Genomic DNA, 125,072 nt, shown 5'->3' with positions numbered 1-125,072 from the left:
TTTGTAGGTGACCAAATACTTATTTTCCACCATAATTTGCAAATAAATTCATTAAAAATCCTACAATGTGATTTTCTGGATTTTTTTTTCTCAATTTGTCTGTCATAGTTGATGTGTACCTATGAAGAAAATTACAGGCCTCTCTCATCTTTTTAAGTGGGAGAACTTGCACAATTGGTGGCTGACTAAATACTTTTTTTCCCCACTGTATCCTGTCATTTTATCGATGTGATCTAAATACACTTATAAAGTCACAAATATAGGCTATATTCTATAGGCTATATTCTATTTGAAAATGTTCTTAGTTAGATAAGGTAAAAATTATATTTTAGCCTGCATTTATAATTTTTCTTTAAAGACATATATTGTGACTATATCTGTCAAAAAAAAATTGTACTTCACAGGCTACTGTGGAATTGTATTCGTCATAATGACATTAATTTTTTTCAGTAGACTGCCAGCGTGAGTAATGGAACCTCTGCTGTTTCTGGCTTTCATTTCTCATCTGGAACTTGGGTTTCTTGGAAACAGAAGTAAATATAATTAAGAAACATAATTAAGAATCATCATGAACACAGTCTGAATGGTTCTACAGGCATTACAGCTGTAGAACTCTGAAACGATTCTGGAATACTGGAGCTAAGGTGGCTGACAGTTTTGCCACCGATTGGATGCTGCAAAACATCGGCCACAAGCTTGACCCAAGACAGCTTGGATGCAAAAAGGGCAGGTTGACGACAGATGTCTTCGTCAGCCTCCTAGACATGATGTAAAATCCACTGATGCAAGTAAGACCATTATATATGCATTATAATAACAGCAGATTTTGCTAAAGCCTTCAACAAAGTTGACCTTACAGTGGTAACAAAGGGCCTGATTCAGCTAGGAGTCAGAGAGTCCCTTATCCCCTGGGTCTGTAGCTTCATCTCCAAATGGAAGCAGAGGGCGATTTCCTATGGCACCCTTTCAACGAGGCAACATCTGACCTGTGGAGTGACTTAAGGTACACTTATTGGTCCCCTTATCTTCCTGGCCCTCATCGACAGCGCACTTCAGAAGTTTGATCACAGGTGGAAAGACATTGATGACATGAACATTGCAGAGTGCATTAGGGTGGGGCAGCTCTCCAGCCTTCAACACGGTCTAGAAAAGATGTGCTCCTAGCTGGATGAGCATTCCATGCATCTCAACCCAAACAATTGCATAGTCCTGCATGTTTGCTTTACAAACAACCCACCCCCTTTGGAACCCCTGTACCTAAATGGACACACTCTGCAAACAACATCTAATATTAAACTGCTGGGATCCCGGATGACCTGACGTGGACCAGCAGGTGGAAAAGGGTATCCAGAAACTCTTTGTGGTTCTCTGTGGCTCAGTTGGTAGAACATGCCCATGGCATTCCATTCCCAAATGGATTCCATTCCCAAACCTGGCCTCATCACCATCTACACAAGCAACTTTGGGCCTGCACTAGAATACAGCTTCCCCGAATGACACTATCCCACCTCAACCGTGACTGGACAATTGGAGTAAATACAGAAGTGAGCATGCTGGAATATCCTTGGACCATGATACAGCAGCTACACATCAGCACACTCAAACCTCAACCTCTGCCCACTGATTGAGAGAAGAACCAAACACTCTGCCTCCAGTTTGCCCATCATCTCCTCCAGTCTGACAACAGGAACTTCCTACCACCACCCATCATCACAACCTCTGGAAGAAAAACACACCACTCACAAGAACTCAGACCTGTCAGAGCAAGAACTGAACAAGCTCAAAGATCATCCATCCCCTACAACTCATAACAACATCCACAACAATAGTTCCTTAAATGTATGTTGAATGTATGTTCGTTTTGAATTATTCTTTTATTTTATCATGCAATTCAGAGTTCAATTGTATTCTGCCATGTGAATTATGTAAATTAATTTGAACTGGGGCTGGGCGTTATACCGTATTTTACGATATACCGGTATTGATGCACAGACCGGTTTGGGTTTTTACTTTACTTTCTATAACAGTATTTGAAGGTTTGGTTGGTTAAATGTGATACACCGTGTGTAACGTCAATTTTTATAGTTTACTTAACTACTTGAGTCATCTCTCTCTGCTCTCTCTCTCTCTCCCCGTGCCGCTTTCCACACATACCTAGCCCCGCCCCCTGTCACTCAAAGACCGCATTTGTTGTTCCTCTACCACGAGAAAGTTGCGTTCAGTCTCTGCATGGTCAATGCATCACATGAAAGTGACAACGATGCTGTTTTCACTTTGCTTCTTAATATAAATCCAGTAGAATTCTATAATTACACTATTCGTTTGTGTTTCTTACTTCTGCAAACTGCTAGTTTGTATTTTCTTAGTAAGTTGGGCGTAAGTCTTGTTAGCCGCTAATGCTAATCGCTAGCCACCAAATAAATGTAGTCAGAGCAAACGTAATTACCTATAAAGCCTGATAATACCAGTGATGGTGTAGACCAACATCTGCATGTTTTTTGTGCAACAGTATCTTCTAAATCAAAGAGGAATAGGCGAAGCAAGAATATGTTAGCTACATTAAGTAGATGAGAGAAAACATTTAAATGTAGCCAAAAGCAAGAATATGTTAGCTACATAAAATAGCTAAGAGAAATCGTTCAATGTAGCCAAATATCATAGGGTCCCCTAGGAAACACTTGTCAACACTTTGGTTCCTATCCTGTCACAATAACCCCTCCCTGGCATCTTCATTTGTTATATCAAACACTGTATTCAAAGTGCCCACTATTATATTATAACTATAGCAGTTCACCCAAGTATTTTGCTCTTAACTCACAAGTCAAATTGCAATTGCAACATTTGGTTAAAAATAAGGCCTAGATTGTTTGCCCATGTCGTGCAGCCCTACGTGGCAGTGTGAAAATGATCTCATATGAGTGCAGGAAATGCAGAAATTGATGAAAATGCTGGGAAAAAATTTTGGTTGAAGTTTCATTGAACAGTATAAAACAATCAGAATAGAGAAAGACCCATTGAAATCACTTAGAATGTATGTGTTGCCACACTAGGATCACGCACTACTCAAAGCACATTTTCAACTTGTATTATTTAAAAACATAAAATACCATCAAATACCGTCATACCGTGTAGCTCAGTTGGTAGAGCATGGCGCTTGCAACGCCAGGGTTGTGGGTTTGATTCCCACAGGGGGCCAGTATGAAAAATTTACACAGATGGTTCAAAAGATCCAAGAACAGGACATACTGGGTCAGCATTTGTAGTGCAGGAATGTGGGGTGGCAGTCAGGAAACGTATGACAGATCTTCTGGCTGTATATACGGCTGAGCTGATGGCCATACTGTTGGCCTTGCAGTGGGAGGAGGAAGTCAAACAAGACCGAGTAGTTATTTGCTCTGATTCATGTGCAGTGTTAATGAGTCTCCAGTCCTTTAGCTCACGTAGCAGACAAGACCTGCTTTATGAGGTGCTACAAACCCATGGCAGGATTAAACAGATGGGTATTCAGATAAGATTAACTTGGGTCCCAGCCCGTGTGGGGGTGGAGGGGAATGAGGCAGTTGATGAACAGGCTAAACAAGCACTTAGTAGTGGGGATGTTGAAGTTTCAATGAGGCAGAGGCAAAAAGACTGATATATACAGTGATGGTGCAGAGATGGCAGGAGCAGTGGAATAGAGATAAGGGAAGGCATTTATTTCAAGTACAGAGGAAAGTCGGGGAGGGGAGGACGGCAGGAAGGGACAGAAGAGAGGAGGCTATTTTTTACCAGATTAAGGGTGGGACACAGCCAGTTGAATAAGACCTTAAATGTGATAGGAAAGCATCCAACAGGAAAGTGTGATTATTGACAGGAAACAGAGACCGTGGAGCATGTATTGCTACAGTGTGGGCAGTATCAGAGGGAAAGAGAGAGGATGAGATCTAGTATGAGGGAGAAGGGGATACAGGAAATTAGTTTAAAGAGTATATTGAGTAGAACGTCATTAGATATAGTCTCAGATATATATATATTTTTTAAGAGCAACGGGGCTGGCAGGTAGGATTTAGTTTCTCCCTGTCTCAGGCCCACACTCCAGTACAGTAGGTGGCGGTAATGCACCATAATGTTGGATGCCAACCGCTGATAAACCCCACTGAAGAAGAAGAAGAAGTACTGTCCCTGGAACCACGTTATACCTCTTTCCTGACGCCAATGCATGAAAGAGGCTTTGCGCTCTGTCAGTTGTACCCGTAAAATTGCAAAGGTGGATTACAATTAATTCCCAAGTGATCAGACACACCACAGAACGATTTTCCTGGACATAGGTGAGTCCCTTGTAATGATTAGTTGGAGCTGTGTTCGATTTAATTTACATTTGCTGGCATGTCTGGGCCTAGTTTTGGCTAGGCATGTCTGGGCCTAGTAGTAGTGCGTCAGCAGCACACTAGCTAGCGGGTCGTCGTTTTTGACTTGAAAAGGAAGCGTTCACTGTTTAATTGATCTTGTTCGCTATGTATACCCTTTACCAATTCACAGTGCGAGAAATATGTGAAGCAAATGGTTAGTTTACTTGCTAACTAGTTTGTGAATTAACTAATCGGCAACCTTACCCCGCCAATAATGGATGGTCGTTCCCAGAGCCATATATTTATAGCCAGCTACATTTACGTCATTTAGCAGACGCTCTTATCCAGAGCGACTTACATTATTATTTTTTTCATACCCAGTGTGGGAATCGAACCCACAACCCTGGCGTTGCAAACGCCATGCTCTATCAACTGAGCTACATCCCTGCCGGCCATTCCCTCCCCTACCCTGGACGACGCTGGGCCAATTGCGCGCCGCCCCATGGGTCTCCCGGTCACGGCCGGCTACGACAGAGCCTGAATTCTTACACCAGATAATGTGATTTAACCAATGATTTTTGGTATCCATTACTGGGAGTTACAGGTTTGCCGATACAAAACTTCGCCAGAGATTTGTTCAATTAACCTGGTATTTCTCTACTATCTTAATTCTCGATTCGCCCAAAGATTTTTCTAAAATGTCCAGTTGCAGATGGTGCGTTTGAATTTATAAAATGCTCCGTTAATAAAATAAATTAATGCTCCATGAAGTAATCCAACAATGTGTAAAGCGCCATATTGTCTATTTCAAATCTTCTCCAAAGATTGTCTATTATTGACAAGATAGTCAAGTGACCGCACTAACAATGGAAATGCATATCCTCAAAGATGGAAGGCATACGGGAGGAGGAGAGTTCAGGTGGGACCATTCTAGCCAATGAGAAGGCAGATACGTGTGTGTTCAAGGCCATCTCCATTTAAAAGTATTGAATTTTCTTCATTGGCTGATTTGAGCCCCTCATAGGAATCCCCAACCAGTTGACTACTTTAAAATGGCGGAAGCCCGCAATTGAAGTGTCCATTCTAAAACGGGTTATATCCATGATGAGTCCTTGATCACGTTGAGGGAGGAGGTCAGAGACCTGGCCGTGTGGTGCCAGGATAACAACCTCTCCCACAACGTGATCAAGACAAAGGAGATGATTGTAGACTACAGGAAAAAGAGGACCGCGCATGCCCCCATTCTCATCGATGGAGGTGTAGTGGAGCAGGTTGAGAGCTTCAAGTTCCTTGGTGTCCACAGCACCAACAAACTATCATGGTCCAAACACACAAAGACAGTCGTGAAGAGGGCACAACAAAGCCTATTCCCCCTCAGGAGACTGAAAAGATTTGGCATGGGTCCTCAGATCCTCAAAGTTATACAGCTGCACCATCGAGAGCATCCTGACTGGTTGCATCACTGCCTGGTATGGCAACTGCTCGGCCTCCGACCGCAAGGCACTACAGAGGGTAGTGCGTACGGCCCAGTACATCACTGGTGCCAAGCTTCCTGCCATCCAGGACCTCTATACTAGGCGGTGTCACAGGAAGGCCCTAAAAATGGTCAAAGAATCCAGCCACCGTAGTCATAGACTGTTCTCTCTGCTACCGCACGGCAAGCGATACCGGAGCACCAAGTCTAGGTCCAAAAGGCTTCTTAACAGTTTTTACCCCTAAGCCATACCACTGCTGAACAGCTAATCAAATGGCTACCTGGACTATTTGCATTGTTTCCCCCCCACTCCCTCTTTTACGCTGCTGCTGCTACTCTCTGTTTATCTATGCATAGTCACTTTAACTCTACCTACATGTACATATGACCTCAATTACCTTGACTAACCTGTGCCCCCGCACATTGACTCTGTATACCCGTACCCCCTGTATATAGCCTCGCTGCTGTTATTTTACTGCTGCTCTTTCATTATTTATTTTATTTTTTAGTTATCTATTTTTTACTTTAACACTTATTTTTTTAAACTGCATTGTTGGTTAAGGGCTTGTAAGTAAGCATTTCACTGTAAGGTCTACACCTGTTGTGTTCAGCGTATGTGACAAATATAATTTCATTTGATGTGTCCTCTGTCTCTGTTAGTGTTGTCACGATACCAGATTTTTGACTTCGATACCAGGTTTAGTATCATGATACTCGATACCAAAACAATACTTGATGAAAAGAGAAAAAAAAACTGTTGGGAGGTTCTCATCTGCACTGTTCAACCAATCCAGTAAATGTGGAGGAGGTGTTAATATGGAGTGTCGCCTTGTTAACGTACAAAAGCAGAAGTCGCATCACAGGCTCTCGTTCCATTTCCCCTGAAAACCGGAACATCTGGTTGTTGGGGACTCGTTAGAGGCTAGCTCCCCATTTAACATTACATGGGGAATATTAAACAATTACTATAAAACTGAATGTATAGACTGAGCATTATGATGCATTTACATGACACTACAACATTCTGAAGGAGCGATGTAACCTCATTACATTACATGGGGAATATTTAAACAATGCTATATAACTATGTTTAGAATTATATTCTAAAAGTTGGCCTACCTCTAAATATATGGCTCTGTTCTTGCGCTATCATATGCTTTTCTGCTTACCGGTAGCTAACGTTAGTGTTAGCATGCTAGCTTGTCAGCCATTATACAACGTTTGTCATATAGCTAGCTAGCCGCTCTGACCACAATAAGATTGGTATCAGCTATTTTGCCAGGGAGGATATGCTGTCTTTTTGGTTATACGACTTGTACATCAATAAAACATCGCTTGCGAGCTAGCTTACGTTAACTAGCTGTTGTTTTTCACTGGGCAAGTGTTAGCTAAACTGCTAGCTAACTAGCTATTAGTCTTGTGCCATAAAATACTGACTTTAACATCTACTGGCCAGCAATCTAGCTTGCTAGCTGCATCATTTCAATAATGATGTGGGGTATTTCCACATATTTTTCTGGTTCAACTGGTACGTGTATTTAGCTTCTAGCTAGCTAAGCTTGCTATGTACTTTAGACAAACAACACTTTCCATCAATGTTGAGTTAGCTAATAGTATTGCATGCAGTAGACTGTCATTTAGATGTACATGCGAAAAGAGTAGTCTTTCCAGTTGCATGTTGGCCTACATCTGACACATGGAATTTGTACAGATAAATACAGTATGTGGTCAGGGAAGTGGATTGTAGAATAGTAAAAAATATATATACAGCTGTGGAAAAAATTAAGAGACCACTGCAAATTGTTCTTAAATCAGCATCTCTACATGTATGACAGCCATTCCATTCCAGTTTCTGATGAATTCTTACACAGGCACACCTCATTCTACTGAATGAGGTACTGATTAGGTGATCACCTGAACCAAATCCTATTCAACGAGGAAAAGTATAAAAACCAGTGCTGTGGTCATCACTATCCTCTTGCAATAGGACCAGTTTGATGGCATAAACAGTGCTAAAGGTACCTCAAAAGTAATATTAATCCAAAAATAACTATTGACCATGCCAAAAGAGTTGAAAAGGAAAGTTTTGAGTGAGGAAAATAAGGGTTCAATTCTGGCTTTACTGGCAGAGGGATACAGTGAGCGTCAGGTTGCTTCCATCCTTAAAATGTCAAAGACTGCGGTTCATAAGAACAAGGTCAAGCAGCAGACATTGGGACAACAAAGCTACAGACCGGCAGAGGACGAAAACGACTCTCTACTGACCGGGATGACCGCCAACTCATTCGAATGTCACTCAACAACCGTAGGATGACATCAAGTGACCTACAAAAAGAATGGCAAACGGCAGCTGGGGTGAAGTGCACGGCGAGGACGGTTCGAAACAGGCTCCTAGGGGCATGGCTGAAGTTGTGCAAAGCTAGAAAAAAGCCCTTCATCAATGAGAAGCAAAGAAGAGCCAGGCTGAGGTTTGCAAAAGACCATAAGGATTGGACCGTAGAGAACTGGAGTAAATTAATCTGCTCTGATGAGTCCAATTTTCAGCTTTGCCCAACACCTGTTCGTCTAATGGTTAGACGGAGACCTGGAGAGGCCTACAAGCCACAGTGTCTCGCACCCACTGTGAAATTTGGTGGAGGAACGGTGATGATCTGGGGGTGCTTCAGCAAGGCTGGAATCGGGCTGATTTGTCTTTGTGAAGGACGCATGAATCAAGCCACGTACAAGGTTGTCCTGGAAGAAAACTTGCTTCCTTTTGCTCTGACATTGTTCCCCATTTCCGAGGATTGGTTTTTCCAGCAGGACAATGCACCATGCCACACAGCCAGGTCAATCAAGGTGTGGATGGAGGACCACCAGATCAAGACCCTGTCATGGCCAGCCCAATCTCCAGACCTGAAACCCATTGAAAACTTCTGGAATGTGATCAAGAGGAAGATGGATGGTCACAAGCCATCAAACAAAGCCGAGCTGCTTGAATTTTTGCGCCAGGAGTGGCATGAAGTCACCAAACATCAATGTGAAAGACTGGTGGAGAGCATGCCAAGACGCATGAAAGCTGTGATTGAAAATCAGGGTTATTCCACCAAATATTGATTTCTTAACTCTTCCTAAGTTAAAACATTAGTATTGTGTTGTTTAAAAATGAACATTAACTTATTTTCATTGCATTATTCGAGGTCTGACAACACTGCATATTTTTTATTTTGACCAGTTGTCATTTTCTGCAAATAAATGCTCTAAATGACTTTTTTATTTGGAATTTGGGAGAAATGTTGTCAGTAGTTTATAGAATAAAAGAAAAATGTTAATTTTACCCAAATAAATATATATATATATATATATATATATATATATATATATATATATATATATATATATATATATATATATATATATATATATAGTAAAACCAGAGAAACTGATAATTTTGCAGTGGTTTTCCAGAGCTGTATATATGTATGTAATTTCATGTTGCTCCTTCGCACCAGATGTTTGCGCCTCATTAAAAGATATCATGATTCCACAGTTTGACGGCGGCCTTCAGCAATGTCACGTTTCTTTGCCACCGGGTCCGACAGCGAGTCGGAGGAGTCCTCGTCAGCTGACGAGATCACCCCTAAAGCACCCGGAACTACTTTCACCAAACAGTCAGTACTACTTTCTCTCGCCGTAACCTCAGTCACACTAACTTTTGTTTCTGCAGCTCTCTCACTTTTCCACATTTGGTCCTTGTAGGTCATTGCTACTTAGTGACGATGAGGAGGACACCAAGAGAGTGGTGCGCAGTGCCAAGGACAAGAGGTAGGTCATTTACTCTACTCCATGATCCAAAGAACCATCTCCTTAGCCTTGTCCCTGATCTGGTTGGGCTGTATAGCCAACTCCTATGGTAGTTGTCATGCCGTTTGGCTAACAACGATCATAGGAGTTGGCAATACAGCAAAGGCATAACTGATCTGGGACCAGGCTACCACCCATAGGAGTTGGCTGCACAGCGTAAACATATCTGGGACCAGACTAACATCCCCCGACTGTCTGAGGCAGTCCAGTATGTGTTGTTAGTATGCCTTCCCTGGACTATGCCATCTAACCCATTCTTATGTCCCAGGTTTGAGGAGCTGACTAACCTGATCAAGACGATCCGCAACGCAATGAAGATCCGAGACATGTCCAAGTGTCTGGAGGACTTTGAGCAGCTCTGTCGAGCGTTCCTCAAAAGCAAGACTATAGTGGACAAGGAAGGGGTGCCCCCCTTCTACATCCGTCTTCTGGCCGACCTGGAAGACTATTTGAATCAGGTAAACCTTCACAGTTCACACTGTTTCTGCATGTGAAACTGCTCGACTGTCAGCCCTGTGACATCTTGGGACTATAAGGTTCTATCTGTGCAATGCATAGTTCTGAGATGTTGAGCATCAGTTTTCACATCCCAGATCTCAGAGTTGTTTTGTAGTGGATTTTTCTTTCATAACCCATTAAGGGTCTCGCCTTAAAGGTACATAGGGCTGTGGCGGTCACGAAATTTCGTCAGCCGGTGATTGTCAAGCAAATAACTGTCAGTCTCACGGTAATTGATGTTAATTAACATGAACACATTTAGCATCTCCTGGCTTCCACACACAGCCTACAAGCCACTGATGCAGACCTTTGGAACATCTACATTTATAAAAGTATAATAAATCCATGTAACATAGCTTACACCATTTATTTAATTTAGACAGGTCTAAAAAAGCATGTAGTCTATTTCAGAAGAACAGAATAGCCTACTCTGTCCTTATGTTAGGTCCTGATCTGGCTATGCTAAATGTGATTTATGAAGACGCACTCCTACCTCTATCCTAAACACGATGATGTTTAATGTTTCCCTACAGCTTTGGGAGGACAAAGAAGGCAAGAAGAAGATGAACAAGAACAACGCCAAAGCCCTCAGCACCCTGCGGCAGAAGATCCGCAAGTACAACCGGGATTACGAGACAGAAATCACCAGCTATAAGGAGGTGAGGCTTTTCACTATGACAACAAAGGATGGTAGATTCTTAGGAATCTCTTTTCAAAAACGGTGCAAATAACACTTACCAATAAGGAACGCACATATGAAACTACATTTGAAGAATCCACATATTCATTATGGCAAAAGAAATTGAACATTCAGTGCCTTCAGAAAGTATTCACACACCTTGATTTCTTCCATATCTTGTGTTACAGCCTGAATAAAAAATTGATTGCGTATGAAAATGTATGCACTCACTAACTGTAAGTCGCTCTGGATAAGAGCGTCTGCTAAATGACTCAAATGTAAATTTAAGTTACGATTTTTTTTGTTACTGGCCTACACACAATACCCCATAATAATAAAGTGGAATTATGTTTTTCGAAAATGTTTCAAATGAATGAAAAGCTGAAATGTCTTGAGTCTAAGTATTCAACCCATTTTGTTATGGCAAGCCTACATAAGTTCCGTAGTAATAATGTGCTTAACAAGTCACAGAGTAAGTTTGCATGGACTCACGGTGTGCAATAATAGTGTTTAACATGGTTTTTTGAATGACTACCTCAGCCCTGTACCCCACACATACAATTATCTGTAAGGTCCCTCAGTCGAGCAGTGAATTTCAAACACTGATTCAACCACAAATACCAGGGAGGTTTTCCAATGCCTTGCGAAGAAGGGCACCTATTGGTAGATGGGTAAAAAGAAGCAGACATTGAATATCCCTTTGAGCATGGTGAAGTTATTAATTACACTTTGGATGGTGTATCAATACACCCAGTCACTACAAAGATACAGGCGTCCATCCTAACTCAGTTGCCAGAGAGGAAGGAAACCGCTCAGGGATTTCACAATGAGGCCAATGGTGATTTTAGTATAATGGCTGTGATAGGAGAGTACTGAGGATGGATCAACAACATTGTAGTTTTACTACACAAGACTAACCTAATGCACAGAGTGAAAAGAAGGAAGGCTGTACAGAATAAAAAATATTCCAAAACAGGAAACAAGGCACTAAAGCAATACTGGAAAAAAAGGCAAAGCAAGTAACTTTTTGTCCTGTTGTGTTTGGGGCAAATCCAATACAACACATTACTGTGTACCACTCTCCATATTTTCAAGCATAGTGGTGACTGCATCATGTTATGGGTATGCTTGTAATCGTTAAGGACTGTGGAGTTTCAGGATACAAAATAAATAAACGGAATGGAGCTAAGCACAGGCAAAATCTGGTTGTCTGCTTTCCAGATGAATTGACCTTTCAGCAGGACAATAACCTAAAATACAAGGCCAAATCTACGCTGGAGTTGCTTACCAAAAAGACGGTGAATGTTCCTGAGTGGCCGAGTTAGATTTTCAAGCAGATTTAAGTAAAAACTATGGCAAGACCTGAAAATGGTTGTCTAGTAATCATCAACAACCAATTTGACAGAGCTTGAAGAATTCTGAAAAAAATAATTGGCAAATGATGCACAATCCAGGTGTGGAAAGCTCTTAGAGACTTACCCAGAAAGACTCATAGCTGTGATCGCTGCCAAAGGTGATTCTAACATCTATTGACTCAAGGGGTTGAATACTTATCTGATCAAGATGTTTTTTTCTCCTCCTTTTTGTAATTGTTAGAATTTTTCTTTGTAGGTTGTTGTGCAAAAAATGACAATGAAGTCCATTTTAGGCCCTCTTTGTAACAACAAAATGGGGAAATATTCAAGGGGAGTGAACACTTTCTGAAGGCACTATTCCAAAGCCCAAATCACACAGGGAGAGTTTTAGAGTTTTTTTAGCGTGCTTATGCTGGAAATCGAATGCATGGGAGCGAATGAGAGAACAGATGTGCCGGGAGCGTCAACGGTGTCACAAGCATATAGTGCGTCAAGCTAGGAAGCAAGTCTATTGTTCTCGTGTCTACGCGGAGCAATGCGGGTCAAATTTGATTATAAATAGTCCGAAAATAATGTGCAATGTTTCCTCTGAAATTGTACAGTTGTGGTAAAAAGTTTTGAGAATGACACAAGTATTGGTCTTCACAAAGTTCGCCGCTTCAGTGTTATGAGATTTTTGTCAGATGTTACTATGGTATACTGAAGTATAATTACAAGCATTCCATAAGTGTCAAAGGCTTTTATTGACAATTACATTAAGTTTATGCAAAGAGTCTTTTTCAAGACCTCTGCAATCCGCCCCGGCATGCTGTCAATTAACTTCTGGGCCACATCCTGACTGATGGCAGCCCATTCTTGCATAATCAATGCTTGGAGTTTGTCAGAATTTTAGGGTTTTTGTTTGTCCACCTGCCTCTTGAGGATCTACCACAAGTTCTCAATGGGATTAAGGTCTGGGGAGTTTCCTGGCCATGGACCCAAAATGTCGATGTTTTGTTCCCCGAACCACTTAGTTATCACTTTTGCCTTATGGCAAGGTGCTCCATCATGCTGGAAAAGGCATTGGTTGTCACCAAACTGTTCTTGGATGGTTGGGAGAAGTTGCTCTCGGAGGATGTGTTGGTACCATTCTTTATTCATGGCTGTGTTCTTGGGCAAAATTGTGAGTGAGCCCACTCCCTTAGTTAAGAAGCAACCCCACACATGAATGGTCTCAGGATGCTTTACTGTTGGCATGACACAGGACTGATGGTAGCGCTCACCTTGTCTTCTCTGGTCAAGGTGTTGTCCGGATGCCCCAAACAATCAGAAAGGGGATTCATCAGAGAAAATGACTTTACCCCAGTCCAATCCCTGTACCTTTTGCAGAATATCAGTCTGTCCCTGATGTTTTTCCTGGAGAGAAGTGGCTTCTTTGCTGCCCTTCTTGACACCAGGCCATCCTCCAAAAGTATTCGCCTCACTGTGCGTGCAGATGCACTCACAGCTGCCTGCTGCCATTCCTGAGCAAGCTCTGCACTGGTGGTGCCCCGATCCCGCAGCTGAATCAACTTTAGGAGACGGTCCTGGCGCTTGCTGGACTTTCTTGGGCGCCCTGATGCCTTCTTCACAACAATTGAACCTCTCTCCTTGAAGTTCTTGATGATCCGATAAATGGTTGATTTAGGTGCAATCTTACTAGCAGCAATATCCTTGCCTGTGAAGCCCTTTTTATGTAAAGCAATGATGACCTTACGTGTTTCCTTGCAGGTAACCATGGTTAACAGAGGAAGAACAATGATTTCAAGCACCACCCTCCTTTTAAAGCTTCCAGTCTGTTATTCTAACTCAATCAGCATGACCGAGTGATCTCCAGCCTTGTCCTCGTCAACACTCACCTGTGTTAAGGAGAGAATCACTGACATGATGTCAGCTGGTCCTTTTGTGGCAGGGCTGAAATGCAGTGGAAATGTTTTTTGGGGATAAAGTTCATTTTCATGGCAAAGAGGGACTTTGCAATTCATCTGATCACTCTTCATGACATTCTGGAGTATATGCAAATTGCCATTATCAAAACTGAGGCAGCAGACTTTGTGAAAATTAGTATTTGTGTCATTCTCAAAACTTTTGACCACGACTGTAGTCCACCGCACACCCAAAACCGATAAGTGAAGGTGCTGGAGGCAAAACTAAAAAAACAGGAAAAACTTAGGGTGTCGATTTACTGAGTGACATGCTAATCAATTCAAATTCCGAGTGGAATCTTACTCTGTGGCTATGGAAGCTAGTGGAAACCGAGAGGGAGCGAGCCTGCGACAGTGTATTAGATGGGAAAATCTCTAATCAAAGTAAATGTTCTATCACATTAGCAATATTTATTTTTGGGAAGCCGAATTGATTCTGCGTTCGGGCATATCAAGTTTTAAATGTGAAAACTGTTTATAAGATGCATGTGTACTTTCAGATTTTCCGAACTCTTTCCCTTGTTTTAATCAGTTGCGTTGCTGGCGCTTTGAAGTCCAGAATGCAGGGGGATGGTTCTAGATGGTGATTGACTGAGAGATCAGCCAAATTTAAACCGCCGGCCGTTTTCGCTGATCCTGCCATTAACTTATGCGGAGTCGCCAGAAAACACTAACATCTGTTTTTTTGGGATACAGCATTTTCAACCTAACTTCCATTTCCACTGAAAGACTGAAGTGGGAACTCCGCTCAGGTGTCTTTCTACGCCTGCTATGTTAGGTTATCTGCCATAGACTCCCATAGTTCCATTCTGAGGCGCTGTGAAACCAGACTGTTCGACAGAGACAGAAGGTGGATGAGATTAATCTCCACCTGACTGACCGAAAGCTCCGGTACTATTAAAATACATTTAGTATCTGACTGGAAGTGTGCAGAGTTTTTCCAGTTTTACCTCTGGAATTGTGAAATGTATAGTTGGTGTCTATTTAATGTTACATTTAACTGCAAGCCAACATTTTGTATAGGCTTGTGCTTATGAAAAACGGCATGACTGCAACGACATTCTAGTACATTTATAAACTGGATTGTGTTTCAGAATTATATCAGGTTGTCAATGTAATTTCTTGACAGTATCATCGTTGTTGCTTACAACCGAATTGATTTGATACAGTTCAAACAAAGTGCATGGTTAGTGGTTCAAATGAATCAAGTGTGGTTGTGGTTTAGAGATTGAGTGGATCGTTTGTAGAAAGGGAATTCGAAGAATTGCTATGATCGTCCATACTTTGCTAGGTAAAGTTGTATGGTTAAAAACAAATATGTTGGGCTGTAGGCTATGGTTTATCTGACAAATAGGCTACTTATTTGAAATCAATGCAGTAGCCTACCTGTGATTTCGATCATGGGCATATAGCCTAGAATACGACTGGTAAACTTGTATGAGGTTGCTCCGATTTTCAAGAGAATATAGCTGTTTTTATAATGGCTTTTCATGACAATTATGCTGGCATACACTACGCAGTCTGTGAATTAACTCTTGCACACATAAATTCACTCCGATGTCCCCCTTGTGATTTCGACTTAATAATGAACCTTTCCCAAGACACTCCGAGCCAGGGTGAGATGCTTGGTTCCTACTAATGGCGATCTTATGTTTCTCTCTCTCATTCAGAACCCAATGGCGTCAGCGGATGAGGAGGAGGAGAAGGATGAGGTTGAATCAGGTGAGTTTCTTACCACACCTTTTCATTACACCTCGAGCTATGCCTACAGTAAATGCCAGTAATGGAAGACTCAAGTCTGCTTTTGTCATTTGGGTGCTAGCCCATAGTAAAGTAAGTAGCCTTGTCCAAGCCAGAACCGACCATAGGGCAGGAGACTACCTCCTGTTTTGGTATAATGAGACAGCTTGATGTACTAGTACACCCCCTGGATGCTAATCTATTGCAGGGCTTCTGTTCCGCTGGCGGCTAGGCGAACTGAACGAGTGTGCTCACATACTCCCTTAAAATACATTCTTCTCTTGAGAAATGAGAAAAAAGTGGCCATAGTACTGTTTGCCCATTTAGAGAAGCTGTAGCCAGTATACATTTCCTCGAAATAGTCAGAATTAATTTAAGATAACTCAAGAAATCTGTCATTTAATTTTGAAGTTTTTGCAGAGGAGATATTAGTCGCGCAATTTTACATCTAAGATGTTTGTTGCAGTATTTGTCAATACATTTTTTTACATTAAAACGAGGCGTGTCTCGTTGAACGACAAGACTTTACTAAAGAACCCCTACTGTTGACCAATCACCAACGAAGGGGTGTAGACTTCGGCTTGCCAAAACGAACAACAATGTCACAAAATGTTGTCATAATATATTCACGACTGCTTCCGAACTGTTTCGGCTGGGAAGCATGCGGACACCTTTACCCCCAATCAGCTCCTTAATGCTGAATGCCAAGCAGAGAGGCATTGGGCCCATTTTTAGAGTGGTATGATTTGACTGGGGATCAAATCCCCAACTTTACAGTCACAGGGCGCCATTGATACATTAATTCTATGGACTAGCCACTGTTTTAACTGCTGTTTTCTTTCTAATCACCTTGGTGTCTGTAGGGTCGTCGTCAGATAGTGACGAAGAGCCGGGAGCTGCCAAGAGCTTCCTGAAGAAGAAACCAGCTGCCGAGGCGGCAGCACCACCGCCGGACGCCAGCAAGTTCCTGAAGACAGCAGTGGTAAGATAGAGGATGCCCTCAGTGGCTCTATTGCAGTGCGCAGTTATTGGCAAGCACAATCGCTTGAAAATTAAGTAAGCCAGAAATGTGACATTTCTCTGTTTTGGCTGAGGGGGCTGCCTAATCAGAAAGCACTATCATTCTCCCTACCAAGCCAGTCAATCTTTGTTATTGTCCACCATCACTTTAATCTAACGTGTGTGTGTGTGTGTGTAATGACTGTGTACATTGTCGTCTTCAACAGGACAAGGAGGCTTCCAGCAGCAGTGATGAGGATGACGAAGACTGGGACTCGGACACTGCGGAAAGCGGCAGCGGTAGTGAAGATGAAGAGGGCAAGAATGCCTCAATGGCCCAAATCTTCCTCAAGAAGTCAGTCCCTTTCCCTGTCCTTTTTACAACATCATCCTTTTTACCTCACACGTTAGGACAGAATGATTGTGGATTGAGTCTATCACTGCCTGTGTAGCCGAACATTGCTCTACTTCTAAACATCCTGCCTCTTACTTTAATTCAGGAGCTCTCACTCTGTATGTAAAACTATACTCTAGAGCAGGGGTCGGCAACAGATGCCCTGCGGGCCAAATTCAGGCCCATGATTTCATTTGGCCCCTCAGTTTTCTTAGTTAAGAAAAAAAAAATTGGTTCTGGCCCCCCGACCTTCTGTTCCGGGAAGAAATCAGCCGACAACAGAATCTAGTTGCCTACCCCTGCTCTAGAGACGCTTGTCTCTGACCTCAGATCAGTTTTAGACACTGTCTGAAAGTATTTACAACATCCCATTCTGTCTCGCCAGGCCCGGTAGCGAGGCCGAGCGACACACCAGCGAGAAGAAAAAGGAGGATAGGAAGAAGAGACACAAGCGGAAGGAGCGCCTGGAGGAAGAGGCAGAGGAAGAGGCCCAAGAGGAGGGTGAAGGCGAATGGGAGAAGGTGAAGGGAGGAGTGCCCCTCGTTAAGGTGGGTAATCAAGTCATGGCATGACAATACAAAGAGTATCCTCACTACACTTATCTATATATATGGTTCATGTTCATTAGGCACCAAATGTAAGAAAACTGATTGAAACGTGGAGGGACCACTTGGACTTTACCAACAAGAAACGCTAATTTTAGTTTTCCATTGCAAAACGTTTTAAAGCATTTTCTGTTGCGTGTCCAAATGAACACGACCCAATGGTCCTATAGACTTGGGCCCGGAGTCATAACGCGTCTGAGTAAAAGTGCTGCTATTCTAGGATCAGTTCTGCCTTTTCAATTGTAATGAATAGACGGGGGACCTGATCCTAGATTAGCACACCAACTCTGAGACGCTTTGTTAATACAGACCCAAACCTGCCAGAGGATGTGTTTGGTGTGCTAATTGCTTCTCCCGACAGGAGAAGCTTCAGATGTTTGCCAAGGGAACAGAGATCAACACAACAGTTGTGGTAAAGAAACTCAATGAGATTCTGCAGGCCCGTGGAAAGAAGGGAACAGACAGGTACAACTCATTTGACCACATTTACATAAATGCTCTGTTCCCCCCCAAAAAATGGGGTTTCTTTTGCGACCAGACAAAAACTCCATTGAGTAAAAGCCCTAGCCGATATGACACCAACGCCTGAAAAGACCCAAAACTAACCTAACACTGTCCCTACACCCCTTGTTCTCTCTACCTTCTGCTCTGTTCAGAGCTGCCCAGATCGAGCTTCTCCACGCTCTGGCCAACATCTCCAACGAGAACAACCTGGGTGAGGGCATCCTGGTCAAGATCAAGTTCAACATCATCGCCTCCCTGTACGACTACAACCCCAACCTGGCTGCCTTCATGAAGGTCAGACTCACTGCTGTTAAATGATCATTTGTTAAATGCTTAATTGTTAATTTACTAATTGCCAAATGCTAAAACCTTCCTGCCTCCTCCATGGATGTGTGGCTATGCTAACCGGATAGAAAGACTTTCCGTCGTTGTCTGAAAGGGTTGAGCCTGAGCGACCTTAATTCCGCCAACTCTATGAAATGGAGAAAATCTGCAATCCTACAATAATGGCGATTCCATCCCTTTTAATAATACCCCAATAGTAGTTCAAGTTGTACTTTGTCCATTTTTTAAAATGTCTTCTCAGAATCACGTTTATTCACCAAGTACATTTACAAGTAATTTGTCCTGGCGTAATGGTGCTGACAACCATAAACTCCCGTGTCCAGCCCAGATTCTCCTGTATCCGTCCCTGAGCGTGGCCCCAATTCCCACTAATATTCTCCACATCCCCTTTACATGTTCCGCACCACCCCTCTCCCAGGCTGACATGTGGAAGACCTGTCTGGACTGCATTGACGAGCTGCTGGACATCCTCTTTAACAACAACAACATATTTATCGGCGAGAACATCGCCGAGGACAGTGAGAACCTGGCCATCGCCGACTCTCAGGTAATTCTCTCACAGAAAACTCTTAAAGTGAATGTTTGGTTGATTGAATTTCTTACAGTGAATTATTGATTGGTTGGTTGAGTTTATTTGAACTACTCCAAACAAGAAGTTCCCTCACAGGAAAATAAAGCTCTAATATAATTTTAAAATGAATAAATACGTATACAATCAAGAACAAGCATTATGTACGTTAGAAAAACCTATCAAATATAACAATCTTTTACTTATTTCCATATTGGTCCTTTTGGCAAGAATAGGCAGGCTTGGCAAGAATGACAATACACTTCATGTGATAGGTTACAGTTTACAGTAGAAGTAGATTGTCCAGCTAAAGTCAGTTTCTCCATCTTCCTCAGCCATTCAGGGTGCGCGGCTGCATTCTGACCTTGGTGGAGAGGATGGACGAGGAATTCACCAAGATCATGCAGAACACTGACCCCCACTCTCAAGGTGAGGCCCTCCCATAGTGCATGTGCCATTTTGGATCCACATCCCCATTTTCACATTATAGAGGTCACTTGTGCGTTTGCCAAGGACAAAACTAAATTGATACTCATTCACTATAGACACGTATGAAGTAAAATGATTGATAGAGTAGACAGCAATAGAATTCCTATGAAAACCTGTACCATGTACCCTTCACACATTGGGATCACTTTTTCAGCTATGAAAACCCATACCCATAATTAGTGTGTTTCCTTACCACTGCGTTTTGATCTGATCTCTCTTTCACACTCACTTTCAATCTTACACGATCCTATTCAATCACTCACTCTCCATATCTCCCCCAGAGTACGTGGACAACCTGAAGGACGAGGGGCGTGTGTGCGGCATCATCGACCGCCTACTGGGCTACCTGGAGACCAAGGGCAGCACAGAGGAGGTGTGCCGCGTCTACCTACGCCGCATCATGCACACCTACTACAAGTTTGACTACAAGGCTCACCGACGCGCCCTGGGCCTCCAGGGAGAGACCAAGGTAAGAAAACTGACAGAGACCCCAACATAGACATAGAATGACTTCCTTGTTATGGGTACACTAAATATGGCAGCCGGTCCACACGTAGAACTTGAATGGGAATGTCTGTTTTGGTAATTCTATTTCAATGGACCCCAAGGCTGCATCTCAATTGTCGAAAATGACTTCCTCGTCTCCTCTTTCTCGTATGAAATTGCAGGATAGGAGAGGTGTAAGCAATATGGCGGATACTCACTAGGAATTTGTGTAGAACTTATCAGACTATTGAGGGCCCCCTAAATAGTCAATTGAATGCTTTTCCCGACTATGAATACTTTCCCAAGTGTTAATTGGATACAAAATAATTATTATCCATGAGCTAATGTCATAACCCAACCTTGTACTCAGCTCACATTGAGTTCCTCTCCACCTTTGTCTCTCTACCTCCTTCCTAGTCTGAGCAGGACGCGGAGGAGAGCGAGGGCGAGGACAGTGCTTTCATCATGGACCGCCTGTGCAAGTTCATCTACGCCAAGGACCGCACGGACCGCATCCGCACGTGCGCCATCCTGTGCCACATTTACCACCACGCGCTGCACTCGCGTTGGTACCAAGCCCGTGACCTGATGCTCATGAGCCACCTGCAGGATAATATTCAGCACGCCGACCCACCTGTACAGGTATGAACACGTGAGTGTAGGGGCACACACACACACACACACACACAACACAGGGCAGCAGCCAAGATGTTCATACAAGCCTGCTGGGCAACATCTGCAGTGGTGTAAAATACTCAGGTAAAAATACTTGAAAGTACTACTTCAGTAGGTTTTTTGGGGGGTATCTGTACTTTACTTTACAATTTTATAATTTTGCCAACTTTAATTTTTACTTCACTACATTCCTAAAGAAAATGTGGTACTTTTTACTCTATATGTTTTCACTGACACCCAAAGTACTCATTACATTTTTTACCTTCAGGCGTTTGGAAATTGCTCCCAAGGATAAACCAGACTTGTGGAGGTCTACAATTTTTTTCTGAGGTCTTGGCTGATTTCTTTTGATTTTCCCATGATGTCAAGCAAAGAGGCACTGAGTTTGAAGTTAGGCCTTGAAATACATCCACAGGTACACCTCCAATTGACTCAAATGATGTCAATTAGCGTATCAGAAGCTTCTAAAGCCATGACATCATTTTCTGGAATTTTCCAAGCTTTTTAAAGGCACAGTCAACTTGGTGTATGTAAACTTCTGACCCACTGGAATTGTGATACAGTGAATTATAAGTGAAATAATCTGACTGTGAACAATTGTTGGAAAAATTACTTGTCATGCACAAAGTAGATGTCCTAACCGACTTGCCAAAACTATAGTTTGTTAACAAGAAATTTGTGGAGTGGTTGAAAAAGGAGTTTTAATGACTCCAACCTAAGTGTATGTAAACTTCCGACTTCAAATGTGTGAAGTGTGTGTGTATGTGTAGATATATATATATATATATCCCCACTTCTAAAACTAAAGTTGCGCCCCTGCTAATATCACATAGGCTTTACTTTATTCGGGGCTTATTCACCATCTAAGAAGGTGGAAACTCAACTTACTAAATATAATAAGCTGCTAGTTAGATGAATTACAACTAACAATACATTTAATATCCTAATAACTTTGCCACATACTACCCAATGATATCTATATAGGCCTATGCAATGGCCAATAAGCGCTTTGCTCGCGCCGAATCTCAAAGTTAATTTGTTGTAAAAGCGTTGCTAAAACACTCAATATTTAGAGTTGAGAAAATAAACAAATGCATGTAATACCTACATAAAGCTGAGACTCTCCTCAACTGTCTCAACAGTAGTTGCTTTCAAACCCGTTTTTTTCCGCGATTTGCATTTTGAAATGTTGCGCAATCAGAACACATTTTCTCTTTCTGTCTACTCAGTGCCCAGGGGGGAGGGAGTGAGTCGCTCCCGCCAGCGAAACGGGCACAGGAGCAGGGCAGACACTTTAATTGCAGGGATCAGGATAAGCCTGCTTGACCAAATCAAGCTTTTAACCACCCCAAAAACAGAAAGCTTTGAGTAAAGTGATCAACTAGAATTTGCAGCTCGCACCGATGTGACCAAGAAAACATTGAACTTGCACAACCACGTCAAACAGACTCAAAATCCGACTAAATTATTGCACTCCGAAGCCCTACGCTAAAAAAATTGTGCGTGTGTACACCTACACAGACTGATAGAACTGTGTGTGTGTGACCATGTCTTCCCCCCCTCCAGATCCTGTACAACAGGACCATGGTGCAGCTGGGGATCTGTGCCTTCCGCCAGGGCATGATCAAGGATGCCCACAATGCCCTGCTGGACATCCAGTCGAGTGGCCGCGCCAAGGAGCTGCTGGGCCAGGGCCTGCTCATGAGGAACATGCAGGAGAGGAATGCAGAACAGGAGAAGATCGAGAAGAGGCGACAGGTAAGCTACGGCTTGGCTAAGCTAAACTCAGCGGTAGAAACCACTGGTAGGCTACAGCTAGGCTAGGCTAAACCCAGCAGAAAAGACCACAGATAAGCTAAGGCTGGGATAGGTTGAAGCCAGCAGAACAGTAGTGGATCGAATACACTACAGGTAGGGTTTGGCTAGGCTAGGCTAGGCTAAACCCAGCCGAGCAGGAAACGATTGAAAAGAGACGACTGGTAGACCAATCTCGGCTACACAGGTAGGCTAAACATGTGGGCTAGGCAAAACCTGACCACGTCGGGGTCACAGACCTCTTCTGCGTAGCTTCCGAGCTGTAAAGCCTTTGTCTGGAAAGATGAAATACAGATTTTCACGTTATTAGGCCTAAAGATCTTTTTATTAATAATGATAATATAATATGCCATTTAGCAGCTGCTTTTATCCAAAGCGACTTACAGTCATGTGTGCATACATTTTTCCGTATGGGTGGTCCCGGGGATCGAACCCACTACCCTGGCGTTACAAGCGCCGTGCTCTACCAATTGAGCTACCGAGGACCAGAGTCTGTTATACTAGTCTGTTTTGACTATTGTACAGTTTTACACTGATACACTACACTGACTGGGTTTGGTTTACGACGTGACATTGTTGTCCATCTTGTTCCAGGTGCCCTTCCACATGCACATCAACCTGGAGCTGCTGGAGTGCGTGTACCTGGTGTCTGCCATGCTGCTGGAGATCCCCTACATGGCGGCCCACGAGTTTGACGCCCGCCGCAGGATGATCAGCAAGCAGTTTCACCACCAGCTGAGGGTGGGCGAGAGACAGCCCCTTCTTGGTACGTGCAGTAGACAGTGGTGACAAGGCAGGGTTGTGTTCATTAGGCACCAAATGGAAGAAAACATACTGAAATGGAGAGGGACTGTTCTGGAACTGTCCAAAAAGAAACTCTCATTTCGGTTTTAGAAAATTGCTTGCCCTAATGAACACTAGTTTAGGACCAAAAGGTGGGTGGGCACAAGTAACTCATACCTAGAAAAGAGACTGACAGACAGGACTTAAGTAAGACATAGGGGTGAAAACTCGTTTTTATTCTGATTGGCCTTCAAAATATCCAGTAATCCTGAGATGTCAACACACAATGTACATTTAGGGATGTTGCGGTGACCGTAATACCGCCACACCGGCAGTCATGACCGCAGTCAAATTTCACATGACCGTTGAGTCACGGTAATCTCCTCTTATGCACTTGACATGCGTTGGCAGTACTCAACTCGCTAACGACCATCAGGTCCTAATGGCCTGGTACTCAGGGCTCTATTGTCCCTCTAACCATCAGGTCCTAATGGCCTGGTACTCAGGGCTCTATTGTCCCTCTAACCACTGTGACATCAATGCAAATGCAATCGAAAATCTCATCAAACACTTTAAAACTGTATCTTGCTTTTAAAACGTGGTCCTCTGTAGCTCAGCTGGTAGAGCATGGCGCTTGTAACGCTAAGGTAGTGGGTTCGATCCCCGGGACCACCCATACACAAAAAACTAATAATGTATGCACGCATGACTGTAAGTCGCTTTGGATAAAAGCGTCTGCTAAATGGCACATTATTTTAAAACTCACCGTTAGGCTACATTTTTGGACCTCGCTGTGATGGTCATACTGCAAACACTGTAATCTGGTAGGCCTATAGTGCACTTGATTTGCTCTCCGGGTCCGCCGGTAAGGCAGAGTTTGTACCTTCAGACGCATGAAATGGTTCAAAATCAGAACACTTTGCCTACCTGGCGCACAGGGCAGTTGAATCTGGTGCACCTACCGCGCGATCGACCGGTTGGTGACCACTAGTTGGTACATTGATTGTGCAGGGCGGCTTACAGAGGTGTCTTACAATTATAGTGTATTTGATTTCGACTAGCCTAGTAATGGGGCTTTTTTTTTTGTGTATATATAATTTAATAGGCTGGCTCACCACCGTGCGTTTCCATCTCCTCCTCTCTCTCCTTCATTCCTTTCTTGTGTGTGCAGAGATGGGGGCTGTCAACAGTTTTATCAAATATGTTTTGTTGTGAAACGTTCCCAAACAGATTTCACTTGGTTTACCAAATTAAGCACTGGGTAGCTGCAGGAACATGATTGGAGAGCCCATGGCCTAGAGAGTTTGGGCAGAATATCACCTGTCGTGCAGCGAGTGGCTGCATGCTCCTCAAACAGGGTTGATGCGTGAAGTGAAATAAGTGTTCTTATAAGCCCAGATATTTCTAAATACAATCCCGTGTGAAAGTATAATTTTTTATTTTATTTTTTAATGATTGCCACTAAAAAGAGGAGGATCCCACCTGCTACTAGGCTATATTTATTTCTCAGTTGCTCTACTATAAAATCGGAGTTACTCCGGCTTAAAATGAACTGCGGGAAAGCGGCCTCCATTCGCTATTCGAGTGCATACGGATGACATGTATTTTTTCCCCTGCCCATTTGATAATGGGCTATTCCAACTCAAATACATTTGACATATTAGTAAAGACAAGATTTCATTGAGAATAGTCTTAATGGGTGAAAATATGATCACTTGATGAGAGAACACCGTGTGCAGCCTGAGGCAAGGAACAGAGCACAATCTTTTTTTGCAGCTTTTTAAAATAGTCAATAGCCTATAGTCTCATCATGCAGCCCATATGTTTTGATTTCTAAGACATTCTAAGGTTTGCATAATTCACAACTAAATTTGCCAAATAACTCAATCTAGCGTATAGGACCTGTTTCAAATGATCACTTTTACGCTCAACATGAGCACTTCATATGCACACTCGCTCCGGAATGGGAAAAGGGTATGTTGTATTTTATACTGCTAAGTTCAGTTATATTCTTACTATAAAAGCATGTAGAATAAAATAATGGCACTGGACTTATAAGCATATCTTGTTTGCTAAATAAACTAGCCTACAGCCTATGGCATGGCACATAGCCAGATAACATACAGTAAGCAGACTCCTGTTCGGTTCTTCTGAAATACATTTTCTTCATATCATAATGTTTATTTAGACCTGCCTAAAATAAATAATGGATGTATTGTTATGGTGTACAGTAGCAGTCAAAAGTTTGGACACACCTACTCATTCAAGGGTTTTTCTTAATTTTTACTATTTTTTTTACATTGTAGAATAATAGTGAAGACATAAACTATGAAATAATACATATGGAATCATGTAGTGACCAAAAAAGTGTTAAACAAATCAAAATATTCTTCAAATAGCCACCCTTTGCCTTGATGACATCTTTGCACACTCTTGGCATTCTCTCAACCAGCTAATGAGGTAGTCACCTGGAATGCATTTCAATTAACAGGTGTGCCATCTTAAAAGTTAATTTGTGGAATTTATTTCCTCTTAATGCGTTTGAGCCAATCAGTTGTGTTGTGACAAGGTAGGGGGGCTATACAGAAGATGGTAAAATACCAATTCCATATTATGGCAAGAACAGCTCAAATAAGCAAATAAAATTGTACAAATAAAGTAAAACCCTTGAATGAGACGCACATCAGCAGCTTGTATGTGTAATATTGTGAAAGTTATGATGATGCCCTCTTAGTGTAAGAGCTGTTTGAAAAGGCCGCCAGAAATTTCAGTCTGTTTTGGTGGGATGGAGTTTTGGCCTGCCTGTTGACATCCCCAGGCAGAAAGAGTTCTAAACCTCTCTGCCAATAACGACTCGTTTTCAGTTTTCCCCTCCCTACTCAGACCACTCCCAGACAATCCTAGCAAAATTCTTGATTGAGAAATTGCTCTTTTCTAAGAAGCTATTTAAAAAGTATATTTTTGACCATTTTAATAGAAAAGGGTGCTTAATGGTTACTCAGAAATGATTGGATATTGAGATAAAAATTGCTGCATTTGACCTTTTTTTGTACAGCTAATACAGACAAGTACCAATACAGACACTACAATGGACATACAAACACTAAACAAATCCATCCCTCTTCGTGCCCCCTCCAGGTCCCCCAGAGAGCATGCGCGAGCACGTGGTGGCGGCCAGCAAGTCCATGAAGATGGGCGACTGGCGCACCTGCCACTCATTCATCATCAACGAGAAGATGAACAGCAAGGTGTGGGATCTGTTCCCTGAGACACAGTGTGTACGAGAGATGCTCGTCAGGTGAGTTTCGAGAATTGACGATAAATAAGGTCTGCATCAACCCCCTCTTGTGCAACTGTCCCTAGTTTTATCAGTAGTCGTATTTCAGTAGGCAGTATCAACCAATCGCAGCCTGGAATGGTTAAATAAAATGAATTCAATCAAGATTGTCAAATGAAAATAAAACTACCTTTTTAGTAGCTTTCTTTTGAAAAATTAAGTTTCACACTCTATTACTCACAGTAATTGGTTATTTCATGACTGAACTAACGTTTCGGCATCACAGTGCCTCCTTCAGAGGTAGCGTTCCTGTAACGTTTCCTGATTGTTTGTGGTTGCAGGAAGATCCAGGAGGAGTCTCTGAGGACGTACCTGTTCACCTACAGCAGCGTTTATGACTCCATCAGGTAATAACTTTTACAACTATTAGAGGTGGTTTCTCAGTTACAGAATACGCCTAGTCTTGGACTAAAAAGCACATTCAGTGGATATTCTTAACTGCTGTATTCTGGTCCCCATGCTAGTTTGTTGCAAGTCAGATTTTTAAACATGTCTTTTTGGAACTCCACTGCGAAATACTTCACTAGTTTCCATCTAGACCAGGGTTGGGCGACATTACGAAAGCATTGTCTATCAACGATGATTGACAGCAATCGTCAATGGTGACGACATTGTGATATGACAACGATGTTTTAGCCCAGTGGTATTCAAAGTCGGGGTCGCGAACCCAGGGAATTGCAGAAATTAAGATGACATATTATTGTATGGGATAATATACAAACGTTTTTGAGAAGGGTAACAAAAATACAATTTGAGTAAATGTATTCATTGGACTCTTCATTTTGATAAGAGATTAACATTTAATGAATTGAAGGATATTTGTTGTTGTGAAAATGAAAAATCTAAACTATTAAAGGTTGCGTCATTAGATTTGGGGTTCGGTCCCCAGAAATTCTGGCGAATAAATTGGGTCCCTGCTGAAAAAGGTTAAATACCACTGGTTTAGCCGATTTGAACTTGACTGGCGCAGAGCAGTAAAAAACGGAATGCAGGCCAAAAGGAGCATGACTTTCTCCCGATCAAACAAATGTAACTGAGTTCCATCTGTTATTTGAATAACCTAAAAACTTAAGGTAACCAGAGCGCTAATAATGAGAGAGAACAAACAATATCAATAGACTATAGAAAAAATGGAATTACAAGTTTAATCAAGTTAAAGCTTTTTAAGAAATAAATGATTTATGCTGCTGGGAAAATCCCTCCATGCAAGGTTGAAAACCAAATGGCCAATAGCCTATCCTCTTACTAGGCCTATCATAAAAGGTTTAAGACAACTTTATGAACAGTAGCTTATTTCCCAAATATTCTAGCCTACACAGGTGTTGTGGCTTTCAAAAAGAACAAGAATGAAAGTCTATATCCTAGGCATAGGCTATTCTCAATCACCGCTTTATGGGAGAGAGAACAACAGGGTCGATTAGCATTGTATATCACAATGTTTTATGGGTACATAATCACAATAGGACAAAGGTTTACATCACCCTCTAACAAACCCAAGCAAGACTACTTTGCTGTCAAACTAATGTGAGAAGACTGGGTTTCTGAGGCTACCATTTGGTTATACAGCACAAAATGATCTGGGACCAGCCTACATCTACTGTGCCTCATCATATAATTGGCTTGCCTGGTTAAAGAATGGAAAAATAACATGAATACATTTCTCCTTCCCCTCTCTTTGACTCAGTATGGAGACGCTGAATGAAATGTTTGAGCTGGAGCTGCCCACGGTGCACAGCATCATCAGCAAGATGATCATCAATGAGGAGCTCATGGTAACACTCACGGCATCAATGATCTCACAGGGATGTGTGGTGTCATGTGTAGACCACCACAGACCCATTTGACTTAATTAAGCTAGATATGATTGTATGAATACAGTGGGGAAAAAAAGTATTTAGTCAGCCACCAATTGTGCAAGTTCTCCCACTTAAAAAGATGAGAGAGGCCTGTAATTTTCATCATAGGTACATGTCAACTATGACAGACAAAATGAGGAAAAAAAATCCAGAAAATCACATTGTAGGATTTTTAATGAATTTATTGGCATATGATGGTGGAAAATAAGTATTTGGTCAATAACAAAAGTTTCTCAATACTTTGTTATATACCCTTTGTTGGCAATGACACAGGTCAAACGTTTTCTGTAAGTCTTCACAAGGTTTTCACACACTGTTGCTGGTATTTTGGCCCATTCCTCCATGCAGATCTCCTCTAGAGCAGTGATGTTTTGGGGCTGTCGCTGGGCAACACAGACTTTCAACTCCCTCCAAAGATTTTCTATGGGGTTGAGATCTGGAGACTGGCTAGGCCACTCCAGGACCTTGAAATGCTTCTTACGAAGCCACTCCTTCGTTGCCCGGGCGGTGTGTTTGGGATCATTGTCATGCTGAAAGACCCAGCCACGTTTCATCTTCAATGCCCTTGCTGATGGAAGGAGGGTTTCACTCAAAATCTCACGATACATGGCCCCATTTATTCTTTCCTTTACACGGATCAGTCGTCCTGGTCCCTTTGCAGAAAAACAGCCCCAAAGCATGATGTTTCCAACCCCATGCTTCACAGTAGGTATGGTGTTCTTTGGATGCAACTCAGCATTCTTTGTCCTCCAAACATGACGAGTTGAGTTTTTACGAAAAAGTTATATTTTGGTTTCATCTGACCATATGACATTCTCCCAATCCTCTTCTGGATCATCCAAATGCACTTCAGACGGGCCTGGACATGTACTGGCTTAAGCAGGGGGACACGTCTCGCACTGCAGGATTTGAGTCCCTGGCGGCGTAGTGTGTTACTGATGGTTGGCTTTGTTACTTTGGTCCCAGCTCTCTGCAGGTCATTATAATAATAATAATATGCCATTTAGCAGACGCTTTTATCCAAAGCGACTTACAGTCATGCGTGCATACATTTTTTTTGTGTATGGGTGGTCCCGGGGATCGAACCCACTACCTTGGCGTTACAAGCGCCGTGCTCTACCAGCTGAGCTACAGAGGACCACGTCATTCACTAGGTCCCCCCGTGTGGTTCTGGGATTTTTGCTCACCGTTCTTGTGATCATTTTGACCCCACGGGGTGAGATCTTGCGTGGAGCCCCAGATCGAGGGAGATTATCAGTGGTCTTGTATGTCTTCCATTTCCTAATAATTGCTCCCACAGTTGATTTCTTCAAACCAAGCTGCTTACCTATTGCAGATTCAGTCTTCCCAGCCTGGTGCAGGTCTACAATTTTGTTTTTGGTGTCCTTTGACAGCTCTTTGGTCTTGGCCATTGTGAAGTTTGGAGTGTGACTGTTTGAGGTTGTGGACAGGTGTCTTTTATACTGATAACAAGTTCAAACAGGTGCCATTAATACAGGTAACGAGTGGAGGACAGAGGAGCCTCTGAAAGAAGAAGTTACAGGTCTGTGAGAGCCAGAAATCTTGCTTGTTTGTAGGTGACCAAATACTTATTTTCCACCATAATTTGCAAATAAATTCATTAAAAATCCTACAATGGGATTTTCTGGATTTTTTTCCTCAATTTGTCTGTCATAGTTGACGTGTACCTATGATGATAATTACAGGCCTCTCTCATCTTTTTAAGTGGGAGAACTTGCACAATTGGTGGCTGACTAAATACTTTTTTTCCCCACTGTATGAAGGTGTAATATGTTAATGTCTGTGTTTGTCTGAATGGCTTTCTCCTGTGCGTATCTCTGTCTGTCCATGTGTCATCTGTGTCTCCCCTCCCCCAGGCATCTCTGGACCAGCCCACCCAGACTGTGGTGATGCACCGCACAGAGCCCACCTCCCTGCAGAACATGGCCCTGCAGCTGGCCGAGAAGCTGGGCGGCCTGGTGGAGAACAACGAGCGTATCTTTGACCTCAAGCAGGGCGTCTACGGCGGCTACTTCAACAGAGGTTAGTGGGGAAGCCCCATAGAATACATGCAAACCTGCCAACCTGCACGCATTTTGTGTATCATGCACACAATTTGAGGTCAAAGTACGCTGGTACGAAAAACGACCCAGAAATATGCCAAAATAGGCTAGTTATCACGTTGTTTTTGACTCAAATGTTTGAAGTTGGAGCCAATCAGAGGACTTGGGCATGGTGAAAAAATCTCTAGCTCTCCAACCCGCCCCCGTAGTCATAGTAGTTTCCTCTCTCAAGCTGGATGGCAGCACCCCACTTTGTCTGATACCACTGATGTGTGAGGAAAAAGGGTAGGGAAAATGGAGAACGAACTGTTTGCCAAATACATGTTCCAAAATTGTATGCGTTAGTCAAGCACATATCCACTATTATTTCGTATTTGACTCCTTAGCTAAGGCGTCATTATGACAAAGGTAGATAGCTACAGCGTTTAGTCAACTAAGCCAGAACACGTTCTTGCCCACACATTCTTTGATCTCCGCAACGGTAATGGGCGCGAGCACATTGACTAGCAAGGAAACGTGCAGTGTTGCGATTAGTTCAGTGTGCGTCGCTGCACGGATGGAAACAGACATGGCAGACAGGGCTGTTCCGCAAAGGTACGTTAGGCCTAATAATCTTTAGTCTGTTAATTCATCAGTTTTGATCTGTCCTCTTGATATAGCTGTATGTCAACAGTAGGCTGCTAATAATGGGATAATAGCCTAGTCAGTTCACCAATAACAACAAGGCATGTTGAATGAATGGTAGCCTAGTAGTCAGATCTAACTTGATGGATTAGGTCAGGGATAGAGATCTGAAACAAGCTCAGATAGGTCTAGTTCAGTTCTTTCATATTCCAAATAGCCTACAGTAAACTAGACTACTACATTGCATCCAGTAATTGAATTTTTCAGAATTTTCTTCCCAAACAAAATTAAGAAGCCCGTTTACATTTTCATTAGACTATCCACATAAAGACAAATATTTTTAATAAGAATAATCATTACCCCTAAATTGTACCTAAAATAATTGAGACCAGCTCAATTTAATTGAGGATCAAGCACAAGACTTCTGTGTTGGCTACATTTTTAAATATAATTTAAGACTGTTTCAGGAAATGGCAGTTACAGGTTAAAAAAAAAAAAAAAAAAGCTAAATGCTCAGTCTTCGGACCTCCCTCCTACCCAAGCATAGGCCTACATCAGCACAACCTTGTCAGAAAATCCTAGGGAGAGACTTGATTTGTACATTTAAATGTATTTCTAGTTGGCTACTGAAGAGCAGCCAATTACCAAGTACATTTACATTTACATTTTAGTCATTTAGCAGACGCTCTTATCCAGAGCGACTTACAGGAGCAATTAGGGTTAAGTGCCTTGCTCAAGGGCACATCGACAGATTTTTCACCTAGTCGACTCGGGGATTAGAACCAGCGACCTTTCGGTTACTGGCAATACGCTCTTAGGCAATACGCTCTTAACCACTAAGCTAAGTACCCATACGTCTATAGACTACCATTCCTACTAAGGCAGTCTTCTGCCAACATCATTATTAGGCTAAAAAAGGTGCATTTGCCTATGATTTAAGCAGTGTGGGGTGTCGCATGCGCGCCATTGTGGTGTCCGGAGCCAGGGGTGCCGCTGCGCGGAAGTGGTACTCATAAATATTATTCTAGGTTGGCAGCTCTGCATGTGCATAGCCTTTGGTCTAGTGTATTCGGTCTTCTCCAAGGTCCGGAGGGCCACACTTAAATGTTTTTGTAATTCCCCGCTGTCAGAAATTTGCTAAAAATAGTCCCATATCCATCGCTTTTGGAATTTAATGCTCCCTGACTGTCTAGCATTCGTTTTAGAAGACTATTAGCAAGCTATAAAATATATTTAGGTTTAACACTTTTTTGTTTACTACATGATTCCATGTGTTATTTCATAGTTTTGATGTCTTCACTATTATTCTACAATTTAAAAATTTAAGAAAAACCCTTGAATGAGTAGGTGTGTACAAACTTTTGACTGGTAGTTTATATCTGTTTACGAAGCATGAGACGGTCCCGTGTCCACCTTTTCATACGGTCTACCCTTCACGTATCTCACCCTCTACTTCTTAATATGTGCAAATAAAACATAAAATTACTCAACACTACAGAGACATAGAGGAGAGGCTGTTTATCGTTAGCCATGTAGGAGTCAATTTAAACCAAAATGAAGTGAGTACGCGTCAGGGATGGCAGGTAGCTTAGTGGGTAAGAGCGTTGTGCCAGTAACCGAAAGGTCGCTGGTTCTAATCCCCGAGCCGACTAGGTGAAATATCTGTCTGTGCCCTTGAGCAAGGCACCTAATTGCTCCTGTAAGTCGCTCTGGATAAGAGCGTCTGCTAAATGACTTAAATGTAAATGTAAAATGTTATCACCCACCATTACTAGAGACACGGTTTAGTTCACCCAGGATCTTAATCAGATCAGTCTTTTATCAAATCAGTCATACAGAGTAGTCCCATCTATCGCACTATCAAATTAACTGAAATGTGCTTAAAATGTGGCAGCTTTCGGGGTAGACTGAAATGCCTTACTCATTTACATTTATGTCATTTAGCAGACGCTCTTATCCAGAGTGACTTAGAAATTGGTGCATTCACCTCATAGCCAGTGGGATAACCACTTTACAATGTTTTTATTTTTTATGTACTCCTACATAGTCCAACAAGAGCACAAATACTAGCATACTGATTATATATCAGTATTTTGTTGAAATATGCCCCGCTACATGAGATGATGAAAGTTGCCACAAATACCACTTACTGAATCCTCTTGGTGCTTAGGGACATGACACATAGGCACCACATACAACAAGTAACACTGACTGTAAGTGATTTGTTGGGTCCTGTGTGCGTGTGTCTATTACAGATCAGAAAGGAGGCTACCAGCAGAAGCAGGGTGGTTACAACAGAGGTAAGTGCCAATCTTGTACAAACAGGGCATCTGCCGTTGACCCTTAGAGTGTGTTTCCATACCACTGACCACAATATTATCCTTAGCCAACCTGGACGTTTCTTACAGTAGATGCATCGCAGGAAGTCGCTGTCCTGTATTTTGTGAATGTTTTAAATGACCCCCCCACCATGTATTGAAATTTAATTATGATGCATGATTCATTGAATATGTTAAGATGTTTGAGTGTATTGCCTATTTCACAGTACTGGGTCGGGCCAAGGTGTATTGCGATGGCCTGGTTACACATCCACTATAAATGCTGGAACTGTGCCGGAGAGAGGACAATGTGAAAATAAAATATTAAGCTAGCACAGTACGATACTGGCTGGCACGATAGTATGAAAAAGACATGTGTCCGCCTGTAGGCAATCAACATGTATTGTGTGAAAAAGAAAATGTATATACAGTGTATTCGGAAAGTATTCAGACCCCTTCCCTTTTTCCAAATTTTGTTACGTTACAGCCTTATTCTAAAATTGATTAATTAAATTTTTTCCTCATCAATCTACACACAATACCCCATAATGACAAGGCGAAAAACAGGTTTTTAGAAATGTTTGCAAATGTATTAAGAATAAAAAACATACCTTATTTACATAAGTATTCCTACCCTTTGCTATGAGACTCGAAATTGAGCTCAGGTGCATCCTGTTTCCATTGATCATCCTTGAGATGTTTCTACAACTTGATTGCAGTCCACCTGTGGTAAATTCAATTGATTGGACATGATTTGGAAAGGCACACACCTGTCTATATAAGTGCCGACAGTTGATAGTGCATGTCAGAGCAAAAACCAAGCCATGAGGTCGAAGGAATTGTCCGTAGAGCTCCGAGACAGGATTGTGTCAAGGCACAGATCTGGGGAAGGGTACCAAAAAAATTCTGCAGCATTGAAGGTCCCCCAGAATGCAGAGGCCTCCATTTTTAAATGAAATAAGTTTGGAACCACCAAGACTCTTCCTAGAGCTGGCCACCCGGCCAAACTGAGCAATCGGGGGTGAAGGGCATTGGTCAGGGAGCTGACCAAGAACCTGATGGTCACTCTGACAGAGCTCTAGAGTTCCTCTGTGGAGATTGGAGAACCTTCCAGAAGGACAAGCATCTCTGCAGCACTCCACCAATCGGGCCTTTTATGGTAGAGTGGCCAGACGGAAGCCACTCCTCAGGAAAATACACATGTCAGCCCGCTTGGAGTTTGCCAAAAGGCACCTAAAGGACTCTGACCATGAGAAACAAGATTCTCTGGTCTGATGAAACCAAGATTGAACTCATTGGCCTGAATGCCAAGCATCACGTCTGGAGGAAAACTGGCACCATCCCTACGGTGAAGCATGGTGGTGGCAGCATCATGCTGTGGGATGTTTTTTAGCGGCAGGGACTGGGAGACTAGTCCGGATCGAGGGAAAGATCTTTGAGATCCTTCATGAAAACCTGCTCCAGAGCGATCAGGGCCTCAGACTGGGGTGAAGGTTCACCTTCCAACAGGACAACGACCCTAAGCACACAGCCAAGACAACGCAGGACAAGTTTCTGAATGTCCTTGAGTGGCCCAGCCAGAGCCCAGACTTGAACCCAATCGAACATCTCAGGAGAGACCTGAAAATAGCTGTGCAGCAACGCTCCCCCAGCCAACCAGCTTGAGAGGATCTGCAGAGAAGAATGGGAGAAACTCCCCAAATACAGGTGTGCCAAGCTTGTAGCTTCATACCCAAGAAGACTCAAGGCTGTAATCGCTGACAAAGGTGCTTCAACAAAGTACTGAGTAAATGGTCTGAAATACTTATGTAAATGTGATATTTCCATTTATTTATTTTAGATTGGCAAAAATGTCTAAACCAGTTTTTGCTGTGTCATTATGGGGTATTGTGTGTAGATAACAAAAAGAAGAGAAATAATTTTAATCATTTTTAGAATAAGGCTGTAACCTTACAAAATGTGGGAAACATTCAAGAGGTCTGAATACTTTCCGAAAGCACTGTATATTTGAGTTTGTGATTTTCTTTTTTGTTATCCTTGTGTTTGTGTGTGTGCGCCAACGCTCATTGCATGCCACAGCTGTGTGTTTCTAAACTGTTTTCACTGTACGGTTTCAGACCAGAGAGGCAGTTACCAACAGAAGCAAGGCGGTTACAACCGAGGTGTTTGAAATAACTGATTGAAATGCATGATTGTCTGAATATTATGAGAGTGACTGTGTATGTCTTATTTCAGTGTGTATGTGATAGTGAGAGACATAGTATACGTATGTAGTAAAAAATGCTGTTTTTTGTTATCCCCTTTGTGTGTGTGTGTGTGTGTGTGTGTGTGTGTGTACGCTCACACACGACGTTTCACAGCTGTGTCTAAACTGTTTTCACTGTACGGTTTCAGACCAGAGAGGCAGCTACCAACCGAAGCAAGGCGGTTACAACAGAGGTGCTTATGAACCATTTTATTCCTCCTTTATTTTCTAATGGAAGTGTTTATTTTGAAAAAAATATCAATTCTGATATTTTTTAAATCACTATTCGTGAGCTGCAGTCCCCTCTGTCTATGAATGATAAGACATCAGGATTTGACACCTACCGAGTTGCGGCAACAACTCTTTTTAACGTCTTCATTTTAAAGAGTGTAATAATTCCATGTAATGTATTCTATCACTAATAATATGCATTGGTTGTGTTTAGGCAGTTCTTCAGAAACATTGCAATACCATAAATTAGAATTTCTAAGAACACAATGTATTCATGAGTGTACTGTACATACTGTGTAATTGTTTTTCATGTTTGGTACATTTTAATCTATGGCTTGCTCAAAATTGATTGGTTGCTAAAACTATGAAACCAAAAGAACATATAATTGAACCAAGTAACGGCTTCTTGCTATGATGAGATGATTATATATATTTTTTACCTAAACCCGCATGCAAGATGCAAGCTCAAGTGATGAAAACAGCTAAACGACTAGCTTGATAAAGTGTGAATATGCGCATGTATAGACATTATAAAGGAAAATAACTGTAGTTATAAAAGTGCACAAGTAAATAAAAGTCATTTGTAAATTATATTGGACACGTTAGTTGTGGCCTCGCACATGCTTACCTTTTTTATGGTTTGTTTCAGACGGAGGTGGTTACCAACAGAGGGGTGGTTACAACCGAGGTGCTTATGAACCATTTTTATACCACCTTTATTTTCTTATGAATATCTGAATTGTTCTGCTGTTTCTTCTAAAATCGACCGTCCGTGAGCTGCACACCCCTTTTTCTCCCATTCCGCTATGCCGAGCCTTGGGCACTATTATCAGTAGTCTAGAACAATGGGATTTGACGCCTATAGTATTTGAATAATAGTAAATAATAATTCTACATTTTTTAAGTGTACAAATTCCGTGTTATATTATATATAATATATATATATATATATATATATATATATATATATATATATATATATATATATATATATATATATATATATATATATATATATATAAAACATAACTAACCACTGCATAAGCACCAATGCAAACAAACCAAAAAGTAAATTATATTGGACACGTTAGTTGTGGCCTCGCACATGCTTACCTTTTTTATGGTTGGTTTCAGATGGAGGCAGTTACCAACAGAGGGGTGGTTACAACCGAGGTGCGTATGAATTTATGCCACCTTTATCCTATAGATGTCTGAATTTTACTTAAATTTTTTCTTAAAGCCACGGTCTGTGACCTGCAGTACCCCCCCATCCTCCCTCCATGCCTGAGCCTTTTGGCCACTCTTAAAACATCCCACCCCACATTTCATTTTCTCTTCACATTCTCTCTTGCAGTCTTTCACTTCCATTCTTCGCACAACTTGTTAGTATTAGCCCACACGTATTGTGATAGATATGGCTTGTCAGCTCATTTTGTCTGGACATTTTAGTGTCACTGTTCTGTTCACATTTTCCTAATTTAATCTCTGAATCGTTATTTTCTTTCTCTCTCCATCTCTTGTCCTCTCCACAGATGGAAACAGAGGTGGCGGTGGTGGCTATCAGGGCCAGAACAGGGGGGGCTACCAGGGAGGCGGGGGCTACCAGGGAGGCGGGGGCTACCAGGGAGGCGGGGGCTACCAGGGAGGCGGGGGTTACCAGGGAGGCGGGGGCTACCAGGGAGGCTACAGGGGGGGCTACAAGGGGGGCTACCAGAACCAGGACAGGAGAGACTACTGAGCCAGAGGAGGAGCCAGAGGAACCTGGTGTAACAGAGCCAGCCAATCTTCATTCCAAAACAACAACATTTTGGGTTACATCACTTGACATTGCACCTACTACACTATTCTCTCTTTGTACAACATTAATCAGCCCTATAGCATGCTTGAAAACTGTCAGCTTCCCTATCTATGAAAAGTTTGTAGTGTAATATCAGTATTGCCTACACTTTTTGTCGAGCGTGAATGGGTTTTTGGGCTAATTGTGTATTCACAAGATAAATGCATTTGCAGTGTGACAGATTTTCTTTTGGCAGGGTCAGACGTGTCAAGTGAAGTTTTCAGTTGTAACCTGCGAAATAAATATTATTGAATGAATACATGCTTTGCCTGATTCTTTATGACCATTGTAACATCAAAAACATTGTCTAATAATGATGACTACAGCATCTAGTATATACACAAATTGTCAGTGATTGCTGCTTGAACAACTGCTTTAATCTTTTCTGCACACATTAATTTCCCTATTCTATTTGTCTGCTCAGTTGGTTTTCAACATGTTAACACATTTTCTGAAGTTTGGCTTGTATAATTTTTTATATTTTTTTTATCCTCTGAATAACATATGCAATGACTAGACAAGGCAAGGTTTGCCCCAACGTCCTCTGCCACAGAACAGAACGTTCTACCTCTGGAACTCGAGGGCATGCTGAGGGTGGGTTACTTCCGCATTTGTGACAACACTTCCTCTATTTATTAACCTCTAAAAGTCTAATGCCTTGATCACACTGATGGCGTCATTGCGCAAAATGGTACGCAACATCATCTGGAAATGTGCGCAACAAATGTTCAACATTCACCTTCTGCTACCATTTCTGTCAAGCCGTCTATGCATACAGTTTGATGCATACGTTCGATAAATCCAATGTATGCACCACACAGAACGCACTGCAACTGCCTCTGCAATGCTGCAAGGCAAATCCAATGTTCAATTGGAAATGAATGTATTTCTGGTGTACCAAAACGCAATGATGCTGTCGGTGTGATTGAGGCGTAAGCCTTTGGTGGTGTGGGCGTTCTACTAAGCTAACATATTGAATAGTTTTAAGATGGTCATACCATGGATAATTTAGCTATTTGATTTGGAATTTTAGGACCCATGTGTGTGTATGTGTGTGTGTGTGTATATACAGTGGGGAAAAAAGTATTTAGTCAGCCACCAATTGTGCAAGTTCTCCCACTTAAAAAGATGAGAGAGGCCTGTACATTTCATCATAGGTACACGTCAACTATGACAGACAAATTGAGAAAAAATAATCCAGAAAGTCACATTGTAGGATTTTTTATGAATTTATTTGCAAATTATGGTGGAAAATAAGTATTTGGTCACCTACAAACAAGCAAGATTTCTGGCTCTCACAGACCTGTAACTTCTTCTTTAAGAGGCTCCTCTGTCCTCCACTCGTTACCTGTATTAATGGCACCTGTTTGAACTTGTAATCAGTATAAAAGACACCTGTCCACAACCTCAAACAGTCACACTCCAAATCCACTATGGCCAAGACCAAAGAGCTGTCAAAGGACACCAGAAACAAAATTGTAGACCTGCACCAGGCTGGGAAGACTGAATCTGCAATAGGTAAGCAGCTTGGTTTGAAGAAATCAACTGTGGGAGAAATTATTAGGAAATGGAAGACATACAAGACCACTGATAATCTCCCTCGATCTGGGGCTCCACGCAAGATCTCACCCCGTGGGGTCAAAATGATCACAAGAACGGTGAGCAAAATCCCAGAACCACACGGGGGGACCTAGTGAATGACCTGCAGAGAGCTGGGACCAAAGTAACAAAGCCTACCATCAGTAACACACTACGCCGCCAGGGACTCAAATCCTGCAGTGCCAGACGTGTCCCCCTGCTTAAGCCAGTACATGTCCAGGCCCGTCTGAAGTTTGCTAGAGTGCATTTGGATGATCCAGAAGAGGATTGGGAGAATGTCATATGGTCAGATGAAACCAAAATAGAACTTTTTGGTAAAAACTCAACTCGTCGTGTTTGGAGGACAAAGAATGCTGAGTTGCATCCAAAGAACACCATACCTACTGTGAAGCATGGGGGTGGAAACATCATGCTTTGGGGCTGTTTTTCTGCAAAGGGACCAGGACGACTGATCCGTGTAAAGGAAAGAATAAATGGGGCCATGTATCGTGAGATTTTGAGTGAAAACCTCCTTCCATCAGCAAGGGCATTGAAGATGAAACGTGGCTGGGTCTTTCAGCATGACAATGATCCCAAACACACCGCCCAGGCAACGAAGGAGTGGCTTCGTAAGAAGCATTTCAAGGTCCTGGAGTGGCCTAGCCAGTCTCCAGATCTCAACCCCATAGAAAATCTTTGGAGGGAGTTGAAAGTCCGTGTTGCCCAGCGACAGCCCCAAAACATCACTGCTCTAGAGGAGATCTGCATGGAGGAATGGGCCAAAATTCCAGCAACAGTGTGTGAAAACCTTGTGAAGACTTACAGAAAACGTTTGACCTGTGTCATTGCCAACAAAGGGTATATAACAAAGTATTGAGAAACTTTTGTTATTGACCAAATACTTATTTTCCACCATCATTTGCAAATAAATTAATTAAAAATCCTACAATGTGATTTTCTGGAAAAAGAATTCTAATTTTGTCTGTCATAGTTGACGTATACCTATGATGAAAATTACAGGCCTCTCTCATCTTTTTAAGTGGGAGAACTTGCACAATTGGTGGCTGACTAAATACTTTTTTCCCCCACTGTGTATATATATATATATATATATATATATATATATATATACTGCTCAAAAAAATAAAGGGAACACTTAAACAACACAATGTAACTCCAAGTCAATCACACTTCTGTGAAATCAAACTGTCCACTTAGGAAGCAACACTGATTGACAATAAATGTCACATGCTGTTGTGCAAATAGAATAGACAACAGGTGGAAATTATAGGCATTTAGCAAGACACCCCCAATAAAGGAGTGGTTCTGCAGGTGGTGACCACAGATCACTTCTGTTCCTATGCTTCCTGGCTGATGTTTTGGTCACTTTTGAATGCTGGCGGTGCTTTCACTCTAGTGGTAGCATGAGACGGATTCTACAACCCACACAAGTGGCTCAGGTAGTGCAGCTCATCCAGGATGGCACATCAATGCGAGCTGTGGCAAGAAGGTTTGCTGTGTCTGTCAGCGTAGTGTCCAGAGCATGGAGGCGCTACCAGGAGAAAGGCCAGTACATCAGGAGACGTAGAAGAGGCCGTAGGAGGGCAACAACCCAGCAGCAGGACTGCTACCTCCGCCTTTGTGCAAGGAGGAGCAGGAGGAGCACTGCCAGAGCCCTGCAAAATGACCTCCAGCAGGCCACAAATGTGCAAGTGTCTGCTCAAACGGTCAGAAACAGACTCCATGAGGGTGGTATGAGGGCCCAACGTCCACAGGTGGGGGTTGTGCTTACAGCCCAACACTGTGCAGGACGTTTGGCATTTGCCAGAGAACACCAAGATTGGCAAATTCGCCACTGGCGCCCTATGCTCTTCACAGATGAAAGCAGGTTCACACTGAGCACGTGACAGACGTGACAGAGTCTTGAGACGCCGTGGAGAACGTTCTGCTGCCTGCAACATCCTCCAGCATGACCGGTTTGGCGGTGGGTCAGTCATGGTGTGGGGTGGCATTTCTTTGGGGGGCCGCACAGCCCTCCATGTGCTCGCCAGAGGTAGCCTGACTGCCATTAGGTACCGAGATGAGATCCTCAGACCCCTTGTGAGACCATATGCTGGTGCGGTTGGCCCTGTGTTCCTCTTAATGCAAGACAATGCTAGACCTCATGTGGCTGGAGTGTGTCAGCAGTTCCTGCAAGAGGAAGGCATTGATGCTATGGACCGCCCATTCCCCAGACCTGAATCCAATTGAGCACATCTGGGACATCATGTCTCGCTCCATCCACCAACGCCACGTTGCACCACAGACTGTCCAGGAGTTGGCGGGTGCTTTAGTCCAGGTCTGGGAGGAGATCCCTCAGGAGACCATCCGCCACCTCATCAGGAGCATGCCCAGGCGTTGTAGGGAGGTCATACAGGCACGTGGAGGCCACACACACTACTGAGCCTCATTTTGACTTGTTTTAAGGACATTACATCAAAGTTGGATCAGCCTGTAGTGTGGTTTTCCACTTTAATTTTGAGTGTGACTCCAAATACAGACCTCCATGGGTTGATAAATTTGATTTCCATTGATCATTTTTGTGTGATTTTGTTGTCAGCACATTCAACTATGTAAAGAAAAAAGTATTTAATAAGATTATTTCATTCATTCAGATCTAGGATGTGTTATTTTAGTGTTCAGTTAATTTTTTTGAGCAGTGTATATAAATACAGTGGGGAAAAAAAGTATTTAGTCAGCCACCAATTGTGAAAGTTCTCCCACTTAAAAAGATGAGAGAGGCCTGTAATTTTCATCATAGGTACACGTCAACTATGACAGACAAAATGAGAAAAAAAAATCCGGAAAATCACATTGTAGGATTTTTAATGAATTTATTTGCAAATGATGGTGGAAAATAAGTATTTGGTCAATAACAAAAGTTTCTTAATACTTTGTTATATACCCTTTGTTGGCAATGACACAGGTCAAACGTTTTCTGTAAGTCTTCACAAGGTTTTCACACACTGTTGCTGGTATTTTGGCCCATTCCTCCATGCAGATCTCCTCTAGAGCAGTGATGTTTTGGGGCTATCGCTGGGCAACATGGACTTTCAACTCCCTCCAAAGATTTTCTATGGGGTTGAGATCTGGAGACTGGCTAGGCCACTCCAGGACCTTGAAATGCTTCTTACGAAGCCATTCCTTCGTTGCCCGGGGGGTGTGTTTGGGATCATTGTCATGCTGATAGGTCCCAGCCACGTTTCATCTTCAATCCCCTTGCTGATGGAAGGAGGTTTTCACTCAAAATCTCACGATACATGGCCCCATTCATTCTTTCCTTTACACGGATCAGTCGTCCTGGTCCCTTTGCAGAAAAACAGCCCCAAAGCATGATGTTTCCACCCACATGCTTCACAGTAGGTATGGTGTTCTTTGGATGCAACTCAGCATTCTTTGTCCTCCAAACACGACGAGTTGAGTTTTTACCAAAAAGTTATATTTTGGTTTCATCTGACCATATGGCATTCTCCCAATCCTCTTCTGGATCATCCAAATGCACTCTAGCAAACTTCAGACGGGCCTGGACATGTACTGGCTTAAGCAGGGGGACACGTCTGGCACTGCAGGATTTGAGTCCCTGGCGGCGTAGTGTGTTACTGATGGTAGGCTTTGTTACTTTGGTCCCAGCTCTCTGCAGGTCATTCACTAGGTCCCCCCGTGTGGTTCTGGGATTTTTGCTCACCGTTCTTGTGATCATTTTGACCCCACGGGGTGAGATCTTGCGTGGAGCCCCAGATCGAGGGAGATTATCAGTGGTCTTGTATGTCTTCCATTTCCTAATAATTGCTCCCACAGTTGATTTCTTCAAACCAAGCTGCTTACCTATTGCAGATTCAGTCTTCCCAGCCTGGTGCAGGTCTACAATTTTGTTTCTGGTGTCCTTTGACAGCTCTTTGGTCTTGGCCATAGTGGATTTGGAGTGTGACTGTTTGAGGTTGTGGACAGGTGTCTTTTATACTGATAACAAGTTCAAACAGGTGCCATTAATACAGGTAACGAGTGGAGGACAGAGGAGCCTCTTAAAGAAGAAGTTACAGGTCTGTGAGAGCCAGAAATCTTGCTTGTTTGTAGGTGACCAAATACTTATTTTCCACCATAATTTGCAAATAAATTCATTAAAAATCCTACAATGGGATTTTCTGGAAAAAATATTCTCAATTTGTCTGTCACAGTTGACGTGTACCTATGATGAAAATTACAGGCCTCTCTCATCTTTTTAAGTGGGAGAACTTGCACAATTGGTGGCTGACTAAATACTTTTTTTCCCCACTGTATATACATATATATATATATATATATATATATACATACATACAGTTGAAGTCGGAAGTTTACATACACCTTAGCCAAATACATTTAAACTTTTTTTTACAATTCCTGACATTTAATCCTAGTAATAATTATCTGTCTTAGGTCAGTTAGGATCACCATTTTATTTTAAGAATGTGAAATGTCAGAATAATAGTAGAGAGTATTTGGTAGCATTGCCTTTAAATTGTTTAACTTGGGTCAAATATTTCGGGTAGCCACAAGCTCCCCACAATAAGTTGGGTGAATTTTGGCCCATTCCTCCTGACAGAGCTGGTGTAACTGAGTCAGGTTTGTAGGCCTCCTTGCTCGCACACGCTTTTTCAGTTCTGCCCACACATTTTCTATAGGATTGAGGTCAGGGCTTTGTGATGGCCACTCCAATACCTTGACTTTGTTGTCCTTAAGTCATTTTGCCACAACTTTGGAAGTATGCTTGGGGTCATTGTCCATTTGGAAGACCCATTTGTGGCCAAGCTTTAACTTCTTGACTGATGTCTTGAGATGTTGCTTCAATATATCCACATAATTTTCCTTCCTCATGATACACAATCTATTTTGTGAAGTGCACCAGTCCCTCCTGCAGCAAAGCACCCCCATAGCATGATGCTGCCACCCCCGTGCTTCACGGTTGGGATGGTGTTCTTCGGCTTGCAAGCTTTCCCCTTTTTCCTCCAAACATAACGATGGTCATTATTTGGTTTACTTATATTATATTGTTATATTTTTGTTATAGTTGTTAAATACGCCTGTACGTAATGATGTATACCTAACTGCACAAATGGTTTGTGATCAGACTGAAAATCTGACTGATTTCTGTTCATCCAGGTCAGCGATTGTCAGTGATGCCTGGGATGCGTTCAATGATAGAACGGTGTGCAACATTGAGTTCAAACGGAAACAGTACTGTACTGACCGACCAGTTGAAAAAATTGATTATGGTGGCCCAGAGGGTGATTCCAGTATGATGTGCTGCACGAGTTTTGCGATTTCAAATGGTCACACCTATATTGATCAGGCCCCACACCCACCAAATGGGAGCAAGGGTGAAAGTAAGCCCACTATGCCGGACCGGTTGAACATGAGCCTATCATAATAATGAAAACAAAGATGCCAAGAAAACAGTATGCTATTACACTATTATTACCACATGTCACCCGCTTGCAAAATTTGCGAATGGACTTGAAAACTTGTGGAATAAGCTCCAAGCTGAAAATGCGGTGTGGTTTGACCATAAGTGACATTTTCCGATGAGTGACCGACACGTGCCGACAGTGGACGCATCAAGTCAGGTTACAAGTGTAGGCCTAATGAATGACAATCATTACACTTTTGGTGTTTTGTTACTGATGTCTCTTTCTATTCCTAAAATGGTGGGTGCACAATATGGATGCAGGAATTATTTTAGAGTGGACGAATGTGCGCAGGTAGCCAAGCTTACAGGAGCCTTTTGAAGTGATTGTTTGTCAATCAGATGAAAACATCATGAGTGGTTATGTTAATGCCAGTCCATTTTAAAAGTGAAACAACACATTTTTACTATTAGGCCCAGATATCCTATTCAATTAATAGAGTTTCTACATATAATTCTATGTTTAGGCCCCCCCAAAAAATTGGTGCATGCGCAAAATAAAACAATTCTGTACCGGGAAATGAAATCTACTTTCACCGCTGAACAGGAGCAAACATACCTCAAAGGCTGTTGAAGAACGGTGCGCACCGTTATGGGGAAACATGTCGTTCAGTACAAACCGTCACGGAAAGTAGCAAACGTTGAGGCGAACTGAATGCACCACTGTTCAAGGCAGTTTGGAGTTAATATTTTCCTCTGGGCCAGTTAGCTTGGTCTACTTTGGGGCAAAGTCTTTTACCTCCAACTCCTCTAAACTACTATCTCTGTTTAACACCTGTCACTTTCTCTCTGACATTTCTGGGTCATTCTAACATCTGTGGTTTTCCCAGCATCCTCTATGATCTATTGGTCGAGTCAAGTTCCTTCCCGACTACATTAACTGTAGTCGGGCATCAAATTGCTATGTCATATGAAGTGGTAGCTGATATGTTAAACACCTACCCAAGCATTGTGAGATCTGGCAGGCATCTGCAATGTAGACAGACAGGAACGCCACCTTTACTTTATTTTGGGTGGTTGCCATTCTCTTGGTCTGGGAAAAGGGGGGAACAGAGGAGAAGTTGGGGTTTGGCAAAAGGTTGAAAAGGGGGAGGAGTTGGGGTCTGGGAAAAGGAAGAGTTGAGGTTCAGGAAAAATTTGAAATAGTTGGCCCAAAATGCACAGAGAGGAGAAAATACCTGGCTTATACACCAATAAAATCTTGCCACAAATGGTCTATGATTTCACTGATTTATGAAGAAAAACAATTAAGTTCATCCAGGTCAATTATTTTTATATTGGTTGTTGTTGAGTCAATTATACCATGTCAATTTTTATGTAGTATTTCAAGCAATTCATAGACATGCAGTTGAAGTCGGAAGTTTACATACACCTTAGCCAAATACATTTAAACTCAGTTTTCCACAATTCCTGACATTTAATCCTAGTAAAAATTCCCTGTTTTAGGTCAGTTAGGATCACCACTTTATTTTAAGAATGTGAAATGTCAGAATAATAGTAGAGAGAATGATTTATTTCAGCTTTTATTTCTTTCATCACGTTCCCAGTGGGTCAGAAGTTTACATAGACTCAATTAGTATTTGGTAGCATTGCCTTTAAATTGTTTAACTTGGGTCAAATGTTTCGGGTAGCCTTCCACAAGGTTCCCACAATAAGTTGGGTGAATTTTGGCCCATTCCTCCTGACAGAGCTGGTGTAACTGAGTCAGGTTTGTAGGCCTCCTTGCTCGTACATGCTTTTTCAATTCTGCCCACAAATCTTCTATAGGTTTGAGGTCAGGGCTTTGTGATGGCCACTCCAATACCTTGACTTTGTTGTCCTTAAGCCATTTTGCCACAACTTTGGAAGTATACTTGGGGTCATTGTCCTTTTGGAAGACCCATTTGCGACCAAGCTTTAACTTCCTGACTGATGTCTTGAGATGTTGCTTCAATATATCCACATAATTTTCCTTCCTCATGATGCCATCTATTTTGTGAAGTGCACAAGTCACTCCTGCAGCAAAGCACCCCCACAGCATGATGCTGCCACCCCTGTGCTTCGCGGTTGGGATGGTGTTCTTCGGCTTGCAAGCCTTCCCTTTTTTCCACCAAACATAACGATGGTCAATATGACCAAACAGTTCTATTTTTGTTTCATCAGACCAGAGGACATTTCTCCAAAAAGTACGATCTTTGTCCCCATGTGCAGTTGCAAACCATAGTCTGGCTTTTTTATGGCGGTTTTGGAGCAGTGGCTTCTTCCTTGCTGAGCGGCCTTTCAGGTTATGTCGATATAAGACTCGTTTTACTGTGGATATAGATACTTTTGTACCTGTTTCCTCCAGCATCTTCACAAAGTCCTTTGCTGTTGTTCTGGGATTGATTTGCACTTTTCACACCAAAGTACGTTCATCTCTAGGAGACAGAACGTGACTCCTTCGCGTATGACGGTTGCGTGGTCCCATGGTGTTTATACTTGGGTACTATTGTTTGTACAGATGAACGTGGTACCTTCAGGCGTTTGGAAATTGCTCCCAAGGATGAACCAGACTTGTAGAGGTCCAAAACAAAATGTCTGAGGTCTTGGCTGATTTCTTTTGATTTTCCCATGATGTCAAGCAAAGAGGCACTGAGTTTGAAGGTAGGCCTTGAAATACATCCACAGGTACACCTCCAATTGACTCAAATGATGTCAATTAGCCTTTCAGAAGCTTCTAAAGCCATGACATCATTTTGTGGAATTTTCCAAGCTGTTTAAAGGCACAGTCAACTTAGTGTATGTAAACTTCTGACCCACTGGAATTGTGATACAGTGAATTATAAGTGAAATAATCTGTCTGTAAACAATTGTTGGAAAAATGACTTGTGTCATGCACAAAGTAGATGTCCTAACCAACTTGCCAAAACTATAGTTTGTTAACAAGAAATTTGTGGAGTGGTTGAAAAAACGAGTTTTAATGACTCCAACCTAAGTGTATGTAAACCTCCGACTTCAACTGTAGCTATGGATGCAAGGACTGACCATCCACGGGATCAAAATTACAGTTTTAACCATGTTAAGAGTTTTTATTTTATTTTTACAATTACATTATTTACGAACAAAAAAATGTATGTAGTAATCGCAGATTGCCTCTAAGCTACATTTCTGGTTAATAACTGGAGTAACAATGCACTTTGCGAAAAGCATTTATCTTTGTAGAAAACCAGTTAGTAGAAAAAAATGTGGGTTGATTTTGGAAGTCAATTTCATTGGGGTTACTCATCAGCAGAGAGACTAGTGCAGTTTTGTTTTAATGAATTAAAAGCTCTGTGAAATGTTTCACCTGTCTGTCTGAGATGGAACTACTACTACCATTGATTTGTAAGGTTTTGCCAATTACATTTTGGATCAAACGTGAGCTTGAGACTACTATTGCCATTGATTTGTAAGAGCTTGACAATTACATTTTGGATCCAACGTGGACTTGACACCAATTATTTCTGCTCTCCGAGGTGAACCTGATGTTTACTCAAGTTAGTCACTCAAGTTAGCCACTCATTAACTATCTAGTTACCCAATAAATGGTACAACACATCTGTGTCCACCCCCATATAACCTCCCTCTAGATGAAATTTCTCAATGGACTGGTGGCAGACTGTGTACTCTGGTAAGGTTTCCTTTGCTTTTTCTGCTTGGTCTTTATTAGTGATGGGCACCTATAACAAAAATCTATATATCGATTTGCATTTCATGGTATATGGACACATTCACATAATATCAAATGTCCCTTCTTTACATCAACTGTGGCAGTGCAACTAAGAAAATTCGTGCATTTTGTTTGAATACTACTGTTATACAAAACATGCATTTTTCTACTGAGTATCTGGGCAATATGACATGCCTAAAAGATTAAATGTTTTAATCTGTCCCATATACCATTACAATTAACCCTGCAATTGGGGTTAATTGTAACATCAGGAGTTTTTCGGATTAAGACAGAATTGTAAAAATTCCACATTTAGCACAGGTCTCTAAACTATATTAATAGTTAGCAGGCACATGTAAGTTGTCTTTGTGAAATGTAGAACTCTCTACATCAAACAGTGTAAGAATAAATAAAATTTTAATAAACAACTCCAAAATGCGTTACAACTGTCCCCGGTCTTCCCTACAGAAACAGTGCAGGAATGTAGGTTACACTGTTAACAATTACACCAACAGTTTCTCCTTCATCTGGAGTGGACATGGTGTCATGTGGGTTATGTCCACAAAGACAAAACAGTCTTCTTGCAGCTCAATACTCACAACAAAGTACAATATATGGACATCAGGTTTTATCTTAGCTAGACATTGCACTTGAACATCAGGCGAGCAATCTTACTGCTCTGAATCAGCAAAATAATGCAACAAAAAACACAAATGTGTCATACATTGAGTAATAGTTCTTAGTAAATCAGCATCACTTAAATAGAGTTAATGGGAATTTACAGTGGAGGGCTGGAGGGGAGGACGGTATAAGGAGGGAGAGAATGGAGGCACACAGCGTAGAGGAAAGTGGGGTAAGTTGAGCCAAAGGGTTAGTTGAGCTACCCCTTGTTTCTAGGAAACCATACACAAAATTAATAATGTGACCAAATATTTAGGAAGAGGTAATCATTTCATGGAGTCTGTGAAGGAAGAAATCACATGGAAAAAGTGGTAAGCAAGCTAGGCCCAAAAAACTTTAATTTATTGTGTTACAGGTTTCATGATGCTTGTATCTAAACCAAAGTAGATCGTTTTAAGATTGTTTTATACATCAGTTGGGGTCTCTATAAGCTACAATATGACACCCTAAACCAGGGGGGTCAAACTCATTCCATGGAGGGCCTAGTGTCTGAGGGGAGTTCCAACCAGGTGAGGGGTGTTCCTTACTGACCAGTGACCTTAATTCATCAATCAAGTACAAGGGAGGAGCAAAAACCACCAGACACTCCGTGGAATGAGTTTGACACGTGTGCCCTAAACCTAGCATGAAAGTGCATCTTTGTAGCTATGTGGGATAACATTGTGAAAATATTTGCTTTGGGGTATGTTTGCTTTGATTACATTGTGTCAGTTTTATGCATAATATACAGAGTATTTTTGCAATGTGTCGTGCATATGAATTCAAGACTGCATTTTTATTGTTACAGAGCAGACATCATCATGCCCCGTGTACACAAACATAAAACAAGCAGGGGTCTAGCCCCCCTTGAGGTTCTTGACAGAGCAGCCAAGGAAGTGAGAGAAGGGAAGAAGTCCATTTGAACAGCAGCAAGGGATGAAAAAATTGACTGAATTACACTGAAGAGGTACATTGACAAAAAATAAAAAGAACATGTACCTGTGTGAAAGAGAGGCTATGATAGAATAGCAGAGGCATACAAGGTCTTATCTGATGACATGGAGTCTGAGCTTGCTAAATATATCACGAATGGTCACTGAATGGTTTGATGAGCATGAAAACGATGTAAACCATATGTCATGGCCATCTCAGTCTCCAGATCTCAACCCAATTGAACAATTATGGGAGATTCTGGAGCGGCGCCTGAGACAGCATTTTCCACCACCATCAACAAAACACCAAATTATGGAATTTATCTTGGAAGAATGGTGCTGCATCCCTCCAATAGAGTTCCAGACACTTGTAGAATCTATGCCAAGGCGCATTGAAGCTGTTGTCACGTTCGTTGAGTACAGGATTGGACCAAGGTGCAGCGTGGAATGCATACATGTTTATTCACTAAGTAAACGCACCGTAACGTGACTCTCACAATGGCTACACACAAACAAGAGTCAAGATCCCACAACATAGGTAAGCAAAATGGCTACCTAAGTATGATTCCCAATCAGAGACAACGATCGACAGCTGCCTCTGATTGGGAAGCACACCCGGCCAACATAGAAATATATAATCTAGATCTACACATAGATACCTAGATATTCACATAATAACCTCTAGCATTCACACCCTGACCAACCTAACTAAAGAATAACAGCTGTTCTGGTGGCTCGTGGTGGTCCAAAGCCCTAGTAAGACACTTTATGTTGGTGTTTCCATTATTTTGGCAGTTACCTGTATATCTGAATGTAGGCATACATTTAAGATATACAATAAACTTAAAGAAGTGTATACTGGCTACGGTGTCTCAAAATGGAAAAACAGTACTATTGCCGCTTTTTTCTAGTTTCTCAAGCAAAGGTCTTTTAAGGGAGTATGAGAGCACACTGGCTAGGCACCAGCCGAACTGAAGCATGCTGACGCCTTAACCCTAACCCTTTTCCTCACCTTAACCTCATTCTCCTAACCTGCCACGTTAAGTCACCTAACCTGCCATGTTAATTATCGTAACCTGCTATGTAAACAAACCATGTGTGGCGACATATATTTTCAGTATCACCAGACTGGACTTCATTTACGCTTTTTACATAAAACCATTTGTTATGCCTTGCTCATATCGATATCAAACATTATCGATATTGGTGCCCACCACTAGTCTTTATCAGAGCAATTGATATTTGTGGCTTAGTTTACTCGCATTTGGAAAATTACCAGCTAACTTAACAGGCATGGATTTGTAATAATTTATAATTGTCAAAGTTTTAATTTAAGTGGAAAGTAAATTTCATGCATGCATGGAGGGACACTTTATCGGCCTCTATTGGATTAAAATGGTGAATTGCTGTACTGTATTGATGGTCAATGTTTACTTGTACTGTATTTCTCTTTGTATGTGTTTCCATGTTCTCTACCCCTCATCCCTCTCTTTCAGCAGGTTCTCAGCTGAGTGTATCATCACTTGTTTTTGTCTGTGTGGCCCTGTCAGACTGCTGAGCAAGAGTCCACACAACTACGCAAGCAAGGAAAGCAAACACACCAAAGACACACACACACGCACACATATTAACAGGCATATTGTTCACATACACACACACTCCTACACAGACGTCGGGTCAATTCAGACGCCCTCCATCAGCGATGATGACGTCTCCACTGCTTCGCCCGTCATTGCATCACTTCCTATCGCTGAGGCTGCTGGGTACTGTGACCCCAAGGACGCTGGCGGCAGAACGGTTGGACGCCCTCCCAGTGGCATTGACCTTTGAGGACCCCAGCGCCTTCAGAGTAAAGAGCTTTGGGGAGCTGCTCCGAGCATTAGGGGTGTTCCGACTCTGCTCTGTCCCAGTGCTGGTCAACAACTGTGGGAAGGTGAGAAACTGGGAGGGAGGGATAGGAGGAGAAGGGAAGAGATATACAGTACATGAGCAGCATGAACCAGAGAAGGGATGAGAGAGAGAGGAATTGAGGGGAATGAGTGAGTGGTGAAGTGAGTGAGTGAATGAGTGAGTGTCACTACTTTGGACATTGGCTCACAGGGCTGTCACTACTTTTGACACCGGCCCATAGGGCTCTGGTCAAAAGTTGTGCATTATGTAGGGAATAGGGTGCCATGTGGGACTCAATCAGTAAGTGAGTGAGTGCAGACAGGCAAATGCCTACACTGTTGCACTCGATGTGTCTGACAATGTATAAAGGTCAAGTATGTTTGTCCGTCTCGGTTTCCACTCTTTCTCTGCCTCTCATACTCCTTATGCGTATTTATCTCCCCCTCTCTTTACCTCTAGCCCAAATCAGCTCTTTATTTGTATCTGACTCACTCACCCGCTCTCCCCTTTCCTATAGTTTTGACTCACTCATCCTCCCCTTTCTTTCTTTCTTTCTTTCTTTCTTTCTTTCTTTCTTTCTTTCTTTCTTTCTTTCTTTCTTTCTTTCTTTCTTTCTTTCTTTCTTTCTTTCTTTCTTTCTTTCTTTCTTTCTTTCTTTCTTTCTTTCTCTCTCTCTCTCTCTCTCTCTCTCTCTCTCTCTCTCTCTCTCTCTCTCTCTCTCTCTCTCTCTCTCTTCCTCCCACTCTCAGCTCATGTCTGTAGCGCGGACTCTGCTCGGGAAAAGGGGGTTTGCCCTGTTCCTGCGGCCGTCTGTGTATGCTCAGTTTGTGGCCGGGGAGAGCGAGGGCGAGATCACCCATTCCATGGAGAAGATGAGCTCCCTTGGACTCCGCCCCATGCTGGCTGTGCCCATTGAAGAGGACCTGGGAGAGAGCACTGGGTTAGACAACATCTTTCTATGTTAAACCCCTTTCCACACTAGCTTGCTGAACTGTACTGCGCTGCTGGGCTTGGATAGTTTAACTATGGTGGATATGTAACCAGGCTTGGTTCAGTTTGGCTCAGTAGTGTGAAAAGGGTATTACGCTGGCAATGCTCGGCTACCATACTCAATGCAATTACATGGGTTTCATGCAGCACTGTACATAAATTGATGATAAAGATCCAACTTTTGTCAATGTTTGTTTTCGTTCAGAAATATTGAAGGGCCTCCCGAGTGGCGCAGCTGTCTAAGGCACTGCATCGCAGTGCTTGAGGCGTCACTACAGACCCGGGTTCGATCCCGGGCTGTGTCACAGCCGGCCGCGACCGGGAGAACCATGAGGCGGTGCACAATTGGCCCAGCATCATCCGGGTTAGGGGAGGGTTTGGCTGGCTGGGATGTCCTTGTCAAATCGCGCTCTAGCGATTTGTGGCGACTCCTTGTGGCGGGCCGGGCACTTGCACGCTGACATGGTCACCAGTTGTATGGCGTTTCCTCTGACACATTGGTGCGGCTGGCTTCCGGGTTAAGCGAGCAGTGTGTCAAGAAGCAGTGCAGCTTGGCAGGGTTGTGTTTCAGAGGACGCATGGCTCTCGACCTTCGCCTCTCCCGAGTCCATATGGGAGTTGCAGCGATGGGACAAGACTGTAACTACCAATTGGATATCATGAATTTTTTTTTTTTAACAAAAATGTATATTGAATAACTTTCATTCTGAACGCATGTGGTCAAATATCAATTGTCAACAGGGAGCGACGGTACGACGACAACCTGGCGTCCATGTTGGAATGTGTCAGCATGTCCCATAGAAATGCCTGGAGCAAAGATCCAATGATGCAGCTGAAGATCACTGCCTTGCTCAGTCCAGAGCTGTGTGTAAGTGTATGACTTACTTGACTAAAACCCTTTTACTCTGCGAGGAGCATAGTTCATGCTTTTTAGTTTTTTTGGAATATACCCCAACCCTGCTGTCCTGTCCTTATGAAATATATTATATAAGCAATAAACACTACATTCCTGTGTAGCCTGAGTGCCGGTCTGTTTGTGCTATCATGCCAACTTCTTGTCACTCATTGTCATGCCGAACAATGTTTGCCTTGACAAGGACCACAATTGAGTTGGTAAGAGCACAAACAGGTCTGGGACCAGTCTAGCTCTTGTGTATAACTAGCACTCTATTATTTATTAACAATATCTTACAATAAAGGGCCGGTTATGTGGACACTAATCTAGGATCAGGTCCTCCCTGTCCATAATAATATAATTCAATATGATCTAAGAGGCAAAACTGATCCTGAATCAGCAATCCGACTCTGAGGCACTTGATAAATGCTGGCCCAGATCTCTGTTGACACATTTCCCTTTGTACTTAGGTGAAGCTAACCACCGTGCTCTCAGAACAACAGTATGATCTAGACCTCCTAGTCAGAGCCATGGACGGAGAGGTGGGTGAGCCATTTTGTGAGATGTTCAGATGCCTCTCTATTTATAAGTCTAGAGTGATGACTGATCCACTGTCTGGTCCCATCTCTCACAGCCAATCAGCTTCCCCGGTTTACAGGAGAGCGAGAACACACATTTCCTGTGCGGCCTTCAGAGGCTCAACAAAGTGGGAGAGGTATGGAGAGAAAAAAATCTGTATTTTCATAAATTCTGAAATATTGGCACCTGTTATTTGCTTATGCAAATATAGTAGCCTACACTGGTATTGTCCTATGATTATCACATATGTTTATTTATACTTTTATACTTTCTTACTTCAATGCCCCATGTGTCCTGTAATACATATTGTTTTCCACATGCAATGATATTCCTGTCATGAAGTTAGATGTAAAAGAGTCGGTAAAACGTTACCTTAAATAGCCCTTCTACCTACAGGTAACTGCCAAAATAATGGAAACACTTGAGTAGATGAGGAATACAAAGTATATTGAAAGCAGGTGCTTCCCCCATCCACAGGGCACCAGAGGTCACTGAATGGTTTGATGAGCATGAAAATGATGTAAACCATATGCCTTGGCCATCTCAGTTATCAGATCTCAACCCAATTGAACACTTATTCTGAAGCGAAGCTTGATACAGCGTTTTCCACCACCATCAACAAAACACCAAATGATAGAATTTCTCATGGAAGTATGGTGTCGCATCCCTCCAATAGAGTTCCAGGGACTTGTAGAATCTATGACAGGGTGCATTGAAGCTGTTCTGGCTCGTGGTGGCCCAACACCCTATTAAGACACTTTATGTTAGTGTTTCCTTTATTTTGGCAGTTACCTGTATGTGACTACTCATTAATAGCTGTAGTTACAACGTTATAGTCACATGTACTAACATACTAACTGCTTTGTAATTACATGGTCATAGCCTACAGCAGGGCTCTCCAACCCTGTTCCTGGAGAGCTACTGTCCTGTAGGTTTTCGCTCCAACCCTAATCTAGCGCACCTGATTCTAATAATTAGCTGGTTGATAAACTGAATCAGGTTAGTTACAACTTGGGTTGGATTGAAAACCTACAGGACGGTACCTCTCCAGGAACAGGGTTAGAAAGCCCTGGCCTACACATTATAGACATAAGAATCACTATAGGTAAAGTGTTACCAAAGAGCCATTACTGCATGTGTTTCATTCTCAGGCCAGTGCCAACAAAGTGCGAGTTCTGGTTGACGCAGAGTACACATACATGAACCCCGCCCTCTCGCTCGTCACCATGGCCATGATGAAGAAGTTCAACCAAGATGGCGTCTGGATCTGGAACACCTACCAGTGTTACCTTAAGGTAGATCAGTGAGTCTAGTTTTCAGCTCCTTTTTGATTCATGTTCTTCCCTCTCTCGCTGTCTCTCTGTCTCTCTGTCTGTTTCTCTCTCTATCTCTCTCTCTCTCTTTCTCTCTCTCGCTCTCTCTCTCTCTCTCTATCTCTCTCTCTCTCTCTCTCTCTCTCTCGCTCTCCCTCCCACTCTATTTGTTTCTCCACAATGAATGGTTGTGTAAACATTTGTGTGCAGACAAACTCATCAGAAATATCTATTCATTGTCTCAACCGTTGTCAAATGTGTTGTACATCAGTTGTAGAACTTACAGTGCATTCGTAAAGTATTCAGACCCCTTCCCTTTTTCCACATTTTGTTACATTACAGCGTTATTCTAAAATGGATTAAATAAGATTTGAATCTACGCACAATACCCCATAATGACAAAGTGAACAGTTTTTTAGGAAAAAAAAACTAAACGGATACCTTATTTACATAAGTGTTCAGACCCTTTGCTATGAGACTCAAAATTGAGCTCAGCTGCATCCTGTTTCCATTGATCATCCTTGAAATGTTTCTACAACTTAATTGGAGTCCACCTGTGGTAATTTCAATTGATTGGACGTGATTTGGAAAGGCACAAACCTGTCTATGTAAGGTCCCACAGTTGACAGTGCATGTCAGAACAAAAACCAAGCGATGAGGTTGAAGGAATTGTCCGTAGAGCTCCGAGACAGGATTGTGTCACGGCACCGGTCTGGGGAAGGGTACCAATGTATTTCTGCAGCATTGAAGGTCCCCAAGAACACAGTGGCCTCCATCATTCTTAAATGGAAGAAGTTTGGAACCACCAAGACTCTTCCTAGTGCTGGACGCCCGGCCAAACTGAGCAATCGGGGGATAAAGCCCTTGGTCAGGGAGGTGACCAAGGACCGGATGGTCACTCTGACAGAGCTCCAGAGTTCCTCTTTGGAGATTGGAGAACCTTCCAGAAGGACAACCATCTCTGCAGCACTCCAGCAATCAGGCCTTTATGGTAGAGTGGCCAGACAGAAGCCACTCCTCAGTAAAAGGCACATGACAGCCCGCTCGGAGTTTGCCAAAAGGCACCTAAAGGACTCTCAGACCATGAGAAACAAGATTCTCTGGTCTGATGAAACCAAGATTGAACGCTTTGGCCTGAATGCCAAGCGCCACGTCTGGAGGAAATCAGGCACCACTCATCACCTGGCCAATACCATCCCTACGGTGAAGCATGGTGGTGGCAGCATCATGCTGTGGGGATCTTTTCTGTGAAAGGGACTGGGAGACGAGTCAGGATCGAGGGAAAGATGAACGGAGCAAAGTACAGCGAGATCCTTGATGAAAACCTACTCCAGAGTGCTCAGGAGCTCAGACTGGGGTGAAGGTTCACCTTCCAACAGGACAGCAACCCTAAGCACACAGCTATGACAATGCAGGAGTGGCTTGGGGACAAATCTCTGAATGTCCTTGAGTGGCCCAGCCAGAGAGACCTGAAAATAGCTGTGCAGTGACGCTCCCCATCCAACCTGACAGAGCTTGAGAGGATCTGCAGAGAAGAAATTGAGAAACTCCCCAAAAACAGGTGTGCCAAGTTTGTAGTGTCATACCCAAGAAGACTTGAGGCTGTAATCGCTGCCAAAGGTGCTTCAACAAAGTACTGAGTAAAGGGTCTGAATACATATCCAAATGTGATATTTCAGGGTTGAAAAATAATAATAATCTTGGGCCTCCCGAGTGGCGCAGTGGTCTAAGGCAGTGCTAGCTGTGCCACTAGAGATCCTAGTTCGAGTCCAGGCTCTCTCGCTGCCGGCCGCGTCCAGGAGACCCATGGGGTGGCGCACAATTGGCCCAGCGCCGTCCAGGGTAGGGTTTGGCCGGCAGGGATGTTCTTGTCCCATGGCGCACTAGCGACTCCTGTGGCAGGCCGGGCGCAGTGCACGCTGACTCAGTCGCCAGCTGTACGGTGTTTCCTCCGGCACATTGGTGCGGCTGGCTTCCGGGCACTCGGTTGGGTTTGGTTGGGTTTAGGAGGACGCACGACTCTCGACCTTCGCCTCTCCCGTGTCCGTATGGGAGTTGCAGCGATGGGACAAGACTGTAACTACCAATTGGATGCAAAAAATTCAACAACACAAAAATATTATAATAATAATCTTAAAACCTGTTTTGCTTTGTCATTATGGGGTATTGTGTGTAGATCAATCTTAGAATAAGGCTGTAACGTAACAAAATGTGGAAAGAGTCAAGGGGTCTGAATACTTTCTAAATGCTCTGTATATGTACAGGGCCTTGTTTTCTGGTGACTCCCATGTGTTAAATGTAGTAAAATGTCAGTGTGCTTGTGTGGTAATACAATACCTGCTAATTTGTCCTCTAACCCCCCCACACACACACACACACACACTCTCTCTCTCTCTCTCTCTCTCTCTCTCTCTTTCTCTCTCTCTCTTCTCTCTCTCTCTCTCTCTCTCTCTCTCTCTCTCTCTCTCTCTCTCTCTCTCTCTCTCTCTCTCTCTCTCTCTCTCTCTCTCTCTCTCTCTCTCTCTCTCTCTCTCTCTCTCTCTCTCTCTCTCTCTCTCTCTCTCTCTCTCTCTCTCTCTCTCTCTCTCTCTCTTTCGCTCTGTTTTGCCCTTTCTCACTCTCTCTCTGTTTCTCCCCCCTCTGTCTCCCTCTCCCTTCAGGAATCGCGGTCCCTCCTGCTCGAGGATGTCCGCCTGTCCATCAGCGAGTCCTTCTGTCTGGGTGTGAAGCTTGTGAGAGGGGCATACATGGACAAAGAAAGGAAACTGGCCAATAATGAGGGGTGGTCAGAACCTGTTCACGAATCCTGGGAGCACACCAATGACAGGTAACTCTTTTGTGCATGTCGGCTTTTTGGGTGATGGAAAATGTTATATTATAGTGTGGTACAAGCAATCCCGACGTTCAAATAACCAATGTCCAAATAATCTGTTCTTTCTCCTCAAGTGTGCAACTGTGTACACTCCTCCCCATGCATTAAAACATTGGATTGGTGCAGTGCCTTTTTTTGTAAATCGGGGGGTTCCGGAACATATAGTGAATTCGAGGGGGGGGGGCTCTGAGGTACCAGAACACATTGAGAGAAAAAAGTGTCAAACACAATGTGGCAGCGCAGCAGACAGAGTAAACAGCCAAATAGCCTACTGTCTATGGTGGTGAAACGGACAGCACTCTCCAAGGTGCTGATTAATTCAAAGTATTTTAGATGTCACTGCAGTATGCCCACATACTTGAGTATAGCTTACTCAAGTCCAAATTTCTTATAGCCTAATTTTCTAGACATCAATGTACAGCAATATTTTTAGACGACACTGCAGAACACCTGCCATATGCAAATGCGCACATACTCAGCTGTGGGGCTTACAAGACCAGAATGTCATATAATTTTCAAGACATCAATGTAACAGTAGAACAAATATCACAATATTGGAATATAACTTCAAATAAAATAAATAATTGTAGGCTACAGCAGAACACACATGATAATATATAGGCCTCCTGCCTACATGATAATATGAAGCACATATTCAGATTACCTTCACAGTACCGAACAAGTTTTTAAAGGAAAATAAAATGTCCTACCTTAGTTTTCAAAACCTCCCACAATGACTCTCCCCATGTCAAGTCCGTTTAACTCCTGAGAGTCCATTTCTTGCTCAAAGCCATGAGCGGGCCTGTGGCTGTGATGTTTAGCCTCATTCTAAGGCTGTTCTGAAGACACTGGCTGTAGTGTCTATTTTTTTCATTTTGAGTTTTAACTATATCCTGGGTGTCCTCTTTAGCCTTGTCTACAAGGCTTGCTGCCACCAAATGTGCCTTGGTTCGGGCATGTTCAAAAACCTTTTTTCTGAGGGCTCTTTGTTGTTTTGTTTTTTTACGTCTGAGGCAGAGGATGTTAATTTACTGCACATTCCACCCACTCTTTTGCTAGTTTAATCCCTCCAGTCATTTCTAGACCCAAGATCCCTACCTTTTTGCATGTTGTACAGCCCAACTATTAATTCTGCATGACAAGCCAGGGGTTATACGTTTGCTTGTTCTTGAACTGCAAATTGCACCTGCTCCGAGCACTTCGTCGGTGGATGCACTGCCCCCCTCCCCCCCAACTCCATGTCTCCCTCTCCCGCTGAGTCTGACTCACTAGTAGGCCTATTAGCTAGTGGAGGTGCCGGTGGTGATGCTGAACTGCCGGGATTAGCAACGCTGCTAATTAAGGCATCGCCATCAGGAACAGTTTGCCCCTCACTCCTCTCCTCCGGCACTGACAGTTCTCTGGCTCGTTCTGGGTTCGATTCACCATCTTTCTTTGGATTTTTGGACTTGAAAAATGTAATCAAACTCGATTGCCTTTTCTTATCAATTTTTTAATAGGCTTTCCCACGATTCAAATTCAGTAGGGAGACGACTAGCTGACCACCACTGCCAAGATATGTGTCAAGATCAGTTACTTACCCCACCGGCCCTCCCCATAACCTCTATGTACAAATAAGAGAGCAGGTCTGGAATCAGTGTAGCAGGATAGGATGATTACACAGAATGGTCACGTGCTTTTGCATGATGGTCTTTCTGGGGGGTGGGAGAAATAACGAGGAGGTAACTTGATTTAACACTGATCGCTTTTATTACAATGTCTACAGTGCGAACAGTGAAAAAATGAATAAATCATGCCTCGAGAGGTGCTGGAACAAACAAAGTAAAATCTGAGAGGTGCCGGATCCTGTTCCGGCAGGATCCGTCTCAAATTAAGCACTGGATTGGTGTTAGCCTGGATTAGAGGGAGTTTCCACCATATCTCTTATTCCAGTCCTTTCATTTGAAATCCATGAACGGAAGTGAACAAGTGCACATTTTGCGGGAAATGATAGATTATTGGGAATATTTTTAACCATTAAAGGTCTTGTTATGATATGTTCTTTTAGAACTATCATTGATATGATAATGCTATGTCACAACATGCCACTGTGTATCTCCATAATGTTGTTGTGCTCCTGTAGTTATAACGGCTCGTTGGACATCCTGCTGGAACTCATCTCCCAGGACCCTGAGCGCTATCGGATCATAGTTGCCACGCACAACGAGGAGTCCGTAAGGCGTGCAGTTCAACGGTAAGATTATTTATATCATTCACTTAATTTTTTTTAAGAGGCTGTGCGGAAGTTTATTTATTAATTTCTTACCTCAAATTTAGAAATATTCCTGTCCATTTAGGGGACCCTCTTTTGGCTCAAGAGCACCCCATGAGGCAAAAGTTCTGTAAAGCCTCTAATGCAGCACATGCATTACATGACATTGAATTGGTATTGTGACATCTGTCCTAAGGATGGGAGAGCTGGGAATAGACAAAGATGGTGGATCTGTGTGTTTTGGTCAGCTGTTGGGGATGTGTGACCATGTGTCTCTCACTCTCGGTAAGCTTCCTTTCTCCCTTCAAATTCAACTTATATTCAAGTGTATCGTCAAAGAAACTCAAGTCCCTATTCTGCCTTACCTTGCTTAGCTACACACATTAAGATAGTTTTGTGAATAATATTCACTTTTTTTCTTCCCCTATCCATCTTTCCTTGTTTCTCTGCCTCTCTCTATCCTTTCCTCTTCCTCTCCTCTCTCCCACCCATCCTCTCTAACCCCTCCCTCTTTACTTATTTGTCCTTTCTCTGTCCCTCTCTCCTGCCTCTCTCTCTCTTTCTCCTGTCCCCCCTCTATCCCTTCAACCACCTCTCTTTATCTCCTTGTCCTTTCCCTCTGTCTCTCTCTGTCCTTTGCGTCTGTGTCTCTTTTTCTCCACCTTTCCCCCTTATCTCCTCCCCCTAGCCCAGCAGGGTTACTCGGTGTACAAGTCGGTGCCGTATGGCTCGGTGGACGACACCCTGCCCTACCTGGTGCGCCGTGCCCAGGAGAACCGTACCGTGCTGCAGGGCATCCGCAAGGAGCGAGACCTCCTGAGACAGGAGCTCCACAGGAGGCTGTGGCAGGGGCTCAGACAGGGAAGCTAGGGGTAGGGAGGACAGGGAAGCGGGGATGGTGTGGAGGGTGGGTTTGGGCTAAATTTGCATTAAAGACAGTTAATTCAGGAAGTAAACTGAAACTCCTATTCAATAATTGAAAAAAGACAATCTACTCTCAATAAAGGATAAGCAAATAATGTCAAATGTTTTTCAATTGTTTGAATTTTAAATTTAAAACACTGAATTGACTTTACCTCATTCCTCAAGATTTCCAGCCCTTGCCTAGGCTATACGCACATGACTTAAATCAACACAGGTAGGCTATTGCATTGTTTTCAAATAGGTAGCCTATTTGTCAGATAAACCATAACCTACAGGCTGCAGCCCAATAAATGTTTTAACAATACATATTTGCTTAGTAAAGTAAGTTAGATCATAACAATTCCTCTAATTCCCTTTCTACAAACAACCCACTCAATCTCTAGACCAGATTTGATTCATTCGAACCATTAATAACCATGCACGTTGTCTGAACTGGCAGTTGGCTGTAATCAAAAATGATGATACTGTCAACAAATGACATTGACAACGTGATATATAATTCCGAAACCCAATCCAGTTGATAAATGTTGAATGTCGTTGCACCGTTTTTCATAACCACTACTAGCCTATACATAATCTCTCGTGGACAGACGTATGTAACATTAATGGTACCATAGCGTCTGACTGTGGGATGCGACGACTAACGAGGAACTTGTGGAACAGTATCCGGTGTGGTGATACTGATGGTTTGTTTACATAGCAGGTTAGGAGAACTAACGCAGCAGGTTAGGAGAACAAATGTAGCAGGTTAGGAAAAAAAAAATTTATTATTATTTTTTTGAGTAATTTAGCAGGCGCTCTTATCCAGAGTGACTTACAGGAGCAATTAGGGTTAAGTGCCTTGCTCAAGGGCACATCGACAGATTTTTCACCTAGTCGGCTCGGGGTTTAGAACCAGCAACCTTTCGGTTACTGGCACAACGCTCTTAACCACTAATAATAATAATAATAATATGCCATTTAGCAGACGCTTTTATCCAAAGCGACTTACAGTCATGCATGCATAAATTTTTTTTGTGTATGGGTGGTCCCGGGGCTCGAACCCACTACCTTGGTGTTTCAAGCGCCGTGCTCTACCAGTTGAGCTACAGAGGAGCTACCTGGGGTTACGCTTAGCTAAAATGGTACAGTTCTCAACAACTGTAGTCCCTGACGCGACAACCAGATAGAGCTGTAGACCTAAGCTATCGAGCCACAAGTCCAGACAAACCATAAGTGTCGACAAACTATCATTATCATAACACCTGTGCGCAGATTTTCCATTACTGATCATTTTGACAAATCCCGGTTTTGCAGGTGCTCGCATCTTTGAAATATCTGAAGGGGAGAGGGAAATTTGGCCCATAGATTTGCCTGAAACTTGCAGAGAGATGGGGGTGGAGCTACCACGCTGCTTCCGCTCCTCGTTCTAGTATCTTTTCTAACACACCTCCCCCCAGAACTTAATCAAGCATCTGAGTCAGTTATGCAAGATTTTAGTTCTGGGTTTCCGAGATTAGCCTATATATCATGTAGGCTTGCAGTTAAACTTTTTAACTATACATTTTACAATTCCAGAGGTATCAATGCACAAACAGTCAATTTCTGACAGCTCATTTTACCAGCATTGCTCCACATAGATGCAAGAAAAATAGACTTGCTGCCTGTAACACCATTGATGCTCGCGACTCGTCTGTTTTCTCTCATTGACTTCCATGCGTTCTATTTCCAGCGTAAGCATGCTTGTTCACGCGTGTATAAAAATAACTGAATGGCTGCGTGGCTGGATTCTTCATGCTCCCAGGTGATTTTATTGTTACGATGGTTCGACCTTTAGGTCTTCATCAGGCATCCAGATCCCAGGTGGGGGTGGAAGGTCCTATACAGTGCATTCGTAAAGTACAGCCTTATTCTAAAATGGATACAATACATTTTGTCCCTCATCAATCTACACATAATGCCCCATAATATCAAAGCAAAAACAGGTTTTTAGAAATTTTTGCAAATTTATAACAAATAAAAAACTGAAATATCAGATTTGCATAAGTATTCAGACACTTTACTCAGTACTTTGTTGAAGTACCTTTGGTAGCGATTACAGCCTCGAGTCTTCTTGGGTATGACGCTACAAGCTTGGCAAACCTGTATTTGTGGAGATTCTCCCATTCTTCTCTGCAGATCCTCTCAAGCTCTGTCAAGTTGGATGGGGAACGTCGCTGCACAGCTATTTTCGGGTCTCTCCAGATATGTTAGATCGGGTTCAAGTCCGGGCTCTGGCTGGGCCACTCAAGGACATTCAGAAACTCCTGCATTGTCTTGGCTGTGAGCTTAGGGTTGTTGTCCTGTTGGAAGGTGAACCTTCACCCCAATCTGAGCTCTCTGGAGCAGGTTTTCATCAATGATCTCTCTGTACTTTGCTCTGTTAATCTTTCCCTCGATCTTGACTAGTCTCCCAGTCCCTGCTAATGAAAAACATCCCCACAGCATGATGATGCCACCACCATGCTTCACCGTAGGGATGGTGCAAGGTTTCCTCCAGATATGACGCTTGGCATTCAGGCCAAAGAGTTCAATCTTGGTTTCATCAGACCATAGAATCTTGTTTCTCATGGGCTGAGAGTCCTTTAGGTGCCTTTTGGCAAACTCCAAGTGGGCTGTCATGTGCCTTTTACTGAGGAGTGGCTTCCGTCTGGCCAATCTACCATAAAGGCCTGATTGGTGGAGTGCTGCAGAGATGGTTGTCCTTCTGGAAGTTTCTCCCGTCTCCACAGAGGAACTCTGGAGCTCTGTCAGTGACCATCAGGTTCTTGGTCACCTCCCTGACCAAGGCCCTTCTCTCCTGATAGATCAGTTTGGCCGGGCGGCCAGCTCTAGGAAGAGTCTTCGTGGTTCCAAACTTCTTCCATTTAAGAATGATGGAGGCCACTGTGTTCTTGGGGACCTTCAATGCTGCAGAAATGTTTTGGTTCCCTTCTCCAGATCTGTGCCTCGACACAGTTCTGTCTCGGAGCTCTACGGACAATTCCTTCGACCTCATGGCTTGGTTTTTGCTCTAACATGCACTGTCAACTGTGGGACCTTGTATAGACAGGTTTGTGCCAATCAATTGACCACAGGTGGACTTCAGTCAAGTTGTAGAAACATCTCAAGGATGATCAATGGAAACAGGATGCACCTGAGCTCAATTTCGAGTCTCATAGCAAAGGGTCTGAATACTTATGTAAATAAGGTTTTTATGTTGTTGTTTTTTTATACATTTGTAAACATTTTTAAAAACCTGTTTTTGCTTTGTCATTATGGGGTATTGTATGTAGATTGATGAGGGGTAAATGGAATGTAACGTATACGCAGGGAGTCAGGAAGCAGGTGCAGAAGGTGAGTTTAATAATAAGAAACATTAAGATAATCAAAACAGGACTAGTGTACTGAATGTAAACAAAACCAATACTGCTTGAAGACTGAGGCTACTGAGGGCTAAATAAAGGCAGAGTAATCAGGGTGATGATGAAGTCCAGGTGTGCGTAATGATGGAGAGCAGGTGTGCACAATGATGGTTGCCAGGTGTGCGTAATGTGGGTTGCTTGGACCGGAGGTTAGTAGACCGGCGACGTTGAGTGCCGGAGCGGGAGAGCAGGAGTAGGCGTGACAGTACCCCCCTCCTGACGCGCGGCTCCAGCCGCAGGACGACGCCGGCCAGGGGGACAGCCCCGAGGGCGAGGAGAGGGCCGGTCCAGGTAGCGGAGGTGGAAATCCCGGACGATGTTGGGATCCATGATGTCGTCCCCTGGGACCCAAAAGCGCTCCTCTTGACCATACCCCTCCCAGTCAACCAGGTACTGGAGCCAACCCCCAAGACGTCGGAAGTTCAGGAGGGACCTGACGGCATAGGCGGGGCTCACATCAATGTCAAGGTGAGGTGGAGAGGTGTCGTGGGAGACGGCACCATCCAGGGGACCAGGAACCAACTGCCTGAGGAGGGAAACATGAAAAAGGGTGAGATTCCGTAGTTAGTGTGTTATTGTAATCTATAGGTTACCTTGTTGACCCTCCGGAGGACCTTGAAGGGCCCACAAACTGGGGGCTCAGCTTCCTACAGGGCAGGTGGAGCGGGAGGTTCCCGGTGGAGAGCCAGACGCGATCACCAGGATGGAACACAGGAGCCTCACTGCGGTGGCAGTGAACCACTTGTCCACCTGAACCACTCGTCCACCTCAGGAGCTTCGGTTTGGCTCAGGGTTCACAGAGACAGGGCTGGCTGATACCCCAGGTAAAACTGTTGCCAGTTCGTCTTGTTTTGTGAGGTCTTACCAGCGTGTTTCCCATTTCTCCTTTTCTCAAGTTTTGTTTTCTAGTCTTCCCGGTTCTGACCTTTTTGCCTCTCCTGACCCTGAGCCTGCCTGCCGTCTTGTACCTGCCTGACTCTGACCTGGTTTACGAACCTCTGCCTGCCCTCAACCTGCCTTTTGCCTGCCCCTTTGTTATATTAAATATTCAGATAATCGAACTATCCGCCTCCTGTGTCTGCATCTGGGTCGTGTCTTGAGTCGTGATAGTACGAGCTGGCCATGACTGACCCAGCAGACTCGGACCCGCTTCGCAATGCTGTCTCCTCCTAAGGAGCCACCATCGGAAGACACAAGGAGCTACTTCAAAACCTTATGAAAGGACTCCAGACCCAGGATCACGCTTTCAATGCATTGCTGGAGCAATTCCGTGGATTATCTACTAGGCAGCAAGCCACTACGGTAACCCCCCAGACTCTCAGTAACCCTGCTACAAGCGGCTCTTCTCCCCAGCCTACCCTGGCTTCCCGAGAACCCTTCTTACCTCCTCTGCAGCAGGAGTTTCCCAGTGCCTCAACCAGCACCAGCAGCAGCTTGCCCAGTTGAACACCTCCATGCAGGTAGTGCTCCAAACTCTGCATAATCTGCCCAGCGCTCCGGTTCCACCTCAGGGAGCGGCGAGTGCATCCAATCCACCTGTTCCCGTGCTATCACCCACTTCTGAGGGAACCCTCGCCCTACCGGAGCGCTATGACTGTAAAACTACTAAATGTAGCGGCTTCCTGCTACAGGTTTCACTTTATCTGGCACGTCAGCCTGGGGCATATACATCTGACCAAGCCAGGATAGCACTGGTGATTTCGCTACTTAAAGGATAGGCGCCTGATTGGGCCACGGCAGTCTGGGAAAGAGAGGAGGCAGTGGCGCTTCCTTACTCCACCTTCCTCGCTCGGTTCAGGGCGGTGTTTGATCATCCCACGGAGGGAAAGGATGGAGGTGAGCGTCTCCTCCATCTACAACAGAGAGAGGGGCCCGCGTCTTAGTACGCTCTGAGCTTTCGCACGGTGGCAGTGTCTTTCGGCTGGAATGAGCATGCTTTGTTCACGGCCTTCAGGAGAGTCTTACAGGAGGACATTAAGACGGAACTCGCATGTCGGGACGACGAGATGGACCTTGATACCCTCATCATCACGTCCATCCGTCTTGATGACATGTTGAGAGAGAGACGGCGTTCCCAACACCTCCCGGAGCCTCGACGCTCACCCCATCTGAGCTATGGAAGCCGCCCTGCTTCCGAGTCCTCACCCATGGAGGTGGGCAGCACTCCCTACAACACCACGGACCACAGATCTCCTGGCGGCTCCCTATCTAGGCGGGATGACTCCCGTCGCCGCTCCGTGATTGTTACGTCATCTCCTATCACAAAACCATTGTTTTTAGTTCCCATAATGGTGACTGGTTATTCCTTCTCGTCCATTTCTACTGCAATGATAGATTCCAGATCAGCGGGGAACCTTATAGATAGGGAGCTGGTCTCTGAATGGGGGTTGCCCACCGTGCCACTGCCATCTCCGCTACACATCACCTCACTGCACAATAAACCCCTTGGATAAGTATGACAAATGTATGCACTCACTCTGGATAAGAATGTCTGCTAAATGACTAAAATGTCAAATGTAAATGTAAATAAGGCATCATTACGCACATCACTCTCCCCATCACCATCACCATTTCAACACTACTGGAGCACCACAAGGAGCTGTCCTTCCACATCTTCACATCACCCCTTCACCGGATCGTCTTGGGATTGCCCTGGCTCAGACTACACAACCCCACCATCAATTGGATCACCGAGAGGATTACAGCCTGGACCACCTCATACCGGAAGACCTGCCTGCCGGTGGTTTGTTGTTCCACGTCAGTGGAGAGTCCGGAGTCCGCCCTCCAGCCCAACATTCCACGTGAGTCTTCTCTTCATCAAAGGCAACGTGTCTCCCTCCTCACAGGCCCTGGGACTGTGCCATTGACCTGCTGGAGGGACAACACCCCCCGAAGAGTCGCATTTACCCCCTTTCCATGTGGTGGAGACCCTGAAACAGGGGTTCATCAGACGCTCTACCTCTCCTGCCTCCGCCAGCTTCTTCTTCGTGGCCAAAATGACGGAGAACTGAGACCATGCATTGACTACAGGAGGCTGAACGCAGTCACCACCAAGTACCGGTACCCCCTCCCTCTGGTTCCGTCAGCCATCGAGCAGCTACGAGGGGCCCGGTACTTTACCAAGTTGGACCAGAGGAGTGCCTACAACCTGATCCGAATCCGGGAAGGAGACGAGTGGAAGACGGCATTCAGCACTACCTCAGGCCACTATGAATACTGCGTCATGCCCTATGGCCTCGCCAACGCACCTTCTGTGTTCCAGTCCTTCGTCAATGATGTGTTCCGAGACATGCTGAGTAGACAGGTGGTGGTGTACATCGATGATATAGAATTCCACCAACAAGCCATCTCCTTCCTGGGATACAGGATCAGTCCTCAGGGGATGTTCATGCAAAGAGTCAAGACGGATGCCATCAGGTCATGGCCAGTCCCCACCACCATCAAGGGCCTACAGAGCTTCCTGGGCTTCGCCAATTTCACCGGCGTTTCATCAGGTCCTTCAGCTCCATAGCCGCCCCGCTCAACTCTCTCCTTAAGGCCTCAGAAACTGGCCTGGAACCCTGAGGCTGACGCTGCCTTCAAGAGACTGAAGGAGAGGTTCACCACAGCGCCCATCCTAAACACCCAGATCCATCTCGTCCTTTTACCCTGGAGGTGGACGCATCGGAGGAGGGTGTGGGTGGGGTCCTCACCCAGCAGCCCGGTAAGCCAGAGAAAATGTATCCCTGTATGCCTTTTTCTCTAAAAAGCTTACCCTCGCAGAGAGGAACTATGGAGTTGGAGACAGGGAGCTGTTGGTGGTGGTCCTCGCTCTGGAGGGATGGAGACACTGGCTGGAGGGCGCAGTCCATCCATTCCGGATTCTTACTGACCACTGGAATTTGGAGCACATACGGGCAGCGAAACAGATGAACTCTCATCAATCCAGGTGGGCCCAATTTCTCACTCGCTTTCAGTTCATTCTGTCCTACCGCCCAGGATCGCAGAATGTGAAAGCCGACGTACTCTCCAGGATGCACCATACCAGAGAAAGGAAGGATCTGGGGGGTCCTATCCTGCCCTCGTATCTCATCGTTGCACCTGTCGTTTGGTATGTGGACGAAGACATCTGCCTGGTGGCTCAGGAGGACCCAGCGCCTGCCAACGCCGCTCCGGGGCACGTGTATGTACCCACCAGTGTCCGTGACCACCTGTTAATCTTGGGCACACCACCCTTACGGCAGGGCACTCTGGTCTTACGCGCATCCTGCATTCTCTAGCACAAAAATACTGGTGGCTCACCTTGGATTCTGATGTCTCCCGCTATGTCAACTCCTGTTCCGTATGTGCACAAACGAAGACACCTCGGAACGCCCCGGCAGGCAAACTAGTTCCTCTCTCAGTGCCACAGTGACCTTGGTCACAGCTGTCCATAGACTTTGTCACCGACCTACCATGTTCTGACGGCTTCACCACAGTCATGGTGGTCGTAGATTGGTTCTTCAAATCATGCTGTTTTTTTGCCACTAACTGGTCTTCCTTCTGCTCTCCAGGTCGCTGAGGTCCTGTTCCAACAGGGCTTCCGGCATTATGGACTTCCGGAGGACATCGTCTCGGACCGTTGCCCCCAATTCACCTTCCGAGTGTGGAAGGCTTTCCTGGAGAAGATTGGGGTCACGGCCAGCCTCACTTCCAGGTATAGGCCTCAGTCGAATGGGCAGGTGGAGCGCATGAACCTGGAGCTGGGGAGGTTTCTTCATTGCCACTGTCAGGACTGGCAGGGTGAGTGGGCGAGGTTTCTTCCCTGGGCAGAATATGCCCAGAACTCCCTCGTTCACTCCTCCACGGGGCTCACTCCCTTCCAGTGCGTCCTGGGGTACCAGCCGGTCCTGACCCCTTAGACACCCAGCCAGACCGATGCGCCCGCTGTCGACGAGTGGTTCTACAGGGCCGGACAGGTCTGGGACGCCACCCATATCCATCTCCAGAGGGCCATTAGTCGGCAGAAGGACCAAGCCGACCGCCACCGCAGTGAGGCCCCCGTATTCCAGCCTGGTGATCGTGTCTGGCTGTCCACAAAAAATCTCCCTCTCCGCCTGCCCTGCAAGAAACTGAGCCCCCGGTTTGTGGGGCCGTTTAAGGTCCTCCGGCGGATAAATGAGGTATCATCCCGGCTGCTCCTTCCCCCTCACTTCCGTGTCTCACCCACTTTTCATGTGTCTATCCTCAGGCCGGTGGTTCCTGGTCCTTTGGCGGATGCCGTCCCCCGGGGTACGCCCCCTCTGCCCCTGGACATTGACGGGAGTCCGGCGTATGCGGTGAGGGACCTGCTGGACTCCAGGTTCCGTGGGGGACGGCTCCATTACCTGGTGGACTGGGAGAGGTATGGTCCTGAGGAGAGGAGCTGGGTTCCGGCTGGGGACGTTCTGGACCCCATCCTAATTCAGGACTTCCACTGTCGCCGCCCTGACCGGCATTCTCCTCATCCTTGGGGTCATCCTCCTGGCCAGCGACGTCCTTCGGCTGGAGCCGCGAGTCCGGGGATGGGTACTGTCACATCTCCTCCTGTTGCTCCCCTCCGGCGCTCTGATTCACCGGTCTACTGGGCCACCGGTCTGAGCGCACCACCTCGGCAACACAGGAATAGAAACCCAACGCACCCTAATCACCTCCAGCGCACCTGCACCTCATCATCTCATCACCACCCCTATTTAGCCCTGGACTGTTCAGTAGTGTGTTGTGTGTGATTGTTAAGCGTCGTGACATTTACTCTCTCTTTGTTATTCTCTTTCTCATTATTAAGTAAACCTTGACCTTGTTAATTCCTGCGTCTGCGTCCTGCCTCTTTGTATATATCAGTACTCGTCACACTACAGGACATTACATATCTACCTGTCCATTAAAAGACCAGGCTCATCAGTAGGTACAAGTACGCTGGTGAGCCGTACGGGGAGTTTCCAATCCTCTATGAATCATACCCCTCTCCATGCCACCCTGTTGTGGGGTGACCAGTCCAAATCTCTCCGGGTGCTCATTGACTCTGGGGCCGACGAGAGCTTTATGGACGCTACACTGGTGTCAGAGCTGGGAATCTCCACACAAACCCTCTCCATTCCCATGGACGTCAGAGCGCTGGATCACCCACAATACGGTTCCTATTAACCTGCGAGTGTCAGGTAATCACATTGAGTCGATACAGTTCCTGCTCATTGAATCTCCTCATGTACCTGTGGTTTTGGGGTTTTCATGGCTTCAGAGGCACTATCCCCTGATCGACTGGGCTACTGGTTCCATCCTGGGTTGGAGCCCGTTCTGCCACGCGCATTGTCTGAAGTCGGCGCAATCTGCCCCGAGACATCTTCCTGTGGGCTTGGGAGAAGCCTCGGATCTCTCCGCCATTCCCACGGAGTACCAGGACCTCCGGGAGGTTTTCAACAAGGCCCACGCTACTTCTCTCCCTCCGCATCAACCCTACGACTGCGCTATCGACCTTCTCCCAGGAACTACACCGCCTCGGGGGCGGCTTTATTCCCTGTCGGGTCCGGAGACCAAGACTATGGAAAGGTACATTGAGGACTCTCTTGCTGCAGGGAGTATTCGCCCATATGCCTCCCCCGCTGGCGCTGGGTTCTTCTTTGTGGAGAAGAAGGACAAAACCCTGCGCCCGTGTATCGACTATCGGGGCCTGAATGACATCACGGTTTTAAAAACGTTATTCTCTACCGCTCATCTCCTTGGCTTTCAAACCTCTCCAGGGGGTGACGATCTTCTCGAAATTGGACCTTCGGAACGCCTACCATCTGGTTTGGATACGGGAAGGAGACGAATGGAAGACATCCTTTAACACGGTTAGCGGGCACTATGAGTACCTCGTTATGCCATTCGGACTGACCAACGCCCCCGCATGTGCTCCGCGACATGTTGAACCGGTTTGTGTTTGTCTACCTTCCCGTTCAGCTCAAGTGCATCGACCTCCACGTCCGACAGGTCCTTCAGCATCTCCTGGAGAACCAGCTTTTTGTTAAAGTGGAGAAATGTGTCTCCTTCCTGGGATAATTCATGGCTGCAGGAAATGTTTAGATGGATTCTGACAAGATGAGAGTGGTGGTGGATTGGCCTCAATCCACATCTAGAGTGCAGCTGCAATGTTTCCTGGGGTTTGCTCATTTCTACCGCCGTTTCATCCGGGGTTACAGCACCCTGGCTTTTCCCCTCTCAGTACTCACCTCTCCCAAGGTTCTGTTCACGTGGTCTCCAGCAGCTGACCGGACGTTCCCGGACCTCATGCAACGATTCGCTACAGCTCCCATCTTAATCCATCCGGACCTGTCCCGTCAGTTCGTGGTGGAGATCGACGCCTCGGACATCGGAGTGGGGGCCGTCCTGTCCCAGCTTTCTGCCCAGGACCAAAAGCTGCATCCCTGCGCTTTCCTTTCCCATCGTCTTAACCCCGCTTAGAGGTGACGTGGGAAATCGAGAACTATTCATGGTGAAGATGGTGTTGGAGGAGTGGAGGCACTGGTTAGAGGGGTGGAACATCCATTCTTAGTGTGGACTGACCATAAGAACCTGGAATATCTCCGCACTGCTAAGCGCCTCAACTCAAGGCAGGCTCGATGGGCCCTGTTATTCACTCTGTTAAATTTTACTATCTCCTGTATAGCCCCGTTGCTACACTGTCTGACCCCGAGACCATCCTCCCTACCTCTTGTCTAGTGGCTGGAGTCATCTGGGGTATAGAGAGCCTGGTCTGTAAGGCGCAGTGTTCCCAGCCGGATGTTTGTCCCGGACTCTGCCCGTTCCCCGGTCCTGAAATGGGCACATTCCTCTAGACTGACCTGCCATCCTGGTTCCCGTCGGACCCTGGCTTTTATCCGACAATGTTTTTGGTTGCCCACCATGGTTCCTGACGTATCCGCATTCATCGCCTTCTGCACTGTGTGCACAGAAAAAGACCGGCTGGCCTCCTTCAACAACTCCCTGTTCCTCACCGCCACTGGTCTCATATATTCCTGGACTTCGTCACTGGTCTCTCTCCGTCAGATGGCAACACCGCTATCCTTACGGTGGTGGATAGGTTTTCCAAAGCCGCCTATTTCATTCCCCTTCCCAAGTTACCCTCTGCCAAGGAGACAGCCCAACTCATGGTGCAGCACGTCTTACGGATCCATGTACTTCTGGTCGACATGGTCTCCGATTGCAGTCCTCAGTTCTCATCCCAGTTCTGGAAGGAATTTTGCACTCATTGGCTCGTGGGCCAGCCTGTCCTCCGGTTTTCATCCCCAGTCTAATGGCCAGTCGGAGCGAACCAATCATGACCTGGAGACGGCCCTTTGTTGCCTTGTCTCCGCCAACCCCACAACCAGGAGCCAGCAACTCATGTGGGTGGAATACGCCCACAAACACCCTTCCCTGCTCGGCCACTCGTCTCTCGCCCTTCGAGTGTTCCTTGGGATATCAACCCCCGCTCTTCCCCGAGCAAGAGGAAAAAGTCAGCATACTCTCTGCCCAGATGTTCATCCGCCGCTGTCGCCATATCTGGAAGACAGCCCAGTCCGCTCTTCTCAAAACCACCTCCAGGTATCGGCAACAGGCGGACTGCCACCGGACCCCTGCTACCCGCTATCGTCTCGGGCAGAGGGTATGGCTTTCCACTCGGGATCTGCCTCTCCGGGTGGACCCCGCAAACATTCCCCCCAATTTATCGGCCCTTTCCCCATCTCTAAAATCCTTAGCCCACTGCTGTTTGTCTTCTGTTGCCCTGCACCCTCCGTATACATCCCACTTTTCATGTGTTTAGGATTAAATGTCTATCTCACAGCCGTTTGTCTCCTGTTTCCAGGCCCACCCCTCGCCCCGGTCTCATCAACGGCCATCCGGCGTACACGGTGAGAGGAGAGTTCTGCCGCCAGCACCCCGGTCAACCAGGTACAGTGAGGGAAAAAAGTATTTGATCCCCTGCTGATTTTGTACGTTTGCCCACTGACAAAGAAATGATCAGTCTATAATTTTAATGGTAGGTTTATTTGAACAGTGAGAGACAGAATAACAACAAAAAAATCCAGAAAAAAACACATGTCAAAAATGTTATAAATTAATTTGCATTTTAATGAGGGAAATAAGTATTTGACCACTCTGCAAAACATGACTTAGTACTTGGTAGCAAAACCCTTGTTGGCAATCACAGAGGTCAGACGTTTCTTGTAGTTGGCCACCAGGTTTGCACACATCTCAGGAGGGATTTTGTCCCACTCCTCTTTGCAGATCTTCTCCAAGTCATTAAGGTTTCGAGGCTGACGTTTGGCAACTCGAACCTTCAGCTCCCTCCACAGATTTTCTATGGGATTAAGGTCTGGAGACTGGCTAGGCCACTCCAGACCTTAATTATTCAATCCAGACCTGCTTATTCTTGAGCCACTCCTTTGTTGCCTTGGCCATGTGTTTTGGGTCATTGTCATGCTGGAATACCCATCCATGACCAATTTTCAATGCCCTGGCTGAGGGAAGGAGGTTCTCACCCAAGATTTGACGGAACATGGCCCCGTCCATCGTCCCTTTGATGCGGTGAAGTTGTCCTGTCCCTTTAGCAGAAAAACACCCCCAAAGCATAATGTTTCCACCTCCATGTTTGACGGTGGGGATGGTGTTCTTGGGGTCATAGGCAGCATTCCTCCTCCTCCAAACACGGCGAGTTGAGTTGATGCCAAAGAGCTCGATTTTGGTCTCATCTGACCACAACACTTTCACCCAGTTCTCCTCTGAATCATTCAGATGTTCATTGGCAAACTTCAGACGGGCCTGTATATGTGCTTTCTTGAGCAGGGTGACCTTGCGGGCGCTGCAGGATTTCAGTCCTTCACGGCGTAGTGTGTTACCAATTGTTTTCTTGGTGACTATGATCCCAGCTGCCTTGAGATCATTGACAAGATCCTCCCGTGTAGTTCTGGGCTGATTCCTCACCGTTCTCATGATCATTGCAACTCCACGAGATGAAATCTTGCATGGAGCCCCAGGCCGAGGGAGATTGACAGTTATTTTGTGTTTCTTCCATTTGCGAATAATCGCACCAACTGTTGTCACCTTGGTCTTGTAGCCCATTCCAGCCTTGTGTAGGTCTACAATCTTGTCCCTGACATCCTTGGAGAGCTCTTTGGTCTTGGCCATGGTGGAGAGTTTGGAATCTGATTGATTGATTGCTTCTGTGGACAGGTGTCTTTTATACAGGTAACAAGCTGAGATTAGCTCCTAATCTCAGCTCGTTACCTGTATAAAAGACACCTGGGAGCCAGAAATCTTTCTGATTGAGAGGGGGTCAAATACTTATTTCCCTCATTTATAACATTTTTGACATGCGTTTTTCTGGATTTGTTTGTTGTTATTCTGTCTCTCACTGTTCAAATAAACCTACCATTAAAATTATAGACTGATAATTTCTTTGTCAGTGGGCAAACGTATAAAATCAGCAGGGGATCAAATACTTTTTTCCCTCACTGTAAGAGCCCGGGTAGGACGCCAGGTTGCTCCCCTAAAGGGCAGTACCCTGATGTGTTTCACCTATCTTGTGCTTGTCTCCACCCCCCACCCGGTGTCTCCCATTTTTCCCCATTATCCTCTGTGTATTTATACCTTCATTTTCTGTTTGTCTGTTGCCATTTTGTCTTGTTTTGTCAGGTCTTACCAGCATGTTTCCCGATTCTCCTGTTCTCAAGTTTTCGTTTTCTTCTCTTCCCGGTTCTGACCTTTCTGCCTGTCCTGACCCTGAGCCTGCCTGCTTGACTCTGACCTGGTTACAAACCTCTGCCTGCCCTCAACCTGCTTTTTGCCTGCCCCTTTGTTATATAAAATATTCTGAGATCTGCCTCCTGTGTCTGCATCTGGGTCATATCCTGAGTCGTGATAAATAGTAGTGAAACCCTCAGAAGAGGTGAGATCAGTGACAAAATCAATTGACAGATGAGACCAAGGCTGCTGAGGCATGGAAAGGGGAAGGAGTTTCCCTGCTGGAGCGTGCTTGAGAGATTTAGTTTGGGCACATACGGAGCAGGAGTTGACATAGCGAGCAACTTCCTGCGCCAAGGTGGGCCACCAGTACTTTCCGGAGATAGATTGAATAGTGCGGGTGTCCAGCGACAAGAGATGTGTGCGCCCTGGTCAACAGCCGATCCCTTATCCCCGTGGGAACATAGGTGCGCACTGGAGGACAGGTAGCAGGTGCGGGTTCCCTCTCAAGAGCCTGGCGAATGTCCACATCTACAGTACCAGTCAAAAGTTTGGACACACCTACTCATTCCAGGGTTTTTCATTACTTTTACTATTTTTTTTAACATTGTAGAATAATAGTGAAGACATCAAAACTATGAAATGATGCCGAGTGGTGCAGTGGTCTAAGGCACTGCATTGCAGTGCTAGCTGTGCCACTAGAGATCCTGGTTTGAATCCAGGCTCTGTCGTAGCCGGCCGCGACCGGGAGACCCATGGGGCGGTGCACAATTGGCCCAGCGTCGTCCAGGGTAGGGGAGGGAATGGCTGGCAGGGATGTAGCTCAGTTGGTAGAGCATGGCGTTTGCAATGACAGGGTTGTAGGTTCGATTCCCATGGGGGGTATGAAAAAATAAAAAATAATAAAACAAAAAATAATAATAATGTATGCACTCACTAACTGTAAGTCGCTCTGGATAAGAGCGTCTGCTAAAATGTAAAATGTAAATGTAGTAACCAAAAAACTGTTAAACAAATCAAAATATATTTTATATTTGAGATTCTTCAAAGGAGCCACCCTTTGCCTTGATGAAAGCTTGCACACTATTGGCATTCTCTCAACCAGCTCACCTGGAATGCTTTTCCAACAGTCTTGAAGGAGTTCCCACATATGCTGAGTACTTGTTGGCTGCTTTTCCTTCACTCTGTGGTCCGACTCATTCCAAACCATCTCAATTTGGTTGAGGTCGGAGGATTGTGGAGGCCAGGTCATCTGATGCAGCACTCCATATCTCTCCTTCTTGGTAAAATAGCCCTTACACAGCCTGGAGGTATGTTGGCTCATTGTCCTGTTGAAAAACAAATGATAGTCCCACTAACCCCAAACCAGATGGGATGGTGTATCGCTGCAGAATGCTGTGGTAGCCATGCTGGTTAAGTGTGCCTTGAATTCTAAATAAATCACAGACAGTGTCACCAGCAAAGCACCCCCACACCATAACACCTCCTCCTCCATGCTTCACGGTGGGAAATACACATGCAGAGATCATCCGTTCACCCGCAATGCGTCTCACAAAGACACGGCAGTTGGAACCAAAAATCTCTAATTTGGACTCCAGACCAAAGGACATATTTCCAACGGTCTGATGTCCATTGCTCGTGTTTCTTGGCCCAAGCAAGTCTCTTCTTATTATTGGTGTCCTTTAGTAGTGGTTTCTTTGCAGCAATTTGACCATGAAGGCCTGATTCACACAGTCTCTTCTGAACAGTTGATGTGGAGATGTGTCTTTTTCTTGAACTCTGTAAAGCATTTATTGGGGCTGCAATTTCTGAGGCTGGTAACTCTAATGAACTTATCCTCTGCAGCAGAGGTAACTCTGGGTCTTCCATTCCTGTGGCGGTCCTCATGAGAGCCAGTTTCATCATAGCGCTTAATGTTTTTTGCCACTGCACTTGAAGAAACTTTCAAAGTTCTCGAAATGTTCCATATTGACTGACCTTCATGTCTTATCTTCATGTCTATCTTCTGTATACCCCTCCTAACTTGTCACAACACAACTGATTGGCTCAGATGCATTAAGGCAAAGGGTGGTTGAGAGACTGCCAATAGTGTGCAAGCTATCATCAAGGCAAAGGGTGGCTACTTTGAAGAATCTCAAATCTCAAATATATTTTGATTTGTTTAACACTTTTTTGGTTACTACATGATTCCATATGTGTTATTTCATAGTTTTGATGTCTTCACTATTATTCTACGATGTAGAAAATAGTAAAAATAAATAAAAACCCTGGAATGAGTAAGTGTTCTAAAACTTTTGACTGGTAGTGTATATGTATATTTTTTTATATTTCAAGTAATTACAGAGGTCTGGACCTAGGCGTCCTCCTATGTAGCTAGGGCCCTGATTGAAGGGCTAAAAGTGTTATTTGAGTCATTATGGTTCCACATAGATCCATCACTTCAATCAATCATCAATTTAATGACCCCTTTAGATATTAAAAAAAATATTATTTGATAAAATATTGAATTTGGCCTTTACTACTATAGCCCATAGAAACGCATTGAATAATACATTCATATATGGCAAAAAAAAGTCTTACATCTAGGAGATATAAGAAAGCTCAGAAAATATTTTAGTTTTTTTTGGACACATATTTAACCCCTTATTTGTATTGTCACAAAACTACCTCCATACTTCCATTGGTTTGTATGGGTTACCTTCAGATGAGTCCGGTGACACTTGTGGGGGTCGTAGAGAAAAACAGAGAACACCATCATGAATACCAATTTTCGGTATATCTCATGGTCTGACAAACACCGCTGTAGCTCAGCCACCTGGCGGATGCGGTAGATTGAGACGCAGCCCATGCAAAAAACCTGATATCTCTAGCTTAAACTGACGGAACTTGATGCTTCTACATCTGCATTGCTTGCTCTTTGGGGTTTTAGGTTGAGTGTCTGTATAAGCACATTGTGACATCTGCTGATGTAAAAAGGGCTTTATAAATACATTTGATTGATTATTATGTTACTTAGATTGACACACGGATGCGTCAATAGACTCTTAAGGATTAAGGAAGGATTACAGAATTCCACCAGGTCAGGAGAAGGGATCAACCAATGAATTATAATTCTGAGCACACATTCCATTACTGCAGGTGGCAGCAAATCACCAATCTTGGCTTTATGCCTGTTTAGACAGCACACTCCAGGTGGCAGTATGCATCCTTTCAGCACCACTCAACAGTAGAGCAACTTGTATTTAAATGACATCATTTTGCTGCTTCCAGGCTGTCTGCAAAGCAGTTACACGCCAAATCTCTCAATGTCTGGATGTGTTCAACATGTCAGTAGCCGCATTAATTTGATATTGCAATCTGATTCCTGAGTGCACTGTAGATGATGTGGCATTCAGCCATTGGTTAATTTGTGCAGCGCGACTGCTTTACAAACAGTTTGGATAACAGCCTAGCCTATCCAACATGTCTATGTTCAAACATTGAAATTATTCAATATTAGGCATAAGAACTCACATTTTGGACTTTATATTTTTTAAAGTTTTATTAGAATGCCAAGAGTGTGCAAAGCTGTCATCAAGGCAAAGGGTGGCTACTTTGAAGAATCTCAAATATAAAATATATTTTGATTTGTTTAACACTTTTTGGGTTACTACATGATTCCATATGTGTTATTTCATAGTGTTGATGTCTTCACTATTATTATACAATGTAGAAAATAGTTTAAAAAATAAAGAAAAACCCTTGAATGAGTAGGTGTGTCCAAACTTTTGACTGGTACTGTAGGTCTCAATATGTCTTCCCTGTTAAAATAAAGGTTAAATAAATACAAAATTACAAATAATTTTACTGTAATCGATTCACAAAAACATAGTCAAGAAAACACTTTATTATTTTAATACTGGAATGGATTTGAAAAATGTACAAGCTTTAGTCCAATTCAACAATTATTTTGGTTATAAAAAACAAAACAAAACATGGAACTTGAAAATCACACACACAAACGTCACCATAGTTTGATGCACAGTAGGCCAACACAAGCTTTTCGCACGGCCAAAGTAAAAAAAAAAAATCTAATTATTTTCCAACAACTTTAACTAATACTACACATTGGTTCCCTAAAAGCGCTATAAAATCTATACATTTGTATTTATTTATCATGAATACACTTGCTATCACAAAACAGTTTAGCAAAAGGCCACATTTCCAGTGAACTGTTTTGACCACTGTAGCTCTTCTCTGTTGATTCATTCTCTTTCTCTCCATAGTACGCCATTTTCTGATGCATGTCATCTTCATAAATTAAAACATGGGGGCATTCGACATTGCAGTCGACTTTAAAGGTGAGTCGAGACTGACTGAGCTACAAATCACCTTGCATCATAAATAACTACTCGATATTATTTGTAGATCAGTCAGTCAGTCAAAATTTACCCATGATACAACACGATTTTGATGCTCTCGAACACGGCCATTACATTTTCCAATGACAACGGTTGAGTTCCTGCCCGACAACATTGCAGACACATTCCAGATCTTACAATGCCTGGATAGGTATTTAACATATCAGCTAACCACATCATATGATATAGCAATCTGATGGCCAACTGCACAGTCGATGACTTGGCACACAATGGAACGCAATGGAACGCCTGCACATCTAGTTGGGCTGGAACTCGACCATTACCTTCTATCTCCTTTACCTCAGAATACAGCCCTCCCACTCATATCCATGTAGGACCCCTGAGGGTGGGTGTGGCCATGCTGGTGCTGCCTGTACATGTGCCTGAGAGGTATGGGGAAGGACGAGCGGGGGTCCTGACACAGGTGCAGAGGATAGGAAGAGAAGGGGGGATAGAGGGCAGGGGGTGTGGAGGAGGAGGAGAGACAGGATGAAAGAGAGGGATCCAGTGGAGGCAGGAGTGAGGGGTGGTGAAGTACCATTTCTGGCAGATAGGGTGCGCCAGGGTTGAACTGGGAGAAGGAGCCAATCTCGGTGGGCGCTATCGGGGGGTAGGAGGAGGGCGTGGTGGTCTGGTTCTGGGGACACGTCGTTGGAGGGAGGGAGTGGTTGGTCAGGGAAAAGGGGGGGATATGAGAGGAGGCAGAAGGCTGGAATGAGGGGACGGACGCAGAGGGAATGGCGGAACAGGAAGAGGGTTGGTAAACTGGATTAGGAAGGGAGGATGGGGGGTGAGTGAAGGAGGAAGGAAGAAAGGACGGCGCGAGAGAGGGAGCATGGATCTGAGTTGGGTTGGGAATAGACACAGCAGAGTGGACGGAGCCGGAGGAACCATTCGGAAGAGTCCAATTTTGAACTGAAGGAGAGCAAGAAGAGAGGGATGAAGGGAGAGCGGGAAAGGCATAAGATAGAGGTGTGGAATGGGAAGAAAGAGAGTAAGGGAGAGAGGGAACGGGGTGTGATTGAGAAGTTGGCTGACTTGAGAGGTTGAAGAGAGACGGAGGGGTGGTTTGGTTGACGTTGGAGAGAGGTAGGTTGGGGTATGGGTACGCTGTGGGGTTAAAGACCGACAGAGGGGGGGGGGTCTGGTTGGAGATGGGGACAGCTTGTAGAGCCTGGTTCGGGGGAGTGAGCATGGAATGGGTGGTCACCCCATTCTGCTGGATGGGTTGACAGCAGGGAGGAGGGAGTGATGGAAAATAGGTATTTGTGGGTGTATGAGGACTGAGCAGACCTTGCTGTGGGTCAGATGGAGGGATGGAGTGAAAGGAGGTAGAGGACAGGAGAGGCTTGGGGAAGGATGAAGTGGAAAGAGATAAGGTGGGGTAGGTGAAACTAGTTTGCTGAAGCAAGGGAGATGTGGTGGAGGAAGGGAGAGTTGGAGAAGAGGAGAGAATAGAGGGATAGTCACTGGTGACCATGGATGGATAATTAATAGAGGTGGGGGAGGGTTGGGGGATGGAGGGATCTGAGCGGTAGGAGGACGAAGACTGAGGATGAGGAGCAGGGGCGAAAGAGGAAGAACCAAGAGGAGTGGCTGGATATGTCTCATTGTAAGGGGAAAGACTCATAGTGATGGACCTGCAAGGTAAAAAAAACAAAAAACATCTCATTATTGTAACCTGCTGTGAATGTAACTGACACATAAAAGCTGACCAAAGGTGTTGTACCAATGACTTGTTATTTATTTAAATATATGGATGGGGTACATCTCACTACTCTAACGTGGCTTTCTCTCGTTGTCTCCTTTCCTCAATCTGCACTCACTGACATTAAAGGATGTGGCAGGTGAAATCCAGCAAAGTCCAGGTAGGCATCCTTGATCTCTGCATTGCTTTTATATAGCCGGGATTTTCAAATCAGTGCAGATGAAGCAGAGGAGGCAAGAGTTGAGACAACCTTGGCCGCAGATCCCTACTTTAGACAATCAACATGCACCCATTGTAAGCTTAAATGTTTATGAATTCAAAACTCACCTGTCCATCATTCCATCGGTGACCTTGTTGCCCGATGCATCTTGCAGCCCATTGGTAATATCGGCGGGGATGTTAGCTGTGATGTCAGCCATCTGGGAGGCAATGAAGGTTTGGCCCACCAGGTCTAGAGCCTGCTGCTGCTCTGGAACAGGGCTCTCCTGGAAGTGGGTTTCGTTGGAGCCATACCCACACACAGACTCAGGGAGAGGGGGAAGTGAGGGGAGAGAGGCCAGGGCCAGGCTCTGGAGGTCTGAGGGGGAGGAAGAGGAGGACTGGGACAGGAGCTCAGTGGAGTCACATGGGTCACAGCTCACTGAGAGAGAGGATGGAGGAAGGAGATGGAAAATAGAGGGATGAATAGAGGGACAGAAAAAGGAGGAAAATATGATTTTTAGTTGACCATTTTAAAAACACAAAACAAAGCATTTGCATAAATAAAATCATTGAGGATGACACAGAAAATGGTCAGAAAAGTATCTCCATTGCAATGAGTGATTGAAGGATGGAAGAGGAATTAACACATTGAAGAGAAATTTGAGTCACATTAAACTCACCAATATCTAGAGGTTCATTTAGCTTCCGCTTTTGCCTCACGTCCCTCTGTCTGGAAGAAAATAAAAATATAGATAGGTGAGTGTATGTGGAAAATTGGTGTGTGTGCTTGCGTGTGTGTGCATGTGTGTGTGTGCATGTGGGACTGTGTGCTATACCTTTTGCTATTCATGCCGTCCTCTCTAAAGCCCTTAGCGAAGGGATTGGATTGGATCTTCAGTTCAGTGATCTGCCAATCAGACACACAGTCAGTAACCATTATAAGAAGAATAGAAAGTACTGTATTGTAGAAGTGTATGAAAACATTATCTGAAAAACTATTATCTTCTAACCATTTTATATTTGATGCATTTATACTGTCACTCTCTCTCTCTCTCTCTCTCTCTCTCTCTCTCTCACACACACACACACACACACACACACACACACACACACACACAAACACATACACACACACCCTTCACCCTTCCTTTCCTGTCCTCCTTACTTTGTTGTTCTGGTAGGCGGTGACGGTGAGAAACTGGGTCTCTGGGAAGATGAAGGAGTGTTGCCCTCCTCCCCACCTCAGCACATCCCTGGCCTCGATCACGTGCACCCGTGGCTGGTAGCGGTGGAGGGAGTGGAGGATGATCTACGAGAAAGAAGAGAGAGATAGGGAGGAAGAAAGTCATTATAATGGTCATTATAGAAAGTTGGGTAATTGTTGTCTTTAAGAAATAGATAGGCCTAGATGCACACCCATAAACACACACACATCAACCCCCCCCCCACACACACACACTCACACACACACACACACACACACACACACACAATCACCCACCCATCCACTCACTCACTCACTCACTCACTCACTCATTCACTCGCTCACTCACTCACACTCACTCACTCACTCACTCACTCATCACTCACTCACTCCCTCACTCACTCGCTCACCTTCATACTTTCTTTCTCCCACTATACTCACATATCCCTGTGTGTCCAGCGTGTTGTTGGTGAGCTTGGCGCGGTGGAAGGAGATGCTCCTGCTCTGCCAGTGGGCACCCGTGGCTGGCGAGTCTGGATGGATAAACACCCGGTCGGGTAAGCGGGCCTCAGCGCCGCCCACCACCTGCCAGGTGTCACCCTGGAAGCGGTAGCGCGAGGTGTCCACGGGCACCACATCCAGCAGCAGAATGTAGCGCAGCCCCGGGTTCAGGCCTGACAGCTTGACCCTCAGCTGGGGGAACATCCGCCTTGGAGGAGGGAGGAGAGAGTGGATAAAGAGAGACATTGAGGGAGACAGAGAAATAAGGAGGGGGAGAAAGAGAGGGAAAGAGAATGGTTTTATTATACAATTTCATTACACCATTTTAGAAACATTACAACGTGTCAATGGCAGCTAGGCTGAATTATGTGATACAATTTACACATTACATAGGAAGAGAGGAAAAGATAAAGAGAGAGAAAGAAGAAAAGGGAAAGAGAGGGAGAGAAAGAGGTTGCGCGGGAGAAGGAGAGAAAGGGGAGAGAGAGAAATAGAGAGGGATATAAAGAAAGAAAGGAAAGTGAGGGAGATGGAGAGAAAGAAACAGAAGGGGGAGAGAGAGAAAGAAGAAGAGGGAAAGATGGATAAACATAAGCATTTTCAACCATTAACACCTATTAGAAGACATTTCACAGTAAATTCATTTCCTTTATTAACCTTTGACCTTTTAGCAGTGGAGGTACATATAAATCAAACTTTATTGAAAAGCACAGCACTCACCTGCCCTTCTTGGTGATGATCATCTCTGTGCCCACGGAGCAGAACTGTTTCCACAGTGAACCGTTCTCCAGCTCCATCTTGACGCTGTCCTGCTGGACTTTACAGGTTGGCTTGCTGGGGGCGGGGGGCGGGGCCAGCAGGTGAGAGGGCATGGCACGGGCAGCCATGTCACAGGAGGAGGGGTAGAGGGGCATGTGGGCAGGAGGTTCCCTCTCTGGTGGTGGGGGAGGGGGTATGATTATAATTAATTAGCTTCAGTTAGGATTCAAGTAACAGACGGTGCATGGGAGTGCTGTGCAACCTAATTTCTAAATTAAAGGACATTCCACCCAAAAACAGAAATACCACTGGTATGATGCATTTTGCATCATATGATGCAAAATGCATCATACTGGATGTATTTCTGTATTTTGAAAGTTATATGTCTTGAAAACGTGATTGCTGACATGCAAAATATTTTGGGACTATATCAACAATGGACTAATGAAACAAATACCAAAATATAGTTTTGGGGTGGAGTTTTCCTTTAATAAGGGGCCAGGTCATCCACATTTCAATTTTTAGCATTGGTGGCATCCTCATATGAAATGACACCCCATTAAGTAAATAAATCATTCCAATCCTGAATTTGGTGTTGATCAATGACCATTTTGGCATTGAGATAAGCGTTACCACATAATATTCATACTCTAATATTCATACTAATTAATTTTTGCTGATTTTATCACGAAACAATGGCAATGAATGACACATGATGACAAGGTCAACTTTAACCATTATCTGAATTGGACTGGGTAATTATGACAGTATTTCAAAGGATTTACCATATATTGTAAAGCACCACATGTCATTTGTGCATACCCATGCATACACATTGATGCTTTCTCTCAAATACACATTGACACAGGCACAGACAAACAGACAGACGCACGCATGCATGCACACACTCGCCTCTGTAGTAGCAGTCTCCCATTCTCTGGTGCCCGAGGGCCAAACTGGGGTACATCTCCACACTCAGCATCTCTTCGTTCACGCTATACCTCTCTTTCTCTCTTTTTTCTCTCCCTCGCTCAGACTCACTCTATTTATCTCTTCCTCTCTCTGTCCATCTACTGCCAATCAGTGTGTTCTCCAGTGCGAATTGTCCTTGATGTTTCGATCCTGTCTGTGTAGTTTTCTCTTTGAGTTTTCTTTTTGGCTATGGTCGCACCAAATCCCTTTATTTCTTCTTCTTTTCTCCTTTACTCTGTCTGTCTTGTCCCTCTCTTTCTCTTCTTCAAATGGCACTCTCGCTCTGGGCCTATGTGTTATATAGGTGAGTGAGGCTTCACACATTGGGCCAAATGGCCAGTTTTCACACTCCCTTATTTTTACCTCTCCCTAGGACCAACCTGCAGGCTGCAGTCCCCCTCTCTGTTCTCATTCTCTCCCCTACCTGCTATCTAAACAGACAGCAGACTAATACAAACACAGCACAGAGCAGCATCTCATGGGATACATCGAGAAATAAGGCCAGTTCGAAGTGAGTGAAAATCACAAGGAAACTTCCCTCAACATTTTAGTAATTCAATGAATTAGAATGAGATGAATACTGTAATATTAGTATCTTGTGACAGACTGTGTTAACATAAGTGCTTTCACTCAAACCATAGAAATTGAAAAACCAAGAAACCCAAAATGCAATATATATATGCAGTACGAGTCAAATGTTTGGACACACCTACTCATACTAGGGTTTTTCTTTATTTTTACTATTTTCTACATTGTAGAATAATAGTGAAGACATCAAAACTATGCAATAACACATTCCTTCTTAATGCGTTTGTGTTGTGACAAGGTGGGGGGGGGGGGGATATGCGTTTGAGCCAATCAGTTGTGTTGTGACAAGGTATGGGGGTATACAGAAGATAGCCCTATTTGGTAAAAGACCAAGTACATATTATGGCAAGAACAGCTCAAATAAGCAAAGAGAAATGACAGTCCATCATTAGTTTAAGACATGAAGGTCAGTCAATACGGAACATTTCAATAACTTTTAAAATTTCTTCAAGTGTAGTCGCAAAAACCATCAAGCACCATGATGAAACTGGCTCTCATGAGGACCGCCACAGGAATGGAAGACCCAGAGTTACCTCTGCTGCAGAGGATAAAAGTTCATTAGAGTTACCATCCTCAGAAATTGCAGCCCCAATAAATGCTTCACAGAGTTCAAGTCACAGACACATCTCAACATCAACTGTTCAGAGGGGACTGTGTGAATCAGACCTTCATGGTTGAATTGCTGCAAAGAAACCACTACTAAAGGACACCAATAATAATAAGAGACCTGCTTGAGCCAAGAAACACGAGCAATGGACCAGTGGAAATTTGTCCTTTGGTCTGGAGTCCAAATTTGAGATTTTTGTGTATTTCCCACCGTAAAGCATGGAGGAGGAGGTGTGATGGTGTGGGGGTGCTTTGCTGGTGACACTGTCTGTGATTTATTTAGAATTCAAGGCACACTTAACCAGCATGGCTACCACAGCATTCTGCAGTGATACGCCATCCCATCTGGTTTGGGCTTAGTGGGACTATCATTTGTTTTTCAACAGGACAATGACCCAACACACCTCCAGGCTGTGCAAGGGCTATTTTACCAAGAAGGAGAGTGATGGAGTGCTGCATCAGTTGACCTGGCCTCCACAATCCCCCGACCTCAACCAAATTGAAATGGATTGGGATGAGTCGGACGTCAGAGTGAAGCAGCCAACAAGTGCTCAGCATATGTGGGAACTCCTTCAAGACTGTTGGAAAAGCATCCAGGTGAAGCTGGTTGAGAGAATGCCAAGAGTGTGCAAAGCTGTCATCAAGGCAAAGGGTGCCTATTTGAAGAATCTCAAATATAAAATATATTTAGATTGTTTAACACTTTTTTGGTTACTACATGATTCCATATGTGTTATTGCATAGTTTTGATGTCTTCACTATTATTCTACAATGTAGAAAATAGTAAAAATAAAGAAAAACCCTTGAATGAGTTGGTGTGTCGAAATCTTTGACTGGTACTGTATATATACAGTTGAAATCTGAAGTTTACATACACTTAGGTTGGAGTCATTAAAACTCATTTTTCAACCACTCCACACATTTCTTGTTAACAAACTATAGTTTTGGCAAGTCGGTTAGGACATCTACTTTGTGCATGACACAAGTAATTTTTCCAAGAATTGTTTACAGACAGATTATTTCGCTTATAATTCACTGTATCACAATTCCAGTGGGTCAGAAGTTTACATACACTAAATTGATTGTGCCTTTAAACAGCTTGGAAAATTCCAGAAAATGATGTCATGGATTTAGAAGCTTCTGATAGGCTAATTGACATCATTTGAGTCAATTGGAGTTGTACCTGTGGATGTATTTCAAGGCCTACCTTCAAACTCAGTGCCTCTTTGCTTACCTCAGAAAATATTGTAGACCTCCACAAGTCTGGTTCATCCTTGGGAGCAATTCCCAAATGCCTGAAGGTACCACGTTCAACTGTAGAAACAATAGTACCCAATTATAAAAACCATGGGACCACGCAGCCATCATACTGCTCAGGAAGGAGACACGTTCTGTCTCCTAGAGATGAACGTGCTTTGGTGTGAAAAGGGACCTTGTGAAGATGCTGGAGGAAACAGGTACAAAAGTATCTACAGTATATCCACAGTAAAACGAGTCCTATATTGACATAACCTGAAAGGCCACTCAGCAAGGAAGAAGCCACTGCTCCAAAACCGCCATAAAAAAGCCAGACTATGGTTTGCAACTGCAAATGGGTCTTCCAAATGGACAATGACCCCAAGCATACTTCCAAAGTTGTGGCAAAATGGCTTAAGGACAACAAAGTCAAGGTATTGGAGTGGCCATCACAAAGCCCTGACCTCAATCCTATAGAAAATGTGTGGGCAGAACTGAAAAAGCGTGCGCAAGCAAGGAGGCCTACAAACCTGACTCAGTTACACCAGCTCTGTCAGGAGGAATGGGCCAAAATTCACCCAACTTATTGTGGGAAGCTTGTTGAAGGCTACCCGAAATGTTTGACCCAAGTTAAACAATTTAAAGGCAATGCTACCAAATACTAATTGAGTGTACGTAAACTTCTGACCCACTGGGAATGTGAAGAAAGAAATAAAAGCTGAAATAAATCATTCTCTCTACTATAATTCTGACATTTCACATTCTTAAAATAAAGTGGTGATCCTAACTGACCTAAGACAGGGAATTTTTACTAGGATTAAATGTCAGGAATTGTGAAAAACTGAGTTTAAATGTATTTGGCTAAGGTGTATGTAAACTTCCGACTTCAACTGTATCCTAACCGACTTGTCAAAACTATATTTTGTTAACAAAAAATGTGTGGAGTGGTTGAAAAACATGTTTTAATGACTCCAACGTAAGTGTATGTAAACTTACGACTTCAACTGTATATATACATGCACTACATCAACAACAGTATTTGGACACCTGCTTGTTGAACATCTCATTCCAAAATCATGGGCATTAATATGGAGTTGGTCTCTACTCTTCTGGGAATGCTTTCCACTAGATGTTTGGAACATTGCTGTATGGACTTGCCTCCATTCAGCCACAAGAGCATCAGTTAAGGTCGGGCACTGATGTTGGGCGATTAGGCCTGGCTCGCAGTCTGTGTTCCAAATCTGGCTCGCAGTCCTGTTCTGTGTTCCAAATAATCTCAAAGGTGTTCGATGGGGTTGAGGTCAGGACAAGTTCTTCCACATCTCCATAAAGCATTATTGTATGGACCTCGCTTTCTGCAAGGGGGCATTGTCATGCTGAAGCAGGAAAGGGCATTCCCCGAACTGTTGCCACAAAGTTGGAAACACAGAATCGTCTAGAATGCCATTGTATGTTGTAGCGTGAATATTTCCCTTCACTGAAACTAAGGGGCCTAGCCCAAACCATGAAAAACAGCCCCAGATCATTATTCCTCCTCCACCAAACTTTACAGTTGGCACTATGCATTGGGGCAGGTAGCGTTCTCCTGGCATCCGCCAAACCCAGTTTCGTCCGTCGGACTACCAGGTCGTTAAGCGTGATTCATCACTCCAGAGAACGTGTTTCCACTGCTCCAGAGTCCAATGGCGGCGAGCTTTACAACACTACAGCCAGCGCTTGGCATTGCGCATGGTGATCTTAGGCTTGTGTGCGGCTGCTCGGCCATGGAAACCCATTTTATGAAGCTCCCGACGAACAGTTATTGTGCTGACATTGCTTCGAGAGGAAGTTTGGAACTCTTTAGTGAGTGTTACAACCGGGACTTATGATTTTTACGCGCATACGCACTTCTGCAATTGGTGGTCCTGTTCTGTGAGCTTGTGTAGCTTACCACTTTGTACACGTTTCAACTTCACAATAACAGCACTTACAGTTGACCGGGGCAGCTCTAGCAGGGCAGAAATTTGACAAACTGACTTGTTGGAAAGGTGGCATCCCATGACCGTGCCACGTTGAAAGTCACTGAGCTCTTCAGTAAAGCCATTCTATGGAGATTGCATGGCTGTGTTCTCGATTTTATACACCTGTCAGCAACGGGTGTGGCTGAAATAGCCAAATCCTCTAATTTGAAGGGGTGTCCACATATTTTGGTTTATATTTACATTTGACATTTTAGTCATTTAGCAGACACTCTTATCCAGAGCGACTTACAGTTAGTGAGTGCATAAATGTTTCATACTTTCATATATAGTGTATATATTTATATACAGTGCATTTGGAAAGTATTCAGACCCCTTGACTTTCTCCACATTTTGTTACGTTACAGCCTTATTCTAAAATGGATTAAATTGTTTGTTTATTCTCATCACTCTACACACAATACCCCATAACAGGTTTTTAGACATTTTTGCAAATGTATTACAAACAAAAAACTGACGTAAGTATTCAGATCCTTTACTCAGTACTTTGTTGAAGCACCTTTGGCAGCGATTACAGCCTCGATTCTTCTTGGGTATGATGCTACAAGCTTGTCACACCTGTATTTGGGGAGTTTCTCCCATTTTTCTGAGCAGATCCTCTCAAATTCTGTCAGGTTGGATAGGGAGCATCGCTGCACAGCTATTTTCAGGTCTCTCCAGAGATGTTCGATCGGGTTCAAGTCCGGGCTCTGGCTGGGCCACTCAAGGACATTCAGAGACTTTTCCCAAAGCCACTCCTGCGTTGTCTTAGCTGTGTGTTTAGGGTTGTTGTCCTGTTGGAAGGTGAACCGTCACCCCAGTCTGAGGTCCCCAGCATTCTGGAGCAGGTTTTCATCAAGGATCTCTCTGTACTTTGCTCCGTTCATCTTTCCCTCGATCCTGACTATTCTCCCAGTCCCTGCCGCTAAAAAACATCCCCACAGCATGATGATGCCACCACCATGCTTCACCGTAGGGATGGTGCCAGGTTTCCTCCAGACGTGACGGTTGGCATTCAGGCCAAAGAGTTCAAGCTTGGTTTAATCAGACCAGAGAATCTTGTTTCTCATGGTCTGAGAGTCTTTAGGTGCATTGGCAAACTCCAAGCGGGCTGTCATGTGTCTTCTACTGAGGAGTGGCTTCCGTCTGGCCACTCTACCATAAAGGCCTGATTGGTAGAGTGCTGCAGAGATGGTTGTCCTTCTGGAAGGTTCTCCCATCTCCACAGAGGAACTCTAGAGCTCTGTCAGAGTGACCATCAGGTTCTTGGTCAGCTCCCTGAGGAACTCTGGAGCTCTGTAAGACCAAGGCCCTTCTCCCCCGATTGCTCAGTTTGGCCAGGCGGCCTAGACACAATCCTGTCTCGGAGCTCTACGGACAATTCCTTCAACCTCATGGCTTGGTTTTTGCTCTGACATGCACTAACATATAGACAGGTGTGTGCCTTTCCAAATCATGTCCAATCAATTTAATTTACAACAGGTGGACTCCAATCAAGTTGTAGAAACATCTCAAGGATGATCAATGGATACAGGACGCACCTGAGCTCAATTTCGAGTGGCGCAGTGGTCTAAGGCACTGCATCGCAGTGCTAGCTGTGCCACTAGAGATCCTGGGTCGAATCCAGGCTCTGTCGTAGCCGGCCGCGACCGGGAGACCCATGGGGCGGCGCACAATTGGCCCAGCGTCATCCAGGGTAGGGGAGGGAATGGCCGGCAGGGATGTAGCTCAGTTGGTAGAGCATGGCGTTTGCAACGCCAGGGTTGTGGGTTCGATTCGCACGGGGGGCCAGTATGAAAAAATAAAAAATGAATAATAAAAATAAAAAATAATAATGTATGCACTCACTAACTGTAAGTCGCTCTGGATAAGAGCGTCTGCTAAATGACTAAAATGTAAATGTAAAATGTTTCTCATAGCAGTCTCATAGCAAAGGGTCTGAATATTTATGTAAATAATGTATTTCTGTTTAATTATTTTTAATACATTTGCAAAAATTTCTACAAACCTGTTTTCGCTTTGTCATTATGGGGTATTGTGTGTAGATTGATGAGAAAAACTAATAATTGTATCAATTTAAGAATAAAGCTGTAACGTAACAAAATGTGGAAAAAGTAAAGGGGTCTGAATACTTTATGAATGCACTGTATGTACACTACCAGTCAAACGTTTTTACACACCTACTCATTCAAGGGCTATCTTTATTTGCACTATTTTTTACATTGTAAAATAATAGTGAAGACATCAAAACTATGAATTAACACATATGGAATTATGTAGTAACCAAAAAAGTGTTAAACAAATCAAAATATATTTTTGATTTTAGATTCTTCAAATAGCCACCCTTTGCCTTGATGACAGCTTTGCACACTCTTGGCATTCTCTCAACCAGCTTCACCTGGAATGCTTTTCCAACAATCCTGAAGGAGTTCCCACATATGCTGAGCACTTGTTGGCTGTTTTTCCTTCACTCTGCCGTCTGACTCATCCCAAACCATCTCTATTTGGTTGAGGTCGGGGGATTGTGGAGGTCAGGTCATCTGATGCAGCACTCCATCACCCTCCTTCTTGATAAAATAGCCTTTACACAACCTGGAGGTATGTTGGGTCATTGTCCTGTTGAAAAACAAATGATAGTCCCACTAAGCCCAAACCAGATGGGATGGTATATCGCTGCAGAATGCTGTGGTAGCCATGCTGGTTAAGTGTGTCTTGAATTCTAAATAAATCACAGACAGTGTCACCAGCAAAGAACCCCCACACCATCACATCTCCTCCTCCATGCTTTATGGTGGGAAATACACATGCAGAGATAATCCGTTCACCCACACCGCATCTCACAAAGACACGGCGGTTGGAACCAAAAATCTCAAATTTAGACTCCAGACCAAAGGACTAATTTCCACCTGTCTAATGTCCATTGTTCGTGTTTCTTGGCCAAAGCAAGTCTCGTCTTCTTATTGGTGTCCTTTAGTAGTGGTTTCACTGCAGCAATTCGACTATGAAGGCCTGATTCACACAGTCTCCTCTGTACAGTTGATGTTGAGATGTGTCTGTTACTTGAACTCTGTGAAGCATTTATTTGGGCTGCAATTTCTGAGGATGGTAACTCTAATGAATTTATAATCTGCAGCAGAGGTAACTCTGGGTCTTCCATTCCTGTAACGGTCCTCATGAGAGCCAGTTTCATCATAACTTTTCCGTATTGACTGACCTTCATGTCTTAAAGTAATGATGAACTGTCGTTTCTCTTTTCTTATTTGAGCTGTTCTTGCCATAATATGGACTTGGTCTTTTACCAAATAGGGCTATCTTCTGTATACCCCCATACCTTGTCACAACACAACTGATTCGCTCAAACGCATTAAGAACGAAATAAATTCCACAAATTAACTTTTAAGAAGGCACACCTGTTAATTGAAATGCATTCCAGGTGACTACCTCAAAACAAAAAATATATAAATAGCAGTATATACATCATAACTTTAGTAGTGATTAATAAATAAATGTCCATTGGGGTGGAGGAAGAGTAAAGACTGTTGAGGGGGTGGGGGGGAATGACCATAGGGGCAGTAGCATGACCATTGAGGGGGTGTGGGGACCAAGTGAAATAAAAACAATTTAAATGATAATAAAACAAATCAATAATATACTGCCCATCACTGTCAACACACACACACACACACACACACAAACACTCCCAACACACTATATTATATATATATTATATACGCAATATACGCCTATATTGGGGGGCTACTGGCAGGTCCCCTGTGGTCATTTGATGGCTTTAGTCTTCCTCTCTGGGACTCCCTGTCACTCTCTCCCGTAGGAGGCCAGGGGTCGTATGCAGGTGGAAGACTTGGACAGAGGCAGTTTGGTCTTTGGCTGCCAGTTTGGTCTTTACATAAACAAGGATGTCTAGAATTCTAAAAAGAAGCATGGCGTAAGCATTGAAATTTATGAAATAATCAATACCCTGATCAATAACACTGATGAATGTTCCCACTGGTTTAATGTACAACGGTTTGACCCGAAGGTCTTCATCAGGCTTGAACTAAATTGAAAGTATTTAAATTGCTACTTCAATTAATGGTTATTAATGGCTGTAATAACAATATCAGTTATTTTGTCCATAGTTGCAGTTCGACATATGCAGATTTTTCAGAATTACAGCACATTCCTCAGGGTTAACTTTAGTGAGTGTTGGTTAGACAGGGGTTAAATTGGGATTTGTAGGTGTTGAACTGTCCTCATAACAATTTTACATTCCATGGTAATTTTGGTCCGAAATCTATTTCAATATGATCCTCAATTTTACATGTTTTACTATTTTACAACAGAGTGACTTATTGTCAACATTCAACCATGCTGATTTATCCATGATTCATTGAATATATACTGAACAAAAATATAAATGCAACATGCAACAATTTCAACAATGTTTATGAGTTACAGTTCAAATAAGGAAATCAGTCAATTGAAATAAATTAATTAGGCCCTAATCTATGGATTTCACATGACTGGGCAGGGGTGCAGCCATGGATGGGCCTGGGAGAGTATAGGCCCACCCACTGGGGAGCCAGGCCCAGCCAATCAGAATGAGTTTTTCCCCACAAAAGGGCTTTATTACAGACAGAAATACTCCTCAGTTTCATCAGCTGTCTGGGTGGCTGGTCTCAGACAATCCAGCAGGTGAAGAAGCCAGATGTGGAGGTCCTGGGCTGCCGTGGTTACACGTGGTCTGTGGTTGTGAGTCCGGTTGGACATACTGACAAATTCTCTAAAACGATGTTGGAGGCGGCTTATGGTAGAGAAATGAACATTCAATTCTCTGGCAACAGCTCTGGTGGACATTCCAGCAGTCAGCATGTCAACTGCACGCTCCCTCAAAACTTGAGACATCTGTTGTGGCGTGTGATTTGGACAGAGTCAGGCGCAGGAGGGTAAATCACAGAATAAAGGTTTATTCCGTATATATGTTGATACAAAGTACAAGGAGCTTCACCAAGCTCATATAACCTCCACAATAAACAATCACACACAAAGACAAGGGGGCAGAGGGAACACATATACAGGTACTGATGAGGGGAATTGAAACCAGGTGTGTGTAATTAACAAGACAAAACAAATGGAATGATGAGATGAGGAGCGGCAGTGGCTAGAAGGCTGGTGACGACGAACGCCGAAGCCTGCCCGAACAAGGAGAGGAGGCAGCTTCGGAGGAAGTCGTGACATCTGTGGCATTGTGTTGTGTGACAAAACTGCACATTTTAGAGTGGCCTTTTATTGTCCCCATCACAAGGTGCACCTGTGTTATGATAATGCTGTTTAATCAGCTTTATCACCTGTCAGGTGGATGGATTATCTTGGCAAAGGATAAATGCTCACTAACAGGGATGTAAACATATTTGTGCACAAAATCTGAGAGAAATATACGGAACATTTCTGTGATCTTTTATTTCAGCTCATTAAACATAGAACCAACACTTTACATGTTTTGTTGATATTTTTGTTCAGTATATCATCGCATTTGCAATTCTGCTTCATTTTACATGACTGGAGAATTTGGCAGAATCTTTTTTAATAACGCACAAATGATCGAAATGGCAGGCTACTTTGACACTGACAAACTGAGAATCTGAGATCAATAAAAATGACCTTGTCTTGAATCCATCAATAGCCTAGGCCTAGGTGTGTGGAGACACATATTGTAGGCTACAATATGAGGAGGAAATGATTGTCCTTAAAAGGCTTTCCAGTTTCACTGACTCACCCAATGACCCGCAGTTTTCCCTCGATTGTATTTGAAATATTGCTAAAGGCCTGTTTTGTCTGTGTGCTGTTTTTTCACTGACAGATTTACTGCGTGTTCCCGACTGTAGGCTATTCCTTCTTCTTGGGCTACAATCCACAGCTAGGCTATTTTAAAAAATAAGCTATTGATCCTCTGTGATGTAGTAGACTATTCTGAATGATTTCATTTATTTCTAAACAGACAGCAGTAATTCTATAACTTTGGCAAATGTATTTACATTTATCAGTGGTGCTGCAGTTCCTTCAGAACCTTTCGCGCGGCTATGATTCTATAAGGAAATAAATTATGAAGTGCAACACTGGAGAGATGAGAGTTGCAGGCTCATGTCTATCAGAGCAGAGAGGGAGAGAGATCATAGAAAGTGAATCCAGCCAAATAGGTTCTGTAAAAAAAAACAGTCCAAAACGGAGAGGTGCCGGATCCTGTTCTGGCAGGATCTGGCTCAAACTAAGCACTGGCTCAAATACAGGTAAAAGCCAAACTAATGTGGTTCAGTTGGTACGTTGAGTGTTTGATTCCTGCAGGAAAAAGTAGATTTGGATAAAAGCGCCTGCTAAGTGCATATATCCCCGTTATGACTACAACTAATTCCTTTTTATGTCTTTATTGGCTTTTAATCAAATCAGATTTTCGCCATCTGTGTTCACTGTTAACCCCTGAATTTAACAGTAACCGCAGATGCCGATGACAAAAGTCAAATAAAAAGCAAATAAATAAATACATTGGAATTAAATCTAGTCATAAAGGGGCTTAGTGACAGACATTCCTGACAGGCCAAAGTAACAGATGGAGAGGGAAAACGGAGAAGGGGGATAAAGGGAGGGAGAGAGAGAGAGGCTGAATGTTGTTGTAGTTGTTGTTTTTCTTGTCCATTTGTGGGGGTTGGAGAGAGGGATGAAAGGCAGCCAGTGGGACGGAAGGGAAGTGGAGGTGAGAAGTGAGAACACCCCGCCTGTCTGCCACAGAGGGGGAGAGGGGAGGTGAGGAGCGAGGTTATTACCCATGTTGGGGGGGGGGTTAATGTGTTTATGGGCCGACAGGTGTGATGGGGCACTTTGAGACCAGGCTTCCATTATCAGTAATGATGGGGACCATTGCCCTCGGTGGGTTCTGTTCATGACTACTAGAGTGAGCTGTTGGTATTCTGTACTGTAGCCTATGTTTGTTTAGTGTTGTTCTATAGCCATTACCACAACCCCCCTCGTTGTCATGTATGTGCAAAACGTTGTTGGCATCCACGGCTGTAGTGTGCACCAGCCTCTTCTGTCCTTTGTAAGCCTTATTTGCTCATCACATAGTGAGTTTACTTCTTTGTGAGTTTTTCCAAGACAATCTGCATCAAAAGTATGTAAGTAAGTTATGTATAATGCGTCTCAGAGTAGGAGTAATTCTAAATCAGCACTCCTACTTTGAGACCAGTGGAGGCTCCTCAGAGGAGTAAGGGGAGGACCATCCTACTCAGTGAATTTCAGAACTATACTAAATATACACTACATGACCAAAAGTACACCTGCTGAACATCTCATTCCAAAATCACGAGCATTAATATGGAGTTGGTCCCCCCTTTGCTGCTATAACAGCCTCCACTCTTCTGGGAAGGCTTTCCACTAGATGTTGGAACATTGCTGCGGGACTTGCTTCCATTCAGCCACAAGAGCATTAATGAGGTCGGGTATTGATGTTGGGCGATTAGGCCTGGCTCGCAGTCGGCGTTCCAATTCATCCCAAAAGTGTTTGATGGAGTTGAAGTCAGGGCTCTGTGCAGGCCAGTTAAGTTCATCCATACCGATCTCGACAAACCATTTCTGTATGGACCTCGCTTTGTGCACAGGGGCATTGTCATGCTGAAACAGGAAAGGGGCTTCCCCAAACTGTTGCCACAAAGTTTGAAACACAGAATCATCTAGAATGTAATTGTATGCTGTCCCGTGTGGCTCAGTTGGTAGAGCATGGTGCTTGCAATGGCAGGATTGTGGGTTCGATTCCCACGGGGGCCAGTATGAATTTTTTTTAGGCACTCACTAAAACTGTAAGTCGCTCTGGATAAGACTGTCTGCTAAATGACTAAAATGTAAAATGTTAAGTTTTCTCTTCACTGGAACTAAACAGCCCCAGACCATTATTCCACCTCCACCACACTTTACAGTTGGCACTATGCATTGGGGCAGGTAGTGTTCTCCTGGCATCCATTACACCCAGATTCATCCGTCGGACTGCCAGACGGTGAAGCGTGATTCATCACTCCAGAGAACGAGTTTCCACTGCTGCAGAGTCCAATGGCGATGAGTTTTACACAACTCCAGCCGATGCTTGGCATTGCACATGGTGATCTTAGGCTTGTGTGTGGCTGCTCGGCCATGGAAACCCATTTCATGACACTCCCGACGAACAGTTATTGTGCTGACATTGCTTCCAGAAAAAGTTTGGAACTTGGTAGTGAGTGTTGCAACCGAGGACAGACAATCTTTACGTGCTATGCGCTTCAGCACTCAGCGGTCCCATTCTGTGAGCTTGTGTGGCCTACCACTTCGTGGCTGAGCCGTTGTTGCTCCTAGACGTTTCCACTTCACAATAACAGCACCTACAGTTGACTGGGGCAGCTCTAGCTGGGCCGAAATGTTATGAACTGACTTGTTGGAAAGGTGGTATCCCATGACCGTGCCACGTTGAAAGTCACTGAGCTCTTTAGTAAGGCCATTCTACTGCCAATGTTTGTCTATGGAGATTGCATGGCGGTGTGCTCGATTTTATACACCTGTCATCAACGGGTGTGGCTGTAATAGCCGAATCCACTAATTTGAAGGGGTATCCACATTTGTTTATATAGTGTATGTTGTCCAATCAAAGGATCAGAGAATGAACCTAGTATTATACATGTGTGATTTAGGAGCTTGGTGAGTTGGTGACATTGTTGGATTGAAATTGAGATAGTTGATTTTTTGTGTTGATATTATTCAATTCAAATTAGTTTCTTTAAACTACAGGAGACGGAGGAGGTAGATTATATAATATTTTCTTGGTTTTAGAACTTTATTTTTGTGTCGAGTTAGAAATGTTTATTTCAATTTGCCTTGCTAACTTTAGCAGCAAGTAGCTAGCTAGCTACTAGAGTGCAGTTTTCTCCGCCAAAATGGCTTGCTAACGCTAACGACAATGTAGTGGATTTTTTGTTGAAGTACCCCTTTCATCAACCACATTCAAGCTTCAAGCTTCTGGGAAAAAGCCACATCGATCATGTAATGGACAAACGTCTGCATAATCAAACTGTGCAATACACTGAGAGAGTAAGAAGAAACAGCAATGTTCTCAAGCAGCTTATCGACACTACTGCATTTTTGGGCATGCAAGAGTTGGCTTTTACTTAGGGGCACAATGAGAGGGAAAGTTCCGCTAACAAGTGCAACTACAAGGAGCTTGCAGAGGTAATTGCACATTACGAAGCTTTACTTGCTGAGCATATGGACGTTTCTACTGTCTTCTCTGGGATGTCGAAATCAATTCAGAAGGATTCGATAGCTTTCATCGCATCTTCCATTAAAAGTTCAATTAAAAGAGAGGTTGACGCAGCACATTTTTTTTGCGCAACGCACGCTCAAGTGCGCTTTCCACTTTCCTCCGGTATTTATTTAGCAAACATGATGATCACACGTCATCACTCCCGACAGACACAAGCAAAAAATCTTTACATAAATGTTCCAGCAGTCTAGGCTACACCTAACATTAACGATCTGACATGCTGTTTGGGATAAAAAGTAGACAATTTTTCAGTCTGATCAACAGTAGGCTACTAACAACAGCAGCTGTATACAGCCTATGCGCCCTGTATGTATTTATAGTCCATTTGTTTGTCTGGAGAAATGTAAACGTGATCAAATTTGGTTTATAACTTGGGCTGGCTAGGCTGCCTAGACCTTCAATACAAAAGTATTGACTGAAGTTAATCAATCGACACAATAGCGATGACATAGACTAAGTTAAAGGGGAATATCACCCTGGCTCTGCCACGGCATATAGTCATTACTATATTAACAACATTACGTTTTTATCATAAACATCACAATTATCCAAACCACAAGCTAGAACTAGCAAATTTTCATTTCACTGGTAGAATCGGGAAGTTTCAACTTCCTGTGTTTTCGTCTGCTCATAGTGAACCACAAAGTCCGGCATTCATAGTGAATGCAGATACCGCCCGCTAAGGTAGCTAGTGCGTGCCCACATACTTGAACGATGCTGGCATTGTGTACTTCGAACAAGCAATCTAAGAACTTCTGTAGGCAAGATTATTTTTGACAATGTTTGTTTTTCACTAACGTTTGTCATCATGCTTGTGTGGTGTTCTGTGCCTGGCTGCGCTAATTACAAATGAGTGCGAAAATGAGTTATATTTCACTGTTCTACCTACCAGAGATTTACCCCGATGCTGCCAGTGGCTTGCGGCTACCAAGAATGATGCGCCTTACGGTGACAAAAGATTATCAGAGGGATGTTCCAGGCTGAACTGATGGGGAATCCATTTCGACGACAGCTGAGAAGTGATGTGACACCATATATTTTTTCCTTCACAACAAAACAGAAGATTATTGATTAGAGGTAACCTAACATTAGCTAGCTAGCTAACATTACAGTCCTGTATTGAACTCTGAAGGCCATCAGCTAAATCATATAGCTATCTTTTTTGGTATTCACACTGTCAATCAATTTCGCCTATGCCATGGTAGTCACTGCTATACTGGTAACTTCAGCAGAGTAAACATGTTTGTTTGTTCTAGTGGAGGCTCCTCAGAGAAGGAAGGGGAGGACCATCCTCCTCAGTGAATTTCATACTTTTTCAATTGTAAACATTAAAAAATGTATCCTTTATAGATAAAACTACACTAAATATAATCACGTCACCAAATAACTGATTAGAACACACTATTTTGCAAAGAAGGTCTACAGTAGCCTCAACAGCACTCTGTAGGGTAGCACCATGGTGTAGCCGGAGGACAGCTAGCTTCCGTCCTCCTCTGGGTACATTGACTTCAATACAAAACCTAGGAGGATCATGGTTCTCACCCCCTTCCATAGACTTACACAGTAATTACGACAACTTCCGCAGGACATCCTCCAGCCTATCAGAGGTCTTGTAGCATGAACTGACATGTTGTCCACCCAATCAAAGGATCAGATAATTAATATAGTACTGAACGCATAATCAACAGCTAGCAGGCACTGCAGTGTATAAAATGTGGTGAGTAGTTGACTCAAAGACAGAGAAAGACAATAGTTTAACAGTTTTTAACAACATTTATTTCTTCTAAAATAAAAGAGAAGCAAGAGAGAAATAGAGAGAGAGATTTTGTCATTTTGTTTCACTTTCACTTAGCTAGAAAATGCAGCTAGCTAGTTTAGCCTACTGAAACACCCTGCTCAAACAGAGGTATGCTATGTTAGCTAGCTGGAAATTACTTTCCAACACAACATTGGAACTCTTCCAAGTCAAGGTAAGCTTTTGGTATTACTAATTTATTGCCACCGGGGCCCACTGGTGTAACTGCTTACTGACTGTACACTGTAACGTTACTGCATGATTGTAACGGGTTTACTAAAGTGTTAGTTCTATTAGCTATGCTAACTATGATGTTACTTTAGCTAATATGGTGAAATGGGAAAAGGTGAGAGAAGGAGGGCGCATAGGACGTGGCTGCCATGAAAGTGAACTGTGTTTACGCGTGATCAGGGGTGTATTTATTCCGCCAATTCTGTTGAAAAATGTTTCTTAAACGGAAGCAAACGGAACAAAATGGGGATAAACATACCTGAACTTGTCCAATAGAAACTCTTGTTTGCAACTGTTGGACTAATGATTACACCCTATATCAGATAGATGCAGGCAAGATAGTATTGAATGTCACTGTCTGTCCATGTGTCACTGTCTGTCACCTCAAATTTGTCACTCGGCCTGTGTGCACCTACATTGTAAACTTTCATTCATAGGCTAGATTGTGGCAACCTCATGATGGGTATAGGGAAAATTAGAGTATCATGTAGTAGCCTAAACCTACCGCTGTTACATTGAACTGGATGAATGGAATATGAATGAGAGTCATCTGATATGCTGTAATACAAATTGGGCCATGCTCATGAAATAAAAAGGTCCTTCCTCATCTTAAACGGCACTGACTGCCACTGGTTTGTTCGTTCTTTGACTGACTTTAGCTAATGTACAGTGCATTTGGAAAGTATTCAGACCCCTTGATTTTTTACAGCCTTATCCTAAAATTGATTAAATTGTCCCCCCCCCCTCATCAATCTACACACAATACCCCATAATGACAAAGCAAAAACAGGTTTTTAGAAATGTTTGCAAATTTATACAAAATAATTTTCAAAATATACCACATTTACATTAGTATTCAGACCCTTTACTCAGTACTTTATTGAAGCTGTCACGATTCAGACAGACGACCAGAGGACCACAATTGCGTCACACCAGAAAGTTTATTAAACTTAAGGGAAAAGGGAAGTAGGGAGTGAATGAAGGCTCCAGGGGTAACAGGGATCCCGTCCAATGCGCTGGGTCTGTGCCCCCCCCAGTGGCAGCGATGCGTCCTATGAAGCCGGTGGTGGGTGGTCCAGAAGTCCTGGGGGGGGGGAGACACAGACACAACAGGGCGGAATGAAACCAGGCAGCAGTACAGTTCAAGGGAAATCCAAAATACGTAGTAGCAAGGCAGAAGGCTGGTCAGAGTTACCGGGATTGAAGAGTAGTCAGGAGTCGTAATGGCAGAAGCAGGTCTGGATCTCCTGAGGCAGAAGAGTATCCAAAAAACAGGCAGGTCCGGGGTCACAAAACCAGGGTGAGCCAGAAGCGCGAGCAAACAGGTTCCGGGTGTGAGCTTTGCAGACGATCTGACACCGGAGAGCTGAAAGACAGGGCCTTAAATACTGGGAGAGGTTAGTGGGTAATGCAGCGCAGCTGGCAGAGTAATTAGAGCCGAGCAGAGCAGGGACAGGTGGAGCTAGTTAGGCTGAGTAGAGAGAGGGAGGTGAGCAGAGTGGAAGATAGTGGAAACAAATTAAGGTGGTAACCCGGTGGAGTGAGAGGGCTCATGACAGAACCCCCCCCAAGGGACGGCCCCAGAAGTCCCAAGAGCAACACCACGCCGGGCGGGAGGAGGGGAGCCGGAGGAGGGCTAGAACTCCTCCGAACGGTCCGAGTGAACGTCCTCATCCTCGGAGGAAGCCGGAGGGCCGTGGTCGGGAGATGGGACAGGTCCCGAGACAGGATCAGGCACAGGACAGGAAGCCGAGCGGGCCGGACGGTTAGGGACCCCTCTGGGGCGGCCCCTACGGATTGCAGGTTGATCAGGATGCCGTTGGTGGAAAGCGGTGATGAGAGTCCTATCCACAATCCGACTAGCTGGCACCCAGGTCCTTTCCTCAGGTCCATAGCCCTCCCAGTCAATGAGGTACTGGAGACCCCTACCCCTCCGTCTGGACCGAAGCAGGCGGCGGACGGTGTAAACCAGACCACCATCGACGAGCCGTGGAGGAGGAGGACCAGGCGCAGCAGGGACCAGCGGACTCTCATGGATGGGCTTAATCTTAGACACATGGAAAGTGGGGTGCACCCTCAGGGAATTAGGCAGTTGGAGCCGGACAGCAGTTGGGCTAATCACTCTTATGATAGGGAATGGGCCAATGAACCGAGGTGCCAGCAGAACCTCTGGGCGAGCAGGTTGTAAGTGCGGGTGGAGCCAGGGTGACAAGCTAGGCGGGAGTCATGTCCCCACTGAATGACCTGGGACCTCAGGTCTTCGGGGACAAAAAGGCGGTCAGCTGGGCAAGTGCTGGGACCTGGCTGGTTACGGAGAGCCTCCAGCACCTGTTCCTCAACAGCCCAGGTCAGAGCTGCAACGATGCAGGGACTTGGCAGAATCGACACAGGGTCCTTGGAGGGGGTGTCATCCTTCTGGAATTGACGGGAGAGGGCGTCTGGCTTGGTGTTGCGTGATCCAGGCCGGTATGACAGAGTGAAATTAAACCTGGTGAAGAACAGGGCCCAGCGGGACTGCCTGGAGTTCAACCGTTTGGCCGCGCGGATGTACTCCAAGTTCTTATGATCGGTCCAAACGAGAAATGGAATGGTGGACCCCTCCAGCCAGTGACGCCACTCCTCCAAGGCAAGCTTCACAGCCAGCAGCTCACGGTTCCCTATGTCGTAATTGCACTCAGAGGGGGACAACCGACGTGAGAAAAAGGCACAGGGATGGAGCTTCCTATCCTCCGCAGCCCACTGAGAAATCACAGCACCAACTCCCACATCCGAGGCGTCCACCTCCACAATGAATTGCCGGTCCACATCAGGCATCTGGAGGATGGGAGCGGAGGTGAACCTCACCTTGAGGGTACTGAAGGCTTTGTCGGCTGCTGGGGTCCAGGTGAAGGGTTGCTTGGTGCTGGTTAGAGCAGTGAGAGGGGCAGCAACGGTACTGTAGTTCCGGATAAACTTCCTATAGAAGTTAGCAAACCCCAGAAACTGTTGCAGCTTCTTTCTGTTCTCCGGAACTGGCCATGAAGTGACTGCTGATACTTTGGCAGGATCCATTTGGATACTTCCTTCTGCCACTATGTACCCCAGGAAGGCCACTGTCTTGACGTGAAACTCACATTTCTCTGCCTTGGCGTAGAGGGAATTCTCCAGAAGACGATGAAGGACTTGCTGGACATGGCGGGTGTGTTCAGACAGGTTTCTGGAGTAAATTAAGATGTCATCCAGGTAAACGAAGACAAACTTGTTTAACATGTCCCGCAGTACATCATTCACTAGAGCCTGGAACACAGCAGGAGCATTGGTGAGGCCAAAAGGCATAACCAGATACTCGTAGTGGCCTGTTGGTGTATTGAATGCGGCTTTCCATTCATCTCCCTCCCGGATCCGCACTAGGTGGTAAGCGTTTCTGAGATCCAACTTGGTAAAAACAGTGGCTCCCTGGAGCAACTCAAAAGCAGAGGTGAGCAGAGGCAGAGGGTAACGGTTTTTCACTGTGATGTCGTTGAGTCCCCTGTAGTCGATGCAGGGGCGAAGAGATCCGTCCTTCTTCCCCACAAAGAAGAAGCCAGCACCAGCAGGAGATGAAGATGAACGGATTAATCCTGCGGACAGAGAGCCATTGATGTAGTCCTCCATGGACTTTCTTTCAGGAGCAGACAACGAATAAAGACGACCCCTTGGAGGAGCTGTTCCAGGGAGGAGGTCGATGGCACAGTCGTACGGTCGGTGAGGGGGCAGAGATGTGGCTCTTGCTTTGTTAAACACCTCTCTGAGACCATGGTAGCATTCTGGGACATTGGAGAGGTCAGGAGCGGAGTTAGTAGGTACTGGCCGAGGGGGTAGTGCGGCAGCAAGCAGGCAGGTTCGGTGGCAGTCCTCTCCCCACTCCCTGATCACCCCGGTCACCCAGTCGAGCTGAGGGTTGTGCCGGGCGGAGCCATGGGTAACCCAGGATGAGGGGTTGGCCTGGAGAGGGGAGCAGGTGAAACTGGATAGTTTCTTGATGGTTTCCGGACAGACCCATCGAGACCGGGGCCGTGACATGAGTGACCGATCCGAGTAAGTGTCCGTCCAGTGCCCGGGCAGGAATAGGAGGTGTCAAACGGAGGTTCTCCAGTCCCAGTTGGCGTGCCAGCTTGATGTCCATTATGTTGGCTTCGGCGCCAGAATCCACCAGAGCAGCCAGGGTGTGAGTTGAGTCAGAGAGGCGGAGGTGAACTTGCAGCAGGGGTTTGCGGTCGGAGGACTGGATGGTCATTGAACTCAACCGGACTCCCCCTACGCCCGGTGAGCTTCGGCCCTTTAAAGGGCAGGTTACCACACGATGTCCATCACCTCCACAATAGAGGCAGAGGTTTGAGGTGAAGCGGCGCTGGCGCTCTGCAGGAGTGAGGGAGGCTCGCCCAATCTCCATAGGCTCAGACTGATCAAGCTGACCTGGGTGAGTGGCAGTAGATGACAGGAGCCCAGTCGGATCTCTCCGAATGCCGGTAGTAGGTGGACCTTGGCGCCCCCTCTCACGACGACGGGTCTGTATCCTTCTGTCGATCCTGACAGTCAGTGCGATGGCTTCATCAAGAGTGGAAGGCAGTTCATGGGAGACCAACTCGCCTTGATATAGTCAGCCAAACTATGGAAGAACGCGTCCACCAACGATGGTGTGTTCCAAGAACTTCGTCTAGCCAGGGTTCGGGAAGTCGATGGAATGGTCTGCGACTGTACGTCTGCCTTGTCGAATACTGAACAGTTCACGAGACGCCTCTGCGGTGGGTGAATCCAGGTCAAACACCTTCAGCATCTCCTCAGCAAACAGGTCGAAGGTTGCACATGCGGGGGGTTTGACGTTCGAACTCTGCTGTTCCCCAGAGTCGAGCTCGGCCCGTCAGGTGAGTGATGGCATACCCAACTTTAGCCCCCTCCGTGGCGAAGGTCCTTGGCTGCAAGGAGAACTGAAGTCGGCAGCTAGTCAGGAATGGCCGGACCTGGGTTGAATCGCCGTTGAACCGCTCGGGGTTTCCAATCTTGGGTTCCAGAGCAGCGGCTGCAATGACCGGGGCAGGTAACTCGGGGGCTGGGCTGGTGGGCAGACTGGCTGGGGTAAGGTTGGTGAGGAGTTGAATGATCATGGCGAGTTGTTGTTGCTGCTGCTGGAACTGCTGCTCATGCTCATCGGTTTCCATGTCGGGGAAAGTGTGCGCTGAGTCCATAATGGTCAGATCGTACTGTCACGATTCAGACAGACGACCAGAGGACCACAATTGCGTCACACCAGAAAGTTTATTAAACTTAAGGGAAAAGGGAAGTAGGGAGTGAATGAAGGCTCCAGGGGTAACAGGGATCCCGTCCAATGCGCTGGGTCTGTGCCCCCCAGTGGCAGCGATGCGTCCTATGAAGCCGGTGGTGGGTGGTCCAGAAGTCCTGGGGGGAGACACAGACACAACAGGGCGGAATGAAACCAGGCAGCAGTACAGTTCAAGGGAAATCCAAAATACGTAGTAGCAAGGCAGAAGGCTGGTCAGAGTTACCGGGATTGAAGAGTAGTCAGGAGTCGTAATGGCAGAAGCAGGTCTGGATCTCCTGAGGCAGAAGAGTATCCAAAAAACAGGCAGGTCCGGGGTCACAAAACCAGGGTGAGCCAGAAGCGCGAGCAAACAGGTTCCGGGTGTGAGCTTTGCAGACGATCTGACACCGGAGAGCTGGAAAGACAGGGCCTTAAATACTGGGAGAGGTTAGTGGGTAATGCAGCGCAGCTGGCAGAGTAATTAGAGCCGAGCAGAGCAGGGACAGGTGGAGCTAGTTAGGCTGAGTAGAGAGAGGGAGGTGAGCAGAGTGGAAGATAGTGGAAACAAATTAAGGTGGTAACCCGGTGGAGTGAGAGGGCTCATGACAGAAGCACCATTGGCAGTGATTACAGCCTCGAGTCTTCTTGGGTATGATGCTACAAGCTTGGCAAACCTGTATTTGGGGAGTTTCTCCCATTTTTCTCTGCAGATCCTCTCAAGCTTTGTCAGGTTGGATGGGGAGCGTCACTGCACAGCTATTTTCAGGTCTCTCCAGAGATGTTTGATCGGGTTCAAGTCCGGGCTCTGGCTGGGACACTCAAGGACATTCAGGGACCTGTCCCGAAGCCACTCCTAGGTTGTCTTGGCTCTGTGCTTAGGGTTGTTGTCCTGTTGGAAGTTGAACCTTTGCCCCAGTCTGAGGACCTGAGCGCTCTGGAGCAGGTTTTCATCAAGGATCTCTCTGTACTTTGCTCCGTTCATATTTCCCTCGATCCTGACCAGTCTCCCAGTCTCTGCCGCTGAAAAACATCCCCACAGCATGATGCTGCCAACACCATGCTTCACCGTAGCAGGTTTCCTCCAGACGTGACGCTTGGCATTCAGGCCAATGTTCAATCTTGGTTTCATCAGACCAGATAATCTTGTTTCTCATGATCTGAGAGTCCTTTAGGTGCCTTTTGGCAAACTCCAAGCGGGCTGTCATGTGCCTTTTACTGAGGAGTGGCTTCCGTCTGGCAACTATACCATAAAGGCCTGATTGGTGGAGTGCTGCAGAGATGATTGTCCTTCTGGAAGGTTCTCCCATGTCCACAGAGGAACTCTGGAGCTCTGTCAGAGTGACCATCGGGTTCTTGGTCACCTCCCTGACCAAGGCCCTTCTCCCCCGATAGCTCAGTTTGGCCGGACGGCCAGCTCTAGGAAGAGTCTTGGTGGTTCTAAACTTCTTCCATTTAAGAATGATGGAAGCCACTGTGTTCCAGGGGACCTTCAATGCTGCAAAAAATGTGGTACCCTTCCCCAGATCTGTGCCTCAACACAATCCTGTCTCGGAGCACTACGGACAATTCCTTCGACCTCACGGCTTGGTTTTTTCTCTGACATGCACTGTCAACTGTGGGACCTTATATAGACAGGTGTGTGCCTTTCCAAATCATGTCCAATCAATTGAATTTATCACAGGTGGACTCAAATTATGTTTTCACTTGATTATTATGGGGAATTCTGTGTAGATTGATGAGGGAAAAAAACAATTTAATCAATTTTAGAATAAGGCTGTAATGTAACAAAATGTGGAAAAGGGAAAGGGGTCTGAATATTTTCTAAATGCACTGTAAGCTAGCTAATGTTAGCAAATAAGAGTAGCTTAATCTGGTAGCCATCTATTCCATCCTTTTCTGGAAAACATTTAATGTCGATATAGCTAACACACTCTCTGTTTTTGTGTTGGTAGCATCAGCAATGATAAATGTGTACAAATCATCTATGGTTGGTTAGTTGGTTCTCAGCTGGATAGCAATATTGCTGCCAATTTAGTGATGCTAGTTAGCTAACAGAAAGCAGACAATATTGAAATGTCCATGTTAGGTATGGTAAGCTAGCCAGTCTAATAGAGATCAATAGTGGGGTGGTTAAATTGTGTATTGTTGTGTATTTTGTTGTAGGTGGTACAGAATCTGATTCCACCAACATACGCTTCCAACCCCTCGCTCTGCACAAGGTGAAGGTAAGTTGGCAAAAATATTTACAAGCTGGCCGCTAAGATAATATAAACATGAATTGTGTAGTGTTTGTATGGTTTGTGTTTTAGGGTTACAAGTGGTTAGAGTTAGCCTGAGGACCACAGAGAACCTTCCAGACCATGTAATCAATTTAGTCTACCCCTCAGGTTATCTGGAGTCATTCCACAGTGCCGTGCTGAGAAATACCCCAAAGCGGCAGCATTTTGGGTACACAAGCATGAGGGACCGGACACACCTTGTGGTTATGGAGCACAACAACCCAGATAGCAAAAAATGTATTCCGAGCTGATAGAAAACTAGCTAGCCAACTTAACCACATTTACCATCATTTAGCTAGCAATGGTAAAGTTCATATTTCTAGCTAGCTAGCGAGCTAATGTTAGTAAGCTAGCCAAGTAATGTTAGCTAGGCTAGCTAGCTTGCGTTATTGTTCTTGTTGACGTTACACAAGTAGAACTACTCACAAATGAAGGAAAGCAGTAACGTTACTTAGTTGAGCAAACAAACTTTGCTTTCCAATCTGGTGCATGAACAGATGAGCACTAAAAACTGACAAAAAGTTAGCTAAGCTGTCTAGTTAACGAGGTAAATTGTCTCCGACGTTAGTTACCACATCCACAAAGTCCAACATTTGGTTTTTGGGTATTAATTTAAGGTTAGGGGTGTGTTTAAGCTTAGGGTTAGGTTTAAAATCACATTTTACAACAACAAAAAATGTCGAAATAGGCTAGGTTTATGACTTTGTGGCTGTGGTAACTAGTAACGACCATGGAGGACGGTAGCTACGAATAACTTCCTGTTGAGGCGGGGGCCTTGCAACCTCTTCACCTCAAACCCCAATTAAAAATCCACCGTAGAAACAAGTGAAAGAAGATATTTCCATGTCTGAACTTCTCTTTGCAATCCAGACCCTGACTACTAAACAAGACGCCATGTTCTCCAAAGTGTCCATCATAGAGCGGGCTACCGAAGAAACATCAAATTCCTGATGTTGTCTGGAAAAAAGCTTGGTTGATGCCAAAAATAGAATAGAAATATTGTATACCAAACAAATTTAAGGAGGTGCACTTTCAGATTCTACATAAGATATATCCATGTAATTCTATGTGCTGAAATGTGTTGAAATGATGATATCTGCGTTTGCTGCGTTGTTCTATGAATGTAGATTTTTGGAAAAACTTGGAGAATACCTATTTACCTTTTTGAACACTACCCATGTTTTTGATATTAAGGACATACAGTTGAAGTCGGAAGTTTACATACACTTAGGTTGGTTGTTTTTCAACCACTCCACAAATTTCTTGTTTAAAAACTATAGTTTTGGCAAGTCAGTTAGACATCTACTTTGTGCATGACACAAGTAATTATTCCAACAATTGTTTACATACAGATTATTATAATTCACTGTATCACAATTCCAGTGGGTCAGAAGTTTACATACACTAAGTTGACTGTGCCTTTAAACAGCTTGGAAAATTCCAGAAAGCGATGTCATGGCTTTAGAAGCTTCTGATAGGCTAATTGACATCATTTGAGTCAATTGGAGGTGTACCTGTGGATGTATTTCAAGGCCTACCTTCAAACTCAGTGCCTCTTTGCTTGACATCATGGGGAAATCAAAATAAATCAGCCAGGACGTCAGAAAAAAATGGTAGACCTCCACAAGTCTGGTTCATACTTGGGAGCAATTTCCAAATGCCTGAAGGTACCACGTTCATCTGTACAAACAATCATACGCAAGTCTAAACACCATGGGACCACGCAGCCGTCATACCGCTCAGGAAGGAGACGCGTTCTGTCTCCTAGAGATGAGCGTACTTTGGTGGGAAAAGTGCAAATCAATCCCAGAACAACAGCAAAGGACCTTGTGAAGATGCTGGAGGAAACAGGTACAAAAGTATCTATATCCACAGTAAAACGAGTCCTATATCGACATAACCTGAAAGGCCGCTCAGCAAGGAAGAAGCCACTGCTCCAAAACCGCCATAAAAAAGCCAGACTACGGTTTGCAACTGCACATGGGGACAAATATTGTACTTTTTGGAGAAATGTCCACTGGTCTGATGAAACAAAAATAGAACTGTTTGGCCATAATGACCATCGTTATGTTTGGAGGAAAATGGGGGACGCTTGCAAGCCGAAGAACACCATCCCAACCGTGAAGCACGGAGGTGGCAGCATCATGCTGTGGGGGTGCTTTGCTGCAGGAGGGCCTGGTGCACTTCACAAAATAGATGGCATCATGAGGAAGGAAAATTATGTGGATATATTGAAGCAACATCTCAAGACATACGTCTGGAAGTTAAAGCTTGGTCGCAAATGGGTCTTCCAAATGGACAATGACCCCAAGCATACATCCAAAGTTGTGGAAAAATGGCTTAAGGAGAACAAAGTCAAGGTATTGGAGTGGCCATCACAAAGCCCTGACCTCAATCCTATAGAACATTTGTGGGCAGAACTGAAAAAGCGTATACGAGCAAGGAGGCCTACAAACCTGACTCACTTACACCAGCTCTGTCAGGAGGAATGGGCCAAAATTCACCCAACTTATTGTGGGAAGCTTGTGGAAGCCTACCCGAAACGTTTGACCCAAGTTAAACAATTTAAAGGCAATTCTACCAAATACTAATTGAGTGTACGTAAACTTCTGACCCACTGGGAATGTGATGAAATAAATAAAAGCTGAAATAAATCATTATCTCTACTATTATTCTGACATTTCACATTCTTAAAATAAAGTGGTGATCCTAACTGACCTAAAACAGGGAATTTGTACTAGGATTAAATGTCAGGAATTGTGAAAAACTGAGTTTAAATGTATTTGGCTAAGGTGTATAAAAATTTCCGACTTCATCTGTAATATGTTACTATTGCAATGATAACAAGACCATTTAAATGATTGTGATTTTTTTTATTCTTGTTGCCAAAACTTTATACACAATCAAAAATTCCAGAATTCTATACCAAATTTACAAATAGTTTTGATTTAATTTAATCATCTTGTTAAGACATTATCCATAGTGGAAAACTAAAAGAATAACATCTTTCTGAATCATTATAATGAGATTTCTTCTGAGTGAATACAATTGCACTAGAATTGTCATATATATATACATATTTTAATTGTAAATGTTATTTATATATATATATATATATATATATATATATATATATATATATATACAGTACCAGTCAAAAGTTTGGACACACCTACTCATTCAAGGGTTTTCTTAATTTTTACGATTTTCTATATTGTAGAATAATAGTGAAGACATCAAAACTATGAAATAACACATATGGAATCATGTAGTAACCAAAAAAGTGTTAAACAAATCAAAATATATTTTATATTTGAGATTCTTCAAATTGCCACCCTGTGCCTTGATGACAGCTTTGCGCACACTTGGCATTCTCTGAACCAGCTTCACCTGGAATGCTTTCCAGCAATCTTGAAGGAGTTCCCACATATGCTGAGTACTTGTTGGCTACTTTTCCTTCACTCTGCGGTCCGACTCATCCCAAACCATCTCATTTGGGTTGAGGTCGGGGGATTTGGGAGGCCAGGTCATCTGATGCAGCACTCCATCACTCTCTTTCTTGGTAAAATAGCCCATACACAGCCTGGAGGTGTGTTGGGTCATTGTCCTGTTGAAAAACAAATGATAGTCCCACTAAGCCCAAACCAGATGGGATGGCGCATCGCTGCAGAATGCTTTGGTAGCCATGCTGGTTAAGTGTGCCTTGAATTCTAAATAAATCACAGACAGTGTCACCAGCAAAGCACCCCCACACCATAACACTCCATGCTTTACGGTGGGAAATACACATGCGCAGATCATCCGTTCACCCACACTGTATCTCACAAAGCCACGGCGGTTGGAACCAAAAACCTCAAATTTGGACTCCAGACCAAAGGACACATTTTCACCGGTCTAATGTCCATTGCTCGTGTTTCTTTGCAGCAATCGACCATGAAGGCCTGATTCACACAGTCTCCTCTGTACAGTTAATGTTGAGATGTGTCTGTTACTTGAACTTTGTGAACCATTTATTTGGGCACCAATTTCTAAGGCTGGTAACTCTAATGAACTTATCCTCTGCAGCAGAGGTAACTCTGGGTCTTCCATTCCTGTGGCGGTCCTCATGAGAGCTAGTTTCATCATAGCGTTTGATGGTTTTTGTGACTGCACTTGAAGAAACGTTCAAAGTTCTTTAAATGTTCCGGATTGACTGACATTCATGTCTTAAAGTAATGATGGACTGTTGTTTCTCTTTGCTTAATTGAGCTGTTCTTGCCATAATATGGACTTGGTCTTTTACCAAATAGGGCTATCTTCTGTATACCCCTCTTACCTTGTCACAACACAACTGATTGGCTCAAACACATTAAGAAGGAAAGAAATGTCACAAATTTACTTTTAAGAAGGAACACCTGTTAATTGAAATGCATTCCAGGTGACTACCTCATGAAGCTGGTTGAGAGAATGCCAAGAGTGTGCAAAGCTGACATCAAGGCAAAGGGTGGCAATTTGAAGAATCTCAAATATAAAATATATTTTGATTTGTTTAACACTTGTTTGGTTACTACATGATTCCATATGTGTTATTTCATAGTTTTGATATCTTCACTATTATTCTACAATGTTAAAAAAATAGTAAAAATTTGATAAACATGTTTGATGTAGGGATGTAAGTTGTTGATAATATATAATAATAAAAAATTTAAATGTTTCCTGTTGAGATTTTCCACGTTTTCTGTGGGGTTTAAAAGGTGCCGCCACCTACTGGCCATTGTGATCAACACTTTTCTTCAAGTGGGTGAGGCGGTTTAGGGAGTGTTATTTATTGCTTGAAAGGAACCGTTTGTATTGCCTCATATGTAGTAGCTTATATTAAATCAATGGTAAAATGTAGGCTATTTTGGGGTATAATCAATATATCATTAATATTCTTAAACTGTAAATTATTAAATGTTTGCCTATCACTTTTGTGCCATCGGCAATGATTGTAAATTGATTATGTCCACATGTGTGGTTGTATTGTTTTTAAATTGGTGTATACATTTAATCAAATTAAAATAACAGCAAATGTATGGTATTTATAGAAACAACAAGAACAGTTTTCAGCCTCTGGCTGGCTGTGGTTAGCTGGAAGGTGGCAGGCCAAATTTGAGATCAGAGAAATTCCTTGCTATTGTCTTTCAAATTGACTCATGGCTAAAATGCAAGCTGCTTTGTTGTGATCTATAAACCTTAGCTTAATTTTTTTTGTGATTTAAATTTGATTGAATAATTTTGCCAATTTATAAACAAAACAACCACACACGAGGACACAATGCATAAAAAATAGTTGAGGATGATACAAAAGTGATACACCTAATAATTTACTGTTTATAGCCTACATTTTTTTCATTCGTTTTATATACTAGGCTATATTTTCAAGGCAATACCAACTGTTCTTAGCAACTGTTCCAGTTGCTTTGTTAAAGCGATGCCACCCCCTAAACCACTTCACACAGTGTTGATCACTGTCAGTAAGGGTGAAATTGTCTGTGGTCATGAAGCCAATTCAAGTCTATTGCATTGAGGCCATTAATAGATAGCCTACATTCCAATGTACATTTTATTCCATGGCCTGTTTATTGCTTCAAACTATGTTCAAATCGAAGCCACAGTCAACATTGCTACTTGCAATGTAAATTTCAATAAATAGCCTGCATTGCTAAACTGTAGGGATGTCAGCCTTTTGAACTATGACCACAGATAGTGGAGGATAAACTCGAACTACCCCCTTTTAACCCTCATTTGCCAAGTAATGCTACAGTCTATGATTTATACTCTCCTACAACCTTGCCAAAAGAGAAATGCACACTACTTACAGTAGGTGGTGGCACCTCTTAAACCCTCACAGAAGAAGCCGGAAAGCCCAATGTCATCAACAGGAAGTTAGTAACCATCCTCCCTAGAACGTGGTAGTAGCTATTGAAAAATGGTGACTGTAGAAAAATGGTGACTGTAGGCTTTTGGAACTAAATAACAGTTTAATTGTTTGTATTTATCACCACCAAACATTTTGAAATACCGAATATACACTAGTGGCACACTTTTAGTCAAAAGATAGATGGAGCACCAATTCGCTGGCCTGGATTTTGATTTTGGGCAATTCCATTGGTCCTTGAGTAAAACCCCCACCCATGTTACCACGTGGAAAGGAAAAGGTCTACTGGAATTGGTTAGTGGGCTTGTCAAATCCACTTTATCGTCAACGCCAATCCATTCATTTTCATTGTTGTTGGATCCCAACTGTTGATTGTTCTGGGGAAAGAAACCCTTCTCTACTACAGATTTTCAAAAAAATGTTTACTGTGACTCAGCTTGTTTGTTCAAGTAAGTAACATTACAGCTTTCCGTCTTTTTGGTCATTTAGCAGACACTCTTATCCAGAGCGACTTAAAGAAGCAATTAGGGTTAAGTGCCTTGCTCAAGGGCACATCGACAGACTTTTCACCTAGTCGGCTCGGGGATTAGAACCAGCGACCTTTCAGTTACTGGCACAACGCTCTTAACCACTAAGCTACCTGCCGCCTTCTTGTGTTTCATGTTATCAGACTATTGTCATAGCTAATGCAAACTTTTATAACTTACAATTGTTTGTCTTGAATGTTTGCTCAAACAGTAATGTTAACACATTAAGCTAGCAAATTAAACTCAACTCGATGATGAACTCCATGCTAACTTAGCTGGCATTTTTCACTGCATTATTTTTAGGACAATAACGTTAACGGAAGTTGCTAACGTTAGTGTGACGGTATGTTAGCTTGCTAGCTAGCGGCTTGTGTGGCGTTGCTAGCCTAACATTAGCTAGCTAACATCAGTTGCTAAACGGTTTCGTCGTGTTGATAAGTTGGCTAGCTTACTATCTGCTTGTGTTCTTGCTAGCTGAGTTACTTACCTAGCTAGCTTGCTAACGTTAGATGCTAGTGTAACAGTTGTTAAAGTACTTGGTGAATTTCACCAGGTTCATATATTAATATAGCATGTTGATTTCTTATTATGCATGCCTGCATCCTGGGAATAGGGGAGTGTGTACTTACGTTTTCCCTGCGTGCTCGTGCTCAAATAATTTTGATGCACTATGAGAGGTAGGCATGCTTTTTCTGTCGTCTTCAGAAAAGTTAGATTCCTTTAAGCACAAAGTCGTACACACAGTGTTTTGTTCATGAATAATGTTGTATATTTAGAGTTTACTCATAAGTGGATGGTATTGTTAAGATGCAATTGTAATTGTACTTTTTAGGATGATATTAACATTCTGAATTCAACATGTGGTTACTAGTGTAGTATACGTCAATCGTAGGTGTTACCATCAATTAAAAGAGTCTGCTTAGACTGGATCGTGTTCAAAGGCCTTTATTCAAACCACGAGGTTCCAGCGTAAGTACAGACACAATGTCCGGAGAACCAGACCCAATTAAATCTTGCTGCATTCTAACTCTCCGTCGTTGCTCCCCCCTTTATATAGCCTTCCAAGAGTTGAATAGCTCCCTCTACTGTTCAATCCCCGTATCTTACCACCCACTTCCTGTTTGTCATATGTGACGTCACGCTAAAACCTTCCCTCTGGATAGCAATAATCAACCTTCCATTTCTTCATGAAAAACCGTTAACAAAGACATAATTTTAATATACTACATATTCCCCCCTTCGAGACAAAACTAAAAAAGTCTCGACAACAATAGGATTATGACCAGTAACAATTTATCTTATTGAGTATCTTTAACCTTAAACCAAAAACATTCTTCTCTAGAGTGTAAATACCTTTCTATGAAATAACTGTTTATGAAGTGTAAATACATTACTATGACATATGAACAACTGTTTGTGAAGTATGAATACATTACTATGACATATGAAGAAATCTCTATGGAGTGTAAGAGCGAAAAACTGTCCAGCAGCCATCCATCCATATCAATCAAGACAGTAAAATTCTCTCACGGTCCCTCTGCCCCAGGCAACCACCGTCGGTACTCCAGATAACCTCATTAACCATGTAAATGCATTTGAAACTATGATGTAATTAAATACACATGTAAACAAAATCCTATCCATAAATATCCATTGTACGGCTGGTCAACCCATCGAATCATACAATGAATCTCTCCCTTCCTAGACCTTCTGTCCCTAAACCCCATCGAAATAAACAAAAGCATCTAAGATCCTCATCTGCATTCAATAACATCAAACATCATTCTACTAAAATCAATACCTAAGAATATGACACAATTATGTATTACACATCAAATATGTCTATATTTCATTGCAGACACTGGAATGTAGTCCACTACACTTCATCTCCTCCGTAGTCTCGACTTCCAATGGACTTGTTAATGATGGAATCAGCCACACCCTCCTTGTTTCATCTCCTCCAGTCATATTGTCCCTTCATATTGTCTTTGTTTGAGTATTCCAATCTCCACATGTTCTCCCAAATGCCTCTGGAAGAAAAAGAAAAAGACCAAACAGTATCTTTTCCAAAAAAAACACTTTCAAATTAAACATCACTATCCACTAAGACTATAAAACTGATATATAAATGATGCATGAATCACATAAACCCATTCCCCCCTTGATTCATAAATCATACTAAAAAATCACACTAATATTGAAAAAAATTGTAAAATGATCAAATAATCAAAAAGGATATTTATCCATCAGTAGTCCATCTAGACCCCCTCGTCCATCTTCGTCCAGATCAGGAACAATCAACAACGGCATCTGAGTGTTGTCTCCAGGCATCACAACACCAACCCATCTTAATATCATAGCTTTTGCAAAGGTCAGTAACAAAGTACAAAAGCAAAACATCACACACAGCGCTATCAGAGCTGCGATTAAAATCTGAACCATCACTGCTCCTATTGGGCCTAACTGATCTTGCAACCAAGACTTCGCTGACCATCCAGCTTTCTCAGATCTTCCAAATGCATCCCTGATATTCTTCAAGGCATCGATAACACTCGTGATATTATCGGTACTATCTGGGATCAAAGTATAACAATCATCCCCCCGTCAGATTCATAGCCAAACATAAGCCACCTTGTCTTGCCAAAATATAATCAAGAGCCATGTCATGTTTCAACAACGTCAGTCTGTGACTTCTTTGAGCATTTGACAGAAGGTTAAACCCTCTTATTGTTTCATTCGCAAAGCCCTGCAACGTATATGTAATATTATCAATATGATCTGCTAAAAATGTTACACCATACCATGGAAAAAGACCAAGTCCCCACTTCTCTCCCAGACTTATTCTCCAATGGTAGGCTTCAAGATTAGTAAATTTAGCCATGTCTCTTTTAACCCTATTTTCAACAGTAATTTCAGATTGATCTGTGGTCGGTGCGACTCCTCTTCTAATTGTAAACACCTCATATGGAAGCTTTAACGTTGACATGTAACAACATCCTTTCCATCCATAAGGTAAGAATATATAGGCTTTATCCCCACAAACCCACCAAATATCTCTAAAATTCCCAATAGTTACATTCATAATGACAAATTGATCTCTCACTAGTAAAGTCCTGCCCTCCTTACTACCTGGTGCATAAAAAGTTACATTATATTGATCAACTTTAACCTTTTGTCCATTTTTACCCAAAGTCATCAAATAACTATCACAATCTGATATTCCCATGAACATACCATTTACTTCCTCTGTATTATTAGAACAAAAACAACTTTTAGCCCTCACTCCTCTCACCTCAAATGCTTCAGGGATCATTGTCACCTGACTTTCTTTACCATCCAACATATTCACATAGGGAAATTCACTTAACCAAGAACACTTATACCTAGGCCTATACAAATGTTGTGACAACAACATGTCTTTATCTGTTAATGCTCGTTGATGATACAACAACCATCTCAACGCATAGGCCTGACACCCACCCGACAATGGTTGCGCGACCGTCTGTAAAATTGAACCCCACGTCTCTGGTGCTGGAATCCTCAACAAACATGGACCCTCAAGATTCCTCACTGATCTTACAGCATGAGTTATCTGCTGAAACCAAAGATTTCTCCCCGCCCATTGATCTTTAATTTTCAAAACAGCCGAATCAAATCCAAATGCTTTCCATTTAGCGTCTCTTTTCCCTACTGAGCGATATTGATCAGATGTATCTTCTGATGTTAAGTTGAAGCCCAAGAAATCCTCCTGTACTTCCATTATATTATCCTGTACTATTTCAGATGAACCTATATTGTTCTCTACCACTATTTGCTGAGTCATTTCTTTTACATCATTTATTTTTAGAAAAGTTGTTAGTGTCGGTATCATACCTCCTACATTTGTTATTGCCGTCGTACCATTAAATCCTTCCAAAGTTACCATTAAAGTAGTTGATTTAGTTGCTGGCACTATTGGATCCCTTGTAATCGAATGCGCTATATTTATGGCTTTACCAACTGTCAATGTTGAAAGAGTTAAATTGCTTCCCACTGTTGTTCTAACAGACTGACGTGTTGGTGTTATTGTTGTTACTTCATTCCTAGTTTTCGTAACGTTTTGGTCTGACTTTTCTCCTAACTGGTCTAGGCCTATTTTGTCCAACTGACTCACCAACTTCTCCTGCAACAGAGTTGCCCTTGGTGGTCTCTGCTGCTTCACATCCCATTGAAATATTCCCTGTTGCTTCTGGGACGTATTGAAAATCAATTTCCCCCAAATCCCCTGTCCTTTCCATCCCCTGCATAGTCATCTCTGGCATCATCAGAAGTGTCACCAGTATCAACGTTAACCCCAACACTGACAATCTCTCCCTCTTCCTGTTCTCCCCTATCTCCATCCTCTCTCTCTGCACGTGGCCCCTCTTCTGGAGGTGCTTTAACACAATGTGACAAATGATACCACGTAGGAGACCCCTTAACCTGGACAGCTGTTCCAGTACTACGAACCACTTCAAATGGTCCTTCACGACGTTCGTTATACCACTTCCTTCTGAATACCTTTACGAATACTTTGTCTCCCGGTTGTACTGTATTCCTCCTATCCTCCTCAGGCGCCTTCTGCACCTCTTCTTGTCTTTGCCTGTCAGAAACATATGTGGACAACTTTTTATGAAAATTGGCCATATATGTAACGTACGCTCTCATTTCATCTTCCAACAGGGCCAAGCTTGGACCCTTTCCACTGGTTCGTAAACAAGGCGTTGGCATCCTCCTTCCTGTTAACAACTCATGGGGTGTCATACGTAAATCACGTAGCTCACTTGAGCGACACACCATTAGTGCTAAAGGAAGCGCCGCTATCCAGTTTAGACCTGTATGTTGACAAATCTTCACAATGCGATTTTTCAAGACACCGTTCATTCTTTCACACATCCCCTGACTTTGTGGGTGATAAACTGCTCCAAGACGTTGCTTACTTCCCAATTTTTGCAACATCAATTTTACTGTTTTATCCACAAATTCTCTTCCATTGTCCGAGGATATTCGATCGGGTAATCCCCACCTGCTTATGACCTCTTTACATAAGAACTTGGCAACTGACTGAGCATCCTTACGCTTGGTTGGACAAGCTTCCGTCCATCGTGAAAATCTATCTACAACCACCAACATGTATCTTTTCCCATCAACTGGTTTTATCATATCAACAAAGTCAATGACCAACTCACGCATAGGACCCTGGGTGTAGGAATGTAACCTGGATGAACAGGTATCCCTCTTCGAACATTATTTTTAAGACAGATAGTGCATCTTCCTATCAAATAATCAATTTGTTCAAACAAATATGGAGCCCAAAAACCATATTCCTTTGTGATCTTTCTGTGAACCTCCCCCTCGCAACATGAGCTAAGCCATGTGCTTCCTGAATCATCAGACCTAGAAGGTCTAGAGGCGCTACTATCAACCCCTCATGGTTTCTCCACAGACCAGTAGCATCTTTGACCGCTCCTCGGTCTAGCCATAGCTGTTTGTCGATCATAGAAGCGGCTTCTTGCATCAAAATTACATCTCGAAGCGTAATTTTGTCTTCCAAGTCCACTACATGAGTGACCAGAAAAACTTTCCCCAATTTATCCGCTCCTGCGACGGCTTTTGCAGCTTCATCAGCAGCTTTGTTCCCTTGTGTCACTCTTGACATATCTGTCTTGTGAGCTGCACACTTAGCTATCGCTATCTCTGTAGGTTTCATCATAGCATGCAACAATTTCATGATTTGTGCATGATGCTGTATCGGAGAACCATCCGATTTCTTGAACCCTCGACCTTTCCATACCGCCCCAAACAAATGACATACACTATGTGCATATGCTGAATCAGTGTATATGGTTACTCGCTTACCTTCCGCTAACAAACATGCTTCTGTTAGCCCCACAAGTTCAGCAAGTTGTGCAGACGCAGGCTGTGGTATTACTTCAGCCTTTTCAACAACAAATCCCGTCCCTCTGCCTCTAACTACTGCATAACCAGCACATAATCTATCCCCCACCCGATAGCAAGACCCATCAGTCCAATACTCCAGGTCTGCCTCACGTAATGGAAAGGCTTGTAAATCTGATCGAAGCCTCGAATATCTCTCTGCCTCTTGGACACAATCATGTGGCTCACCATCCTCGGAAGTTGGTAAACTCTCGGCTGGATTTATTGTATCACATCTCACAAGGGTGACATCCTCCTGCTCTAAGAGTCTATGATAGTCTCTGAGCCTAGGCATTGTCAATGTATACTTCCCATAGTTCAAAAGATTTCTGAGACTATGATGGGTAAGAATTGTCACGGGGTAGCCCATCGTGACCGATGATGCTTTGTCATACATGGAATACACCCCCACCATTGCTCTGTAGCACAGTGGTAACCCTAGTTCTACCTCTGAATAAGCAGTAGAGTAGTAGGAAATAGGCTGAGGATTCGTCCCCATGCCTGTCGGTTGACAAAGAACCGCGCATGCATATCTACCTCCAGTAGAAGTAGACACATATAACAAAAAGTTCTTTGAATAATCTGGTAGTGCAAGTGCAGGTGCCTCCTGCAACCTCTGTTTGATAGTTTCAAATGCCACATGGCCTTCCTGTGTCCAGGAAAGATTGCTATGGAGTTGACCACTCTCAGTACCCCTCACCATAGCCCTCAATGGGGCCATCAAACTAGTATAATCCTCTACCCAAGCGGAGGAATACCCAGCAATACCCAGAAATGTCATCATTTCTCTGACTGTTCTAGGTTTTGGAGCCTTACGAATAGTTTCCACCTGCTTGTCCGAAATGTTTCTGTGGCCATGAGTTATGTTTTGACCTAAATATACAACTTTCTCCTGACAATATTGCAACTTTTTCTGTGACACCTTGTGTCCCTTTTCTGCCAATACCTGTAGTAATTTAATTGAGTCCCTATGACATGTTTCCTTATTTTGTGAGCAAACCATTATATCATCCACGTACTGAATGACAGTGCTCTGCAATATCTGATCTATCCCTACCAAATCTTCCTTCAATACTTTATTGAAGATATGCGGTGAATGCCGGTACCCCTGTGGCATTCTATTGTACTCATAGCACTGTCCCTTATAGGTGAACCCAAATAAATCCTGACTCTCTACACTAAGTGGAACACTGAAAAATGCTCCACATAAGTCCAGTACTGTAAAATGTGTCGCATCTGGAGGAACTTGAGCTAACAAGGTATGAGGATCTGGCACGTCTGCTGGAAAGTCAATCACTATCTCATTCACTGCTCTCAAATCATGAGCTACCCGATAACTTCCATCTGGTTTTTTTACAGGCCACAAAGGCGTGTTACTCCGAGGGTGTTTTGTTGTCCTTAAAACCCCTACTGTCGAAAGTCCATCAATTTGTGGTTCAATCCCTTTGATTGCTTCCTCTGTCAATGGATACTGATTTTTCCATGGAGGTCTGGCTCCTGGTCTAAGTTCAACCTTCACAGGTTGGGCTGATTTTACAAGTCCAATATCAGTACTATGTTGAGACCACAATCCTTCTGGAACTTGTTGCAACATCTCCTCTTTCATAGGGTCTGAATCAATCTTCATATTGCAAATAGATTCATGTGTCATTCCTACAGCCTGTGGCTCCCCTTGTCCTTGAGCCGAAATCATTATTTTGAGAAATCGTTGATCTTCACTTCTCCAGATCGCCAAATTTTCTTTCATTGGTCTGAAACAAAGTTTCTCTGCTTCTGTCATCATTTCTCCCATTTGCTTTTGCTCATAGCCTTCTGAAACCAACAAGGTAACATGTGGCACACTCTTCTCAATATCAAATTCTTTATTCAGATAATCATCTGTGTTTATCTTCATAGCTGCTCCTTGTGGTCCTAAAATAATGCAACTTGAGCTAAGTTGAACATTCTTCGGTTGATGACTCAACCATTCCTCTGAGTGTGGTTGAGCAGCCTTCTTGAAATACTTGAGCGTACAATGGAATGGATATTCCGGAAGCTTTGCATCCGGCATATTTGCAACAATAAATCTTTCCCATATCTTAGCCTGTTTCATAAAATCTTCACTGAGATTTCCAATCCAGAATACTGAAGACGAATCCATCTCCGTCATCATCGACAATTGGTAAACCTTTTCCTTTGGCACTTCTATCAGACAGCCGTCTGGTGTACATCTGATTGTACAGTTCAACTTACACAAGGCATCTCTTCCCAATAATGCAACAGGTGTATGTTCTGATACCAGTATGGGTATTTTAATTTTGTGATCTTTATAGCAGAGCTCAATTGGTTCCGTAAGAGGAATCAGCTGTTTTACTCCCTCAAATCCGATTGTCCTAACGAGTTGATTGGACATAGGGAGATGTGTAGCATCTTCAGGTCGAACACAGGTGAACGCTGCTCCGCTATCCGCCATTACTTCCAATGGTCGGTTGTTTATTTTCACCTCAATTGTTGGATCTCTTTCCGATCCTGACGCTACCAGCTGACACCCCCCCCTCGAATCATCTAGGCACCTCTAGAATCCTGGCTCCGGACCCCTGTAGGGGTTCACCGGTCCTCCAGATGCTTTTGACTGGCCCCTGTATCTTCCTCTAACATTCCCTCTAAAGTTTCCTCCTGACCAATTACACTCACGGGAAAAGTGACCAACATGTCCACAATTATAACACACCTCTGGAGACGGCGGGAAGTATGTCTTAACTCTTCCTCCCCTTTCTAATCCTTCTTGTCCTCTTCCTCTCCAATTCTGTGTCTGTCCAGAAATTGGCTGTGGGTATGAATTAACTGGTGCCGCCATTGGTGGCTGGTACAATTGCGGTTGGAACTGTTCTGGTTGAAGCTGTGGCAGTGCTTGTTGGTTCGGTGCACACGGACTCTGCATAACCAAAGCTTGTTTCTTCTCCTTTTTATTCTCTCCCAGTTGTATCAGATTAAGTTTCCGGAGAGTTTCTTCGTCCTGCTCTTTCTGGTTGAGTTCCTTCTTCCTATACAGATCCACTTGATGAGCTATGTGATCTGTATAGACCCCTTTGTCATGCTTCCAAGTCCAACTACTTCTGCCAGTTTGCTTCTTACTGGTGCGGGCAGTCCCATTTGCAGTTTAGCCCTCAAAATTGACTGCTCAATTTGATTCACATCTGGATCATTTCCAGTAATATTTCTCCATACTTGATGAACTCTTGACACATAGGCTCTCGGATTTTCTTTTTGTCCTAGTGGGTCAATCAGAATATTATCAGGATGCACATTCGTTGGAAATGTATCTTTCAATGCTCTCCACAGACGATTCCTACTTGCAGCCAGCAATTCAGGATCGTTCACTGCCGTCCCAACATATCTCATGAGTCCAGCCCTCTGGAAGACTTCTTCCATATCC

General features: G+C 43.9%; 3 protein-coding genes across 5 annotated transcripts; 2 read left to right on the top strand and 1 right to left on the bottom strand.

Annotated features, from left to right (window-relative positions):
• Positions 1–4,154: 4,154 nt before the first annotated feature.
• On the top strand, positions 4,155–38,291 carry LOC121547165 (eukaryotic translation initiation factor 3 subunit C). The gene is made up of 26 exons (XM_041858295.1): positions 4,155–4,307; positions 9,332–9,452; positions 9,541–9,606; positions 9,914–10,103; positions 10,677–10,802; positions 15,791–15,842; positions 16,724–16,842; positions 17,087–17,214; positions 17,639–17,801; positions 18,232–18,323; positions 18,515–18,656; positions 19,126–19,254; positions 19,611–19,704; positions 20,046–20,233; positions 20,668–20,892; positions 22,492–22,683; positions 23,335–23,506; positions 26,662–26,821; positions 27,142–27,207; positions 28,545–28,632; positions 30,594–30,759; positions 33,659–33,703; positions 36,116–36,160; positions 36,847–36,885; positions 37,332–37,370; positions 37,730–38,291. The coding sequence occupies exons 2-26, from the start codon at positions 9,352–9,354 to the stop codon at positions 37,933–37,935; spliced, it is 3,033 nt and encodes a 1,010-aa protein (XP_041714229.1). The 5' UTR covers positions 4,155–4,307; positions 9,332–9,351; the 3' UTR covers positions 37,936–38,291.
• Positions 38,292–48,662: 10,371 nt separating this feature from the next.
• Positions 48,663–62,169, top strand: prodh2 (proline dehydrogenase 2). Of its 3 annotated transcripts, none has more exons than XM_041858298.1 (11): positions 48,663–48,722; positions 51,853–52,286; positions 52,993–53,183; positions 53,975–54,101; positions 54,599–54,670; positions 54,763–54,843; positions 55,859–56,002; positions 58,681–58,847; positions 61,015–61,125; positions 61,340–61,428; positions 61,832–62,169. In XM_041858298.1, exons 2-11 carry the CDS (start codon positions 52,056–52,058, stop codon positions 62,011–62,013), a joined length of 1,395 nt encoding a protein of 464 aa, XP_041714232.1. In that variant the 5' UTR covers positions 48,663–48,722; positions 51,853–52,055; the 3' UTR covers positions 62,014–62,169. The 3 variants fall into 3 exon arrangements, with proteins under 3 accessions (XP_041714232.1, XP_041714231.1, XP_041714230.1); XM_041858297.1 differs by having other exon boundaries at positions 48,665–48,722; positions 51,850–52,286; XM_041858296.2 differs by lacking the exon at positions 48,663–48,722 and having other exon boundaries at positions 51,372–52,286.
• An 18,434-nt stretch (positions 62,170–80,603) lies between these two features.
• On the bottom strand, positions 80,604–85,942 carry tbx6 (T-box transcription factor 6). The gene is made up of 8 exons (XM_045209917.1): positions 85,873–85,942; positions 84,922–85,135; positions 84,142–84,409; positions 83,662–83,805; positions 83,333–83,403; positions 83,177–83,226; positions 82,623–82,935; positions 80,604–82,227 (listed from the first exon to the last, which is right to left on the bottom strand). The coding sequence occupies exons 1-8, from the start codon at positions 85,940–85,942 to the stop codon at positions 80,889–80,891; spliced, it is 2,469 nt and encodes an 822-aa protein (XP_045065852.1). The 3' UTR covers positions 80,604–80,888.
• Between the last annotated feature and the right edge of the window lie 39,130 nt (positions 85,943–125,072).

This window comes from Coregonus clupeaformis, chromosome 31, assembly GCF_020615455.1.
Source record: "Coregonus clupeaformis isolate EN_2021a chromosome 31, ASM2061545v1, whole genome shotgun sequence".
NCBI lineage: Eukaryota > Metazoa > Chordata > Actinopteri > Salmoniformes > Salmonidae > Coregonus > Coregonus clupeaformis.
This window is presented reverse-complemented; position numbering and strand designations above follow the sequence as displayed.

Excerpts from the sequence above, each read along its gene's own strand:
- tbx6 (XM_045209917.1), bottom strand. The coding sequence starts at position 85,942 with ATGCTGAGTGTGGAGATGTACCCCAGTTTGGCCCTCGGGCACCAGAGA. Across the intron at positions 83,404-83,661 it reads CCGCCTACCAGAACAACAAA|ATCACTGAACTGAAGATCCA; the intron begins GTAAGGAGGACA and ends TCTGATTGGCAG. Across the intron at positions 82,228-82,622 it reads ACCGATGGAATGATGGACAG|GTCCATCACTATGAGTCTTT; the intron begins GTGAGTTTTGAA and ends TTTACCTTGCAG.
- prodh2 (XM_041858298.1), top strand. The coding sequence starts at position 52,056 with ATGATGACGTCTCCACTGCTTCGCCCGTCATTGCATCACTTCCTATCG. Across the intron at positions 54,102-54,598 it reads TGCTCAGTCCAGAGCTGTGT|GTGAAGCTAACCACCGTGCT; the intron begins GTAAGTGTATGA and ends CTTTGTACTTAG. Across the intron at positions 54,671-54,762 it reads TCAGAGCCATGGACGGAGAG|CCAATCAGCTTCCCCGGTTT; the intron begins GTGGGTGAGCCA and ends CATCTCTCACAG.
- LOC121547165 (XM_041858295.1), top strand. The coding sequence starts at position 9,352 with ATGTCACGTTTCTTTGCCACCGGGTCCGACAGCGAGTCGGAGGAGTCC. Across the intron at positions 18,657-19,125 it reads ACCTGGCTGCCTTCATGAAG|GCTGACATGTGGAAGACCTG; the intron begins GTCAGACTCACT and ends CCCCTCTCCCAG. Across the intron at positions 19,705-20,045 it reads CACTGACCCCCACTCTCAAG|AGTACGTGGACAACCTGAAG; the intron begins GTGAGGCCCTCC and ends TATCTCCCCCAG.